Source organism: Hypanus sabinus, chromosome 7 (assembly GCF_030144855.1).
Source record: "Hypanus sabinus isolate sHypSab1 chromosome 7, sHypSab1.hap1, whole genome shotgun sequence".
NCBI lineage: Eukaryota > Metazoa > Chordata > Chondrichthyes > Myliobatiformes > Dasyatidae > Hypanus > Hypanus sabinus.
In genome coordinates this window covers 15,580,193-15,695,669 of record NC_082712.1, presented here as the reverse complement: position 1 = coordinate 15,695,669, position 115,477 = coordinate 15,580,193, and the positions used below count along the sequence as shown (strand labels likewise).

At 48.0% G+C, this 115,477-nt stretch overlaps 1 protein-coding gene and 2 long non-coding RNA genes across 8 annotated transcripts; 2 read left to right on the top strand and 1 right to left on the bottom strand.

The window, feature by feature from the left end:
* The first annotated feature begins 690 nt into the window (after positions 1-690).
* Positions 691-5,574, top strand: LOC132396581 (uncharacterized). Its single transcript, XR_009513028.1, has 2 exons — positions 691-4,920; positions 5,355-5,574. It is a non-coding gene; the product is annotated as an uncharacterized LOC132396581 (long non-coding RNA).
* Positions 5,575-5,835: 261 nt separating this feature from the next.
* On the bottom strand, positions 5,836-73,832 carry oxct1a (3-oxoacid CoA transferase 1a). Of its 6 annotated transcripts, XM_059974255.1 has the most exons (18): positions 73,610-73,805; positions 63,240-63,503; positions 61,921-62,029; positions 59,336-59,426; positions 58,713-58,848; positions 55,117-55,266; positions 54,845-54,951; positions 53,435-53,495; positions 51,948-52,055; positions 42,828-42,942; positions 40,957-41,051; positions 39,411-39,459; positions 37,193-37,265; positions 36,203-36,278; positions 25,561-25,650; positions 24,470-24,550; positions 13,464-13,565; positions 5,836-7,535 (listed from the first exon to the last, which is right to left on the bottom strand). In XM_059974255.1, the coding sequence occupies exons 2-18, from the start codon at positions 63,243-63,245 to the stop codon at positions 7,500-7,502; spliced, it is 1,485 nt and encodes a 494-aa protein (XP_059830238.1). In that variant the 5' UTR covers positions 63,246-63,503; positions 73,610-73,805; the 3' UTR covers positions 5,836-7,499. The 6 variants fall into 6 exon arrangements, with proteins under 6 accessions (XP_059830238.1, XP_059830237.1, XP_059830239.1 ...); XM_059974254.1 differs by lacking the exon at positions 63,240-63,503 and having other exon boundaries at positions 73,610-73,830; XM_059974256.1 differs by lacking the exons at positions 5,836-7,535; positions 13,464-13,565; positions 24,470-24,550; positions 63,240-63,503 and adding an exon at positions 29,189-29,347 and having other exon boundaries at positions 25,567-25,650; positions 73,610-73,832.
* Positions 73,833-105,051: 31,219 nt separating this feature from the next.
* LOC132396582 (uncharacterized) lies at positions 105,052-112,702 on the top strand. The gene is made up of 2 exons (XR_009513029.1): positions 105,052-107,256; positions 111,783-112,702. It is a non-coding gene; the product is annotated as an uncharacterized LOC132396582 (long non-coding RNA).
* The last annotated feature ends 2,775 nt before the right edge of the window (positions 112,703-115,477 follow it).

Below are 115,477 nucleotides of genomic sequence, written 5' to 3'. Positions count from 1 at the left end.
GGAGGGAGCTTCATTCTGTGCCTGACCCCGGGAGTGTGTGATGGGACAGTGTGGAGGGAGCTTCACTCTGTGTCTGACCCTGGGATGTGTGTGATGGGACACTGTAGAGGGAGCTTCACTCTGTGCCTGACCCCGGGAGTGTGTGATGGGACAGTGTAGAGGGAGCTTCACTCTGTGTCTGACCCCGGGAGTGTGTGATGGGACAGTGTGGAGGGAGCGCCACCTGGTGTCTGACCCCGGGAGTGTGTGATGGGACAGTGTAGAAGGAGCTTCACTCTGTGTCTGACCCCGGGAGTGTGTGATGGGACAGTGTAGAGGGAGCTTCACTCTATGTCTGACCCCGGGAGTGTGTGATGGGACAGTGTAGAAGGAGCTTCACTCTGTGTCTGACCCTGGGAGTGTGTGATGGGACAGTGTAGAAGGAGCTTCACTCTGTGTCTGACCCCGGGAGTGTGTGATGGGACAGTGTGGAGGGAGCTTCACTCTGTGTCTGACCCCGGGAGTGTGTGATGGGACAGTGTAGAGGGAGCGCCACCTGGTGTCTGACCCTGGGAGTGTGTGATGGGACAGTGTGGAGGGAGCTTCACTCTGTGTCTGAAGCCGGGAGTCAGTGTTGAGACCGCTTCTTTTCATGTTGTATATAAATTATATATACAGTAATGCTGTATTGATGATGGAATAGATGGCGTTGTCAGGTTTGCAGATGATACAAAGATTGGTGGGGGCAGGTAGTGTTGAGGAAACAGGTGGGATGCAGAAGGACTTGGATTAGGAGAATGGGCATGAAAGTGGCAAATGAAATACAATGTTGGAAAATGTATGGTCATGCACTTTGGTAGTAGAAATAAATGTGCAGACTATTTTCTAAACGGGGAAAAACGGGAAAAAAAACTGAGATGCAGAGGGACTTGTGGGTCCTTGTGCAGAATATCCTGAAGGTTAACTTGCAGGTTGAGTCCGGTGTGAGGAAGGCAAATGTAATGTAAGCATTCATTTCAAGAGCTCTCGAACACAAGAGCAAGGATGTGATGCTGAGGCTTTATAAGGCACTGGTGAGGCCTCACCTTGAGTATTGTGAACAGTTTTGGGCCCCTCATCTTAGAAGAAATGTGCTGGCATTGGAGAGGGTCCAGAGGAGGTTCACTAGGATGATGCAAGGAATTAAAGGATTATCGTACGAGGAATGTTTAAATAGTTCTGGGTCTGGAATTCAGAAGGTTGAGGAGGGATCTCATTGAAACCTTTCGAATGTTGAAAGGCCTCGACAGAGTAGATGTGGAAAGGATGTTTCCCATGGTGGGAGAGTCTAGGACGAGAGGGCACATCTCAGGACTCAGGATAGAGGGGCGCTCTTTCAAAACAGAGATACGGAGAAATTTCTTTAGCCAAAGGGTGATGAATTTGTGGAATTTGTTGCCACATGCAGCTGTGGAGGCCAGGTCATTGGGTGTATTTAAGGTAGAGATTGATAGGTTCTTGATTGGACATGACATCAAAGGTTACGGGAAGAAGGCTGGGAACTGGGGTTGAGGAGGAGATAGAGAAAAAGGATCAGCCATGATTGAATGGTGGAGTAGACTCGATGGGCCAGATGGCCTAATTCTGCTCCTATGTCTTATAGACCATAATCAGTCATAATCACTAGATCTGCAATCACAGTCGAAGCATTGGCCGACTCTCATGGACCTGAGGTGAGGAGATTTGAAGACTCTCTGCTCCTATACAGGTTGTTGGTGAGAGCGGTCCAGGGCTATCTTTTTTTTTTGAAGCTTATACGGGATGGGATCCCGAGGTTAATTCCAGGAGGGGGGGTGTGGGGGGCGTGTCCTCCGAGGATGGGGTGGGTAAGAGGTGTTGCCCTGAAACACCAAATGGATCTGATGGAGGCCAGCGGCCATTGAAACATCTTCCTCTTTCTGGTTCGGTTGTGTTTTATAAAATTATGAGAGTTGTAGATGGAGTACACAACCATATCATTTCCATAAATACAGAGATGCAGGAAATCCAGAGCAGCACACACGAAGTTCGGAGGAACTCAGCAGGTCGGGTAGCATCTACGGTTTTGGTTTGTAGTATGTTTCCCAGGGTTGACATGTCTAATACCAGAGGGACATGCATTGAAGGTAAGAGGGGGTAATTTCAAAGGAGAAGGGGGGGGGAGGTTTTTATACAGATAGTGGTGGAATGTGCTACCTGGGGTGGTGGCAGAGGCAGATACAGTGGGGACTTAAAGCGACATTTAGACGGGTGTGAGGAAAATGGAAGGAAATGGACGTTCTGTAGGTCCGCCACTTGGTTGCTAATTTAATCGGTTCAGCACAACTTTGTGGGCCGAACGGCCTGTAACAGTGCTGTGCGTTCCCTGACTCAGTTCCAACTGCTTGTGTTGGCTGACTTGTACTCGTTCTTGTTATTCATTACTTTGCTAATTTTATTAATTGTTGTAATTTATAGTGATGTCTATGCACTGTACTGCTGAAGATAAATTTCACGTCAGTGATTCTGCCTACTAGTCTCGGTACCGGGGAGGGGTTTGAGAGTTGCACATTCATTGTTTAAATCCGTGTGTTGTCTCGCCCTGTAGGGGCTTTGCCCCGTCACCACACAGTCCATGTTCACCGGAGACCGTCAGTGAGGCGATGCTGTTGGTGGTGGGGGGAGGGGAGGGGAGGGAGAGAGAGGGTGAGAAGGAGAGCGGGAGAGGGGAAGAGAGAGAGAGATTCCGACAGAGGTGAGAGGAACAGTGTGACCCTGATCCAAGGTTTTGGCCAGGAGAGGACAGAGATGCGAGTAGGAACCAAACCAGGGACACGGGTGGTCGGGACAGACGATGTGAACTGATTTCACGCTGGTTCCAACTGGTTGTATCTCCGTCTGATATGGAGGGGACACTGCAGAAAGTTGTATACTCAGTCATCTCCATCATGGGCCCTCGCCTCTCCAGCATCGAGCATCTTCAAAAGGCAATGGCTCAAACGGGAGGCATCCATCATTAAGGATCCCATCGCCCAGGACATATCCTCGTCTCATTGCTACCATCAGGTAGGAGGTGCAGAAACTTGAAGACACACACTCGGCAATTCAGTAACAGCTTCGTCCCCTCTGCCATCTGATTTCTGAATGGGGATTGAACCCGTGAACACTACCTCGATAATTTTTGTTCTCTTTTTGAAATATTTACAGAACTAGATGTGTGTTTCTTATTGTATACTTTTATCATGATGTGTCTGCTGCTGCAAAACACCGCAATCCGCGACATAGGCCAGTGATTCCGGTGGAGCGACCCCTCGAGCGGCCACAAGGGGGAGCAGTGGCTTAGCGGTTCAAGTACAGACAGCGTCTTCAGTGCCGGGAAACGTCCCACCGTGACTCAGTCAGTCAAGTTTATAACCAAAGTACGTATGTCACCATACACTACTTTGAGATTTATTTTCTTGCAGGGATTGACAGGAAGATAAATTCAATAGATTTATTTAAAAACTATGCATACGCAAAGACATAACCAATGTTATAAAAGACAAGCTGTGCAGATAAACTCTGCATTGCATACACAGACACTTGGGGGCGAGTCTGTAGGGTTCGGAATCAGCTGTGTTGTATCAGTGAAGTTCAGCCCCTCTTTGCGTTCTAAATAATTCATTAACGGGTTCTCTGGGAGTGAATGGTCTTCAAACCGTCCTATCTGCAGAAGCCCTGCTGGTCACTAACAGGTGTGTTTAGCCAGCCTCCTGAATTGTGTCGGTCCCTAGTCTGGCATCGGTCAGGGCCATTCCTGGGCCGGTCAAGCCTGGGTGCCACACAAGACGACTTCCCCAACAACTAATCTACTGCTGCCTGGAGTTAACAAACACGGACTCGTTTAATTACCGCACGTAATGCTGGAGGAAATGAGCAGATCAGGAAACATCTATGGAGAGGAATAAACAGTCAACGTTTCAGGCCGGTATCTTTCTTCCTTTAAATTTAATTAACGAGTTACTACTTTGAATGACTGTTTCTTAAGGTTGTTATATACGGGGTGGGAGTGTGGTGGTAGGTCCCGCTACCTATTAAATGCTCCCAATGGCGAGTCTCAAACCGCTTCTAACGACCGAGTCCAGCGGAACCGTTTCTACTGGCAAAAGGGGCAAAGGAGGGTCACTGACGCCTTAAAACCGGTCCACTTGGGGCAGATGGGGCTGGTCAGCTGTGCTTGCCCATTTATCTAGAAGGGAAACTCTGATCTCAAACCTCCACTCCCTTGCGGCTATCCCCACTCATGGGGAAGTAACTGCCGAAGATCAATCCGGAGTGGAAATCCCCGAGGCAATCACATGTTGAGTTCAACAGTGACTGGCAACTTCTCACCGCCGCCGCTGGCGCCAGTCCGTATCCGTCCTCCCGTCGGATGCAACCGCCGCGCAAAGAGGGCGAGCCCGCTACTTGGGCAACAGCTCGCAAAGAAGACCAAATCTGCAGACGCTGGGAATCCAACCCGCACATGCAAAATGCTAGAGGAACTCAGCAGGCCTGGCAGAGTCTACAGCCAAAAAAAAGTACAGTCGACGTTTCCGGGCCGAAACCCTTCAGCAGGACTGGAGAAAAAAAATTGAGGAGTAGATTTAAAGGGGAGGGGAGGGAGAGAGAAACACCAGGAGATGGGTGAAACTTGGCGGGGGGGGGGAGAGATAAAGCAAAGAGCTAGGCAATTGATAGGTAAGAGAAAAGGCCATGATAGAAAGGGGGGGGGGAAGAGCACCAGAGGGTGGGGAATGGTGAAGGAGGAGCGATGGGGGTATTACTGGAAGTTTGAGAAATCAATGTTCATGCCATCAGGTTGGAGACTACCCAGAGGAATACAAGATGTTGTCCCTCCAACCTGAGTGTGGCCTCATCATGACAGTAGAGGAGGCCATGGATGGACATATCGGAATGGGAACGGTAAGTGGAATTAAAATGGGTGGCTCCTAGGAGATCCTGCTTTTTCTGGCGGACAAAATGTAGGTGCCCCGTGATGCTGCCTTCACCTATGTCGGGTCTCACCGGGAGCATCAGGTTCACAGAATCACCGGTGAAGCGTTACCTCACCTGGAAGGAATGTGCGGGGTAAGTGTCAGGGGGGAGATCCGCCAGGAGGGGTGAATGGACAAAGGAGTCTGGTAGGAAGCGATCCTTGTGAGAAGCACAAAGTGGGACGGGGGGACGAGGGAACGATGTGGTGGGAGGTGGCAGAAGTTTCAGAGAATAATGTGTTGGACGCGGAGGCTGGTACGGCCCTGGCTTGACATCAAAGTCGACCCGACAAACGGAGGGCCTGTTTGAAATGAAGATATTCTGCACAGGGTCTGAGTGAGTTCCATTACTTTAATTAACAGAGAAAATCTGCAGGTGCTGGAAATCCAAACAACACAAACACAATGCTGGAGGAACTCAGCAGGCCAGGCAGCATCCTTGGAAAAGAGCACAGTCGAGCAGATTTGAAAGGTGGGGAGAAACCTGGAGAGGGAAGAGACAAAGACCTGGGAGATGATCAGTGAAAGAGATACAGGGTTGGAGAAAAGGAAGACCATGGAAGAAAGGAAGGGGGGGGGGGGGGGGGGAAGGAAGAGAGAGGCCATGACTTTAACAGCTGGGGACAAATCGGCCGTCACCCAACAAAAGAACGTAACCGGGGACCGTAGCTGACTCACCTCCCCCCTGCACGGCCCCTCGCTCCCCCGCCGTGACATCGCTTCAGACCGGGAGAAGGCTGACACCCAGGGGAGATTTATCCCTCCCGTGCAGAACTGGCACCGGAAGTGGGCACACCGCTCGGTTCCAAGTTTTAATAAAAATTAATCAGCAGCCGAAAATAAATAAAAATTGTAACTGTGAATTTATTAAGAACAATCACAAAGTGGAGAGTGGGCCCTCGTTCGGGCACCGCGTCTGCGCGCTGAACCCACCCGGCTGAGGAGTGGCACCCATGGGATCATTTGCAGTTTTGGTCTCCGAGCGCAGAAGGGGTATGATCCATTTAAAGGATGATGCCAGTGTGTGTAAAATAAATCACGGGCAAACTCGGGCTCCTGGGAGCTAGCACTCACAAAATCGAGCGACTCGTCATCCGGAATAGTGCAACGGTGTATCTGATCTGAAGGCTCCTTCACCCTGTGCACACACACTCGTACAAGCACGCACATTCACACACACTCACACCCACACAACTCGTACAAGCATCACAATATGCAACCCCAGATTCCCCTCACCTATAACCGGCGACTGATCCTCGCCACTTCCTGCGGGGTATCTGAGGAGGGACCTGCCCTTCTGGTGCGGACGAGGCATTGCCACTGTTTCTGCGCCACCTCCTGCTGACTTGGAGATCATCCTTTTACCACAAAACCCCTGACAACAGCCAGCATGACGTACAGGCCCATTAAGTGCCCAGGGGCCACTGTTCTTTCAGAATGACTCCTCGGCCCACCTGCGCACGAAGGGATGTGGCACTGATGCTTGCCTGTCCCTCACAGATCAAGGGCCATCTCCCCTCATAGTAAAACAGCTGATTCTAAAATGTCTCTGTCAGGGTCCAGGTTAAGGTTAAGGCAGCTCCATACTCACAGGGTGATCACTGCCACTCATAGCCACAAGAGATTCTGCAGATGTTGGAAATCCAGAGCAACACACCCAAAATGCAGTAGGAACTCAGCAGGTCAGGCAGCATCAATGGTGAGGAACAGTCAGTCTACTTCTCTGGCCAAGACCCATCATCAGGACTCACACGATGTATTCTGATGAAGGGTCCCAGCCCAAAATACTGGTTACTCCTCTCCAGAGCTGCTGCCCGTCTTGTCGAGGGTCCCCGTGGACACTGGGAACTTGTCTCCCATCTCCGTTGCTCCCTGCCGGAGAGGCTCTGAAGCAGTACAAGCTTCCCAACAAGCTACAGCTTCATTGCAGTGTACAGGACGGCCAGATTGATGGAGGGGAGTCGGAGACCTCCCCTTTCCAAGCCTGGACTGTTGTGGCGGAGAGACTGCGTCACCGGGTCAAGCGTCACCGGGAGCCTTGCAGAGTGGGATTCCTGCCCACGGCGGGGTACAGTGTCAGGGAATGCTGGCAGTTTGCGCGATGTTATTACAGCACAGGGCTGAATTCCAGCATGGTCTGCAAGGAGTTCAGGCCTTCTCCCCAAGACCACATCCTCCCACATTCCAGAGATTTACGGGCTAGCCGGTCATTGCAAGTTGTCCTGTGATTAGGCCAGGGTTAAATAGGTGGGTCGCTGAGAAGCACAGCTCGAAGGGGCCTTTTCTGTGCTGGATCGCTGGGTCCAGAGCAGAGGGGAAGATCCATCACAAACACCACAGACCAGCCCCACCCACCCCCGGAGAGCAGAGAACACTGCAATTATCCACAACTAAAGGGATGAACACTAATTTCAAAATATACTTGTTAAAATTAAAGCCATCATTCTGCAGACGATTCCCCGTCATCCTGGTGAAGCCTTGTCCTCATCAGCCAGGGGCCTGTCACACTCAGACCTGGGGCACAGGCCGGAGATTTGGAGAGACCTGCAGGGGAGACGACACTTTGTTACCGCCACACAAAACGACCCTCTCTTTTGTGTTCCTCACCCCACCCCCCCTCGGCTGAGGGCAGGAGAAATTTCCCCATTTCCCACCACATCACAGAGAAGTAGAGGGAGAATAAGTTAATTAGCAGCTGCAAATGGCTCCCAGTGGAATCTGAGGGAGATGAGGGAATATACAAGACCACAAGATATGGAGCAGAATTAGGCCATTTGGCCCATCTAGTCCATTCCACATTTCACCATGTCTGATCCAATTTCTCTCTCAGCCCCAATCTCCTGCCATCTCCCCGTATCCCTATATGCCGATTAATCAATCTATCAACCTCTGCCAATGACTTGGTCCCCACAGCCGCCTGTAACAACAAATTCCACAGATTCACCACACTATGGTTAAAGAAATTCCTCATCTCCGTTCTAAAAGAATGCCCCTCTGTTGTGAGGCTGTGCCCTCTGGTCCTAGACTCTCCCACCATAGGAAACATCCTCTCCAGATCCACTCTGTCAAGGCCTTTCACCATTTAATCGGTTTCAATGAGGCCACCCCTCATTCTTCTGAATTCCAGTGGATACAGGCCCGGAGTCATCAAACACTCTTCATATGACAAGCCATTCAATCCTGGGATCATTTTTCTGAGATTCCAAACAACTCACAATACTCCAAGTGAGTCCTCACCAGTGCTTTATAAAGTCTCAACATTACATCCTGGCTTTTATAATCTCGTCCTCTTGAAATGAGTTCTAGCATCGCATCTGCCTTCCTCACCGCAGGCTCAACCTGCAAGACAACCTTCATGGAATCCTACACAAGGACTCCCAAGCCCCTTTGCACCTCAGTTTTGAAGTTTCTTCTCCATTTAGAAAACAGTCAATCCTTTCATTTCTTCTACCAATGTGCATGATCATACAATTCCCTCCACTGTATTCCATCTGCCATTTCTTTGCCTATTCTGATAATCTAAGTCCTGTTATAGCCTCTCTTCCCCCAAACCACCTGCCCCATCTTCAAAACATAGAAATCTACAGCACATTACAGGCCCTTCGGCCCACAATGTTGTGCTGACCATGTAACCTACTCTAGAAACTGCCTAGAATTTCCCTACCACATAGCCCTCTATTTTCCTAAGCTCCATGTACCTATCTAAGAGTCTCTTAAAATACCCTATTGTATGATCTGCGAACTTTGCAAAAAAAAAAGCCCATCAATTCAGTCATCCAAGTCATTAATATTAATGCAAAAAGAAGCCATCCCAACACTAGTCACTGGCACCCAACCAGAAAAGGCTCCCTTTATTCCCACTCTTCGTCTCCTGAATTTAGCCACTGCTTTAACCATGCTAGAATCTTTCCTATAATACCATGGGCTTTTAGCTTGTTAAGCAGCCCCATGTATGGCACCTTGTCAAAGGTCTTCTGAAAATTCAAGTACACAACATCAACTGACTCTCCTTTGTCTATTCTGCTGGTTATTTCTTCGAAGAATTCCAAACGATTTGTCAGAATAGATTTTCCCTTGAGGAAACTATACCAACTATGGCCTAGTTTATCAAGTGCCTCCATGAATCCCAAAATCACATCCTTCATAATCAACTCCAACATCTTCCCAACCACTGAGGTCAGACTAACTGGCCTATGGTTTCCTTTCATTCTGCCTCTCTCCCTTCTTAGAGTGGAGTGCAGTGATAATTGCGATTTTCCAGTCTTCCGGAACCATTCCTCAATCTAGTGATCCTTGAAAGATCATTACTAATGCCTCCATGATCTCTTCAGCCACCTCTTTCAGAACCCATCCGAGCTAGGTGACTTGTCTATGTTTAGATCTTCCAGTTTCCCAAGAATCTTCTCCCTAGTGGTGGCAACTTCACACACATCTGACTCCTGACACTCTGGAACTTCAGCGTACTGCTGTTGCAAAATACATGATCAGTTTGCCCACCATTTCCTTATCTCCCAGTACGACCACTCCAGCATCATTTTCCAGCGGTCCAATATCCCTTCTTGCCCATTACACTTTATGTATCTGAAGAAACTTTCGTTATCCTCTTTAATATTACTGGCTAGCTTACTTTCATATTGCAGCTTTACCTTCTTAGTGACTTTGTTAGCTTTTAAAAGCTTCACAATCCTCTAACTTCCCACTAATTTTTGCTCTATTATACAGTGGCGCTAGGAAGTTTGTGATCCCCGCAGAATTCCCTCTATTTCTGCATAAATAGGACCTAAAATGTGATCAGTTCATCACACATCCTAAAACTAGATAAAAAAGAACCCAATCAAACAAAAACACTAAAAACATTACACTTGCTCAATTATTCATTGAGAAAATGATCCAATATTACACATATTTATTGGGAAAAGTATGTGAACCTTTGCTCTCAGTAACTGGTGTGACCCCCTTGTACAGCAATAACTTCAACCAGACGTTTCCGGTAACTGATCAGTCCTGTACATTGGCTTGGAGGAATTTTAGGCCATTCCTCCTTACAAAACTGCTTCAACTCTGGGATGTTGGTGGGCTTCCTTGTATGAACTGCCTGCTTCAGGTCCTTGCACAACTTTTCTATACGATTAAGGTCAGGACTTTGACCCGGCTATTCCAAAACACAAATTTTTGTCTTTTTTAAACATTCTGTTGATTTACTCATGTTTCAGATTGTTCTCTTGTTGCATTATCCATCTTATATTAAGCTCCAGGTGATGGACTGCTACCCTGACATTCTCCAGTAAAATGTCTTTATACAATTTTCAATTCATTGTTCCCCAACGATTGTAAGCTGTCCAGACCCTGAGGCAGCAAAGCAGCACCAAACCACGATACTCCTTCCACCATGATCACAGTTGGGATGAGGTTTTGGTGTTGTTGTGCAGTGCCCTTTTCCCTCCAAACTGAGCAATGTTGTCTTCTGCCAAAAAGTTCAACTTCGGTCTCATCTGCCCACAGGATATTGTCCCAGGAACATTGTAGAACATCCAGGTGGTCTTTTGCAAACTTGACATGTGTGGCAAAAATTTATTTTGGAGAGCAGTGGTTTTCTTTGTGGTGTCCTTCATGAAAACCATTCTTGTTCAGTGTTTTTCTTGTAGTGGAGACATGATCAGAGACCAAGTTCCAGAGATTTCTGCAGGTCTTTTGCTGTTACTTTTGGGTTCCTTTTCACCTTCTTCAGCATTGCACTCCAAGGGAGAGTTTCCTCCATTTGTAGGCAATTTCTCTTACTGTGGACTGATGAACACTCAGGTCTTTAGAAATGCTTTTGTAGCCTTTTCCAGCTTCATGCATCTTAACAAATCTTCTTCTAAGATCCTTTGAAAGTTGTTTTGATCGATGCATGGTGCACATAAACAGATCTTTCTTGAAGAGCAGGCTATGTCAGTATCCTGACATTGTGTCTTTTTTTTAATATAAATAGGACAGGGAACCTCTGCAATCCACACCTCCAATCTCAACTCTTTGATCAGAAACACCTGAGTCCAAATAGCTTTTGTTGAAGCATTCCCAGAGGTTCACATACTTTTTCCAACAAATTAAATACATGTGATATTGGATCATTTTTCTCAATAAATAAATGAACAAGTATAATATTCTTGTGTTATTTATTTAATGGGGTTCTCTTTATCTATTTATAAGACATGTGAAGATCTGATCACACTTTAGGTTGTATTTATGCAGAAATAGAGGAAATCCTACAGGGTTCACAAACCTTCTAGCACCACTGTATGCCCTCTCTTTGACTTTTATGTTGGCTTTGACTTCTCTTGTTAACTGTGGTGGGCTCAACTTGCCGTTAGAATACTTCTTCCCCTTCAGGATGTATATACCCTGTGCCTTCCAAATTGTTCCCAGAAATTCCAGCCTCTGTTGCTCTCTGTCATCCCTGCCGGTGTTCTTTCCCAATCCATGCTGACCAAATCCTCTCTCTTGCCTCCAATTCCCTTTCCTCCACAGTAATAGCGATGCATCCCACTTCAGGTTTTCCTCAGATTTCTGGATGAATATGATCACATTACAATCACTTCCTCCTAAGGGTTCTTTAGCCTTAAACTCTATAATCAATTCTGGTTCACTGCTCAACATCCAATCCAGAATAGCTGATCCCCTAGTGGGCTTCGCACGAATGCTCTAAAAAGCCACCTTATAGGCCTTCTAGAAACGCTGCCTGTTGGGAGCCAGCACCAATCTGACTTTCCCCCAAAGCTACCTGCATACTGAACTCCCCCATGACTACTGTAATGTTGCCCTTTTGGCATGCATTTTCTATCTTCAATGATTTGTAGACCATATCGTTACTACTTCTTGTGGTCTGTATACAACTCCCATCAGGGTATTTTTACCTTTGCTCTACCCACAACAATTCAACACCTTCCAACCCAATGCATCTACCTCTTACTAATGATCTGATTTCTTTTTTTTTAAATCACCCCACCCCCTCTATGTACCCGCCTGTCCTCTCAATATGTGTATCCTTGTACGTTAGGCTCCCAGCCACGATTTAGTGATGCAAACGATGTCATACATACCCATCTGATCTACCTTTTTCCATTTTCTGTGCACATTTATACATTACACCTTCAGTCCTGTATTCACCCTTTTACGCTGCAACTCGTCCTGTTGACAGCAATTTTGCCTCATCATCAGCCTTTTCTTGCTAAGAGTCTCACTAAACACTGCCTTTGTTTATAAACCAGCTACCTCCAGTTCCCATCCTCCTGCCAAATTAGCTTAAACTCTCTTGAACAGCTCTAGCAAACCTGTCCACAAGGATATTAGACCCCCGGGGTTCAGATGTTAACCCGTTCCTTTTGCACAGATCGTGCCTTCCCCAGAAGAGATCCCGATGAACCTGAACCCTGCCCCCCACACGAGTTCCTCAACCATGCATTCATCTGCCAGGTGGCACGGGCACCAATCCAGGTCCTCTTTCTCAGCTTTCTAACCAAATCCCTAAACTCTCTCATCAGGACCTCCTCACCTTGTCTACCTTCTTCACAGGTGCCAATACGTACCAAGTCTTCTGGCTGCTCCCCCTCCCACTTGAGAATGCCATGGACCCAACCCGATACATCCCTGACCCTGGCAACACATTGAATCTCGTCTCTATTCCTCTAACCTATCACTACTGTAGTCCTCTTCCTCCCTCTGCTCTTCTGAATCACAGCACCAGGCTCTGTGCCAGAGACCCGGTCACTGTGGCTCCCCCCACCCCACCACCCGGGTAGGTCCACCCCTCAACAGCAACTACAGTTGTATACTTACTATTGAGGGGAACGGCCCGGTACTCCGCACTGGCCGTGCGTTTCCCTTCCCTCTCCTGACAGTCACCCACTTACCAGACTCCTGCAACCTGGGGGTGACTACCTCCCTGTAGCTCCTATCTATCACCCCCTCATTCTCCAGTATGTCGAAGGTCGAGCTGCAACTCAATGTATTGTATCCGGTGCAGATGCGGGAGATAAACATACGTTCCCTGTGCTCCCACCTTCCAAAGATGTACGGGTAAGGGGAAGTGAGCCGTGCGTCTGTTATGCAGCTGCTGGAAGCCTGGTGACCCTCTTGGGCTGCCCGTAGCACAACCTCAGTGCTGGTCACTGATACCAATGACACCTTTCACCGTTTCAATGTATGTGACCAATAAAGCTAATCTTCACCCCTGCTCCCTCCATTCAGTCAGAGATGTGGTGTAGAACAGGCCCTTCCAGCCCAGCAATTTCATCACGGGAGGGCAATGATTCACTGACCCAGCCCAAACCCTCCTCCGCCTTTTCCTCACCCACTCCTGGGGCTTGGAGAAGATGTGTCAGTGGAGTAATGTTTCCAGTGTGGGGGGGGGGGGGGGGTGGAATTCTGTTTCCTCTCCCAGGGAAAGAGCCCGAGGCCACCCCATAGAGAGCTGCCTCTGTCATCAATACTCACACTGAAATCACACCCAGTGCACTTCCGGATTTCATCCACTGTCACACCGTCAAACACTTCAATCAGCGTCAATCCCGTGTCCTTGCAAACATCGAAGACAGCCTGAAACATTTAAAACATATCCACACATTTACAGAGCCATTGAGTGCAGTGACTCCCCAGGATACCAACCACCCTACACTGCCCAGTCACTCCCCAGGATAACAACCACCCTACACTGCCCAGTCACTCCCCAGGATAACAACCACCCTACACTGCCCAGTCACTCCCCAGGATAACAACCACCCTACACTGTCCAGTCACTCCCCAGGATAACAACCACCCTACACTGCCCAGTCACTCCCCAGGATAACAACCACCCTACACTGCCCAGTGATTCCCCAGGATAACAACCACCCTACACTGTCCAGTCACTCCCCAGGATAACAACCACCCTACACTGCCCAGTCACTCCCCAGGATAACAACCACCCTACACTGTCCAGTGATTCCCCAGGATAACAACCACCCTACACTGTCCAGTGATTCCCCAGGATAACAACCACCCTACACTGCCCAGTCACTCCCCAGGATAACAACCACCCTACACTGCCCAGTGATTCCCCAGGATAACAACCACCCTACACTGTCCAGTCACTCCCCAGGATAACAACCACCCTACACTGTCCAGTCACTCCCCAGGATAAAAACCACCCTACACTGCCCAGTCACTCCCCAGGATAACAACCACCCTACACTGCCCAGTCACTCCCCAGGATAACAACCACCCTACACTGCCCAGTGATTCCCCAGGATAACAACCACCCTACACTGTCCAGTCACTCCCCAGGATAACAACCACCCTACACTGTCCAGTCACCCCCCATGTTAACAACCACCCTACACTGTCCAGTCACTCCCCAGGATAACCACCCTACACTGCCCAGTCACCCCCCATGTTAACAACCACCCTACACTGTCCAGTCACCCCCCAGGATAACAACCACCCTACACTGCCCAGTGATTCCCCAGGATAACAACCACCCTACACTGTCCAGTCACTCCCCAGGATAACAACCACCCTACACTGTCCAGTCACCCCCCAGGATAACAACCACCCTACACTGTCCAGTCACTCCCCAGGATAACAACCACCCTACACTGCCCAGTCACCCCCCATGTTAACAACCACCCTACACTGTCCAGTCACCCCCCAGGATAACAACCACCCTACACTGTCCAGTCACTCCCCAGGATAACAACCACCCTACACTGTCCAGTCACTCCCCAGGATAACAACCACCCTACACTGCCCAGTCACTCACCAGGATAACAACCACTCACCAGGATAACAACCACCCTACACTGTCCAGTCACTCCCCAGGATAACAACCACCCTACACTGTCCAGTCACCCCCCAGGATAACAACCACCCTACACTGCCCAGTCACCCCCCAGGATAACAACCACCCTACACTGCCCAGTCACTCCACAGGATAACAACCACCCTACACTGCCCAGTCACTCCCCATGTTAACAACCACCCTACACTGCCCAGTCACCCCCCAGGATAACAACCACCCTACACTGTCCAGTCACTCCCCAGGATAACAACCTCCCTACACTGTCCAGTCACCCCCCAGGATAACAACCACCCTACACTGTCCAGTCACCCCCCAGGATAACAACCACCCTACACTGTCCAGTCACCCCCCAGGATAACAACCACCCTACACTGTCCAGTCACCCCCCAGGATAACAACCACCCTACACTGTCCAGTCACCCCCCAGGATAACAACCACCCTACACTGTCCAGTCACTCCCCAGGATAACAACCACCCTACACTGTCCAGTCACCCCCCAGGATAACAACCACCCTACACTGTCCAGTCACCCCCCAGGATAACAACCACCCTACACTGTCCAGTCACTCCCCAGGATAACAACCACCCTACACTGTCCAGTCACCCCCCAGGATAACAACCACCCTACACTGTCCAGTCACTACACAGGATACCAATCACCCTACACTGTCCAGTCACTACACAGGATACCAATCACCCTACACTGTCCAGTCACTACACAGGATACCAATCACCCTACACTGTCCAGTCACTACACAGGATAACAACCACCCTACACTGTCCAGTCACCCCCCAGGATAACAACCACCCTACACTGTCCAGTCACTACACAGGATACCAATCACCCTACACTGTCCAGTCACTACACAGGATACCAATCACCCTACACTGTCCAGTCACTACACAGGATACCAATCACCCTACACTGTCCAGTCACTACACAGGATAACAACCACCCTACACTGTCCAGTCACCCCCCAGGATAACAACCACCGTACACTGTCCAGTCACTCCCCAGGATAACAACCACCCTACACTGCCCAGTCACTCCCCATGTTAACAACCACCCTACATTGCCCAGTCACCCCCCAGGATAACAACCACCCTACACTGTCCAGTCACTCCCCAGGATAACAACCACCCTACACTGCCCAGTCACTCCCCAGGATAACAACCACCCTACACTGCCCAGTCACTCCCCAGGATAACAACCACCCTACACTGCCCAGTCACTCCCCAGGATAACAACCACCCTACACTGTCCAGTCACTCCCCAGGATAACAACCACCCTACACTGCCCAGTCACTCCCCAGGATAACAACCACCCTACACTGCCCAGTGATTCCCCAGGATAACAACCACCCTACACTGCCCAGTCACTCCCCAGGATAACAACCACCCTACACTGTCCAGTGATTCCCCAGGATAAAAACCACCCTACACTGCCCAGTCACTCCCCAGGATAACAACCACCCTACACTGTCCAGTCACTCCCCAGGATAACAACCACCCTACACTATCCAGTCACTCCCCAGGATAACAACCACCCTACACTGTCCAGTCACCCCCCAGGATGACAACCACCCTACACTGTCCAGTCACTCCCCAGGATACCAACCACCGTACACTGCCCAGTGATTCCCCAGGATGACAACCACCCTACACTGCCCAGTCACTCCCCAGGATAACAACCACCCTACACTGTCCAGTGATTCCCCAGGATGACAACCACCCTACACTATCCAGTCACTCCCCAGGATAACAACCACCCTACACTGCCCAGTCACTCCCCAGGATAACAACCACCCTACACTGTCCAGTCATCCCCCAGGATAACAACCACCCTACACTGTCCAGTCACTCCCCAGGATAACAACCACCCTACACTGTCCAGTCATCCCCCAGGATAACAACCACCCTACACTGCCCAGTCACTCCCCAGGATAAAAACCACCCTACACTGCCCAGTCACTCCCCAGGATAACAACCACCCTACACTGCCCAGTCACTCCCCAGGATAACAACCACCCTACACTGTCCAGTCACTCCCCAGGATAACAACCACCCTACACTGCCCAGTCACTCCCCAGGATAACAACCACCCTACACTGTCCAGTCACCCCCCAGGATGACAACCACCCTACACTGTCCAGTCACTCCCCAGGATAACAACCACCCTACACTGTCCAGTGATTCCCCAGGATGACAACCACCCTACACTGCCCAGTCACTCCCCAGGATAACAACCACCCTACACTGTCCAGTGATTCCCCAGGATGACAACCACCCTACACTATCCAGTCACTCCCCAGGATAACAACCACCCTACACTGCCCAGTCACTCCCCAGGATAACAACCACCCTACACTGTCCAGTCATCCCCCAGGATAACAACCACCCTACACTGTCCAGTCACTCCCCAGGATAACAACCACCCTACACTGTCCAGTCATCCCCCAGGATAACAACCACCCTACACTGTCCAGTCATCCCCCAGGATAACAACCACCCTACACTGTCCAGTCACTCCCCAGGATAACAACCACCCTACACTGTCCAGTCACTCCCCAGGATAAAAACCACCCTACACTGCTCACTGCCTCAGTGAGGCAACTGGGAGGTTGGAATCCCAATGGCTGAAGCCTGGAGGCTTTGGGACCTGTGTTGGAGTGAGGGGGGGGGGGGGTGGAGGGCAGTCCATGTAGGGGGTGGGGAGATGCCATTTAATATTTGAGAAATTAAAATCTCCCACCACGATAACCCAGATAGGGAGAGAGATTCTGGAAAGTTGTAATAATAATGCTCAGTTGTGGTCACCTCACTACAGGAAGGATGTGGAAGCCATAGAAAGGGTGCGGAGTTGATTTACAAGGATGTTGCCTGGATTGGGGACCATGCCTTATGAAGACAGGTTGAGTGATGGAGCAACAGAGGATGAGAGGTGACCTGATAGAGGTGTATAAGATGAGAGGCATTGATCATGTGGACAGTCAGAGGCTTTTCCCCAGGGCTGAAATGGCTAGCACAAGAGGGCATAGTTTTAAGGTGTTTGGAAGCAGAGGAGATGTCAGGGGAAAGTTTTTACTCAGAGAGTGGCGAGTGCATGGAATGGGCTGCCGGCAATGGAGGTGGAGGTGGATACCATAGGGTCTTTTAAGAGACTCCTGGATGGATACATGGAGCTCAGAAAAATAGAGGGCTATGAGTAATCCTAGTAATTTCTAAGGTAAGGAAATGTTCTGCACAGCTTTGTGGGCCGAATGGCCTGCACTGTGCTGTTAGTTTTCTATGTTTCACCTGGAAGGATTGTTTGGGGCCCAGAATGGTAGTGAAAGAGGAGGTGTAGGGGCAGGTGTAGCATTTGTTCCGCTTGCAAGGATATGTGCCAGGAGGGAGGGACATATGGACAAGGGAGTTGTATAGGGAGCGATCCCTGCAGAAAGCACAAAATGAAGGGGTGAGGGAAAGATGTGTTTGGTGGTGGGATCTAGTTGGAGGTGGTGGATGTTTTGGAGAATTATGTGCTCGGAGCCGAGGCTGGTCGGCGAGGACAAGATGAACCCTATCCCTCAGTGTGGCGGGAGGATGGGGTGAGAGCAGATGTGCATGAAATGGAATAGGTGCGGTTGAGGGCAGCATTGATGGAGGAAAGGAAGCCCCTTTCTTTGAAGGAGGAGGACATCTCCTTAGGTCTAGAATGAAAAGCCTCACCCTGACAGCAGATGCAGTGGAGATAGTGGAATTGAGAGAGGGGATGCCATTTTTTTTTTAAACAACTTACAGGTTGGGAAGAGATACAGTCTACAGAGCTGTGAGAGTGGGTATATAACAGACATCAGTGGATAAGCTGTCTCCAGAGACAGGGACAGTGAGATTGAGGAAGGGGAGGGTGGTGTTGTAAATTTGAGGGTAGGGTTGAAGTTGGAGGCAAAGTGGATGGAGTTGATGAGTTCAGCACGGGTGCAGGAAGCAGCACCAATGCAGTCGTTGATGTAGTTTAAGAAAACTGCAGGACGGTCGCCAGTGTAGGCTTGGAACAGATTGTTTCTTCCACCACGTTTCACAATTGGGATGAGGTTTTGGTGTTGGTGTGCAGTGCCCTTTCCCCTCCAAACATACTGGAGAGCATTTCTGCCCAAGTTCAACATCTGTCTCATCTGTCCACAGAACACTGTAGAACATCCAGGTGGTCTTTTGCAAATTTGAGATGTGCCCCAATTTTTTTTTGGAGAGCAGTGGTTTCCTCCGTGGCGTGATTCCATGAAGAGCTTGCTGACAAACAGGCAGGCATAGCTGGGACCCATGCAAGTGCCCATGGCTGCACCCTTTGTTTGAAAGAAGTGGGAGGAGCCAAAGGAGAAGTTATTGAGAGCGACAAAGAGTTCCACTAGGCACAGGAGAGTGGTGGTGGAGGGAATTTGTTGGGTCAGGTGTCCAGAAAGAAACGGAGAGTTCTGAGGCCTTCCTGGTGGGGGATGGAGGTGTATAGGGACTGGTCATCCATAGTGAAAATAAAATGGAGGCCAGGGAACCTGAAATCATTGAAAAGGTCCAGAGCGTGTGAAGTGTAAAGCACATCTTTACATTGCGTCCAGCACATAATTCTCTCTTCTGCTACCTTCAATGGGATTCCATCGCTAAACACATCTTTCCCTCCCCCCGCTTCCCGCAGTGATCACTCCCTACGCAACTCCTTTGTCCATTAGTCCCTCCCCACTGATTCTCCTCCTGGCACTTATCCTTGCAAGCGGAACAAATGCTACACCTTCCGCTACACCACCTCCCTCACTACCATTCAGGACCCTAAATAGTACTTCCAGGAGAGGCAACACTTCACCTGTGAGTCTGCTGGGGTCATACACCAATTCTGGTGAGGGCTCCTGTATATCCGTGAGCCCTGATGTAGGTTGGGAGACCACTTCTGTGAGCATCTACGCTCCGTCTGCCAGAACAAGTGGGATCTCCCAGTGGCCACACATTTTAATTCCACTTCCTATTCCGTTATGTACATCCATGGCCTCCTCCACTGTCGGTATACGGCCACACTTAGGTTGGAGGAACAACATCTTGTATTCCATTTGGGAACCCTCCAACCTGATGCCATGAACATCTATTTCTCAAACTTCCGGTAATGCCCCCCACATCCCCCATCATTTCTCACCCCCTCTCCCTCTCTCACCTTACCTCATTATCTGCCTACAGCCTCCCTCTGGTGCTCCTCTCCCCTTCTCTTTCTTCCATAGCCTTGTGTCCCTTTCACCAATCAACTTCCTAGCTCTTTACTTCATTTCTCCCCCTCCAGGTTCCACCCATTGCCTAGTGTTTCTCTCTCCCTCCCACCCCACCCCCAGCTTTTAAATCTGCTCCTCACCCTTTTTTCTCCAGTCCTGCCAAATGCTCTCGGCCCGTAACATCGACTGTACTTTTTTTTTCCTCCATAGAAGCTGCCTGGCTTGCGAGTTCCTCCAGCATTTTGTGTGTGTTCCTCGGATTTCCAGCATCTCTAGGTTTTCTCTTGTCTGTGAGAAGACTGAACAGTTCCCTATTCTGACAAGAGAGACTCTTGACTTCACAACCTACCTGGAGAGCTCCTTAGTTTAGCATTAGTGTAACACTTAGCAGTGCCAGTGATGTGTTCAATTCCCGCTGCTGTCTGTACGTTCTCTCTGTGACCACGTGGGTTTCTTTGAGTGCTCCAGTTTCCTGCCACAGTCCAAAGGCCTATGGGTTAGAGTTAGCAAGTCGTGGGCACTGGATGGTGTTGTGACGTGAGCGAGCTGCCTGCCCCCCAGGACCGTGGGGTCCCGGACCGTGTTGGCCATTGACAGAAATACACATTTCACTCTGCTTTGATGGACGTGTGACAAATAAAGCTACCCTTCCATCGTCATTGTGACCTTTAGCATTACTGAGATGGGTTGAATGGCCTACTTCTGCTCCTATATCTTATGGTCTACCTGCTCTGTAGGTCTTCACTTTATTCTGCATTCTGTTACTGTCTTCCCTACTACCACAGCAGTGTATGGATGTGAGGAAGTGATCTCCATGGACCACATGCAGAGCAAACTTTACCAATCTACCTAAGACAATGGAGCAGAATTGAGCCACCTGCTCCACCATCCAATCATGGCTGATCCAATTTATTCCTCCTCAGCCCATTCCCAGCCCTCTCACCGTAACCTTTAGTGCCATGTCCAGTCAAGAACCTATCAATCTCTGCCTTAAATACACCCACTGACCTGGCCTCCACAGCTGCCTGTGCTAATAAAGTCCACAAATTCACCACCCTCTGGGTAAAGAAATTTCTCCACATCTGTTTTAAATGGACGTCCCTCTATCCTGAGGCTGTGCCCTCTTGTCCTAGACTCAAAGGATCTGTGGAACTCGTTGCCACGAATGGCTGTGGAGGCCGAGTCATGGGGCACATTTAAAGCAGAGAGGTTCATAGTTGGTCAGGGTGTCAAAGGTTACGGAGAGATTCTGATTTTATCACGTTTGCATCGAAACACAGTGAAATGTACCATTAGCGTTAACAACCCAACACGAGGATGTATCTCCACATATTCTGGCACCAACATCGCACGCCCACGATGTTCAGCAGAATGATGCAAGCAGCTCAACAAACCCCTTTTCCCCTGAGACACATCGCCAATCCAGGACAGACCGCCTTCACCACCAGTCCTTGGTCTTGGATTCAAACCCGCAGACATGGGGCCTCCCAGGATTCTGACCTCCATGCATTGACCTCCGACCTTGGTACTCCGATGTCTAACCCTGGTACTCGTGGACCCGAGGGCTCGTGGAGCAGAAACAGACAGAAACTGCAGCTTTGTGAGTTATGGGCTTGTCTTGAGTTGCAGAGCACACTCCAGCACAGGAAGGAGCCCTTCAGCTGGAAATCCGGAACAAAACACACAAAATGCCGCAGGAACTCAGCAAGTCGGGCAGCTTCTATGGAAATAAACAGCTGATGTTTCAGGCTGAGACCCTTCTTCAGGACTGGAAAGGAAGGGGGAGAAACCAGAATAAGAATTTCTTCAGTGGTCTGATAGAGGCATGACTGCGCAAACACGTGGAAGTCAGCCAGTTGGAACAGCGAGAAGAGTTTAAAAGGAGACAACTTTACAGAGCAGGCACTGGAGGAGTGGGTGACAGAGTAGGAGGGTTTGGGTTCAATGGGGCTTCAGCGACAACACAAGATAGGTTACCTGTGTAGAATACAGACAGGAAGTATGTGTGTGAGGCCGGTGTTCTGTACTCGGTGTCAGATGTGAGGAGTATGGGAGTCTCCCAGCCTCTTGGACGGCCGCATCTGCACCAGGTATGTCAAGCTGCAGCTTCTTAGCAACCGTGTTAGAGAACTGGAGATGCAGCTCGATGACCTTCGTCTGGTCAGAGGGGGTGAGGAGGTGATAGAGAGGAGCTGTAGGCAGGTTGTCACACCGAGGCCTCGGGAAACAGACAGGTGGGTAACAGTCAGGAGAGGGAAGGGCAAGAGTCAGATACAGGGAGAACCCCTGTGGCTGTACCCCTTAACAATAAGTACTCCTGTTTGAGTACTGTTGGGAGGAACAGCCTTCCGGGGGAAGCGACAGTGGTCACGCCTCTGGCACAGAGTCCGGCCCTGTGGCTCAGAAGGGTAGGGAAAGGAAGAGGATGGCAGCAGTGATAGGGGATTCTATAGTTAGGCGGTCAGACAGGTTATTCTCTGGATGCAGGAAAGAAACGTGGACGGTAGTTTGCCTCCCAGGTGCCAGGGTCCAGGACGTTTCTTATCGCGTCCACGATATCCTGAAGTGGGAAGGAGAGCAGTGAGAGGTCGTAGTACATATTGGTACCAATGACACTGGTAGGGAAAGGGAGGTGGTCCTGAAAGCAGACTACAGGGAGTTAGGAAGGAAGCTGAGAAGCAGGACCGCAAAGGTAGGCATCTCAGGATTACTGCCTGTGCCACGTGGCAGTGAGTACAGGAATAGATTGAGGTGGAGGAAATGCGTGGCTGAGGGATTGGAGCAGGGGGCAGGGATTCAGATTTCTGGATCATTGGGACCTCTTTTGGGGCAGGTGTGACCTGTACAAAAAGCACTTGAATCTGTGAGGGACCAATATCCTGGTGGAAAGGTTTGCTAAGGCTATTGGGGAGAGTTTAAACTAGAATTGCTGGGGGGGTGGGAACCGAACTGAAGCAATGGAGGAAGGGGGTATTGGTTCACAAACAGAGAAAGCTTGGAGACAGTGTGAGATAGGCAGGTGATAGAGAAGGGACGCACTCAGACTGATGGTTTGAAATGTGTCTATTTTAATGCGTGGAGTATTATGAACAAAGTGGATAAGCTTAGAGTGTGGATCAGTACTTGGTGCTATGACGTGCCCATGACAGAGGAGGGGAAGTGAGCCACTAGGGGGAGGGGCGGTGGGGAAGGGGCTGCATGGGGGTGGGGACAGGACGTGGGCATATGTGAACGAGGGGACGGGGATTGTTTCTGCCGTGCACAGGGTCACTGGGTTTAACCGCAGCATTGCAGGTCATGTTCCACTGAAATGGCTTTATCAGATGTTGCAAAGCTGGCAGCCTCCCCACCCGTGCAGTTCTTAAAGGGGCAGAGCCTCAGCCTCTCCATGTAACACTCCGGTAACGCATGGGTGAGGGGAAGAGGATGAGGTGGTGACTCCTACGCCATCTGCTAAACCACGCAGCATTGGGGCAGAATACAAACACCTCAGGCCCAGTCACAGAAGCCCCCTCCATCTCAGAAAGCCCCTTCACTGCCAAAGCTTCTCCTCCTGGCTCCTCACAATCATACAGCCACTCTCCTACCTATACTCTGAGTCCCATTACCCTCCTGGCTCCTCACCACTCCCCCCCTAACCTACAAACCCTCCTCAAATTAGACTCACTCATTACATGTTAGTTTGTACTCCTCCCCCCCCACACTTTGTTTTCCTCTCTTCCTTCTCAGTCCTGATGAAGGATTCTCAGCCTGAAATATCAACAATTTATTTATCTCCATTGACAGTGCCTGACCCGCTGAGTTCAGCCCACATTTTGTGTGTGTTGCTCTGGATCTCCAGCACCAGCAGAATCTCGTGTCTATACCTCATCTGGTACATCCTCAGCCTTTATGACTACATCGTGTCTATACCCTGGGAGGTACACCCTTCCCCTGGATGAACTGCCAAGCATAGCTGACGAGGCCCATCTAACCAAAGAGGGCGGTTTTAAGACATCATTAACCTGCCTTTATCCTTTCTCCTATCAGCAGGGAAAGGTCCCACTAGGTTTCGTAGCTAAGCCAGACACGAGTTGGACTTGGTTGCCTGAGACTACTTGAGCCACACACCATTGGGATTTTTGTCCCCACCACCTCCCCAGGCTATGACAACCTCAACATCTTTGAAACTTGAGAGGAAACCAGAGCACCCGGAGGAAACCCACGTGGTTGTGGAGAGAACGCATGAACTCCTTACAGAACTGAACCATGATCACTAGCGCTATAAAGCGTTACGTGAGGTGCTACACTACCATGTTGCATACCAGATTTCCAAATCAATCTATCACCAGCCCTGCACTATCATTGGACAGCACCTTCCCCAGTTACAGGCCTTCTCCTCCTCCAGTGCTGAAAGCACTGCCATCCACATCCCCGTGGAGTCTGACTCACCTTCTCTGTGATGATGCGGTTGACACAGCGCTTGCCAGTGAGAGGTAACGTACACTTCTCCAGGATCTTGTGAACTCCACCCTGTGAGACAGACCGTGTTGTTAGTTGGCAGTCACTGGGAATCCTGTTCTACAGCAGACAGCCAAGAGGGGAGGGGGACATCATTGTCCAGCACCACCACAGCGCAAGCTGGCCAAGCCCTGAGGGGTAGACAGCCAGCCTGAGGGGCACAAAGCAGAAATTAGAGGGGGAAAGGGAGAAACTTAACAGGAATCTGAGGGGTAACTGGTACTTTTTTTAAATCTCTCCCCACCCACACCCTCTCACACCCCCAACCCAACGGACACACACCCTCTGCATCCATAATGGGCAGTATCTCTGCGGTTGAGGCAGACACAAAAACATCTTCAAAGGCGCCCGGACAGGTCCGCGGACCGTGAAGGGTTTGAAGGCTAAGGGCCAAAGGCTGGCAAATGATACACCTTGAATGGGACGTATTGGTCAGCATGAATGAGATGGACCAAAGGGCCTGTCTCTTTGGATATATCTTGATCTTGTCTGCAGTCTATGACAGCATTAGCACAAGTGAGCACCACAGATACCTGGTGGGTACAGTTCTGACCCCCCCCCCCCCCCCCCCCGTCACGTTGAGTGGCTCGACAGACATTTACTTAGAGGTAGAGTGCGGAGCAGGCCCTTCAGGCTCTCTGAACCGTGCTATCCAGCAATTCACCCATTTAACCCCATCCTAATGATAGTACCATTTACAACAACCAATTAACCGACTGACTGGTATGTCTTTGGAACGTGGGAGGAAACACACGTGCACCCGCGGGAGGGGCGTATAATAGCATGGCAGTGACCGCCCAATATAAAATATAACCATCCGTATTAGAGATCCGGATGATAACGCGGTGCATTGGATCGGATGGGAGGGCTATGGTCCAGATGCAGGCAGAACAACAGTACAGCATGGACTGGTTGGGCCAAAGGGCCTGTTTCTCTGCTGCAGTGTTTTACAGGCTGGCCAGCGGTGACCAAACGGGCTCAGGCGCAGTGGGGCACAGGCTCGACGGACTCGCTGTTCTCACCTTTGCGGTGTGCTCCATGGTAACCACCACCTTGGTATCAGCGCTGGCCACCAGGTCCATTGCCCCACCCATTCCCTTCACCATCTTCCCCTGTAACAGAAAGGGACACGTTAGCCCTGTCCACCCATTCCCTTCACCATCTTCCCCTGTAACAGAAAGGGACACGTTAGCCCTGTCCACCCACTCCCTTCACCATCTTCCCGTAACAGAAAGGGACACGTTAGCCCTGTCCACCCACTCCCTTCACCATCTTCCCCTGTAACAGAAAGGGACACGTCAGCCCTGTCCACCCACTCCCTTCACCATCTGCCCCTGTAACAGAAAGGGACACGTCAGCCCTGTCCACCCACTCCCTTCACCATCAGCCCCTGTAACAGAAAGGGACACGTTAGCCCTGTCCACCCACTCCCTTCACCATCTTCCCCTGTAACAGAAAGGGACACGTCAGCCCTGTCCACCCACTCCCTTCACCATCTGCCCCTGTAACAGAAAGGGACACGTCAGCCCTGTCCACCCACTCCCTTCACCATCAGCCCCTGTAACAGAAAGGGACACGTTAGCCCTGTCCACCCACTCCCTTCACCATCAGCCCCTGTAACAGAAAGGGACACGTTAGCCCTGTCCAGCCACTCCCTTCACCATCAGCCCCTGTAACAGAAAGGGACACGTTAGCCCTGTCCAGCCACTCCCTTCACCATCAGCCCCTGTAACAGAAAGGGGCTGCAGGATGTCAGAGGCAAGTTTTCTTTTTATTAGCACTGACAGTGGTGAGTGCATGGAAGGAGTGCCAGGGGTGATGGGAGAGGGAGATTAAGGACATTGGGATGATAGAAAAATGGAGGGATGGGTTAGAGTAGGTTAGAAGGTTGTGGGCCGACAGGCCTGCATTGAGCTGTGATGTTCTCCACATCAGAATCTGGTTCAATTTCACCAGCATATGTTGTGAAATTTGTTGTTTTGAGGCAGTGGAACATTGCAGCACGTATCACTATCAGTTACTGAATTAAAAACTAAGTCATGCAAAAAGAGAAGAAAATAGTGAGGTAGTGCAATGTCGTTTCAGAAATCAGTTGCAGTGGGCTGGAAACTGCTCCCGTGCTCTCAATACAGGGGCGTGACAGGAACTAAAAATAAACCTTATCTCATGGAACAACGGAACAATACCTGGAAGGGGTGCCAAATTCACGGCAGGAGGGAGAGTGTGACCCGCAGAGATTGTACTGCAGCAGAAAGGGGACGTCAGCCAGATGCACGCACACCCACCTGGCAGGATGAGCACACTGACCGGGGGAGATCGTCAGCCAGATGCACGCACATCCACTGGGCAGGACAAGCACACTGACCGGGGGGATTGTCAGCCAGATGCACGCACACCCACTGGGCAGGACGAGCACACTGACCGGGGGAGATCGTCAGCCAGATGCACGCACACCCACTGGGCAGGACGAGCACACTGACCGGGGGAGATCGTCAGCCAGATGCACGCACACCCACTGGGCAGGACAAGCACACTGACCGGGGGAGATCGTCAGCCAGATGCACGCACACCCACTGGGCAGGACGAGCACACTGACCGGGGGAACGTCAGCCAGATGCACGCACACCCACCGGGCAGGACAAGCACACTGACCGGGGGAGATCGTCAGCCAGATGCACGAACACCCACTGGGCAGGATGAGCACACTGACCGGGGAGAATGTCAGCCAGATGCACGCACACCCACCGGGCAGGACGAGCACACTGACCGGGGGGACGTCAGCCAGATGCACGCACACCCACCGGGCAGGACGAGCACACTGATGGAGGGAGGGGGGGGGGGGGGGGCTCCATGCCTCTCACAGGGTGATCGCTTCACACCAACTTCAAGTTCAAGATTCAAGGTTGTTTAATGTCATTTCCAATACACAAGTGTAAAGCAGATGAAAAATGGACGGACACACAGAACTCAGCAGGTCAGGAAAGAGCAAACAGCTGACGTTTCAGGCCGAGACCCTTCACCAGGGCTGGAGGAAGACGAAAGGTGAGAAGTCAGAGTACAAAGGTGGGGGGTGTGGAGGAAGAAGCACAAGGTGATAGGTGAAACTGTGGTGGGGGGGTAAGGGTGAAGTAAAGAGTGGGGAAGTTGATTGGCGAAAGAGATACAGAGTGGAGAAGGGGGAATCTGATTGGAGAGGACAGAAGGCCTTGGAAGAAAGAAAAGGGGGGAGGAACACCAGAGGGAGGTAATGGGCAGGTAAAGAGATAAGATGAAAGGGGGTCGTCGGGGTGGGGGCAATAACAGAAGTTTGAGAAATTGATGTTTATGGCATCAGGTTGGAGGCTACCCAGACAGAATATAAGGTGCATGGCCCAGCTATGCCTGCCTTTTTGTCAGCTACATGAAACAGTCTACACTGCTATCACACTCCAACTTTTCCTACATCGACAACTGTATTGGTACTGTTCCTTAAAACCATGTGGAGCTTCTCGATTTCACCAACTTTGCCTCCAACTTCCACCCTGTCCTCAAATTTAGCTGGTCCATTGGCAATACCTCCCTCCCCTTTCTTGATCTCACTGTCTCTATCTCTGGAGACAGCTTAACCACTGATATCCACAGACTCTCACAGCTACCTGGACTATAACTCTCCCCACCCTGTTATTTGTAAAAACACTATCCCCTTCTGTCAATGCCACCAACTCCACTTCACCTGCTCTCAGGATGAGGCTTTTCATTCCAGAACGAAGGAATTCTTTTTTCAAAGAAAGGGGCTTCCCTTCCTCCATCATCAACACTGTCCTCAAACGCATCTCCTCCACGTCACTCATGTCTACTCTCACCCCATCTCCCGCCACCCTACCAGGGATAGGGTTCCTCTTGTCCTCCCCTACCTCCCCACCAGCCTCCACATCCAGCACACAACTCTCTGCAACTTACACCATCTCCAACTGGATCCCATCACATCTTCCCCCACCCCCCTCCCAAAACTCTGCAGGGAATCGCTCCCTATGCGACTCCCTTGTCCATTCATCCCTCCCCACTGATCTCCCTCCTGGCCCTTACCCTTGCAAGTGGAACAAGTGCTACACCTTATCCCTCACTACTAAACAGTGAGGTGACACGTCACCCGAGAGTCTGGTGGGGTCATATACTGTCCGGTGCTCCCAGTGTGCCTTCCTGTATATTGGCAAGACCCTTATGCTCCGCGTACTAGGAAAAGCAGGATCTCCCAGTGGCCATCTATTTTAACTCCACTTTCCGTTCCCATTCCGGTCTATCAATCCAGGGTGATCTTTACTGTCGTGATGAGGCCACACTCAGGTTGGAGGAACAACACCTTATATTCTGTCTGGGTAGCCTCCAACCTGATGGCATGAACACTGATTTCTCAAACTTTTGGTAATGCGCCCCCCCCCCTTCACCATTCTGCGTTCCCTTTCCCCTTTCTCACCTTATCTCCTTGCCTGCCCATCAACTCCCTCTGGTGCTCCTCCCACTTTTTCTTCCTCGGCCTCTCCTATAAGATTCCCCCATCTCCAGCCCCGTATCTCCTCCACCAATCAAATTTCCAGCTCTTTACTTCACCCTTCCTCCCTCCCAATTTCATCTACCACCTTCTGTTTCTCCTTCCCTCCCCAACCTACTTACTCTGACCCCTCATCTTTTCTTTTTTCCAGCCCTGCAGAGGGTCTCGGCCTGAAACGTTGACCGCACTCTTTTCCATGGATGCTGCCCAGCCTGCTGAGTTCCTCCAGCATTTTGAGTGTGTTGCTCAGATTTCCAGCATCTGCAGATCTTCTGTTGCTTCTGATTGAAATTATCGTTATTCCAGATACGGTGCAGCACACCAAAAAAAAAGTAAAATAAGATAAACACACAAGATAGCTTATTTATAAATGTACCCTGGTTAAGATTCCTACTGCCAAGCTGTGAGGTATTTTCATTGCAGCTGTTTGCTACATAAGCAATGTGTTCTGCTAGTAAGAGTGTTTTAGCTTCAGCTAAAAATTAGGAGCCATGTTGTCTAACTCAGGAACGCGCTGTCAGCCAATCGGGGTTGTCTTGGTATGTGCCATAACTTTCCGCACAGTGGAACATCTGACAGTGCTGGGCAGGACAGACTTCCAGAGGACAGTAGTCTGATCCCTGGTCTTTTGGTGGGAGATGCAGAGAGAAGACACCTGGAGGGTCCCATCTGAAGGGAGGCCCTAATCCAAGGACTGCTTTGTGAGTTGGAGGATTCTAAGAAGGGAAGTTCTCCCTGCGGTTGGCAATGAGAATTCAGTGCTGTGAGTGACGTGATACACAGTGACTACAGAAACGAGCTCCAACATTTATGTGCATATTTCCACTGGTTGAACTGTAATTAGCCCTTCTTTCTTTCTGGTAACTGTTTGATAAAGTTGAAAATTGGTAAGTATACTTCCTTTATGATTTTACACTGGTGTACGACCTGTCATTTCTGGGCTACCAGTAACTGTGTATGGCCAGTATTTAAGCAGCACTCACTCGAATCGAGGTTCCATTAATCAGAACATCCTGATGTTCCTGTTTAGTTGAACCCCAAATCATACCGACCCTAGACGGGTATTGCTCAGGAAAGGTGACCTTCACACTGCTGGGTCACGTGGCTGTAGGCAGACTTGGCTAGCGAGCCGAGTTGGTGTACGAGCCCCGGTGAGAGGGTTGCGCATAGATTGACTGTATAAAGTGAAGTGACCCGAGGCACAGGAGTGTCTGTACACAAGGGGACTGACAGGAAATGATAAAGTAAGGGTGGTTGGCGGTGTTGGGGGGGGGGGGGGGGTTAGTGGGTGGAGGTGTTGATCAGCCTCACTGCTGGGGAAAAGTGACTGTTTTTCAGGCTGGTGTTCCTGGTGTGGTTGCTACACAACCTCTTCCCTGAAGGGAGTGGGACAGTCCATGAGCAGGGTGGATGGGATCTTTCATACTAGCACTGGCCCTTTTCCAACACCTTTCTGTATATAGATCCTTGATGGCGGGCAGACTGTTGGTGCCAGTCAGTGAGAATGGGGAGGTGAAGTGGGTCACAGGCCAGCCAGAAACTGGGGATCCTTCCACAGTCTGTACCGCTTCCAACAGGATTAATCCTTCAACATCCCTTCTGGATCCAGTTCCCGCCACAATGCAATGTTTGCAGACAAAGTGTTCCCTTGGAGCATTTCTTCTTGTTCTGTGTCTCACTGTAACTAACCTTGATTGTCTGCCTGATCGAACGCACAGATCTAGCTGGGACTGTTTGTCTGAAGCATTGGCCCATTTCTGATAATCTTAATGCAAACCAGAGTCCAAACACCTATCACTAACACAGCCTCACCGTCACTGTGTGAAACAGCCTGTGCTTTCCCCTGCCTGGCCAGTTTCAGGTACAATTCACCTTTCCCGTCTCCCCTGCCTGGCTGGTTTCAGGTACAATTCACCTTTCCCGTCTCCCCTGTCTGGCCGGTTTCAGATACAATTCACCTTTCCCGTCTCCCCTGCCTGGCCGGTTTCAGGTACAATTCACCTTTCCCGTCTCCCCTGCCTGGCCGGTTTCAGGTACAATTCACCTTTCCCGTCTCCCCTGCCTGGCCGGTTTCAGGTACAATTCACCTTTCCCGTCTCCCCTGCCTGGCCGGTTTCAGATACAATTCACCTTTCCCGTCTCCCCTGCCTGGCCGGTTTCAGGTACAATTCACCTTTCCCGTCTCCCCTGCCTGGCCGGTTTCAGATACAATTCACCTTTCCCGTCTCCCCTGCCTGGCCGGTTTCAGATACAATTCACCTTTCCCGTCTCCCCTGCCTGGCCGGTTTCAGGTACAATTCACCTTTCCCGTCTCCCCTGCCTGGCCGGTTTCAGATACAATTCACCTTTCCCGTCTCCCCTGCCTGGCCGGTTTCAGATACAATTCACCTTTCCCGTCTCCCCTGCCTGGCCGGTTTCAGATACAATTCACCTTTCCCGTCTCCCCTGCCTGGCCGGTTTCAGGTACAATTCACCTTTCCCGTCTCCCCTGCCTGGCCGGTTTCAGATACAATTCACCTTTCCCGTCTCCCCTGCCTGGCTGGTTTCAGGTACAATTCACCTTTCCCGTCTCAAATCTCCAGCCAGTTTCTGGTACAGTCCCTATAACAATCAGGTTCCAGAAGTTTCCTGAATGGTTCTGACCCTACCCACACCATCAGGTTCCAGAACAGCCACTGAACCAACCTAATTACTCCTTGCTATCGACATTATTCATTTATTTTTTATAATGTATAGAAATGTTATCAACTGCACTGCACTACTGCCACAAATATCAGTGATAATAAATTTAATTCTGATTCCAAACACAATGGAATACTGCGATGCACTTTGATCATGTCATCGTGTTGCACAGTCTGTCCTTGGCCACCGTACGGACAGGGTTTGTGCAATTTATATTCTGTGTGTTGTCTGTCCCAATGTCCCTGTGACAGTCCTGCAGTTTTCTCGTTGTACCTCTACCTTACTGTACTGGATGATAAACGCCAGTGTACTGAGGGGTGCAGGATTAGATCCACAGCCCAGGTTGTTTTTGAAGTATACATTCCTTATTGTAAAGCCCAGTATATATTCCTTATTGTACTTACTGTACACTTTATATACAGTGGATTCTAGTTAGTTGAGACACCAGGAGCTTTTAGCCCAATTAAGCAGCTGTCCCAGTTAGCTGAAGTTCCAAGGAAATAGTTAAAGTATAAAAAGACAAACTACTATTTAACTGAGGAACAAATTATGTACTTAAATGAAATACAGAAAACAGAACACTAATACATAGAAACATAAAAAAATCTACAGCACAACACAGGCCTTTCAGCCCACAAATTTGAGCCAAACATGTCTCTACCTTAGAAATTACTAGACCTATCTAAAAGCTTCTTAAAAGACCCTATAGTATCCGCCTCCATCACCATTGCCGGTAGTCCATTCCACACACTCACCACACTCCGAGTAAAAAACTTAACCCTGACATCTCCTCTGTACCTACTCCCCAGCACCTTAAACCTGTGTCCTCTTGTAGCAACCATTTCAGCCCTGGGAAAAAGCCTCTGACTATCCACACGATCAATACCTCTCATCATCTTATACACCTCTATCAGTTCACCTCTCATCCTCCTTCGTTCCAAAGAGAAAAGGCCGAATTCACTCAACCTATTCTCATAGGGCATGCTCCCCAATCCAGGCAACATCCTTGTAAATCTTTTCTGCACCCTTTCTATGGTTTCCACATCCTTCCTGTAGTGAGGCGACCCGAACTGAGCACAGCACTCCAAGTAGGGTCTGACCAGGGTCCTATATAGCTGCAACATTACCTCTCAGCTCCTAAATTCAATCCCACGATTGATGAAGGCCAATACACCGTATGCCTTCTTAACTACAGAGTCAACTTGCACAGCTGCTTTGAGTGTCCTATGGACTCAGACCCCAAGATTCCTCTGATCCTCCACACTGCCGAGTCTTACCATTAATACTATATTCTGCCATCATGTTTGACCTACCAAAATGAACCACTTCACACTTATCTGGGTTGAACACCATCTGCCACTTCTCAGCCCAGTTTTGCATCCTATCAATGTCCCACTGTAACCTCTGACAGCCCTCCACACTATCCACAACACCTCCAACCTTTGTGTCATCAGCAAACTTACTAGCCCATCCCTCCACCTCCTCATCCAGGTCATTTATAAAAACCACAAAGAGTAAGGGTTGCAGAACAGATCCCTGAGGCACACCACTGGTCACCGACCTCCATGCAGAATATGACCTGTCTACAACCACTCTTTGCCTTCTGTGGGCAATTCTGGATCAACAAAGCAATGTCCCCTTGGATCCCATGCCTCCTTACTTTCCCAATAAGCTTTGCATGGGGTACCTTATCAGATGCCTTGCTGAAATCCATACACACATCTACTGTTCTTCCTTCATCAATGTATTTAGTCACATCCTCAAAAAATTCAATCAGGCTCGTAAGGCACGACCTGCCTTTGACAAAGCCATGCTGACTATTCCTAATTATATTATACCTCTCTAAATGTTCATAAATCCTGCCTCTCAGGATCCTCTCCATCAATTTACCAACCACTGAGGTAAGACTCACTGGTCTATAATTTCCTGGGCTATATCTACTGCATTTCTTGAATAAAGGAACAACATCCGCAACCCTCCAATCCTCTGGAACCTCTCCCGTCCCCATTGATGATGCAAAGATCATTGCCAGAGGCTCAGCAATCGCCTCCCTCGCCTCCCACAGTAGCCTGGGGTACATTTCATCCGGTCCCAGCGATTTATCCAACTTGATGCTTTCCAAAAGCTCCAGCACATCCTCTTCCTTAACATCAACAAGCTCAAGCTTTTCAGTCTGCTGCAAGTCATCACTACAATCACCAAAATCCTTTTCCATAGTGAACACTGAAGTATTTATTAAGTACCTCTGCTATTTCCTCTGGTTCCATACACACTTTCCCACTGTCACTCTTGATAGGTCCTATTCTTTCACATCTTATCCTCTTGCTCTTCACATACTTGTAGAATGCCTTGGGGTTTTCCTTAAATCTGCCCGCCAGGGCCTTCTCATGGCCCCTTCTGGCTCTCCTAATTTCCTTCTTAAGCTCCTTCCTAGTAGCCTTATAATCTTCTAGATCTCTAACTTTACCTAGCTCTCTGAACCTTTTGTAAGTTTTTCTTTTCTCCTTGACTAGATTTATTATAGCCTTTCTACACCACGGTTCCTGTACCCTACCATAATTTCCCTGTCTTATTGAAACGTACCTATACAGAACTCTACACAAATATCCCCTGAATATTTGCCACATTTCTTCCATACTTTTCCCTGAGACCATCTGTTTCCAATCTAAGCCTCTAATTTCTTGCCTGATAGCCTCATAATTCCCTTTACTCCAATTAAACTCTTTTCTAACTTACCTGTTCCTATCTCTCTCCAATGCTATTGTAAAGGAGATAGAATTATGATCACTATCCCCAAAATGCTCTCCCACTAAGAGACCTGACACCTGACCAGGTTCATTTCCCAATACCAAATCAAGTACAGCCTCTCCTCTTGTAGGCTTATCTATATATTGGGTCAGGAAACCTTCCTGAACACACCTAATAAACTCTACCTCATCTAAACCCCTTGCTCTAGGGAGATGCCAGTCGATATTTGGGAAATTAAAATCTCCCACTACGACAACTCTGTTATTATTACACCTTTCCAGGATCCATTTTCCTATCTGCTCCTCGATATCCCTGTTATTATTGGGCGGTCTATACTATAAAACTGTTTTGATTACTGATAGTTACTGACAGGGGAATTCATTCAGTGTACGCTGCTGTATTCTTTTAATTGACTGTAAATAAACAAAATCAGCACAGACACCTTGTGCGGATAATGGACTGCCTTCATACGTCTTTGACAGTTGCATCCTCCAAATCTTCATTTTCATTGTAACATTCAAAATGATTGTTGATACCTTCAAATTCTTCATAGTTCCTAACTTGGAGAGGTTAAATTGGTTCATTTTCACTCCTGGACATTTCTGGCATCTCCAAGCCTGACTGCTTGAAGCCTGAGTCAGCGACAGTTTGGAATTGTCTTTCTGCTTATCTCTCTCCATCAGTGACAAAAATCACTGCTTTCTGAACACAAACACACATAACTGATACTATTTACAAACCGTTTGCTCTAAGCACAGTGTAGCGTCTAAAGGCTGATTTATACTTGTGCGTTGCATCTACACCGGAGGTACCGCGTACCCTACGCCTTACGGTGACGTGCACCTCCCCAAAAAAGTAACTCATGCATCACAGCGACACAGACCGCAACAACTGTGATTGGTCCGCTTGGTAGCATCGCATTTCCGGTTGCTTCTTCTCCACCGTGTCTGTACACCGATGCGAAATAGATGAACCAAATCATCAAATTGACAGGTGAAAATGTTTGAAATGCATTTCCTCGACCATGTCTCTCACAAAGAAACTCAGTGGCATAGAAACCCCACCGCCAACTAGGGCTTTGGCACAAGCCAACACATGCTCACTACAGCATATGGTCTATGTAGAAGTGAAAATCAGGGCTACGGTATAGCCCTTACGCACAAGTATAAATCAGCTTTTACAACCACACAAGTGGGCGTGACCTACGATGGTTAGAAACTGTTCAGCAACAGACTCCTGTGCCAAATAAACAAAGGGAATCCCAGCTATTTTTTTGATTAGTTATTTTTTCTTTAAGAATTGTCACAATAAAGTGGCTGCTCTGATTAGCTGATGGTCCAATTAGCCAGAATCCACTGTACGTTATCTATTGTAATTTATAATGTGTTTTTAAAAAATGTACTGCACTCTACTGCTGCAAGACAGTAAATTTTCCAACATACTGGATATCAGTGACAATAAAATCTGATTGTGATTGTTCTCCACTCAGGAATACCAGCTGGCATCTCTTCACAATTCACCACAGCCCCCCCCACACTGATGGTCAGTGTGCCAGGTCACTACACACAGCCTGTCTGAACACCAACATAAAATGAGACCAACGCAAACCCCAGCACAGCCACTCCCCCGACCCACGCTCTGCCCAGTGTCGATTCCAACCGGCTCAGAGAGGTTTCACAGCACAGCAGGAGAGAGTGGAGACTTACCGGAATCATCCAGTTGGCCAGATCACCGTACTTGGACACCTGCATTCCGCCAAGCATCGTCATGTTCACGTGACCCCTGCAATAACAAAACCAGTCAACGGTCAGAGTACATACACAGCCCCATTTGCCTGCAGACATTCAGAGTAGAGCACAGAAATACAACAAAGTCCAGGAAAAACTACACACAAAGACTGCCTGCGTCAACAGAGCCAGGGAATCATTCATACTCTCCCAGGGAAGAGTCAGTGGGAGTCCTCTTCGCTGCCTTGTTACACAACCCCAGATGCAACAGCCCTATATTAGAGAAGCAGGGCACAGAAACAGGCCCTTCAGCCCAAATAATGCATACTGACCACCAGTGCCAGGCCCATTCGCCTGCATTTGGCCCACATCTCTCGAAACCTTTCCTATCCACGCATCTTTTAAATATTTAATGTACCTGCCTCAGCCAGCTTGTTACACGTATGGACCACTCTTTGGGTGAAAAAAATACATTGTTATGCACTAGTCTAACCCGGAATCATGGGCATCTTCAGAATGTGGTGCCTTACAGTAACAGCATTTATCATGAAGGACTGTCATGACTGAGGAAGTACAGCAGCCTGAAGACACACACTCAGCATTTTAGGAAAAGTTTATTTCCCTCCACCATCAGATGTCTTAATGGACAATGACTCCCTGAATACTACCTCTCTATTTTCTAGGCAAAAGAACAAACAAATGTCAGATTCAGATCGTTTGACCCAGAAACCTTGCTTTGATTCACTGAGGAAGGGTCCAGGCCCCCTAAGTTGGGCAAGTGGGCCTACAGCGAAGACCCTGGTTCCTCACTGACTGGCCTGGACATCTCCGCCCATGGACCTCACTGACCGCCAGACTGAACAGCGGTCTGCTCACTGTAATGGGTGTTGCTCTGGCTACAGCCATCTCCTCTCCGCCCCCAAGCCTCTGCCACCCGAACACCCTATCCCCCTCCCCAGCAGTACCTACCCACGGATCATGGCAAATGACTCGTCACTGGAGAAGAAGGATGCCCCGGGCAGCACAGTCACCGTTTCTTTACCTAAGAGTTGGAAACAGACGTTCACACAATTTCCTGCAACACTCCCCGAGTCCAAGTGATTTGAGCAGAAACAAGGTGGGCTGGGTTTGACACAATAATTGATGGAGTTGTTGATAATGAGGAAGGGCTATCAGAGAACCCATTGTGGGCTGAAGTTCCAGTAGTGTTCTGCAGTGGTTTAATACAGTCAGATCTACAGTGCCTTGTATTCAACCCCAACCCTTTGCTCACAAAAATGAGTATTACAACCAGGGATTTTGATCAATTTAACAGATTGTTTTTTTGCAAATCACATGCTCCTCCCCCTCTCTCCCCCCCCCCGCCCCCACACACACAGTTGAGCCCAAAAAAACAAGAAAAAATGTGAAGCATGAAAAACTAAACATTCATAAAGAGAAATGTCAGCAGTTCAAAAGTATTCAGTGCTCTTTGGTCAGTACTTAGTTGAACCACCTCTGATAGCTATTAAAGCCAGCAGTCTTTTAGAACAACTCTTGACTAGTATCCCTCCTTATAAAATTGCTCAAGCTGTGCCAGGTTAGTTGGGGAATGGAGGTGGATAGCAATGTTGAGGTCTTGCCAGAGATGTTTGATTGGGCTGAGGTCCAGACTCTGACTGGGCCACTCAGGGACATCCATTTCCTTCATTTGAAGCCTCTGGCAGTGTGCTTTTATCCTGCTGAAAGACGTTCTTCCTCAGTTTAAGCTTTCTGGCAGAGTCTCGCAGGTCTTTATCCAGGATCTCATAGCAGCATTCATCTTCCCATTGATCCTGACCAGATTTCCTGTCCCTGCTGCTGAAAGGCATCCTTACACCATGATGCCACCTCCACCACACTTTACTGTAGGGATGGCGTTATCTGGCTGATGCACAGTATTAAATTTACACCACACAAACTGCTTAGTGTTGAGGCCAGAAAGTTCCACTTTAGTCTCATCTGACCACAAGATGTTCTTCCACTTCGTTACAATATCTTCTCACTGATGCTTTACAGACAAGGATATGTTTTTTAGAGCCAGGCCTTCTTCCTTGCCACTCCTCCATAAATACCCTCTTTGCACAAGGCCTTTGAGCCCATGGAGCATGAACTTCATGTCCAGTTACAGCCACTGACTTCAGCAGCTCACTCGGAGTGACCAGTGGCATCACAGTAGCCTCTCTTACAAGTGCCATTCATTCTTCTCTGTGAATTAGTTTGGAGGGACAGCCTGACCCAGGCAGTGTGTCTTTTCCACGATGGACTGCACTGAGCTCCAAGAGACACAAGGGACAGCACATTCCGTGCCTTTGAGATGGGCTTGTACCCTTCCCCAGATTTGTGCTTCTCGATTATCATTTCCCTGACTTGTCTTGAAACTTTAGGTTCTTGATTAGCCAGGGCATCAAAGGGTATGGGGAGAAGGCAGGGGAGTGGGAATGACTGGAAGAATTGGATCAGCCCATGATTAAATGGCAGAGCAGACTCGATGGGCTGAATGGCCTACTTCTGCTCCTATATCTTAAAGAATGTTCTTTTGTCTTCATTTTGGTTTGGTCTGTGAAAGTCTACTACACTGTTGGACCTTACAGGGAGAGGGGGCAATTATTCATTGAAACCAGCTGATGGGATTAGCTTTATCAGCATGTTCAGCAGAGACAAGGAGAGCCGATCAGCCACGTTCTGGCCAGCCTGCAGGTGTGGAGCCATAGACAGAGTGAAGCCAGATCTTGCCCCTGCTAGTTACAGGGGGCAACATAGTTCAGTGCCATCACCAGACTGACAACTAGAAGAATTGCCCTTAACTCGGCAGTGGAGTTATTGGGGCACCGTCATGACGGTGTTTCCGTAGCAAGTCATTCTCGTTTTACAAGGCCAAGTTGCCAGCTCGACGCCCAACCCGACTTGGACTCGAATTCACGAAGCTTCACTCCGGAGTGCGGTGCTGATATTATTGCCCCACCAAGTGGGACAGACTGACAGCTAGCACAGCCAAGAACCCCAGGGACACTGGGACTGGAGTTAGCTTCCCCTGGAGAACCCAACCAGAGGCCACAGACAGGACCCACCTCATCCCCTCCCTCTGCAGTGCACGGGGTGGTGGGTAACTCCCCACAGGCCTGGGTGAGGGGAGGGGAAGAGATCTGCAGCTCTCAGTAAGTCTCACCTGCGTTAATCAGGTCTGCGTCTTGCTCTCCCTCCAGTGGATATGGACCCTGGCAAGGGAACAGAGACAGCAAGAGCTAAGCTACAGCACATACCCTCACAGCACCTTTGCTCAAATCCCAAACGACATCCTCCCAGCACCAGTCACCAGCCTGGGGAGGGTGGGACAACGCGGTGGGCACCGGACAGGATCCTCACTGCAAGAAAGGTATTGGGGAGATTTCCCAGATCTGAACGGGGGGAGCTGCTTCACTGCGGAGAGGTTTAATCAGAATGACAGATCATTCTGAGACCGATTACTGAGGGGGGCGGAGCAGAGGAACAGACTGACAGCCCAGGACACAGGCAGGAGGGATGGACTGGTGGGGGGGGGGGGGGGGAATAAATCATTGTTTCATATGGCATGGCCCAGGAGGGGTAGAAGCAAGTCTGTCTATTTGGGGAACTGGAGGGTGGAGAAATAGAGCAGGGGAAAGAGTGCTGGGCTCCTGGGATGGGAGCAGGATCCTCACAGTCAGCGAGGCTGTAGGGATTTCTCAGAATTGACAGGGTATGCTGCTTCACTGCACACAGAGACAGATACTTTACTAGATGCCCCTCTCCCAGCCTCCACCACCCAAATCCAGTGGCAGTCAAAGGGAACTGGTTCCAAACCACTGCATGCACCACAGACATGTGAGCCGGGGGGCGGGGGTGGGGGGGGTGGTGCTCACAGGCTGAGGAAACAGAACTCTTCTTGCACATCTATTAAAACAGTAGGGTGGGCCTCTTTTGGCAGTGCAAAGGTGGAGATGCACAAGGCGTGACACACAACTGCAAAAACAACCAATCTATTGTACAGGGGTTCATTAAAGACAGACGTCACTAACCAACAAACGAAAATCTCCCCCTGCACACAAGAGACTCTGCAGATGCTGCAAATCTTGACCAAAAATCACAAACTGCTGGGGGAGCTCAGCAGGACAGGCAGCAACTACGGAGGGGAATAAAGAACTGATGTTTCGGTTCATGAAGCCAGAATGGGCTGGTGCCTTCCTCTCCGGCCCTATTAGCTTTACTTGTCACACGTACATTGAAACATACAGTGAAATGTGTTGTTTGCGTTAATGACTGACTCAGATCGATGATGGGCTGGGGGCATCCGTAGATGCTCCCTGACCTGCCCAGTCCCTCTCTCCTATACCCTGCACTACCCCGCTGAGTGTACACCCCCCAGTCTTTCAACAGGTCAGGGGTGCCTCCGGCCAGCCCAGTCTCCCCTCGCTCTGTCCCATCCTGCTCCAAGAACGGGCAGACTCCACTCTCGCAGAAGCCGCAGCCTGCTGGTACCCATTTGTCATCTGGGTGTTAACTGGACAAGAGGATGCACAGGGTCATGGGCTCTGTCAGGCTTCTTGGTTAGCAGGAGTTTCTGGGCCAAAGAGCCTGTACTATTTACAATGGCCAGGCGCTCTGGTCAACATGACGTGGAACTGGAACTGAACTCCTGCCCCTCACTTGAGCAGGAAACATACCAGGATGAGACCTCCTCAGTACACCACTCTTACCAGCCCCAGGACTCCGTTCTCGCTCTGCAGGTGCACCGTGATGTCCTTTCGGATGAAGTTACTGGCCAACATCGGCATCCCAATGCCCAGGTTCGCTGCCACAACCTGGTTAAGGTCAAAAAGGAACTCAAAACACTCACACAACAGTTACAGAGGGTCTGGCTAGAAGTCGCCAGTGTGGTTCTGGACGGGGTCTGGCTGCGACTGACCACTACTCCAGGGCTAGGGCCGGTAGGCCATTTGCCTCCAAAAGCCCACTAGTAACAGAACACACTACAGCCCAGTCAACCCACAAAGTCGTGTCGACCTTTTAGCTTACTCCAAAGTCATTCTAACCTCCCTCCACATACCCCTCCATTTTCCTATCATCCATGTGCTTTATCCAGGAGCCTCTCAAATGTATCTGCCTCAAACATCACCCTTAGTAGCACATTCCACGCACTCACTACTCTCTGAGGAAACAATTTACCTCCGACATCCCCTCCCCATACCTTCTTTCAGTCACTTTAAAATTATGCCCTCTCAAATTAGCCGTTTCCACCCCGAGAAAAAAAACTCTTGACTGTCCACTCGATCTTTCCCTCTTATCTTGTACACCTCTCATCCTCTGTCACTCCAAAGAGAAAATCCCTAGCTCACTCAACCTATCCACACAACAGATACTCTCCAATCCAGGCAGCGTCTTGGAAGATCTCCTCGGCATCCTCTCTAAAGTTTCCACATCCTTCCTACAATGAGGTGACCAGAACTGAACACGAAACACCTAAGTTTTATACAACTGCAATGCTACCCTGCAGCTCTCAACATCAATCCCTAACAAAGAGGGTAATGGCGGGGTTAACTCCCATCCTCACCTCTCCAGCTCACCCCTTACCATAACAACTGTTCCAATCTGCACCTTCCTGTGGTCTTACAACCTGCTCGAGGCCAATTACCTCACCCTGCCCTCATCTTTCCTACTCTCGTTACCTCCACTTCAGCCTCTTTATCCTCTCCCCACATCAACATCCAGGTTGACACATCGGATGAGGGAGACCCCCCTCCCCACACGACAACTGCAGGGATCTCATCATCTGTCTCGCACAGTCTTTGGCACCCTGAAATCCAACAAGGTGACCAGGGCATCTCTCTATTTAAGAGCAACCAAGTCAAGGCCACCTCCTCCCCCATAGCTCCCAGTGAAACACAAACTGCATCATGAACAGATTCAAGATTTGCAAAGTAAGATATCATCAGCAAAATGCACACAAATTAATCGTCGACTACCAGATAAGTGTATTCTTACGTGCTCAGTAACAGTGGTGTCTGGCACTTGATTTCATCCAGCTCAGCCCCTCGAGCACAGCATGATCACCTTCAGGCTCCAGTACCTCCTCCGTGATGGTGGGAATGAGAAGAGGACATGTCCTGGGTGGGGAGGGTCTGTCTTCTAATCCTCCATCCCTCACCATACTACTCCAAACTGTCTACGATGTACCATGGAGATCGTCACATCACCATCTGGTGTGGAGGGGAGGGGCCACGGCACAGGATCGCTGGTCCGCAGACTCAGCCAGCTCCGTCACAGGCTCAACCTTCCCCACCAGAGGGCATCTTCAAGAAGCAGATGCCCCAAGGACCCCCACCACCCTCTGCTCACTTCCGCCATCGGGGAGGAGGTACAGAGACATACTCAGCGTTCACGGATGAATCGGAATAAAGCTGAGCTACTTTGCCAATCTTCCTGTTTTGTAATTTATAGTAACTTGTTAGTGTTTTGCTCTGTACTGTGCTGCAAAACTACAAAGGTCACGCTGTACGTCAGTGATAAGAAACCAGGTGGCCAGAGCTGGGGAGTACACCCAGAGCCAGGGTAACATGCAGAAGGATACCGTACATGCCATCCTCGAACTCCAGCGCCGCTCTGCGGATGATGCGCTCCCTCACGATGTCGGCTTCCGTCTTGGCTTTGGGCTTGCTGTCGCCCAGCTTCCGGAGCGTGAGTCTCTGAACGGGGACAAGGTCTTAGAAATGGAAGATCACGGAAACCGGGAGGGGACTGCAGACAGCTCACAAACGAGGGCTGGCACTCTGGGGGAATTGTAGCTGTACCAGGAGGTTGGGGGGGGGGGGGGGCCATTGGGACAGACAGCTTTGGGCTATTCCACGAGGCTGAGCGAGAGGAGGGAAACCATCCACCTCTCCAGTGAAGTGGCAGATGAAAGAAACTTCATTTGTCACCTGTACATCAAAACATGCAGTGAAATGCATTGTATCAACAACCAACATGGTCTGAGGACGTGCTGGGGACAATCCTCAGGTGCTGCCACACTTCCAGTACCAACACACCAAGCCCACAACTCACTAAGCTAACCCATACGTCTTTGGCATGTGGGAGGAAACCAGAGCACCTGGAGGAAATCCACACGCTCACAAACCTGTTACAGACAGTGGCAGGACAAACCCAGGTGGCTGGTGCAGTCGTGTTATGCCTACCATGCCGCCCCTCTTTCTGTTACACCATTTATTTTTAGAGTTAATAGTAACTTTGTCTTTGCACTGCACTGCCGTCACAAATAAAAAGCAAAAAACAAATTTCACGTGGTATAAAACAGGGACAATAAACCCGATAATAGGGTGGAGTTTCAAGATGGCGACGTAAACACCTGCCTTTTAGGCGCTCTTCATTTTTTAAACTATAATCACCCTTTAATCAAATCTTTTCATCTTTATTACATGGGTTGATACTTACGATTTATTTCTTTTCTAAAATAATACTTGATTTAATCTTTCCAAACTTAAAATGTCTGCACCTAAGAAATCGTCTAAAGAGCCTCTATCTATTGAGGCAATTTCTAATCTTCTGGATACTAAACTGGATACTAAACTTGCAAGTTTGGAAAGTAAAATGACAAGTCTGGAAAATAAGCTTACTGCGAAAATGTCTGGGCTCGAAGAAGCCGTTAGATCATTTGATACGAAGTTACAATCGCAGGCAGCAGATATTGAACGACATGAAGAAAAGTTCGCAGCTCTTGATAAGTTAATTTGTGAAAAAATACGTACAATCGAAACACTGGAGAAGAAGGTACTGTCGACTGCTAAAACAGTAGAGCATTATAAGTTTAAAATCACCAATCTTGAAAACCGATCTCGCAGACAGAATTTGCGAATCATCGGGCTTCCCGAAAATGTTGAATCTGGTGACTTAACTGAATTTTTCTCTAACTTATTATGGGAAGTTTTTGGCGCTGATGTTTTGAAAGCTAAACCTACTATTGATCGTGCCCACAGAGTTTCGAGACTCTCGATCTCGAGAGACAAGCCACGAGCTGTGATTGTTCACCTCCATTATCCTCGGGAGAAAGAGCTTTTAATCCGACTAGCTCGTCAGAAAGATATGATTTCTTACAGAAGCAACATGTTTCGTATTGTTGAAGATTATTCATTTGAAGTAATGAAAGCAAGAATCGCTTTTAAACCAGTGATGGCAGAGATTCATTCGATTGGATTTAAACGAGCTTTAAGATACCCAGCGAATCTCAGAGTTACGTTGGGTGACGACAGTCAGCGCTTTTTTAATACTCCGGAAGATGCGAAGAAATTCGATCTTCCAGCATAAACTGAACTATGTGTTATGTTGAAGAATTTTTGGAGAGAAGATGCCATTTCGTTTTGGGCTTTAACTTATGAAGCTGCGTTATAGTTTTTTACTTTGGTCTGTAGACCCGTTTTTTTTTATTATCATGGTTTATAGATGCTCTTTTAATTTTACTATAATGTCTTTTTTCTTAATTTTTTTTCTGAATTGGATATACATGTTTATATTTTGTAATAATGATTTCTTTTTTTAAGATGTTGTTTCTTCTTCCCATAAGACTTTGCTTTCCGTAAGCATTCATTTGCTTGCTTGTATTTGAGAATGGGACGAATGTTTTGGATTTTTGATATTGTAGTGATTATTGAATCCTTTTTAAATTCTATTTTGATAACCTTTTTTTTAAACTTTTTTTTAATAGATTGGTGAATTTACATTTATATTTTGTAATATGGCTTTTTCAAAATGTCGTTTCTTCTTCCCATAAGTCTTTGCTTTTGAAATGTCATTTTTTTGTATTTGAATATGGATTTTTTAAAGGCATATTACACTGTTTCAAACTTTAATGTTTATCCTTTTTTAATTAATGATCTTTTATTTTATTATATTACTTTTTTTCATTTTGATTGATATATATATATTTTTTGCAACCCTGTACTTAAATCTGGGTGTTTTATAATCTCTTTTTATCTTTTCATGGAGTTGCCATCTTGAAATGGGGGTAATATTAATATTAGTTCGTGCGCCTGCCGCTTGGCTCTTTTTCGAGGGGTTGGGGGAGGGGGTAGGGATCTTTTTTCACGCTTTTGCCAACTTTAAATTATTAATATTGTTGAGGTGTCATTTTTTCCGGTTGCTCCTGAATCATTTTTTCTTCTTCCTGAATTATAGGTTATGTGTCTTTTTAACCTTTTATGATATACACAATCAATATTGGCAAGATGGATAAGTCTATTAATTTTATCTCTTGGAATACTAATTGTTTAAATCATCCGATTAAACGTAAAAAAAATATTTAAAGTATTCCATAGACTGAATGCTAATATTATCTTTGCACAGGAGACCCATATTAGGAGGGAAGATAATCAACGCTTTTTTAGGTTCTGGAAGGGTCAACAATTTAACTCGAATTGTACCGCCAAAATTAGGGGTGTGTCTATTTTTATAGACCCCTCAATTTCGTTTACACATCATGAAATTATTTCTGACCCACAGGGCAGATTTTTGTTGATTACTGGTTCACTTTTTAATCGAAAAGTGGTTCTAGTTAATACTTATGCTCCAAACTTTGACTGCCCTGAATTTTTTTAAACGTTTATTTACTTCCCTCCCTAATCTAAATGAATATATGTTGATAATGGGTGGAGATTTTAATTATTGTTTGAATCCTTCGATGGATAGATCTAAACCTATTCGAACTCTTCCGAATAGATCAGCCTTACTTACTAATTCCTTTATGGTTGATTCGGGAATTACTGAAATATGGCGGTTTTTGAACCCTAAAGATAAAGAATTTTCATTTTTTTCACATGTATATCATAGTTATTCTAGAATTGATTATTTCCTTATTGATCATCGTTTATTAACAGATGTTACTGATTGTAAATATGATTCTATTGCCATTTCGGATCATGCACCTTTGAAGTTATTTATCAAGATTTCAGACTCTTCCATTAATACTAGATCTTGGAGACAACACTACTTTGCTTCAAGATCCAGAATTTATTACCTTCATAAAACAACAAATTGACTTATTTTTTTCAACAAACTATACCGAAGAGATTGACAGAGGAATACTTTGGGACTCTTTCAAGACTTTCATCCGTGGACAAATTATCTCATATTCCGTTGGTAAAAGAAAACAAAGGTATTTAGATATAGCTTTATTGGTGGATAAAATTAAAGAAATTGATAAGATTTACTCCGTGACTCCTACCAAAGAACTTTATAAGAAGAGAGTTGAGCTTCAAATGGAACATAGCTTATTATTATTTTCTTCAGTTGAGAATCAATTAATTAAGAGCAGGGCTCAATTTTATATTCATAGTGATCGAACTGGTAAATTGTTAGCTAACCAATTAAAAGCTATTTCGACTAGGCGACAAATTATTAAAATTCGTAAACAAGACGGTAATCTGACTACTGATCATAAAGAAATAAATAATACTTTTCAAGATTTTTATAAATCTTTTTATCAATCAGAATTTGATGGCGATCTGTCCATGATGGATAATTTTTTTAACAATTTAAATATTCCCAAACTGACAGATGAAGATCGAAGTGTGTTTGATGCTCCTATTTCTATGGCCGAAGTAGGAGAGGCTATCTCATCAATGAATTCAGGGAAAGCTCCTGGTCCTGATGGTTATATTATAGAATTTTTTAAAACTTTTTCTTCTTTGCTTTCCCCTTGGTTGTGTGAAATCTTTAATGATGCATTTACTAAGAAGAGATTACCCCAGTCTTTTTATGAAGCTACTATCTCTCTAATTCTTAAAAAAGATAAAGATCCTACTTTATGTGCAACTTATCGCCCTATATCGCTATTAAATGTAGACTAAGATTCTTACAAAAATTTTAGCTATTAGGTTAGAAAAAGTATTATCACAGATTATTTCAGAAGACCAAACTGGTTTTATTAGGAATCGGTATTCCTTTTTTAATGTTAGAAAATTGATTAATATAATTTATACTTCTTCACCCACAACCTCAGAATGTGTTATCTCATTAGATGCTGAAAAAGCTTTTGATAGAGTTGAATGGACATACTTATTTAATGCCTTGAAAATTTTTAATTTTAGTTCTAATTTTATATCATGGATTAAATTAATATATTATAAACCTGTTGCTTCTGTTCTTACAAATAATTATAGATCCTCTTTTTTTCCAATTAACTCGTGGTACGAGACAAGGTTGTCCCTTAAGTCCTTTATTATTTAATATCGCATTAGAACCTTTAGCCATTGCTATTCGTGAATCTCCTAATATTTTTGGTATTGCTCGTAATGAAAAGTTATACAAGTTATCACTTTATGCTGATGACTTGTTGTTATACATTTCTGATCCTGATAGGTCTATTCTATCCTTGTTGGTTCAATTTGGTAGTTTTTCTGGTTATAAACTAAATTTGAATAAGAGTGAAATATTTCCTTTAAATGCGCAAACTTTATTGAATGACAGGACACCATTTAAAGTTGTTACTGATAACTTTATTTATTTAGGTATAAAAATTACTAAGAAGTATAAAGATTTATTCAGGTTGAATTTTTTACCCATGCTTCATCAAATTCAACAACTTACTACTAGATGGTCTCCTTTATCCTTATCATTGGTTGGTCGGATTAATGCTATTAAAATGATGATTTTACCGAAATGTTTATATTTATTTCAAGCCTTACCAACTTTTATTCCTAAATCTTTCTTCGAAAACATTGATTCAAAAATTTCCTCATTTGTGTGGCAAAATAAAAATCCCAGGTTAAGTAAAAGGCAGTTACAGAAATCTAAAAAAGATGGTGGTTTAGCTTTACCTAACTTTAGATTTTATTATTGGGTGAATAATATTCCAAACTTAATATATTGGAAACTAGATTTGGATTCACCATTGTGCCCACAGTGGGTAAATTTAGAATGTAATGATGCACAAGGATATTCTTTATTCTCCGTTCTTGGTTCTTCTCTTCCAGTTGATTTAGTTAAACTCAATAAACAGATATCCAATCCTATTGTCAAACACACAATACGAATTCGGTTTCAGTTTCGTAAGTTTTTTACTCTGAAAAACTTTGTTCTTGATAGCCCTATTTTACTTAACTTCTTTTTTAAACCTTCTTTAACAGATCAAGCCTTTAGCATATGGAAAAGGAAAGGTATAATGTTTTCGTGATCTTTTTTCTGAAGGTAGTTTGATGTCTTTTGACCAACTTTCCAACAAATTTAATTTACCTAAATCTAATTTTTTTTTAGATATTTACAAATTAGAAATTTTTTATATAAAGTTTTACCATCCTTTCCCAATTCAACTTTGACAGATTTTTCAGACATGATTTTTACCCTGAATCCTTGTCAGAAAGGATTAGTGGCTCTTATTTATAATAGGATTATGAAGATACAACCAGAAATATCAGGTAGAATTAAAAAAGAGTGGGAAAAAGAACTTCAATATAATATATCAACAGAAAAATGGGAAAAAATTTTACAAATGGTTAATTCTTCTTCTATATGTGCTAAACATGCTTTAATACAATTTAAGGTCGTACATAGAGCTCATATGTCTGAAGATAAACTTGCTCGATTTTATTCTCATATTAACCCTCAATGTGACAGATGTCATTCAGATGTGGCCTCACTGACCCATATGTTTTGGTCATGTCCCACTTTATATAACTATTGGAAGGACATATTTGCTACCATTTCCTCAGTTTGGAATATTGATTTACAACCTCATTTTATTACTGCAATTTTTGGTATACCAAATGAGGATGGTAGTCGACTTTCCCCTTCAATTAGACGAATGATCGCCTTTGCAACCCTAATGGCTAGAAGGTCTATATTACAAAAATGGAAAGAAGTAAATCCTCCTACCATGTTTCAGTGGTTCTCTCAAACTATTTCTTGTCTGAGTTCAGAAAAAATCAGTACAATTTTCGATTCATCAATTAAATTTGAAGAAACTTGGGGACCGTTCATTCGACACTTTCATATGAATTAATTTGGCCTCTTTCAGACCTTTTCTCTGTTTATTCTTGTCCAGGTATGGAGTTCCGGAGTTTTTGACACTATCATACTCATATAAACTGGTATTATTGCCCATGTTAGTTTAGGTTTTTTTTTTGATATACATTTTTCCGTGCATTTTTACATTTTTTTTCTTTTGATGACTATTTTTATTCTTTTTCATGTTCAATCAAAATAGGTTTGATTGTTATTGTAAGTTTTTTTTTGGCTGATATTTAATAAGATATTGTTATCCTATTATAAATTTAACTTCAAATCTAGTGCACTTATAACCTACTTATATTACGTTATGTTTTTCTTTATATATGAAATTCAATAAAAAGATTGAAAAAGAAAGAATAAACCCGATAATAACCCTGTTCCGTGATCGGGCCCCTCCTGAACACGAGAAACTGCAGTATTCCAGTCATGGCCACACCAGCTTCACTGAGTCTCCCTACTGCTGTACCTCTCCTCCCGCCTTCAAAGATCAGCTTCTCCCAGCACCCTTGTCATTTCAGTAGCGTCCATTCTACAATTTCCTCTTTTCCTCTCAGAAGAACAGGGACAGGCCGTTTGCCTCTTCAAGCCTGCTCCACCACTCTCCACCAGAACAGCCCTTAGTGGAATTCAGCCTTGAACACACCAACAGACAGCATAGAGGGATGTTCTGGGGTAACTCTACACTCTCCATGCAGACAGGTTCCCACCTCAGTCCTAAGCAACCAGGCACCCTTGCCTCTGGCCAGAACAACTCAAAGACGTTGCCACAGGCGTGCTCGAAAGATAAGAGTGCCCACCCAACATCTACAGATAACCTTCCCAGGACTGTGTGTGTTTGAAACAAGGAGATGAAAATTGATTTCTCTAACATCTGCTCACTTCTTTCCATTGGACATTCTGGTTCCCATCTCAACCCTTCTCTTCTCCTCACCTGCTCATCACCCACCCCCCTTCTTCCATGGTCCCCATCCTCCATCAAATTCCTTCTTCATCAGCCCTTTTCTACCCATCACCTCCCAGCTTCTTACCTCATCCCCCCCTCCTCCACCTGCTCTCATCCATCACCTCCCAGCTTCTCACTTCATCCCCCATCCACCTGCTCTCACCCACCACCTCCCAGTTTCTTTCTTCAGTTGTATCATCCTGCCTTTAGAATATTTCTTCTTTGAGAAATATCTATGCAGCTCCAAATTGCTCCCTGAAACTCCAGCCACTGCAGTCCCACTGTGATCCCTGACAGTGTAGCTTTTCTAATCAACTTTGGCCAGCTCCTCTCTCATGCCTCTGTAATTCTCTTTACTCCACTGAACTGACACATCTGGTTTTAGCTTCTCCCTCTCAAACCGCAAGGTGAATTCTATTGTGTTCTGATCACTGCCTCAAAGGGTTCCTTTACTTTCAGCTCCCTATTCAAATCTGGTTCATTACACAACACCTAATCTAGAATAGCTGACCCCTAGTGAGCTCAACCAGAAGCTGCTCTAAAAAACATCTTGTCGGCATTCTGCAAATTCTCTCTGGGATCCAGCACTGAAATGATTATACCAAACAACTGTCCTATTAACATTGTTCTTTTGGCTTACCTTTTCTATTTCCCTTTGTAATTTGTACACTACATGCTGGCTACCGTTCAGAGGCCCGTATGCAAATACCATCAGGGTCTTTTTGCCTTTACAGTTTCTTACCTCCACCTACAACGATTCTACAGCTTCCGATTCTATGTCATCTCCAAGGATTTTTTACCAACAGAGCAATGCCACCCCACACTGCAACTTGTCCTGTTAACTGCAGTGTTGCCCTATCAGCAGTCTGCGCTTCTTGACAGTCTCACTACACACCCCTTGTTTCTATACCACCTGCCTCATCCTCAGCCCCATCACTCCGGTTCCCAAACCCCTCCCAGATTAGTTTAAACCCTCCCCACAGCTCGAGTAAAGCTGCCCTCAAGGATTTTGGTCCCCCTCTGGTTCAGATGTAACTGTCTCTTTTGTGCACGTCAAACCTTCCCCAGAAGAGATCCCATTGATCCAGAAATTGTCCCCTGCACCAGTTTCTCAGCCAAGCATCCACCTGTCCAATCGTCCTGTTCTTACCCTTACTGGTGGGAAGTTCAGGCAGCAATCCAGAAATTACTACCCTGGCGGTCCTGCTTTCCAGCTTTCTACCCAACTCCCCAAATTTTCTCTGCAGCACCTCTAACTATGGAATCCCCAATTCTTTCACCACCACCCCCCTTCCCTTCTGAGCCACAACGCCAGACATGGTGCCAAAGACCCCATCACTGTGGCTCCTCCCACACCCCAGTAGGTCGCCCCTCAACAGTATCCACAACACTATAGCCATTACTGAGGGGAACAGCCACAGGGATGCTCTCTGTACTGACTGTCCATTCCCTCTCCTGACATTTGCCCAGTTACCTGCCTCCTGCAGCCCAGGGCCGACTACCTCCCTGTAGCTCCTATCTATCACATCCTCAGTGTCCCGTATGGGACGAAGGTCATCAGGAACAGAACCCTTACTCTAAGCTCAATGCTTGGACGGATGGGCCAGCATGCCCAATGCCTCCAGCACCTTGTTTTAGCAGAGAAGCTGCGTCCCCTCCAGGGAAGCCGGTCAGAGCGAAGGCAAGCGCTGTCCTGTGGAAGAAGAGGCAGTGTCTCCCACTCGGCGCTCAGTGCACAGCGGAAAAACTCACCTCAATACGCTTCTCGTACTGCTGCCCCTTCACGACCCTCTGAACGTATATACTGGGTATGTGCACATCCTCAGGGGCAAAGGTTCCCGTGTCGACGATCTCCTCCACCTGGGGAGACACGGGCGAGGTGCCCCAGTTAGCAGTGCTCAGAGAGGTGGCCCTCACAATCAGATTCTTTTACACACAGTGGAATGCGTCATTTACATTAACCACCAATGCAACCCGAGGAACTGCTGGGGTATTCTGAGGAAATCCACCAGACACCCAGCCAGATCATCGTTCATACGCGAGTTATCGAGTTTTCCAGCATGGAAACAGGCCCTTTGTATTGTATTATTCTAAGACTCAATGTCTGTCCAAGGATGTTCGTGATGTTCGGGGGAGGTAGCAGGGAGGTGAAGGGGCTTGTGTCCATTCTGGGGCAGCTCACTCACTTTTGGTCCCCACCAGACACTCAGCTCTCACCTGTGGCTCCAAGCAGCTGTTTGCATCTGACAGCTGCCACATCCTGGTATACTGCTTCGACAGGCAGTGAGGGTAACCAATGGACTCATACCCCAGTGAGATAGGGGCACACTTGTGACGTCAGCTCTGACGATCTGGGCGGTTGAGATCTCCAGTGAGATCCAACAGCCAGGAAGGCTGTTCTGTAACATTCCGTGGAGAGCGAAGGGCAGGACAAGGCACAGACATCACGGTTATCTACGCAACCACAGGAAGTCCGCAGATGTGGAGAAGACTCATACCACTGCATCCAGAATTCCAAAGGTGAGATTTCCACTTTAAAAATTCTCACAAGGGCCTCCCGCCATTACAGGAAACACCACAAGTCTGCCAGGAAACTCCAGATTAGCCCTTCCCATCCACATACCCGTCAACTGTATACCCCCTTAGCCTCATACCCTCTCGGCAGAACAATCCCAGTCACTCGTTACGACTCAAGCCCTCAGGGCCGCACGTGCTTAGCACAACGTTATTGCTGCTCAGAGAGCCGGAGTTTGGAGTTCAATTTCAAAGTCACCCGTAATGAGTCCGTACGCCCTCCTCGGGGAATGTGTGTCCGGGTGCTCCGGTTTCCTCCCGGACTCACCAGTGAGTAGGTTCGCAAACAAGAGAAGATCTGCAGATGCTGGAAATCACTGTAGATTTCATCCGCCCAGTCCGTCAGAGCCGACTTCACAAGCTAGGACAGGCGTGTCGCTGTCTCACTGGGGTAACACAAAACGCTGGAGGAGCTCAGCAGGACAGGCGACATCAATGGGGAAAAAAAAAAGAGTATAGTCAACGGTCAACCGTACTCTTTTCCATAGATGCTACCTGACCTGCTGAGCTCCTCCTGCATTGTGGGTGTTGCCAAATAGTAGGTTAATTGGACAACGTAAATTGTCCTGTCATTGCGCTAGGATCAAACCGGGGGTTTAATGCTGGGCAGTGCAGCTTGAGGGGCCTATTCCACACTGCACCTCAATAAACAAGCACCGACATACCTCCACCACGGTCACTTTGGCAGCTTTACACATGGTCTGATTGAAGTTGCGCGCCGTCTTCCTGGAAGAGGTGAAGGATCAGTATTAGACCAGTATAACAAGTTCCAGCACTCAAGGACTGGGAGTGAAACACAGCAATGGTCATCCTGAGCAGGAGAAACCCGGAGCAGGCTGGTCTCCCCAGCTTTGAGGACATCTTCAGAAGGCGACGCCTCAAACAAGAGGCATCCATCAATAACCACCCCCCTCTCCCAGGACATGCCCGCTGCTCATCACTACCAACAGGGAGGATGTACAGGAGTCTGAAGACACACACTCCGTGGACAGCTTCTTCCCCTCCACCACCAGATTTCTGAACAGACAAGTCCATAAACACCACCTCACTACTTAATTTTTTTTTGCTTTCTTTTACACTATATAGCTTACTGTAATTTATACTTTTTATTACTAAGTATTGTAATGTACTGCTGGGTCAAAACAACAAATGTCACAGCACATGCCGGTGATATGGAACCCAATTCTGAAGTCTGCACTCCTGTCTGAGAGAAGGACGATCCGTACTCCATCGCGGCAATGGCCATGGAGTTCAATGAAAACTGGAAAATTGGGAAAACAAAGGCTATATTTCTGGAGAGCTCAGAGAGCTGCCCCCCCCCAACTCCTCCCCCAGCACCAGAGACCTAGGTTCAACCCTGAACCCCAGCACTGTCCGTATTCTCCCCAAGAACCCGTGGGTTTCCCCCAGGGCTCTGGTTTGCTCCACAATCTCAAAGATAAACAAGCCAGTGGGTTAAATAGCCGTTTGTGTGATGGGGTGAGAATACAGCAAGAACTGACAGGAATGTTTATTTACGATACAGGGCACTTCCAGCCCACTGAGCCACATTGCCCAGAAACCCAACGATTTAACCCCAGCCTAATCACAGGACGATCTACGACCAACTGACCTACCAACTGGTACATCTGCAGACTGTGGGACGGAACCGGAGCACCTGGGGAAACCCATGTAGTCATGGGGGGCGAGGGGGGGAGCACAGACTCCTCACGGATGGGGGGGGGGGAAGAAAACTCACAGACTCCTCACAGATGGGTGGGGGGGGGGGGGGGGGAGGAAATGAACTCGGAAACTCGGATACCCTGAGCTGTAACAGGGTTGTACTGACCGCTACTCTACTGTGGCATGCCAACATGGAGAATAAAATGTGTTTACTGTGGGATTTAGAGTAACAGAGTGCAGACTCGATGGGCCGAGGGGCCTATTTCTATGCTGAGAACCAGAGTTAATGAATCAGTCAAAGCACTCGTTTTGTTTACAATAAGATTTTTGGTGCCTGCATTTATTTTCCTGCATGTACCATGCCTGGCCAGCTGCTTCACCACAAATGAGACTGCAGCTGCGGGCAAGATTACCTGAAAACGACATTGCCAGCTCGATCAGCCTTCCAAGCCTTAATGAGGGCGAAGTCGCCAGTGATTCCCTTCTCCATGATGTAGTGTCGGCCATTAAACTCCCGCACCTGGGAACAAACACCATCAAACCAGAAAAGCGGGGATGTAATGCAAGGCTTGGTTAGTAAGTCGGGCAGACCGTACTTGGAGTATGCTGATCAGTTATCAAAGAAAGGATATACTGTTACTGGAAAGGGTTTGGAGGAGGTTCACTCGAGTGAAAAGACCCCTACCTCTCTGGGCTCACTCGCTATGCAGATGCTGCCATCCTTATTGTATTTAATGGGGGCGCCACCTTCTTCAATAAGTGTGCCATACGCTGTCGGAGTAAAGAACGCTGGGATACCCGCTCCTCCAGCTCGGATTCTCTCGGCCAAAGTTCCCTGTGGGGACAAACAGGCGGTCAGGAGGGGTCACCCGAACACAGACCAAGTGGATGCACTGTCACCTTCCAAATTGCCCCCGACTCGGGAATGTTTTCTCACACACTGAAGGGAGGCAAGCATTACCATACCATTCAAGGAAGGAGGGAGGGAGAAAACCAGGGAACCACAGAGCTGTTCACAACATCAGTAGCAGGGAACTATTCTTAATGAAGTGTTCACAGACTGGGCAGGGTCAGCACAAGCTGGTGAAAGGGTAATTGGGTTTGTTTTTGTCACACGTACTCCTCACAGACGGGGTTGGGAGGCACAGACTCCTCCCATCTGTAGAGTGTCACCCCTGCAGATCGCTTCACCATTTGGAAATCAGGCTCAACAAGATTGCTGGCATTGTTGTTTCTGAGGTTGTAATTAGTGGAATAAATAAGGTCAGACCTGTTGCTATGGGTTATTTCATTAACTTCAGCAGGGTAGTCAAACCTAGCAATCCTCGGAGGGGAGGAACTGAGAGGTTTGAAGGCATCAGCTGGAGGCTGAAAGTTCAGGTGGGGAGGCAAGGGAGCTGTCCCCAGCACACCCGCGGACTGAGTTGGTCTTTGATACAAGCGACAGACTTCACCATACAGTTCAGTGCACAGTGCAGGACTGGTAGAAAGGGAACCCTTTCCACTGAGAACAGCGGTCCCTCCATGGACCTTGTCTGCACTTCTGTCCCAGTAAAGCAGCCAACACGATCACAACCCCACCCACCCCAGACATTCTCTTCCCCCCTCCCCCCATCAGGGAGAAGATACAAAAGCCTGAAAACACAGAAGCTCTCCTTGAGCCCGTGCTCTACGCTGCTGAAACCAATGAGCAAAATTCTTGTACAATGAAACACTCGACCTCACAATCTACCTCAAGACCTTGCACCTTATGTCTATCTGCACTGCACTCTCCGTAACCCTTTACTCTGCATTCCATTATTGTTTCCACTCAGTGCACTGTTGTGATGAAATTATCTCAATGGTCAGCATGTGAAATAAAGTTAATCAATTTACATCTGGTAGTAATAAACTAGTTTAACCTAAATTTATCAGTTTGGTTCTTGAGCGATGGGAGTTGGCCACAGAGGACAAGGAGAATAAACTGCTTACACAGAGGGTGGTGACTCGGTTACACTCTCTACCACAGAGTCAGTCACTCAGAATACTCTAGACGTGGATAATGAGGGAATCAGGAGGTATGGGATGAGTGCGGAGAACACAGTAGTGTAGTGGTTAGCAAAACCATAGAACATTACAGCACAGAAACAGGCTTTTTGGCCCTTCTTGGCTGTGCCGAACCATTTTTCTGCCTTGTCAAAGTGACCTGCACCTGGCCCATATCCCTCCACACACCTCTCATCCATGTACCTATCCAAGTTTTTCTTAAAAGTTAGAAGTGAGCCCGGATTCACCACTTCATCTGGCAGCTCATTCCACACTCCCACCACTCTCTGCCTGAAGAAGCCCCCCCCAATGTTCCCTTTAAACTTTCCTCCCTTCACCTTTAACCCATGTCCTCTGGTTCTTTTTCTCCCCTAGCCTCAGTGGGAGAAGCCTGCTTGCATTCACTCTATCTATACCCATCATAATTTTATATATCTCTATCAAATCTCTCCTCATTCTTACACGCTTCAGTGAATAAATTCCTAACCTAGCCAACCTTTCTCTGTAACTCAGTTTCTCAAGTCCCAGCAACATCCTTGTAAACCTTCTCTGCACTCTTTCAACCTTATTAATATCCTTCCTGTAATTTGGTGACCAAACTGCACACAATACTCCAAAGTCAGCCTTGCCAATGCCTTATACAACCTCACCATAACATTCCAACTCTTATACTCAATACCTTGATTTATAAAGGCCAATGTATCAAAAGCTCTCTTTAGGACCCTATATACCTGTGACACCACTTTTAGGGAAGTTTATCTGTATTCCTAGATCCCTCTGTTCTTCTGCACTCCTCAGTGCCCTACCATTTTCTTTGTATGTTCTACCTTGGTTTTTCCTTTCAAAGTGCAACACCTCACACTTGTCTGTATTAAACTCCATCTGCCATTTTTCAGCCCATTTTTCCAGCTGGTCCAGATCCCTGTGCAAGCTTTGAAAACCTTCCTCACTATCCACTACACCTACAACCTTTGTAAACCGTTTCATAGTACCAATGATCCAGGTTCAATTCCGAAGCTGCCTGTGAGGAGTTTGTACATTCTCCCCGTGACTGTGTGGGCTTCTTCTGGGTGCTCCGGTTTCCTCCCACAGTCCAAAGATGTACCGGTTGGTAGGTTAACTAATCATTGTAAATTGTCCTGTGATTAGACTAGGGTTAAATCAGAGGCTGCTGGGTGGCACAGCTAAAAGGGTCAGAAGGGCCTACCCTGTGTTGTATCTCTAAACCAGGCATGGGCAAACTACGGCCCGCGGGCCATATGCGGCCCGTTAAGCTTTTTAATCTGTCCCGCAGAACTTGATGAAATTATATTAATAAACCTTGTTAACGTTTTTTCCCCGCAATTCTGGCGTCTTCCCAATAGATGACACACTCTATATACATTGACCTTTGTTGAGGTGCAGCGTATTACTCCACATTTGCGCTTTACTTTGTGACCTTGTGGCGACCCATTTCCTGGCACATCCGAACCGGCTCACAATTAGCCAGCGTTCCGGCTAAGGGAGATAGCCTGCGGGGATTTGCGAGCACAGAGCTCCGCATATTGGCGCGCTCTCACTGTTCTGTCATTGTGCGGGTCGTTGTTGAGTTTTGGCACAGGGGACAATTGAATAAGAAGGAGCAGGACAAGTAGACCTGCATCTCCTACTGTTTTTGAAATAAAGACAGTCAGGAGGAGAGTGATGATAATATCTTGAAGGATAACAGAATTTTCAGTGCTTTAAAATAATAACTGTTACTATTAAAAAAAGCTGTATTTTATTCATTTAATTTTCAGTGTTTTAAAAGACATTTCAATAAATAGCTAAATACCATGGGACTTCAAAGACAGATATTTTGTTGTAATGTATTTGTTCATTTTCAATTGAAATTAAAGCACATGTTTTCTACATATCCCATGATATTTTATTTTCTCTTATGAGGTGTATTACCAAAACACTCCGTCCATCTGCTCCTGGTCCGGCCCCCCTGTCAAATTTTAGAACCCTTTGTGGCCCTCAAGTCACAAAGTTTGCCCACCCCTGCTCTAAACTAATTAATTAGCCCTAGGTAATTTCTAAAGTACGGACATGTTCCGCACAGCATTGCAGGCCAAGGGGCCTGTATCGTGCTGTAGGTTTTCTATGGTTCTAATTAGTTAAATTAAAATGGCTCCAGGGTAAGAGACATGGGTAACAAGGGATGGGTGTAGAGAACATGCCCCAGGCTCCAGGGGCACAACCAGACAATGTTGGAATCACTCCTACATTTCTCACCTGTGGCGTCAGCTCAACTTCCAGCTCTCCGCTGAGGTACTGGCGCTCAAACTCCGCATTCTCACCCACGTAGGACGCCACCATCCTCTTGATCTGCTTGGTGTGCAGCAGAAGCCCCAGGCCAAAGTTATCCACTCTGCAGAGACATTTGGGGAAAGAGGGTCAGAGGTCCAACAATCAGCCGTGAATTCCAGAGGGTGTGAAACTGGAATTTGTTGCCACAGACAGCTGTGGAGGCCAAGTCGATGGGTATATTTAAAGCACAGCTCGATAGGTTCTGGATTAGTCAAAGGTTACAGGAAGAATGCAGGAGAATGGGATTAAAAGGGGATAATACATCAGCCATAATGGAATGGTAGTGCAGACTCGATAAGCCAAATGCCCAATTTGCTCCTACATAACAAAGAATTCCCCAAGATTCAGCACCATCTGTGAGAAGTTCACACACTGCCCAGGTTTACCCGTGTTCTAGTGCCTTGCGTGGAGGTCTCCTGTTGCCTCTCACTGCTCAGCCTCAGCTTGGACCAGCATCCCCCCACCCCGCCGGACCCATTCAGTTATCGTCCTCGAGCCCCCCTAACTCATTCACCTCCTTCCATCCTGAAGCACTGTGGCGGACTCACCCCGCATTGTTGCTGACGGCCGTGATTCCCTTGATGCCAGTCTTCAGCAGGGCACCGATGAGGTTCTCTGGGATTCCGCACAGCCCAAAGCCTAATAGAGAGAGCAGGTCAGAATGGAGTCCGTTCACCTTTTCCACGGACGCTAGGAATTTATCCGGCTCTCACATGGAAGAGGCCAAGGTACAAGATTGGTTAGATAGGAGAAATGGCAGATGGAGTATAATCCTGAAAGAATGTGGAGTGTTAAGGGACAATGTGCACCTATCCCTAGTGTAATACTTTACAGTACCAGCAGGCTGGGCTCCATTCCATTGTTGTTTGCAAGGAGTCTGTACGTTCTCCCCATTACCACATGGGTTTCCTCTGGTTTCGTCCCACAGGACAAAGACGTACAGTAGGGTTAGTGAGTTCTGGGCATGCTACGTTGGTGCCAGAAGCGTGGTAACACTTGCTGGCAGCCCTAAGCACATCCCAGTTGTTGGCGCAAATGAGGCATTTCAGTGTACAGGAGACAAAGCTAATGTCAATCCTAAAAGGAGACAGCGCAGGTAGACAAGGAGATGAAGGTGGCATACTGAATGAACTGTGGGGTAGTGTAGAAGGGCCGAAGGGCTATGGCACAACTTTATATTTAGAGCTGGAATACTGTGCTCCGTTCTGCTCAGCACACTAACGATGTGTTTGCACTAGGGAGGTGCAGGGAAGATTCCCAGTTTAGAGTGTTTCACAACGAAGAAACTGGGCTTCCCTTGGAGAGTAAGAGGTCAAGGGGGACCTGACCTGATAGACGTATTACAAGGAGATTCGGGAAGATATCGAAGAACGTCCTCACTACCCGATAGGTAGCAAGGGCTTTTCTCTTTGGGCTGAAGGAGGGTAGTACATGGCGACCTATAAGTACTGTCACATTAATGGTAAAAGTTCCAGGCAGATTTATTGAGTGTGTAAGATCAGAGGTAAAGACAGAGACTTTTCCCCAGGGCAGAAATGGCTAATGGGGGAAGGGCGTAATTTCAATGTGGATGGAGAAAAGTAGATGGGGAGGAACGTCCGAGGTACTTTGTTTTAAACTGTGGTAGGTGTGTGGGGTGGTGGGAGAGACAGATACATTAGGGGAATTTAGGAGACTCTCAGATAGGCACATGGATGACAGGAAAATAGAGGGCCATGTGGGAGGGAAGAGTTAGACTGACCTTAGAGTAAGTTACTAGGTTAGCACAACACTGTGGGCCAAAGGGCCTGTACTGTTCTGAGAGGAACTCCTTTCAGAAGATGGGTGTAAGATGAGCAGTGGGTACAGGGGACTGGAGGAAGAATTCTTTCCCCACTGAGACAGTGTTTCATATCTGGAATGCAAAGGGTGGTGGAACTCTCACAATACTCCGTGTTAGCATGGGCAGGTAACTGCGGGCTGGCACAGACACAGTGGGCCAAATGGCCTGCTTTGCTGCTATATAATTCTCAGACTTGAACCTGAGGCAGAACGTTACACAGATTGAGTGTGAGTCACAGTACAGTCTGTCTGTCTCAAACATTCACCATAGGCAGTAACACAAAACACCAGAGGAAGAGGGCCTCACATCCCACCCGGACACCTCACACTCCAACTCCTGGTAACCTCCTCCCCCATGTCCCTTCTTCAGGTCCTCCTGATCTACCCATCCACCTCCAACACCATTTCTCATCTCTGCACCCTCCTCTCTTCCTATTAATCTACCCAGTCTCTGCTACACCAACCTCCATCACTGATTCCTCCCCTATCACCACACTCCCCTCCTTATATTCCATACACCACCCCCCATCTGATTCCACTATACCCAGCCTTCTGTAACCTTGGGCCCATCACCTCCCAGTCCCTGTCACTATTCCTACTCTCCATTCCTCACCTGGATCCACCCATCACCTGCCAGCCTGTCACTATCCCACTAACCCTCCTCCATCTGCCCATCATCCCCCTCACCTCCCAGCCTGTCACTATCCCACTAACTCTCCTCCATCTGCCCATCATCCCCCTCACCTCCCAGCCTGTCACTATCCCACTAACCCTCCTCCATCTGCCCATCATCACCCTCACCTCCCAGCCCACACACACTATCCCACTAACCCTCCTCCATCTGCCTATCATCCCCCCCTCACCTAGATCCACCCATCACCTGCCAACTCTTGCTCCACTCCTTCCCTTCATCAGATCACATCCTCTCAGTCCAGAAGAGGGATCATAACGCAAAATGTAAATGCCTGCTTCCTTCCACAGATGCTACCTGACCTGCCAAATTTCTCCAACTTTATTTCTCCCACTTGTACATTAAAACATGCGAAGCTTGCATCAACAACCAACGGGGATGTGCTGGGGGCAGCCCACAAGTGCCAACGCAGCATGCTCACAACTTTCCAACACTAACCTGCACAGCTCTGGAACATGTGGGGGGGGGGGGGGGGGAACCAGAGGAAACCCACGTGGTCACACAGTCTCCTTACGGACACTGACAAGAACTGAGCCCAACTGCTCATCACAGGAGCTCTAAAGCATTACGGCACAGCTAGCTGGATTCCAAGCACAGAGCACACACACCAGAGTGCCTCACCTCCCACCAGTAGCGTAGAACCATCTGGAATGTCTTTCACAGCAGCCTCGGCATCATCATAGAACTTGGTTGGCCGCTGAGCGCTAGTGGAGAAGAAACAGCTGCAACCCTGAGAACAGGAAACAGACGGGACGGGGTGAGTGATTGCTAAAAACCCTTCACATTCCAGGCCAACTTATTACCCGACACTCTCACTGTGCCTTACCGAGAAGGGGAAGGACTGGGCACTGTCCTGTCAGAAACTGTTGGGGCAGGGATGAGGCACGGAATGAATTATCCTCTACAACAGCAGTTCCCAACTTTCCATTAACCAAGAGTCCATGGACCCCAGGTTGGGGAACCTGCTCTGCACTGCCAGGACTGGGAAAAAGCAACACACATGGTATAAAGCTCTGTAAGCATGGACAGCGTAGATAACCACAGGCAAGTGAGGTTCACTATAGAACCAAGAGATTCTGTAGGAACTGGAAATCCAGAACAACAACACACACACAGCATCAGGCAGCATCAATGGAGAGGAATAAACCGTCAACGTTTCAGGCTGAGACCCTTCATCAGAACCTTAAAGGGAAGGGAAAGACGACAGAATAATAAGGTGGGGGGAGGGGAAGGAGTACAAGGTGATAGGTGTGACCAGGTGAGGGGAGGGGAAAGGTGAGTAGGTGACGAGGGATGAAATGAGAAGCTGGCAGGTGATAGGTGTGACAGGTAAAGGGCTGAAGGAGGAATCTGACAGGAGAGGAGAGTGAACCATGGAAGGAAGGGAAAGAGTGAAACTGGGGGAGGTAAAAGGCAGCTGGGTAGAAAAGGAAAGGTAAGAGGGAAAAGGGGGCAAAAATACCCAAAGTCAGAGAAATCAATGTTCATGCCATCTGGTTGGAGGCCACCCAAACAGAATACGAGGTGTTACACATCCAACCTGAGTGTGGCCTCATCACGTCAGTCGAGAAGGCCACAGACCAACACGTCAGAATGGGAATGGGAGGCCACCGAGAAATACCTTTTTTTTCAGCGAACGGGGCAAAGGTACATGAACAAAGCGGTCTCCCAATCTATGATGTGTGTCACTGACACAGAGGAGGCCACACCAGATAAAATAGACATCCCTGAATGACTTTCAGGTGAAGTGTTGCTTCACCTAGGAGGACTGTTTGTGGGCCTGAATGGTGATGAGGGAGAGGTGAAGGGGCTGGTGTACCACTTATCTCAAATAAATGAAAGGAGGGAGACAGGGAGGTCAGTGGGGAGGGACAAATGGACAAGAGTTCATAGCCATGTGCACCACACACGGTCAGATACAGGTGTAAATAAAGACTCACTTGCATCAGTATTCCATCTTTACTAGATGTTGGCGCGGCTGAGTTACAGGGAGAGGCCGGGTGGGTCTTTACTCCTTAGGCAGTAGCAGAGCAGCAGGTGCATCAGTTTGTCAGGTATCCAGAGCGTGAGTGTGGACGGTCTTCCACTCGGACTGTGGAATCCAGGACGAGAGGGCCCAGGTTTAAAGGGAGAGGGAGGGGGGAGAGATTCAATAGGAACCTGAGGAAGTGGTGGAGGCAGGACAGGTACATGGATAGTAAAGGCTGAGGGGGGAAAACATACAAAATCCTTACAGACAGCTGCAGAACAAAACCGTGATCGCTGGCGCTGTAACAGTTACACTAACCGCTCATCGTCTCCTCTCTGGGTGTTCCAGTCTCAACCCACATCCCAAAGACGTGATGAAAGGTTCCTGTAACTCATCTTAGTGCTGGAAGATGGGGATAATTAATCAGTGGAGCTAGTGGGATTGAAACTCTGGGGGCTGGTCTGGATCCAATGGGCTGAATGGCCTGTGTCATACAAGTTTATTGTACAACCAAATGAAACGACGTTCCTCTGGACCATGGTGCACCCTCAAAGCTTATATCACACACAGCATATAAAACAAAATATTACCAATTGAAACATAATTCAAAATGCATGTAGCGCACAGGAGATAGACTCAGAACCATTTCTACTGACAGGAGAAGGGGCAAAGATGGGTCACTGGCATTGTAAAGCAGAGTGCTCTCCATATGTACTGTTGTCCTGGCTTGTGTATCATTGTGACAGAGAGTGCTTGATAAATGCATTCTGTACACACACACACACTCATTCACTCTCTCTTGTAATTCTGTGGAGTTCACACAGTTCAATGTCTTCCCCCAAGTACATGTTTATAATGGGATGGCTTTATGGTGCTTTCCTGACATAGACGGTGGGATATTCCACAATGGGGATGTGTAAATGTGTACACATTGTTTGCATATGATACTTAAGGGAGATACTTCATTTATGATTACAACTACATTCATAAAAAGAGGAGATCCGTATATGCTGGAAACCCGAGCAACACACACAAATTCATCAGGACTGGAGAAAAAATGCTGAGGAGTAGATTTAAAAGGAGGTGGGGGGGGGGGGGGGGAGGGAAGTGGGGGGTAGGGGAAGGAGGAAGCCAGAAAAAAAAAGGATACACCTACGCTCCATCTGCAAGAACAAGCAGGATCTCCCAGTGGCCATCCAATTAAGCCCACTTCCCATTCCAATATGTCTATCCACGGCCTCCTCCACTGTCATGATGAAGCCACACTCAGGTTAGAGGAACAACACCTTATATTCTGTTTGGGTAGCTTCCAACCTGATGGCATGAACACTGACCTCTCGAACTTCCGGTAGTGACTCCCGCCCCTCTCCACCATCACCTCTCTGACCTTAAGTCCTTGCTGGTCCATCGTCTCTCCAGTGCTCATCTCCCCCCCCCCCCTTTTCTTTCTTCCCAGGCCTTCTGTCCTCTTTTATCAGACTCCCCCCCCCCCTTATCCAGCCCAGTATCTCTTTCAGCAACTACTTCAACCCTCCCCCTTTCACATTTCACCTTGAGTTTTTCTCTCTCCCCTCCCCCACCTTTTACATCTGCTCCTCAACATTTTATTCTCCAGTCCTACTGACGGATCTCAGCTCGAAACGTCGACTGTACACTTTTCCATAGATGCCGAGTTGCTCCAGCACGTTGTGGGTGTAACTACATTCATTGTGGGGTGCACCATATTCCAAATCATGCACAGTCTTAAGTTAACTTTGTGGGTGATTAAAGATGGTGAGGAGGGGGGGGAAGAGAGAAAGATAGAAAGCTTTTATATCTTTTTCTATCTTCACACCAGACAAAATATGAGGCTATATATTGTTTTAAGAGAGGGCGCTGATCTCTTTTTGTAAATCTTGCAGTTTTCGCCGATTTTTGACACGTTTAATACACACCCTTGCACGAAGCAGCTGTCTCCCAGTCTGCACACCCCAATCCTGATGCACCCGTGCCCCCATCATGACAGTAATGGGTCAGGGCTTGTGAGATGTATTGAGAGGAACATAGAGCAGAGAAAATGGAGGAGTGCAAGCCTGCAAAATCCACTGAACGGCAGCAAGAGGTTAGGGGAGGCTCGCAGGCCCCGTGTGACAGATTGCCTTGCCCCCCCCCCCCACGTCGGTGGCCAGATCGACAATGTGTACATGCTCTTCGGAGACACTGAGAGACTTCCAGCGTCCCCAGACAAGACCGTTCATGAAGTAAAAGGTTAAACACTAAACACATAGCCTTAGAGATGGTGTGACTCAAGCATTTTAAATACAGGTGTGTGCGCAGAGTGAGGGGAGGTGCCAGCAAAGATCACTGTGTAACTACCGAGTACATTGTAAATTAATGAATGAAGGAACCAGCCAGCAAACGATTGTCCCACTCCGACTGATAACCCAGATTAAACTACAGCATAATCTAAATCCTTACTGCAGAGAGAGATTTCACAAAGGCTTCCAAGAGTTCATTAGAGTACTGAGTTATAACACTCAGCAAATACTCCACAGGAGGCACTGACCCTCGCTCAGAGAATAGATTAATTTTATCTGTCACAAGTACATTGAAACAGACAGTGAAACGCATTCACAACCAACACAGACTCAGAACGCGCCGAGAGGCAGCCGCAAGAGTCGCCACGGTTCCAACACCAACCCTGATCCGTACATCTTTGGGAAGTGGGAGGGAAATGGAGCACCCGGAGGGAACCCTTGCAGTCTTGGAAGAACGTGCAAACTCCTCTTAGAGAGCAAGAATCTGTTCCTCGCCTCCCTCTGGTGCTCCTCCCCCTTCCCTTTCTTCCAGGGTCTTCGATCCTTTCCCATCAGATTCCCCCTTTTCCAGCCCTTCATCTCTTTCACCAATTGACTTCTTGGCTCTTTGCTTCACCAACCACCCCCCCCCCCACCCGATTCACCTACCACTTTGTACTCCTTCCTTTCCCCACACCTTCTTACTCCAAACTCTCCCCCTCCTTTCCAGTCCTGAAGAAGGGTCTAAGCTCTAAAGATTAACTGTTTACTCTTTTCCATAGATGCTGCCTAGCCTGCTGAGTTCCTCCAGCATTTAGTGCGTGTTCTTTACAGACGGCGGAGGGAATTAAACTCAGCTGGTGATAACAGGCACTGTAAAGCGTTGTGCTAATTGCTACACAACTGTAGTCGCCTGTGTTATGTGGGGTTGTAAAAATATTCACAAGCTGGAAAGACAGTCAGAGTCACTGAGTGCAGAAACAGGAAAGTGGTCAACAAGTTGCTGAAGGAGCTTCCCAACTGAACCTCCTAACCACGTCTACATGCTTTTGTGAACTGTGTTGCTGCCACAGGATTGGCTGGTTAGATATTTGCTTTAACGAGCAGGTGTAGCTAAACTGGATTGGGTATAGTGTAACGAACCGGAGGTGATTAGGGAGCTTAATGTAAAAGAACCCTTAGGAGACAGTGATCACAATATGATTGAGCAGAACTTGAAATTTGATAGGGACAGAGTAAAGTCTGATGTAGCAGTATTTCAGTGGAGTAAGGGAAATTACAGTGGTATGAGAGAGGAGTTGGCCAAAGTAAATTGGAAGGAGCTGCTGGCAGGGATTACAGCAGAGCAGCAATGGTGCGAGTTTCTGGGAAAAATGAGAAAGGTGCAGGACATGTGTATTCCAAAAGTGAAGAAATGCTCAAATGGCAAGATAGTACAACCGTGGCTGACAAGGGAAGTCAAATCAAATGTAAAAGCGAAAGCAACAAAGCAAAAATTAGCAGAAAGATGGAGGATTGGGAAGCTTTTAAAAACCTAGAGAGCAACTAGAAGAGTCATTGGGGGGAAAAGATAAAAGATGAAAGTAAGCTAGCAAACAATAACAAAGTGGAACAAAGCTTTTTCAAGTATGTAGAACATAGAAGAAAGATGAGAGTGGATATAGGACCACTAGAAAATGAGGCAGGAGAAATAATAATGGGCCAAGGAGATGGCAGATGAACTAATTCGTATTTTGCATCAGTCTTCACTGTGGAAGACACGAGTAGTGTGCCAGATGTTGAAGGGAGTGGTGGGTGCAGTCACTATTACAAGAGAGGTGGTACTCAAAAAGCTGAAAGACCAAGGGTACATAAACCACCCAGACAAGATAAACTGCATCCTTGGGTTCTGAAAAGGTAGCAGTAGACACTGTGGAGGCATTAGTAATGATCTTCCAAGAATCATTGGACCCCGGCATGGTGCCAGAGAAATAGAAAACGGCAGACGCAACTCGACTGTAAGAAAAGGAGGAAGGCAGCAGGAAAGAAATTAAACCAGTTAGCCTGACCTCAGTGGTTGGGAAGATGTTGAAATCAATTGTTAAGGATGAGGTTATGGAGTACTTGGTGTCACAGGACAAGTTCAAAGTCAGCATGGTCTCCTTAAGAGGAAACCCTGCCCAATGAATCAGTTGGAATTCCTTGAGGAGATTACAAGTAGGATAGATAAAGGGGATGCAGTGGTAGTTGTATATTTGGATTTTCAGAAGGCCTTTGACAAGGTGCCACACACAAGGCTGCTTTCTAAGTTAAGAGCCCATGGTCTTACAGGAAAGTTACTGGCATGGTCAGAGCATTGGCTGATTGGAAGGAGGCAGCGAGTGGGAATGAAGGATCCTTTTCACGTTGGCTGCCAGTGACTAGTGGTCTTCCGCAGGGGTCAGTGTTGGGAGTGCTTTTTTAAAATGCCGTATATCAATGATTTAGATGATGGAATAGGCAGCTTTGTTGCCAAGTTTGCAGATGATACGAAGATTGCTGGAGGGACAGATAGCATTGAGGAAACAGGTAGGCTGCAGAAGGCCTGAGACAGATTAGAAAAATGGGCAAGAAACTGGCAAATGAAATACAATGTTAGAAAATGAATGGTCATGCACTTTGGTAATAGAAACAAATGTGTGGACTATTTTCTAAATGGGGAGAAAAATCCAAAAATCTGAGAAGCAAAGAGACTTAGGAGTCCTTGTGCAGAACACCCTAAAGGTTAACTTGCAGGTAGAGTTGGTGGTGAGGAAGGCAAATGCCATGTTAGCATTCATTTCAAGAGTTTCAGAATACAAGAGCAGGGATGTGATGCTGAGGCTTTATAAGGCACTGGTGAGGCCTCAGCTTGAGTATTGTGAACAGTTTTGTGCCCCTCACCTTAGAAAAGATGTGCTGGCATTGGAGAGGGTCCAGAGGAGGTTCACAAAGATGAAACCAGGAACATTATGGCTCTGGGTCAGTACTCACTGGAAGTTAGAAAGATGGGGATGGGGGGGAATCTCAGTGAAACCTTTTGAATGTTGAAAGGCCTAAGCAGTAGCTGTGTAAAGGATGTTTCCCCATGGAAGGTGGGGGGGGGGGGGGTCTAGGACAAGAGGGCACAGCCTCAGGATCAAGGAGCATCCATTTCAAACAGCATGCAGAGAAATTTCTTTAGCCAGAGGGTGGTGACTTTATTTAATACCACAGGCAGCTGTGGAGGCCAGACTGTTGGACATATTTAAGGCCGAGCTCGACAGGACCCTGCATCAAAGGGGAGAAGGCTGGGAACTGGCGCTGAGGAAGGGGAAAAGAAAAGGATCAGCCATGACTGAATGCCGGAGTAGACTCGATGGGCCAAATAGCCTAATAGCTCCTATGTCTTATGGCGTTATTACAGGCAACAATCAGTTGGTGTCTAGGTGGTTTCAGGTGAGATCCTGTTTAACACAGCTCGGATCTGTAATATGTGATCACTGCCTGTTCACACATTACTGGAAAAGCAACATCAAAGTGAGACAAGTCCTGAGCCATTGAAGGAGGCTGGCAGCTCAGAGACCATTAGCCTGGGGTTATCTTCAGTGTACAGAGCAGTTAGCATGCAAATTTCTGGCTAGGTTACTCATAGAAACGCGTGCGCACCCCCCCCCCCCCCCCAGATAGATCATCTGATCTCTTGAGAAGTGTCAACATGTGCTTTTGGTTGTTAGCTCATTAATTCAGATTTGAACACATAATCCCTCAGTTTAGGAGAGAGGACAATCGATACAAATCTTCCTGTACAAGGAGCAGATTCCCCTCACAAGATTCTCAGATGAGCAGAGCACCCTACCCGCTCTTCGGCGGGGCAGGAGCTGTGAGGATAGGAGCTCGAGTTGGAAGATTCTGTGGCAACTCTCTAGCTGAAAGAAACGGCAACAAATTGGTAAGAGGTTATAGCACATTGAAATATTGCATATTGAAAGCTCAAGATCGTGTGGATGCTTGCTATAGTGGAAGGGTCTTGGACCAGAGGGCACAGCCTCAGAATAGAAGGATATCCATTTGGAACAGAGAGGAGGAATTTCTTCAGCCAGAGGGTGGTGAACCTGTGGAATTCATCGCCATGGACAACTGTGGAAGCGAAGTCATTGGGTACATTTAATGCAGAGGTTGATAGGTTCTCGATTAGTCAGGATATCACAGGTAATGGGGAGAAGGCAGGAGAATGGAGTTGAGAAGGAAAATATATTAGTCATGATGGAATGGCAGAGCAGACTCCACGGGCCAAATGGCCTAATTCTGTTCCTATGTCTTATGGTCACATCAGGGAAACCAGGCTTACCGTTATCAACCATCTATACCTCTTGCTGCCTCAGTAAAGCAGCCAACTAATTAAAGACCCCACCCACCCCAGGCACCCTCTCTTCCCTCCACCCACATTGGGCAGAAGACAAAGCCTGCAAGCCTGTGCCACTGGGCTCAAGGACAGCTTCGATCCCACTGTTATCAGACATTCCCTGGCACAATAAGACCTCACAGCCTACCTCATGGTTTTGCACTGTACTGTCTGGCTGCATTTCACTTTCTCTAAGTGCTACACTCTAGTCTGTACTTTGTTGTTGACGTTCCCTTGTACGACCTCAATGCCCCGTGCAATGAAATGATATGTATGGATGGCACGCAAGCAGTTTTTCCATTGTCCCTCGGTAGATGCAACAATAATTAACCAATTCACCACCAAGCAGGAGGTACTGCACCAGCACTCAACCTGAACAGACTGTGGGAGAAAGACAAGAAATTGAATTCAGGAATCAGTCTGAATAAAGTGTGCTCACAGAGACACTGACTGAAATCCAGGATAGGGGAATAGATTCACTGCCTCAGGTAAACACTTTGACTTCACTCAGCTCCCTGGAGTAACTTTCAGTGACACAGAAAGAGAAAAGACACAGGGCAGACAGTTATTCAGCAACAGACTCTGCAGAACGATGCTACTTGGAGAGGCCCTGTGCTACAGAGAGAGGTTGAACAAAAGGTATGTTTTTGCTGGAGTGGCAGAGGCTGAGGGGAGACATCCTAGTAGTTTATAAAGAGTTATAAACATAGATAAGGTAGAAAAAAGATTTCTTCTTTTCGGACCTTCACCTCTTCCCCCCCACCTTCATGTCCCAGCTTCCAGCTCTCCCCCCCCCCCACCTCCTGACCTATCACCCAAAAGCTTGTACTCCTTCCCCTCCCCCCACCTTCTTATTCTGGTTTCTCCCCCTTCCTTTCCAGTCCTGAAGAAGGGTCTCAGCCTGAAACATCAGCTGTTTATTTCTGTAGAAGCTGCCTGACTTGCTGAGTTCCTGCAGCATTTTGTGCGTGTTGCTTTGGATTTCCAGATGAAGGGCTTCTTCCTGCACTGGAGTGTGCTCTGCGACTAGCCCATAACTCACAAAGCTGCAGTTTCTAAAGCAAACACGAGGAAATCTACAGATGCTGGAAATTCAAGCAACACACACAAAATGCTGGTGGGACACAGCAGGCCATCTATAGGAAGAAGCACTGTCGATGTTTCGGGCCAAGACCCTTCGTCAAGACTAACTGAAAGGAAAGATAGTAAGAGATTTGAAAGTAGTGGGGGGAGGGGAAAACGCAAAATGTTAGAAGACCGGAGGGGGTGGGATGAAGCTAAGAGCTGGAAAGGTGATTGGGAAAAGGGATACAGAGCTGGAGAAGGGAAAGGATCATGGGACGGGAGGCCTAGGGAGAAAGAAAGGGGGAGGGGAGCACCAGAGGGAGATGGAGATCAGGCAGAGCGATGGGCAGAGAGGGGAAAAAGGAGGGGGGGAAGCTGTTTCTGCTCCACGAGCCCTCAGGTCCACGAGTACCAGGGTTAGACATCTGAGTGCAAAGGTCAGAGGTCAATGCATGGAGGTCAGGATTTTGAGGGGGTCCTGGGAGGCCCCATGTCTGCGGGTTTGAATCCAAGACCAAGGACTGGTGGTGAAGGCGGTCTGTCCTGGATTGGCGATGTGTCTCAGGGGAAAAGGGCTTTGTTGAGCTGCTTGCATCATTCTACTGAACATCGTGGACATGCGATGTTGGTGCCAGAATATGTGGAGACACATCCTCGTGTTGTGTTGGGTTGTTAACGCTAATGGCACATTTCACTGTGTTTCAATGCAAACGTGATAAAATCAGAATCTCTCCGTAACCTTTGGCACTCTGACCAACTATGAACCTCTCTGCTTTAAATGTACCCAATGACTCGGCCTCCACAGCCATTCGTGGCAACGAGTTCCACAGATTCGCCAGCCTCGAGCTGAAGAGATTCTTCCTCATCTCTGTTCTACAGGACACTCCTCTACTCTGAGGCTGTGCCCTCTGTACTCTGACTTCCCCCACCATAGGAAACATTCTCTCTACATCCACTGTCTAGACTTCTCAATAGATTTCAATGCGATTCCCACCTCATTCTCGAAACTCCAGTGAGTACAGACCCAGAGCCAAACGCAACTCACACATTAACCCTTTCATTCCCAGAATTATTCTCACAGAGGAAAAGGAATAAAGTGTGCATAAACACCAGCCTGCATTTATAATGCAAGAGCACTATAAAGGGGGAGGTAGACAGTATGAAAGGTGAGGGGAAGGGGTGAGATGGAGACAATAGTCTGAAGGAACCAGAATTCATAGCAACAACCTAAACGTTGGAGTAATACAGGCCAAAACTCTTCTGTGGAGGCAGAGGGATGGTCGACGCTTCAGGTCTGAGAGGTGGGGGGGGGGGGGAAGTTGCTCAATGGAAAAGGGACAAAATGAAGACACAATGGTTTGCAGAAACAGGAAACTAGAGAACAAACAGCTGTGGGAGGAACCACTGGCAGAGTCTTCGGCTAGAAGGTGAGTGGGCTAGCACAGGCACAAGACCACCCCAATCACAGCCAAACCACCTTCACAGAACACAGGCAGAACAGCCCTCAGCTGCCACGTGTAACAGAGAACAAAATAATTGTTACTTGGGATATAATGCAGTGCAAAATAAACACTAAAAATAAAAAATAAACATAAAACATCTGAGAGCTTATATACATAGAGTGACTGTATGTCCATAAAGTGACACCAGGCACAGGAGTGTCTGACAGGAAATGATAAAGTAGTGGTGGATGGGGAACGGGGTGGTGATCACCCTCACTGCTGGGGAAACAGTACGGTGCCCCTGCCAGATGCTGTGTGGCCTCATTCCTTGAGAGTGGAGCACACAGTCTGTTCACGGTCATAGATCCAGGTACCATCGCTCACGATGGTACAGGCCCTTTTCAGTATAAATGCCCTTGACAGCGGGCAAGCTGGTGCCGGTGGTGCGTTGGGCAGTTTTGACTGCGTGTCATAGAGCCTTCCTGTGCGCCAAAGTGCATCTATGTGGCTCCATACGTGGGGGTATAGGGGCACTGTGTAAGCAGAGGGGGTGGTTCAGCTGGGCATATACAGAGCCGAAGGACAGACCTGTCGCTCCCGGGGAGCTTCAGCCCGGACTCCGGGCGGGAGGCAAGGCAGACGGGCAAAAGTTTGCAGCGAGGGGGGTGGGGGAAAACACTCAGGCTGACAGGTGGGGAGGGGTGGGGTAGGGGTAAACACAGGCTGACAGGTGGGGAGGGGTGGGGGGGGTAAACACCCAGACTGACAGGTGGGGAGGGGTGGGGGGTAAGCACCCAGGCTGAAAGGTGGGGAGGGGTGGGGGGTAAGCACCCAGGCTGAAAGGTGGGGAGGGGTGGGGGGTAAGCACCCAGGCTGAAAGGTGGGGTGGGGGGTAAGCACCCAGGCTGAAAGGTGGGGAGGGGTGGGGGGTAAGCACCCAGGCTGAAAGGTGGGGAGGGGTGGGGGGTAAGCACCCAGGCTGAAAGGTGGGGAGGGGAGTGCAAGCACTTCCGTCCAATTTCCCCGGCGTGTTTTACAGAGGGGCTTGGCCAAACCCCCCGGATCTCCCAGCCCTTCCCGCTGCCCCCTGGAGCAGTTTCGGTAGCAGGTCGGTGGGGCAGCCGGCATCCCAGCCCCGCACCGCCCCTGCCGCAGGTGCAGCCGCCACCCTCCTTACCTGCCTCCAAGGGGTAAAGATGCCCCGGCTCCCCCTCAGCAGCGTGCCACGCAGAGCCGCCATATCGGAAACCCAAGAGCGAGATGATTCGAGAAGCGAAGTGAGCCGGGCCGTTTATAAAAAGCTGCAGCGGCGCACAAGCCTTAAAGCCGAGCCGCCCGCAATCTTGCCCCAATGCAGCGAACACTTTGCAACCACCTGCCCCTTCCTCCTCCGAAAACAACACAACCCCGCCCTCTGGTTCAGCTCAGGGGCTTGCGAGGCATTTAATGGTGCGCACCCTTAAATTGTCAATCAAGCCCCAGCTCAGGCGCAGAAGCTTTAAGCAGGTTCTGTGTGCGCAGGCAAAATACCGACCGTAATAAATTTTTATAAATTCCATTATCAGAACTTGCAAGTGGCAGGGAATGTGAAATTATTTAGAAAGTGCATATGCGGAGAGCGCGGGCATCGAAACCAGGGTTACATTCCCAGCTGGGGCAGCCCGCAAGTGGCGCCCAACTTTATTATCACCTTATGTACAGCAACTCCTATGCCTGCTGTCACTTTATTCACATAAAATCAGTATGTACATAAGCTATCTTATGCATTTATTGTGTTTTTATTTACTGTGTTCTTTACCTTATTGTGGTTTTTTTGTGCTGCAGTAACAGTTAACTATTTAATTTCCCTTTGCTCTTGTGTACTGAAAATGCCATTAAACAATGTTGAATCTTGAGAAGGCTGCAGGTGCTGGTATCTGGAGTAACACTGGACCTGCTGGAGATCTCAGAGGGTTAAGGGGTGTCCGAGGAGGGAATTTTGGGTCAGAACCTTGCATCAGAGGCTGGAACGGCCTGGAAACAGGCCCTTCGGCCCACTGAGCCCTGCACCTCTCCTCACAGACACTGCCTGACTCGTCAGGATGCCTAGCATTTTCTGTCCTTCCAGTGCTGCTAAATAAATGCATGTCTTTGCTCCCAAGCGAAGGCACTGTTTGCTGACATCTTATGGTATATATGTTGACTTGATATCAACCCGCTCCACCAGCAGTGTCATTTGACAGGGAAACGGGGCCTTTGGAATCAATCCACTCCACCAGACAGGGAAACAGGGCCTTTGGAATCAATCCACTCCACCAGACAGGGAAACGGGGCCTTTGGAATCAATCCACTCCACTAGACAGGGAAACGGGGCCTTTGGAATCAATCCACTCCACCAGACAGGGAAACAGGGCCTTTGGGATCAATCCACTCCACCAGACAGGGAAACGGGGCCTTTGGAATCAGTCCACTCCACTAGACAGGGAAACGGGGCCTTTGGAATCAGTCCACTCCACCAGACAGGGAAACGGGGCCTTTGGAATCAATCCACTCCACCAGACAGGAAAATGGGGCCTTTGGAATCAGTCCACTCCACCAGACAGGGAAACGGGGCCTTTGGAATCAATCCACTCCACCAGACAGGGAAACGGGGCCTTTGGAATCAATCCACTCCACCAGACAGGGAAACGGGGCCTTTGGAATCAATCCACTCCACCAGACAGGGAAACGGGGCCTTTGGAATCAATCCACTCCACCAGACAGGGAAATGGGGCCTTTGGAATCAATCCACTCCACCAGACAGGGAAACGGGGCCTTTGGCCAATGTTCCCTCTAACTTGTGACGATCAGTGTGTGCAAAAATCTTGTGCTATGCAATCTTTTGCCCAGTGACAACAACATGTGCGCACACAATAATTTCTTCAACAAAAACAGTATAAATAAGCCAGTTCTAAAATCTGCAGACAAATCATCGCAAACTCCACGTTGTCAACACCGTCCGCGTCAGAAACCAGAAATGAACTGCGGTTGTATACGATAGTGAAATACAAGTAACATGCCAATGGGGTAGACGGTCACAACCTATTGTGCGCAGTGGGTGTTCTAGAAGCAACAGAGGTGTGCGGGTGCACACTTTAGAGGGAGCGTTGCCTTTGACCCGACTCACCCAGGATAGCTGTGTAACCCAGCAAGCTAGTCCTATACAAATGGCCGCACTGGAACACAAGGAAACCGTTCAGTCTTTCAGCAGCACACATAATATACTGGAGGAATTCGGCAGGTCAGGCAGCACCTGTGGAAAAGAATGAACAGTCGATGTTTTGGGCCGAGGGTCTCAGCCTGAAACAAAGACTGTTGATTCTCCTCCATAGATGCTGTCCGACCTGCTGAGTTCCTCCAGCATTTAGTGTGTGTTGCTCTGGCAGAATCTCCTGTGTTTATCATTCACTCTGTTATGCAGTTAAAAGATATTGTCCAGTTCCCTCCCCTGTGAAGTGCTGGAACAGGAGGGTCCTTTAACATGCGAAGGCCTATGGTGTAGAACTGGGAAGAGGCCTTTGAATCACAGTCAGGTTTATTATCCTCGATGTTCTCGTGGAAGTTGTTGTTTAGTGGCTGTAGGACTGTGCAGAACATTAAAATTACTATAGGTTACAATCAGAAATTAACAGAAACAAGTACGTAAAAAAGGAGCAAGTGGTGAGGTAGTGTTCATGGGCTGCTCATGGGTGAGCAGCTGTTCCTAAAACATTGTGTATCATAGAGTAATACAGCATGGAACAGACCATTCGGTACATCTAGTCCATGCTGACCACCTGCTAGTCCTATTTGCCTATGCATTGCCCATTGTTATTCTCGTCTGAATCAGGTTTAACATCATTGGCATATGTTGCGAAATTTGTTTTGTAACAGTACATTGTAATATATAATAATTAATATAACAATAAATATACATATGTAAAATTATATTAAATATAATTTAATATGGAACAGATTGACATTGACATTAACAGAGGAAATGAAACAGATTGACATTAGGAAGGAAACAGTGATGAGTAGACTGATGGGACTGAAGGCTGACAAATCCCCAGGTCCAGATGGTCTGCATCCTAGGGTACTAAAGGAGGTGGCCCTGGAAATTGCAGATGCATTGATAATCATTTTCCAACATTCCTTAGATTCAGGATCAGTTCCTGAGGATTGGAGAATGGCTAATGTTATCCCACTTTTTAAGAAAGGAGGGAGGGAGAAAACAGAGAACTGTCGACCTGTCAGTCTAACATCAGTAGTGGGGAAGATGCTAGAGTCCATTATTAAAGATGAAATAGTGGCATATCTAGATAGCAGTTATAGGATTGGGCCGAGCCAGCATGGATTTACCAAGGGCAAATCATGCTTGACTAATCTATTGGAGTTTTTCGAGGATGTAACCAGGAAGTTAGGCAAGGGAGATCCAGTGGATGTAGTGTATCTTGATTTTCAGAAGGCATTTGATAAGGTTCCACATAGGAGATTGGTGGGTAAAATCAGAGCTCATGGTATTGGGGGGAAGATATTGACATGGATAGAAAACTGGTTGGCAGATAGAAAGCAAAGGGTAACAGTGAATGGGTGTTTCTCGGAATGGCAGGTGGTGACTAGTGGGGTGCCACAGGGCTCGGTATTGGGACCACAGCTGTTTACGATTTACATCAACGATTTAGATGAAGGCATTGAGAATAACATCAGCAAGTTTGCTGATGATACTAAGCTGGGTGGCAGTGTGACATGTGATGAGGATGTTAGGAGAATTCAGGGTGACTTGGATAGGCTGGGTGAGTGGGCAGATACTTGGCAGATGATGTTTAATGTGAATAAGTGTGAGGTTATCCACTTTGGGAGTAAGAACAGGAAGGCAGATTATTATCTGAATGGTGTAGAATTAGGTAAGGGAGAAATACAAAGAGATCTTGTTCATCAGTCACTGAAGGTGAATGAGCAAGTGCAGCAGGCAGTGAAGAAGGCTAATGGAATGTTGGCCTTTATTACAAAGGGAATTGAGTACAAGAGCAAGGAAATCCTTTTGCATTTGTACAGGGCCCTAGTGAGACCACACCTGGAATATTGTGCACAGTTTTGGTTTCCAGGGTTAAGGAAGGACATCCTGGCTGTAGAGGAAGTGCAGCGTAGATTCGCAAGGTTAATTCCTGGGATGTCCGGACTGTCTTATGCAGAGAGGTTAGAGACACTGGGCTTGTACACGCTGGAATTAAGGAGATTGAGAGGGGATCTGATTGCAACATATAAGATTATTAAGGGATTGGTCAAGATAGAGGCAGGAAACATGTTCCAGATGCTGGGAGAGTCCGGTACCAGAGGGCATGGTTTGAGAATAAGGGGTAGGTCATTTAGGACAGAGTTAAGGAAAAACTTCTTCTCCCAGAGAGTTGTGGGGGTCTGGAATGCACTGCCTCAGGAAGGCAGTGGAGCCCAATTCTCTGGATGCTTTCAAGAAGGAGCTAGATAGGTATCTTATGGATAGGAGAATCAAGGGATATGGGGACAAGGCAGGAACCGGGATTTGATAGTAGATGATCAGCCATGATCTCAGAATGACGCTGCAGGCTCGAAGGGCTGAATGGTCTATTTCTGCACCTTGTTCAGTCTTTCCTTATACAGTAAGTCATTCTGCGTGATTCCGGAGGTTTAAGGAGTGTGGGCTGGGGGGTAAAGAGCAGCCTCATCTCCTCGTCCCAGGCCACATGTTGCCCCACATGCCTGACAGTCCCGACCACCATCCCACAATCTCTTTGACACACTAGGGTCAGGAAGGAGGTACAGGAGTATCAAGGCCAGCGCTGCCAGACTGGATAACAGATCGTTCCCTCAGGCTGTGAGACTAATGAATACCCCACCGCCACTGAGGTCTTGTCACTGGGTCAGTGAGCTGCTTACTCGCCTTCTGCTGAATACCACGTGCATTTTGAATTATATTTTATTAATTTATTTGTAGTAATATTTTGTTTTAAGTACTTTGTGGAATATATGTATTGTGGGTGCACCGTGGTCCAGAGGAACATTGCTTTGTTTGATTGTACACATGTACAGTCAGATGTCGATAAACTCGACTGTGGTCTGGAGGAATGTAGTTTCATTCGATTGTACACATGTACAGTCAGATGGCAATAAACTTGAACTTGAAGTGCTTGTTGCAGTCCAGCTTTAAGAAAGCCTGCGTGGGGAGGTGTGTGAAAGGCGGTTGCTTGACGTCTGGGGGCGGCAAGAACTAGGGCAGGAAGCCAAAGAAGCAAAGAGAAACTATTCTGAGCAAATTTGGGTAGCAGAGAGGCTGCTCAGAGAAAGAGCTGTGGAAAACCAAACTGTAACCGCAGAAGGTGGCACAGAAGGATTTAAAGCAACAGCAAAGGCTACGACACCAACAGGATACGTAGTTAGTAGGGATTTGTTGTGGCTGCAAGATAGAAACATGTTAGAGCTTGTAAGTAACTGTAGAGGACCACATACATAGAACATAGACCAGGAACCTCCAGCACAGGAACTGGCCCTTGGGCGCACAGTGTTGTGCGGAAACAAATTCATTATTAATTGAACGGTCAGCTAAACTAATCTCTTCTGCCTACACTACGTCCATTTCCTTCCATTTTCCACACATTTCTGCACCCATCTAAACATCTCTTAAAAGTCTCTAAGCCGGTTCCACTCTGTGTGTAAAAAACCTGCTTCTCACGTCTCCTTTGAAATTACCCCTCTCACCTTAAATGCATTCCCTCTGGGATATTGCAGCCCTGGGAAATGATATTGTTTGTCCACTCTATCTGTGTCTCAGATTCTATAAACTTCTGTCAGATCTTCCCTCAGTCTCTGCTGCTCGAGAGAAAACAACCCAAGTTTGCTCAATCTCTTGTTGTATTCCTAGTCCAAAATGTTGACTGTTTATTCCTCTCCATCGCTGCTGCCTGACCCGCTGAGCTCCTCCAGCACTTGGTGTGTGTTGCTCTGGATTTCCAGCATCTGCGGAATCTCTTGTGTAACTGTAGAGGGGCTTGGCTAGCATCCTGGATGAATTCATTGTCCCCCAAATGCAAGTACTTGCAGGTAAACACACAGAAAATGTTGGAGGAACTCGGAAGGTCAGGCAGCATTTGTGGAGGGGTAAAACCAGTTGATATTTTTGGGCTGAGAAGGGTCTCGATTTCGTGGGTGTTGATTAAGATTTCCAGCATCTGCAGAATCCCGACCCACCTGGTATGGAGGGGCCACAGTAAACTCAGCCAGCTCCAACAGGAGTTCTCACCTCCCCAGCATTGAGGACTTCGTGAAAGATGATAGATGCCTCAAAAAGTGGAATCCATTATTAAGGACCCCCCATCACCCAGGACATGCCCTCTTCTCATTGCTACCATTAAGAAGCCTGAAGACACACACTTAATGATTCAGGTACAGCTTCTTCCCCTCCGGCGTCAAATTTCTGAAGGACAATAAGCCCATGGACACCACCTCACTATTTCTCTTATTGCATTACTTATTTAATTTATTTTTAATATATCTTTCTTATTGTAATTCATGCTCTTAATTACTCTGTGTTGGGATGTAATGCTATCGCAAAACAACAAATTGTATGACATATACCAGTGATATTAAACCTGATTCAGACAGAGGCTGAAATACATAAAACATTGCAATGTGTCAACAGCCTCAAGGCAGAGGAGCTGAATGGCCTCCCAGGACAGGTTCTCAAAATGTGTGCAGAGCAACTGGCTGGTGTGTTTCCAGACATTTTAAATCTCTCCCTTTCCCAGTGTGTAGTTCCCTCCTGTTTCAAGTTGTCCCTGTGCTTAAGAAAACCAAGGTAGCATGCCTGGACGATCGGCACCCCGTCGCACTCACCTCAATTATAAGCAAATTAAATGAGGGACCACATCTGCAGCATGCTACCACCCACACTGGACCCTCTACAATTCGCCTACCGATGGAACCGGTCTACCTGACACAACGCCCCAACACTGCACACCATCCTCATTCACCTGGAGAAGAGGGATGCATACACCAGAATGCTGTTCCTGGACTACAGTTCAGCATTCAACACCATAATTCCCTCCAGACTTGACAGGAAGTTCAGAGGCCTTGGCCTGCACCCTGCCTTGTGTAGCTGGATCCTGGACTTACTGTCAGATTACCGGCAGGTGGTAAGGATGGGCCCCCTCATTGCTGCCTCTCAATACAGGTGCCCTCCCCCGGGTTGTGTCCTGAGTCCCCTCCTCTACTCCCTTTACACCTATGACTGTGCTGCCACACACAGCTCCAATATGCTGATCAAATTTTCAGATGACACGACACTGATCGGCCTTATTTCTAGCGGTGACAAGATGGCCTACGGAGGAGAAGTTAACACCCTGACACAGTGGTGCCAAGATAACAACCTCTCCCTCAATGTCCAAAGAACAGAAGAGTTGATCGTGGATTACAGGAGGAACGGAGAGCGGTACAGACGGCCCAATGCATCTGTGGATGTGAACTTCCCTCCACTGACAACATTGCAGGTGCATAAAGAAGGCCTGGAAGATTATTGGGGACACCAGTCACCCCAACCATAAATTGTTCAGTTCTTTCTGTCTGGCAAATGGCACCACAGCATTAAAGCCAGGACCAAAAGGCTATGGGGACAGCTTCTTTCTACAGGCCATCAGACATAAGTTCACATCTGTACATAATGACGGGATCATAACACAAAGATTTTTACTCCCTCTTGTTGTGAAAGGGATGTAAGATTTAGTAAGACTATAAGACATATGAGCAGAATTGTCCCATTGAGCCTGCTCCACCATTTCATCATGGCTGATGCATTTTTCCCTCAGTCCCAGTCTCCTGCCTTCTCTCGTATCCCTTTATGACCAATCAAGAATCTGTCAAATTCTGTCTTAAATATACATTAAGACTTGACCTCCACAGCTGCATGTGGCAACAAATTCACAGGTTCACACCTCTCAAGCTAAAGAAATTCCTCCTCACTTCTGGTCTAAAAGGCTGCCCCTCTATTCTGAGGCTGAATTCTCTGATCTCGGACTCTCCCATCATAGGATACAGCCTCTCCACATCCACTCGGTCAAGGCCTTTCACCGTTTGATAGGTTTCAATGAGGTCATCCCTCATTCTTCTGAATTCCGGTGAATACAAGCCCAGAGCCATCAAATACTCTTCCATATAACAAGCCATTCAACCCTGGAATCATCTTCGTGAAAGTCCTTTCCAGCTTCAGCACATCCTTTCTAAGATTCTTACCCTTGGCCATTAGGCTCTATAATGAGTCAAGCTAAAGCCAGGAAAGTGATGACCCCCTCCTGTTAGACTGGTTGTGGTAACTTGTTTTTTATTCTTTCTACTTCTTTTCTAAAAGTTATATCTGTGCACTTGTAATACTACTCTGACACTGTAATTTCCTCTGGGATCGATAAAGTATCTATCTATCTGTCTATCTATAAGGGGCCCATACTTACTCAGAATACTCCAAGTGAGGTCTCACCAGTGCTTTATGAAGTCTCAACATTACACCCTGGCTTTTATATTCTAGTCCTCTTGAAATGAATGCTGACATTGCATTTGCCTTCCTCACCACAGACTCAACCTGCAACTTAACCTTTAGCAAATCCTACACAAGGACTCCTGTTCCTTTTCACCGCATGATTTTTGTATAGAAAATAGTCAATCCTTTCATTTTTTCTACCAAAGAGTAAAGCTATACATTTCCCGACACTTCTTTATCTCCCCCTTCTTTGCCCATTCTTCTAATCTGTCGAAGTCCTTCTGTAGCCCCTATATTTCCTCAAAACTACATTCCCTCCACCCATCTTCATCGCATCTGCAAACTTTGCAACAAAGCCATCAATTCCATCATCCAAATCGTTGACATATAACATAAAAAGAGTTGGTCTCGATACTGACCCCTGTGGAACACCACTAGTCACTCGCAGCCAAGCAGTAAAGGCTTCCTTTATTCCCACTCTTTGCCTCCTGAATTCAGTCACTGCTTTATCCATGCTAGTCTATTTCCCATAATACCATAGGCTTGAAGCTTGTTAAGCAGCCTCATCTGTGGTACTTTGTCAAAGGCCTTATGAAAATCCAAGAACACAACGTCAACCAACTCTCCTGTGTCTATCCTGCTTGTTATTTCTTCAAAGAATTCCAACAGATTTGTCAGGCAAGATTTTCCCTTGAGGAAACCATGCTGATTGCAGCCTATTTTATCAGGTGCCTCCAAGTATCTCGAGACCTCATCCTTAACAATTGACTCCAAAATCTTCCCAACCACTGAGGTCAGACTAACTGGCCTATAGTTTCCTTTCTTCTGCCTCTCTCTCTCTTGGAGTGACATGTGCAACTTTCCAGTCTTCTGGAACCATTCCAGAATCTAGCGATTCTTGAACGATCATTACAAATGACTCTGCAGTCTCTTTCAGCCACCTCTGTCAGAACTCTGGGGTGTACATCATCTGGTCCAGGTAACGTATCTACCTTCAGACCTTTCAGTTTCCCTAGAAACTTCTCTCCAGTCATGATAACTTCACACACTTCATGACCCCTGACATTCTGTGTGTCTCTTAGTTGCAGGTGAATGTACATTTAGGAAGTGCAAATTTTTTCAAAGTGAAATAGTGCTAGTGGGCCAATGTGCTCCTATTAGAGTGAAAGGTCATAAATCAAAGAATGATACAGCCTGACCCTTTGGCCCTTTGTGAAATTACTCTATCATTGTCACATATACAGATAAAAGCTTAATGTTTGCAGAGCAGATAACTTCTAATGTAAGTACAGTGCGGTGGTACTAAAGGAAACAGTTAATGGAATGCAGAATAAGCAACAAGCACACAGAATGCTGGTCCTGTGGACGGGAATCAACAGTTAATGTTTTGTACAGAGACCTTTCATCAGAACTGCAGAACACCAGGGCACAATACTGGTAGGGACAGGTCTGTCACTGTATAACACCGGGATACAGTACCGGTGGGGACGAGTCTGTCACTGTATAACTCCGGGGTACGGTACCGGTGGGGACGGGTCCATCACTGTATAACACCGGGGTACAGTACCGGTGGGGACGGGTCTGTCACTGTATAACACTGAGATACAGTACCGATGGGGATGAGTCTGTCACTGTATAACACTGGGATACAGTACCGGTGGGGACGGGTCTGTCACTGTATAACATTGGGGTATGGTACCAGTGGGTACGGGTCTGTCACTGTATAATACCTGGGTACAGTACTGGTGAAGATGGGTCTGCCACCTTGTTTGTGTGCCATTTGAAAAAGCACAGGAGCACCTCTACTTTCTCAGGAGTATGCAAAGATTCAGCATGACATCTAAAACTTTGACAAACCTCTGTAGGTGGGTCGTGGAGGGTTTATTGACTGGCTGGATCACATCCTGGTATATAAACACAACTGCCCTTGAACAGAAAAGCCCACAACAAGTAATGGATACAGACAGCCCCGTCTATCACAGCTATACTGCTCTCTAGCACTGAGCACATCAACAGTATACAAAATACTATCGCAGGAAAGCTGCATCCACCATCAGAACCCCACCATGCTTTCTTCTCGCTGCTGCAATCAGGGGGTAGGTACAGGAGTGTCAAGACTCACACCACCAGGTTCAGGAACAGTTAATACCCCTCAACCATCAGGCTGTTGAAGTAGAGGGGGAAACTTCACTCCACTTACCCCATTACTGAACTGTTCCCACAACCTATGTACTCACTTTGAAGGACTGTTTGTCTCATGTTCTCAATATTTATTGCTTATTTATTTATTATTATGTTTCTCTTTTTGTATGTGCTGTTTGTTGTTTCTGTACACATTGTTCGTCCTATTGAGGGTGATCTTTCATTGACTTTATGTGCCCCTTGGATGCCTGCAAGAAAATGAATTTTAGGGTTGTACATATATGTACTTTGTTTATAAATAGACTTTGAACTTTTCTATTTTGTACTTAGTAGAGCCATGCAATCATAGAATACTACAGCACAGAAACAAGCCCTTCATGATGCACCATCAATAACTCACACTGAGACGTAAGGCGAGATATCGGCTTTTATTGACTGGAAGAAGGAACCAGGAGTGAATGTCCATCATACTATGTCCTGGAGACTGAGGCCGAGCGTCAGGCCTCAGATCGCCTTTATACAGGGGCCTGTGGGAGGAGCCACAGGAGCAGTCAGCAGGGGGCGTGTCCAGACAGGCACATAGTTCACCACATTCACCCCCCCCTTTGTTTGAAAGAGTCCCCATGTGGCGAAGTTTCTTACAAGTCAAGTCTATCAGGTGGTCGAATCTGTCGCTGCGATCTACGTAGCACCGGCTGTGATCGCATGGAGGCCGGCGACATTGGTGATTGCACAGGGGACGGAGGTTGCGCTTGTTCCTGCCCACTAGGCGCCGGTGATCCCTCACGCATGTGCGAGGCGCCTGGTATAAATGCGTACGAAACGTATACAAGTGTCGTGAGGAGTCTGTGTAGGGCCTGGTGAGTACGGTGTCACCTCTGGTGCAGGGTTCATAGTTACCGGAGAGCCTTCAGGGTAGTGGTCTGCTGCACCTGCGGGTGCCAGGTCGCGGATGGAGACCGTGTCCTCCCGCCCATCAGGTAAGACCACGTAAGCATACTGGGGGTTCGCATGTAGAAGGTGAACCCTCTCTACCAGCGGGGAGTATTTATTGCTCCACACATGTTTCCGGAGCAGCACTGGCCCCGGGGACATCAGCCAAACTGGTAGGCTGGTCCCAGTGACAGACTTCCTGGGAAAAGAGAATAGGCGTTCGTGAGGGGTGGCATTGGTGGACGTACATAACAGAGAGCGGATAGAGTGCAGTGCCTCAGGGAGGACCTCCTGCCATCGAGAGACCGGCAACCCTTTTGACTTAAGGGCTAAAAGTGTGGCCTTCCACACCGTGGCATTCTCCCGCTCCACCTGGCCATTACCCCGGGGATTATAACTCGTGGTCCGACTGATAGCAATGCCCCTAGCTAGCAAGTACTGGCGCAGCTCCTCACTCATAAAGGAGGACCCTCTATCGCTGTGGATATAGCAGGGATACCCGAACAGAGTGAAGAGCTGGCACAGGGCTTTTATGACAGACGTGGCAGTGGTGTCGGGGCAGGGGTTGGCAAAGGGGAACCGTGAGTACTCGTCGATAACACTGAGAAAATAGACATTGCGGTCAGTGGAGGGAAGGGGGCCCTTAAAGTCAACACTCAGTCGTTCAAAAGGGCGGGTGGCCTTGACAAGTTGTGCCGTGTCAGGACGGTAGAAGTGCGGTTTGCACTCAGCGCAAATTTGGCAGTCCCTGGTCATCGTCCTGATGTCCTCCAGGGAGTACGGCAGGTTCCGAGCTTTCACAAAATGGTAAAATCGGGTGATCCCCGGATGGCAAAGTTGTGCATGAAGGGTGTACAGCTGGTCGAGCTGTGTGCTAGCACACGTTCCCCGGGATAGGGCATCAGGGGGCTCATTGAGTCTGCCAGGCTGGTACAGGATATCATAGGTGTAGGTGGAGAGTTCTATTCTCCACCGCAAAATCTTATCATTTTTGATTTTGCCCCGCTGTTGGTTGCTGAACAGGAACGCAACCGAGCGCTGGTCGGTCAGCAAGGTGAACCTTTTGCCAGCAAGATAGTGCCTTCAGTGCCTAACAGCCTCCACTATGGCCTGGGCTTCTTTCTCCACCGCGGAGTGCCGAATTTCGGAGCCTTGGAGGGTGCGAGAAAAGAATGCTACTGGTCTGCCTTCCTGATTGAGGGTAGCAGCCAGAGCAAAATCGGAGGCATCACACTCCACTTGGAAGGGAGCGGTCTCGTCCACGGCATGCATCGTAGCTTTGGCAATGTCCTCTTTAATGCAGCTGAAGGCCGCGCGGGCCTCAGCAGAGAGGGGAAACGAGGTAGACTTGACCAGGGGGCGTGCCTTGTCTGCGTAATGGGGGACCCATTGGGCATAATAGGAAAAAAAACCCAGGCACCGTCTGAGGGCCTTGAGAGTGGTGGGAAGAGGGAGTTCTAACAGGGGGCGCATACGTTCGGGATCAGGGCCAATAACCCCGTTTTCCACGACATACCCAAGTATAGCAAGGCGGGTGGTTCCAAACACACACTTGTCCCTGTTATAAGTAAGGTTCAGAGCTGTGGCCACTTGGAGAAACCGTTGGAGGTTGGCGTCGTGATCTGGCCTGTCGTGACCACAGATGGTGATGTTATCCAGATAGGGAAATGTGGCCTTCAGTTGGTACTGGTCCACCATCTGGTCCATTTCCCTCTGGAAGACAGAGACACCATTCGTGACACCGAAAGAGACGCGCAGGAAGTGATAGAGCCTGCCGCCCTCCTCAAAGCGGTGTAGGGGCAGTCCTCTGGGCAGATGGGGAGCTGGTGATAAGTGGATTTCAGATCTATTGTCGAGTACACCTTGTACTGAGCAATCTGGTTGACCATATCCGTGATGCGGGGTAGGGGGTACGCGTCAAGCTGCGTAAACCTATTGATGGTTTGACTATAGTCCACCACCATCCTATTTTTCTGCCCAGTCCGAACAACAACCACCTGGGCCCTCCAAGGGCTTGTGCTTGGCTCAATGATCCCCTCCCTGAGCAGCCGCTGCACCTCCGACTGAATGAAGGCCCTGTCCCCCGCGCTGTACCTCCTGCTTTTAGTTGCCACAGGCTTACAGTCAGGGGTCAGGTTGGCGAACAGCGGTGGGGGAGGGACCTTGAGAGTGGAGAGGCTGTAAGTGTCGGTAGCGCAGCTGTCGGCCTGGTTCTGGATGGGATGTGTGTGCCCGTGTGTGTGTGTGTGTGTGTGTGTGGTCAGTAGCGGGGTATGTGAAGAAATCCCACAAAACTGAGGATTCCGGACAGTGAGTGGTGGGAGGGGCCCGTCATATGTCATAGTCACACTTTCGAGATGGCTCTGGAAGTCCAGCCCCAATAGCACAGGTGCGCACAGATTAGGCATGACCAGCAGCTCAAAGTTCCGATATTCTGTGCCTTGCACCACCAAAGTCGCTACACAACCCGCCCGGATGTCTGCGGACTGTGATCCAGAAGCCAAATGGAACCTCCGACTTACCGGCCGCGTTGCAAGTCCGCAGTGTTGCACTGTGTCCGAGTGAATAAAACTCCCGGTGCTGCCCGTGTCAAACAGGCATCTAGTCCTGTGCCCCTCCACCCGGATGTCCGTCATGGACCTTGCAAGCTGGTGTGGGGCACTTTGGTCGAGAGTTACAGTGGCCAGAGTTGAATCGCTGTCGGTGTACCCGGTAAGCATCGGAGGGCCGGGGGCGGGGCGTGCTGACGTCGACAAAGATGGCCGCCCACATCCGGGGTACCCGGTAAGCATCAGAGGGTCGGGGGCGGGGCATGCTGACGTCGACAAAGATGGCCGCTCACATCCGGGGTACCCGGTAAGCATCAGAGGGCCGGGGGCGGGGCATGCTGACGTCGACAAAGATGGCCGCTCACATCCGGGGTACCCGGTAAGCATTGGAGGGTCGGGGGCGGGGCATGTTGACGTCGACAAAGATGGCCGCCCACATCCGGGGTACCCGGTAAGCATCAGAGGGTCGGGGGCGGGGCATGTTGACGTCGACAAAGATGGCCGCCCACATCCGGGGTACCCGGTAAGCATCAGAGGGTCGGGGGCGGGGCATGTTGACGTCGACAAAGATGGCCGCCCACATCCGGGGTACCCGGTAAGCATCGGAGGGCCGGGGCGGGGCGTGCTGACGTCGACAAAGATGGCCGCTCACATCCGGGGTACCCGGTAAGCATCGAAGGGTCGGGGGCGGGGCGTGCTGACGCCGACAAAGATGGCCGCCCCCACGTTTCACCCGCAGCGCTGCACTCCGCTCGAGGTTGAGACTTACAGACCTTGGCGAAATGGCCCCGCTTTCCGCAGCTGGAGCAGGTCGCTTCTCGCGCTGGACAGCGTTGTCGAGGGTGTTTTTTATGGCCGCAGAAATAACAAAGCACGGGCTTCTGATGGGCCACAGCCGTGGTCAGGGTCGGGGAGCTCGTGGAATCGCGACTGGCAGCAGCGTTGGCAAACTCGCTCCTGGGAGCCGGCGGTGGCGGGGTCTAAGGTGTCCACGGAACCGGCGGGGAATCGCGCGACTGGACAGCGTCAGCATTATGCAAAGCAGCTTCCAGAGCGTTGGCCTTCTCGATCGCCGAGCGTAAGGTAAGGTCGGCATTTTCTAGCAGCCGCTGGCGCATGTACACTGACCTCAGTCCCGTCACAAAGGCGTCTCGCACCAGCAGCTCCGCATGCTGTTCTGCCGTGAGCGTCTTGCAGTCACAAGCTCGGACGAGCGTCTGTAGTGCTCGGAGAAACTCAGCGCACGATTCACCAGGCCGCTGTTGCCGGGTAGCTAAACGATGTCTTGCGTAGACGGTGTTCACCGGCCGCAGGTACTGTCTTTTGAGGGCGTCCAGTGCCCCATCGTAGGTCAGCAGGTCCCGGATAATGAAGTAAACTTTGGGGGTGACCCTCGAGAGTAGGATTCTGTGCATAACGGCGGGTTCAGTTGCACGAACCTCCTCCAAGTACGATTGGAAGCATGCAAGCCAGTGTTCAAAAGCGAGAGCTGCGTCAGGGTCTTGAGGGTCCAAATCCAACCTTTCCGGACACAAAACGGTTTCCATGTTTTAAAACTTCCAGTCAATAAAATTGATGCACCATCAATAACTCACACTGAGACGTAAGGCGAGATATCGGCTTTTATTGACTGGAAGAAGGAACCAGGAGTGAGTGTCCATCATACTATGTCCTGGAGACTGAGGCCGAGCGTCAGGCCTCAGATCGCCTTTATACAGGGGCCTGTGGGAGGAGCCACAGGAGCAGTCAGCAGGGGGCGTGTCCAGACAGGCACATAGTTCACCACACTTCAGTCCGTCCAGTCTGTGCTGAACTATTAACCTGCCAAGTGCCATCGTCCTGCATCCGGACCGCAGCCCTCCACACCCCTCCCATCACGCACCTGTCCAAATTTTTCCTAAACGTTGAAGTCAGCCCTGCAGCCACCACTTGTGCACAATCTCACACGACCCTTTGAGGGAAGAAGTTCTCCTTAAACATTTCACCTTTCACCCTTAACCCATGACCCTCTAGTTCTAGTCTCACCCAAGCTCAGTGGGAAAAGCCAGCTTGCACTAACTCTCTCTATACCCCTCATCATCTCATAATTTGTAAATCTCTATCAAACCTCTCAATATTGAAATCCAAACCTATTCAACCTGTCTCTATAACTCAGGACCTCAAGCCCTGGTAAAATCCTTGTAAATCTTCTCTCCTCTCTTTCAATCTTATTGACATGCGGTGGTAGGGTTGTGGTGTGGATCCAGCCTGCCACTGTCTGATCATTGCAATGGTAAATGAACTGTGGAAGGACGACAGGCTGAGAGGGAACTTGCTCACCCTCAGCCAGTCCAGGATAACATCCATAGCTTTCACCTTGCCCTTAGACTTCTCGTCACATTTCACCTTCAAGGACCTTGCAACAGGTCTACATCTAGGCCCTGTAAACTCTGACCCCAAGATGCAACTGGGCCTACTGGAGGATAAACTAAGCAAGGGATGTGCCCCTTCCTGCAGAAATGTAAGTTAATTACTTCAACAGTTCAGGAAATTTAAATGCATTATCAGTCATTCATTGCCACAGACATCTGTGGAAGCCGAGTCTCTGTGCATATTCAAAGTGGATTGATAAGTTCTTGATTATTAAAGGTGTCAAAGGTTGCAGGGAAAAGACCTTTGGCGTGTCTGCAACATCCTGGAATGTTATGATGAAGGGCTTAAGTAAACTACTTATTTACAAAATGGATTCCACTAGGCGAGGAATCAGTTCACAACACAAAGAGATAAAGATCACAAGACTGTGGAATATCTCATCTGACCTGATTCTCAAACCTTGCATTCTCCAAGCCAGGATGTCAGAACATGCAGTTCCCTGCTTTTTTACGTCCTGCTGGGAGGGGCTGTGATTTTGTAACCTATTATGAGAGCAATCAGAGTTTAAAGTTAAAAGCAAATTGAATATCAAAGTACATATATGTCACCATTTGCAACCGTGGAATTCACTTTCATGCAGGCGTACTCAGTAATTACCAGAAACGTGATAGCATCAGTGAAAGCCTGCATTCCACAGGACAGTCAAACAACCAATGTGCAAAAGTCAATAACTTGTGCAAATACAAAATGTTTAAAAGTAACAATAAATAAATAAGCAACAAATATCCAGAACATGAGATGAAGAGTCCTTGAAAGTGAGTCCTTAGGTTGTGGTCCAATCACAAACAGGTAAAAATCTGCAGATGCTGGAAATCCAGAGCAACCCACACAAAATGCTGGAGGAGCTCAGCAGGTCAGGCAGCGTCTGTGGAAATGAATAAATAGTTGACGTTTCGAGCTGAGACCCTTCTTCAGAAATGCAGACAAAAGGTGAGAATTCAGTGTACGAAGGTCGGGGTTGGGGGGGGGGAGGAGGGGAGGAAGAAATGCAAGGTGAGAGGTGTGTCCTCCTCCCTTTCCCCCCACCTTCTCACTCCGATTTCTCATCCTTTTTCTCCACTTCTGAAGAAGGGTCTCGGCCCAAAACATAGACTGTTTATTCATTTCCATAGAAGCTGCCTCACTTGCTGAGATCTCTAGCATTTTGTGTGGGTTCCATAGGCTGCTGGAACAGTTCAGTGTTGGGGCGAGTGAAGTTTTTCCCTCTGGTTTAAGCATCTGATGGTTGAGGGGTAATAATCATTGCTAATCCTGGTGGTGTGGGACTTGACGGCTGAGGTGTAATAACTGTTGCTAAACCTGATGGTTGAGGGGTAATAACCATTGCTAAACCTGGTGGTGTGGGGCCTGATGGTTGAGGGGTAATAACCATTGCTAAACCTGGTGGTGTGGGGCCTGTTGGTTGAGGGGTAATAACCATTGCTAAACCTGGTGGTGTGGGGCCTGTTGGTTGAGGGGTAATAACCATTGCTAAACCTGGTGGTGTGGGGCCTGTTGGTTGAGGGGTAATAACCATTGCTAAACCTGGTGGTGTGGGGCCTGTTGGTTGAGGGGTAATAACCATTGCTAAACCTGGTGGTGTGGGGCCTGATGGTTGAGGGGTAATAACCATTGCTAAACCTGGTGGTGTGGGGCCTGTTGGTTGAGGGGTAATAACCCTCATGGAGCTTGATGGAGAAGGAAAACTCTGATTCCAAACTGCTGCTGTCTTGAGGCTATACCCACTCATGGAGAAGGCTTCAAGAAAAAACTCAGAGGGAAAAGTCTGTTTTCTTATGATGAGGCAGCTCAAGTCAGTTGGCAGAGGCACTAGTGATGTCTTTGTGACCAGAGGATTGATACAGAACAACAATTTTCCTTTGTCTCCAGCCACCTTTGATGCCACTGACTTCAGTGTCACCACAACTCCTCAATGTAACACCTGGTCAAATGCTGCCCTGATACCAAAACCACTCTCACCCCTCTTTACACCGGTGGCTCAGCAGTGGAAACGCCTCGTGGTCCCAGAACATGTCCTACACAGTCAGGAAAGCTCACCAACACCTCTGCTTTCTGAGGGGGCTGAAGAGAGCTCAACTGTGCACACTTGCACTCCTGTCATTCTACAGATGGGCAGTAGAGAGTGTCCTGACAAACTGCATCACTGCATGGTGTGGAAACCACACTACTGCTCTACAATGGGTGGTCAAAACTGCCCAATGCATCACTGGCATCAGCCTACCCACCATCAAGAACATATAAACAGAAAGGTGCTGGACAACCTCATGACAGATCCCGCCCACCCTCCTCATGGACAGTTTGTCCCACTCCATCACAGAGGAGGGTCTGTAGCATCCACACCAGGACCAGCAGACTCAAAACAGTGACTTTCCCCAAGCAGTGAGGTTGATCAACACTTCCACACCCCCAACCACCACTACTTTATCATTTCCTGTCAGTCACCTTATGTACAGACACTCCTGTGCCCTCTGTCACTTTATGGACACACAATCAAACTATGTATATATTTAATGTGTTATTTATCTTATTGTGATTTTATGGTATTGCATCTGATCTGGGGATTAATGATTAATTCATTCTCCTTTACACCTGTGCACGGGAGATGACAATAAACAATCTTAAATCTTGAATGTTGAGCTCGTTTAGACCAAGCCTGCAAAGCTGTCTCCAGGCCAGGCAGGGTGCCACTGGTCTATCAGTGAGTATGTGTTTCCTAACAGCACTACGGATGAACATTGGATCCTGGATTGGAGAGCAGTAGGTAGTCTGATTGCTAGGTTGGGAGGGGTTTCTAGGGGTGAAAGGGCTTGCCAGTTCCCTTCTGGGGCACCTCATTCACCCTGGGCTTCACCAGACACTCAGTTCTCACCTATGGCCACACCCTGCTACACCACTTCGACGGGTGGGCTAAACCAGCTGTAAGAGCCAGTGGGCTACACACCCTGGTGAGATGGAGGCATGCCAGCTCTGGCAGAATGGGTGGCTGAGATCTACAGTGAGATCCAACGGCCAGGAAGGTGGTTCTACAACAGCGAAGGATGGAGCGAAGGGCAGGACGAGGCACAGCAGATGTCATGGTTATCCGCTGCAACCAAGGAAGCCCCCAGTTTGTGGAGACCACTCATACCTCTACACCCAGGCTTCCGAGGTCAGGAGAGTGGAACTGTCCCAGTGCAACACTTTTCCACTTTAAAAACTCTGCAGCGTGGGCGTCCCGTCATTCTTGGACACGATGGACAACCAACCAGACTGATTGGTGAGAACAGGGATGTTCTTAAATTCTCCCTCCTGCCATTAGCTGTTGAACTGTTCACAAACTGATAGGGCAAGTGATCCAATGCAGTGGTTGTGAGTTTACTCAGTTCCATCTACAAAATGCTGGTTTGCTGCTTAATGCTAGAGTCACGAAGTCACAGAGCACAGAAACAGGCCCTTGAGCCTACTGGGGTGCCATGGTAGCACAGCAGTTAGTGCAACGCTACTATAGCTCAGGCTGTCAGAGTTCAGAGTTCAATTCCGGTGCCCTCGGTCAGGAAGTTTGTACGTTCTTCCCGTGTGTGCTTGGGGTTTCCTCCCACAGTCCTAAGACATACTGGTTAGTAGGTAAATTGGTCATTCATAAATTGTCCTGTGGTTAGGCCGGGGCTAAATCAGTGGGTTGCTGAGCAGCGTGGCTCAGTGGGTCGGAAGAGCCTGTTCTGTGCTGTATCATTAAATAAATAAATAAACCCAGTCCATTAATTGAAGTGATGCTAATTTCCACTGAGTACTCCACTAGCTAAACATTTGCTTTTATAGGCTTTTGCAACAGGTAGAAACCTACAGCCAATCTCCGGCCCACTTGTCCCATAACCAAACCTACAGTTAATTTCGTGCCCACTTCCCATTTGCATCATACAGGCCTTCTATCATCAATTTTGTTTCCTTCTCTGTTTTCCCAGAAACACTTCCAGCCACTTCCCTACTTCCCACTCCCACCCTGACATGTCATTCCAAGGACTCCCCTACTGTCATCCTGATGGGATTTCTTTAATTTCTTGACATCCATCCTCGCCCTACACTCGACACCCTGCCTTTCCAGTCTATCTGGGCCACTGGTTAGATTGTCCCAACAGTGTATTGTGCCTCACATTAGGATCTGGGGCTCATTGCAGCGAATCGCTCCAGGTCTAGAACACATCGCTCAGGGATTCGCTTCAGACCTGGATTTCGCTGTCGAAGAATATGTTCTCGACCCCTCCAAAGCAGCTTGGCACCTAGAGCAATCCACTCTTGCCCCCAGGCCAGCTGGACAGACGTTGGGACTCCTCTGTCCTCTCCGAATCATTCACTCCAAGAGCACGGCTCCAACTGCAAGTGTACCGGTTTTGCAGCGCACCAGCAGGCCACGTCTCACAAATTCACTTTGCCCTCACTCGCCGTTTCATTGTTTGAGGAGATAGCTCAGCAGAATTCACCTCAAAGAAGAATGTAATTAGTAATGCTTTTCATCAAATTCCTTTGCGTTTGAACAACCAGTAAGCTGTCCCATGTCTTCGGTAGCGCCATCTTAAACCTGAAAAATCCTGTACCTGATTTGCAGCCACTGCCTCTCTGTGCAGCTGAGAACCTGTTTAACCCTTGCGGTCATCACTCTGACCTACGATGTCCCCTTCTGCTTGAGTATGATTGAAACACTGCTTCCTCTGGGCCTGTACTTACTGGAGTTTTGGAGGATGGAGGGGGTGAGGGGGTCATCTAATTAAAATGTATTGAATATTGAAAAGCCAACATAGAGTGGATCTGGAGAGGATGTTTCCTATAGTGGCAGAGTCTAGGACCAGAGGGCACAGCTAGAGTGGATGTGGAGAGGATGTTTCCTATAGTGGCAGAGTCTAGGACCAGAGAACACAGCTAGAGTGGATGTGGAGAGGATGTTTCCTACAGAGGGGGAGTCTAGGACCAGAGGGCACAGATAGAATGGATGTGGAGAGGATGTTTCCTACAGTGGGGGAGTCTAGGACCAGAGGGTACAGATAGAGTGGATGTGAAGAGGATGTTTCCTATAGTGGCAGAATCTAGGACTAGAGGGCACAGATACAGTGGATATGGAAAGGATGTTTCCTATAGTGGCAGAGTCTAAGACCAGAGAACACAGATAGAGTGGATGTGGAGAGGATGTTTCCTACAGTGGCAGAGTCTAGGACCAGAGGGCACAGATAGAGTGGATGTGGAGAGGATGTTTCCTATAATGGCAGAGTCTAGGACCAGAGGCACAGACTCAGGCTAGAGGGACGTCAATTTAGAATAGAGCTTACGAGGAATTTCTTTAGCCAGAGAGTGGTAAATCTGTGGAATTCATCGCCACGGGCAACTGTGGAGGCCAAGTCATTGGGTACATTGTTGATTAGTCAGGGTGTAAAAGGTTACAAGAGAAAGCAGGTGAATGGGGTTGAGAGGGTCAATAAATCAGCCATGATGGAATAGCAGAGCAGACTCGATGGGCCAAATGGCCTGATTCCAGTCCAAAGTCTTATGGTGTTTTGTGTGTTGACTGACCTTGCCTTTCCTGCCTCAGTCACTGTTCAACGGCAGCCTTTACTAAGGATGTTTTTAGCTGCTGGAGCCGGCTGCAAAGACTGTGAAAGAATCCCATGGGTGTAGAAAATGCTTTTGAAGGTGAACTCTGTGTGAGATTATTGCAAGAATCTGATAATTACAATCTCACATGTTGCCTGGTGCTGTGTCATGTGTGTTTACTGAAGACTATTAGAAATGTCCTTTGTTGGAGGACAGCAGGAACTCTGTCTGTCACTGTACAGTGATGGTGGGTTTGCTCTGGTCAGCAGGAACTCTGTCGGTCACTGTACAGTGATGGTGGGTTTGCTCTGGTCAGCAGGAACTCTGTCGGTCACTGTACAGCGATGGTGGGTTTGCTCTGCATCGGCAGGAACTCTGTCAGTCACTGCACAGTGATGGTGGGTTTGCTCTGGTCAGCAGGAACTCTGTCGGTCACTGTACAGTGATGGTGGGTTTGCTCTGGTCAGCAGGAACTCTGTCGGTCACTGTACAGTGATGGTGGGTTTGCTCTGGTCAGCAGGAACTCTGTCGGTCACTGTAGAGTGATGGTGGGTTTGCTCTGGTCAGCAGGAACTCTGTCGGTCACTGTACAGTGATGGTGGGTTTGCTCTGATCGGTAGGAACTCTGCCGGTCACTTTAAGGCCATGGACTCATCTCTATCTGCCTGCCTTTTCCCCAACTCCCCTATTATGCAAAAATCTATCCAACCTTATCTTAAATATATTTACTGAGGTAGCCTCCACTGCTTCATTGGGCAGAGAATTCCACAGATTCACCACTCTCTGGGAAAAGCCGTTCCTCCTTCTCTCCGTTCAGCCCAAGGAGCTCATGCCACCCAAGTACACCCATGTGATCAATGAAGCTACCACACTGAACGTCTTTGAAGGGTGGGAAGAAACTGGAGGGATACCACATGGATCATGTGGAGGGTGTACAAACTCCTTACCAACAGCGGTGGGAATTGATCCTAGGTCGCTGGTGCTGTAATAATGTTATGCTTGTCACAACACTGCCTCTTGTCGTTTAACTTCCCTATTCTTGCTTGCATTTTTTTATATTCACGTATATATGTGAAACTGTTCAGTAAACTTGCCAGCAAATATGTGCAGTTGTTTCCGTATTTTTGCAGAAACCTCATAGTTTTCAGTCTCAGATGTCACGGTATTTCAGCCAGGCTGTTTTATAGGTTGATTGTTATCTCAAGTCTGGGTATGAGACAACCAGGACTGCTTTTTCCTTAATCTTTTCTTCTCTCAGCTTATCTGTCCTGTCCATTGCTTGCTCTTGAAACAGTTCATGAATCTGAATCAGACTCGGGTTTAAATTCTCTGGCCTATCTTGTGAAATTTGTCATTTTGTGGCAGCAGAGAAAGTACTTTGCAATTCATAATAATAAGGTTTTAAATTACAATTATCATCGTAAATTTTAAAAAAGTTTATCAAATCAATTTCAAATGTAATTTTCATTCAAGCATGCATGGATACAGCCGATCAAGACAAGTGTACAAGATACTTAGAGGAATAGACAGAGTAGACAGCCAGCGCCTCTTCCCCAGGGCACCACTGATCAGTACAAGAGGACATGGCTTTAAGGTAAGGGGAGGGAAGTTCAAGGAGGATATTAGAGGAAGGTTTTTCACTCAAAGAGTGGTTGGTGCATGGAATGCACTGCCTGAGTCCGTGGTGGAGGCAGATACACTAGTGAAGTTTAAGAGACTACTAGACAGGTATATGGAGGAATTTAAGGTGGGGGGTTATATGGGAGGCAGGGTTTGAGGGTCGGCACAACATTGTGGACCAAAGGGCCTGTACTGTGCTGTACTATTCTATGTTCTATTTTCTATGTTCCTCTGGGGCCAAGGTGCAAAACATACACAGCACATTCAAGATAGCAAGCACACACACATAGTCATGCAAAAAATTAAATACAGTGCAAAAACAGAGGGAAAAGTACTGAGGTAGTGTTCATGGGCTCATTGTCTATTCAGAAATTGGATGGCAGAGGATGGAAGAAGATGTTCCTGAATTATTGAGTGTGTGCCTTCAGGCTCCTGTACCTCCTCCCTGATGGTAGCAACGTTAAGGGGATCCTTAACGGTAGATGCCACCTTTTGAAGGTGTCCTTGATGCTGGGAGGCTGGTGCCCATGATGGAGCTGGCTGAATTTACAACTTACTGCAGCTTTTTCTGATTCTGTGCAGTGGCCCCTCACACACGAGAGGGTGATGCAATCAATTAGAATGCCCTCCATGGTACAACCGTAGGAATTTCTAGAAATAACTCTATAACACCATAAGACATAGGAGCAGAATTAGGCCATTCAGCCCATCAAGTCTTCTTCTACATTCCATCAATGCTGATCCTGGATCCCACTCAACCCCATACACCTGCCTTCTCACCATAACCTTTGATGCCCTGACCAATCAGTGAACGATCAACTTCCACCTTAAATATACCCACGAACTTGGCCTCCACTGCAGTCTGTGGCAGCATATTCCACAGATCTACTATTCTCTGGGTAAGAAAAGAAATTCTCCTTACTCCTTTTCTCAAAGGCCCTCAATTTTGAGGCTGTGCCCTCTGGTTCTGGACACCCCCACCAGAGGCAATATCCTCTCTACATTCTTCTAAATTCCAGTGAGTACAGGCCCAAAGCTGAAAAACATTCCTCATATGTTAACCCCTTCATTCCCAGAATCATCCTCCTGAACCTCCTCTGGACTCTCCCCAATGACAACACATCCTTTCTGAGATATGGGGCCCAGAACTGTTGACAAAACTCCAAATGCAGCCAAGACTCAACATCAACTTCTTGCTTTATTCTAATCCCTTTGAAATAAATGCCAGCATCACATTTGCCTTCTTTACCACAGACTCAATCTGTAAATTAACCTTCTGGGAGTCTGGTACGAGGACTCCTAAGTCCCTCTGCACCTCTGATGTTTGAACCTTCTCCCCATTTAGATAATAGTCTGCACTATTGTTCCTTTTACCAAAATGCATTATCATACATCTCCCAACTCTGTATTCCATCTGCCACTTTTCCAATTTGCCTAAATCCTGCTGCAATCGCATTGCTTCCTCAGCACTACCTACCCCTCCACCTATCTTCGTGTCATCCCCAAACTTTGCCGCAAAGCCATCAATTCCATTATCCAAATCATTGACAAACAATGTGAAACATAGCGGTCCCAATACTGATCTCTGAGGAACACCACTAGTCACCGGCAGCCAACCAGAAAAGGCCCCTTTTATTCCCACTCACTGCCTCCTGCCTGTCTGCCATTCCGTTGTCCATGCCAGTATCTTTCCTGTAATACCATTGGATTTTATCTTGTTCGGCAGCCTCATGTGTGGCACCTTATCAAATACCTTCTGAAAATTCAAGTAAATGACATCCACTGCCTCTCCTTTGTTCACCCTGCTTGTTACTTCCTTGAAGAATTCTAACAGATTTGTCAGGCAGGATTCATACCTCATCCTTGACTTTGGACCATGAACACCAACTAATTGCCAAAGCATGCTAATCCCATTTGCCTGTACTTGGCCCATATCTCTCTAAACCTTTCCTATCCATGTATCATAGTGTACAATGTACTGTGTACGTTAATCAAAATGGCTTCTTTGTTTTGTTAAGAGTAGGAATGCTTCTTTGTTATCTCTTGCAGTGCTTTCTCCTGCAGTTGTTTAGCTTTAGACTTGCTGATATGGGGACTGTATTCGTTTGTTAACCAATGGGGAATGTTATTTTGTCTTGTGGGTCTGGGAGCTTGGGGGTTTTGCGGGCTTTTCAGGGGAGGCGGGAAGGAGACGTCGAGGAAGGTGGACGTGCACTGCACTGCTCGGTCGACCACTGGGGGTGGTCCCAGGTGCGAGGACATGGAGGTCGGCGGAAAGCGACGAGGGGTCGAATGGTTCGATGGTTGAGCTCCAACGATGTGCACTAAACTGACTGAACTCTGATAAGTTTTGGCGCCTTCTATTTTATTTTATTTTCCTTCACATATACTGTATTGTTAGTAACCTTTCAGTTCTAGTAAAATCTATAAAGTATATTCTATAACGGTATCTGGTGTGCGTTTGATATTGTATCTGCTTCGCTGCATTAACTTGTTTTCCACGGCACCCGTGTATACGGGAGGCGGGGTTGGAGAGTGGCTGGACTTCTTCCTCTAGACGTATACCAGTCTATTGAGCAGGTGTTACATTTCGATGATTGAAAGATGCTCCTGTATGCTAAATGGGTTCGACCTCACAATTTACCTCATCATGACTTTCACCTGTATGCCTGCACAACACTTTCTCTGTAATGATAACACTTTATTCTGCATTCTGTTATTGTTTCCCCTTATACTACCTCACTGCACTGTTGTAATGAACTGATCGACACACAAAACAAAGTTTTTCACTGTACTGTACCTCAGTAAATGTGGTGGTTACGTGGTTGGGGCAGACATGGTTAGCGTAACACTTTACAGCGTCAGCAAAAGGGGTTCGGTCCCCAACGCTCTCTGTAAGGAGTTTGCATGTTCTCCCCGTGACCGAGTAGGTTTCCTCTGAGCGCTCTGGTTTCCTCCCACATTCCCCAGAGACTCATGATTGAGTAAGCTATGGGTGTAATTGGGTGGTGTGGACTTGATAGGCTGCTTAGCACACTGTACCTCAGTCCAAATGAAATAAAGGAAAGTGATAAAATAAACCAATTTACTAATTACCTGCCTTTTAAATGCTGTAATTATACCTGCCTCAACAATTCCCTCTGGCAACTTGCATAAAAAATGTTGCCTCTCAACTTCCAATTAATTCTCCTCCCTCTCACCTGAAACCGATGTGCACTAATTGGTGGTTTCCTCAAAAGGGTGTGACCATCTTGATTCTATAAGCCTCGATACGGTCCCTCCTCCTCTCCAGGGAAAGACCCAGCCTTTCCAGACTCTTCTAGCCCATGCCCTCCAGTACTGTGTGAACAAGAGAGATCCCACAAAATGGATGCACAGAAGCTCGTTTCTCTCTCGCAACGATGGACGATAGTCTTTGCCCCAGTCTGCATGTATTACCATGGTCACTATTTACTCTGTGAGCTTCACGCGAGCGAGGGATTTAATTGCACCCTGGCGTAAATGACAAAAAACTAATCTTCAACAGTTCCTCAGCTGTCTGATTCCAGCTGTCTCCTGCTATGATCTCATTTCTATTTTCTCCTTATTGTTTGTTTACTTGGGTTGCACTCTCCAACTTACTGATCTGTGTTTCCTGTTGTGTCTTGCCATTGCTTTTGGTGGCATTACACACTCCTTCCCTCTTCTCCTCCAATCACATCGGTCAGGTCAGCCGCGAGACAGCAGGGTTGGATAAGAGACAACAGGTCACCAGGGTGACTTCGAACGTTCTCTCGCGAGAGCAGAGTTTGATGTGAGGAAGCAGAGGAAGTTATATCCTGTGACTAATCTGTCTGAATGATTGTAATCAGAATCAGTTTTACTATCACTGGCATACATGGTGAAATTTGTTGTTTTGCGGCAGCAGTACATTGCAATACTTAATAATAAAAACTGTAAATTACAATGAGAAGTATCTATAAAAATTAAATTAAATAAGTAGTACAGAAAGAGAGGAAAAGTAATACTAAGTTTGTGTACATGGACTCATTGTCCATTCAGAAATCTGATGGTGGAGGGGAAGAAGCTGTTCCTGAAATGTTGAGTGTGTGCCTTCAGGCTCCTGTACCTTCTCCCTGATGGTAGCGATGAGAAGAGGGCATGTCCTGGGTGATGGGGGTTCTTAATGACAGATGCCACCTTTCTGAGGTATTGCCTTTGAAGATGTACTTGATGCTGGGGAGGCTGATGCCCGTTATGGAGATAACTGAGTTTACAACTTTCTGCAGCTTTTCCTGATCCTGCACAGTGGCTCCTCCCCTCCATTCCAGATGGCGATGCAACCACAGCTTTCACAGAGCAATACAGCACAGGTACAGGCCCTTCAGCCCATCTAGTCCATGCCGACCACGGTGCCCCCCCCCCCCCCCCAGTCCCAATTTCTTGAGTTCGGCTCATATCACTACAAGCACTGCCCCTTCATGTACCCACTGAGTCCATGCCAAGTGCTTCTTAAATGTTGTTCCCGTCCCCACCACCTCCTCAGGCAGCTCATACCATGTACTCACCACCCTCTGTGTGGAAAAGTTGCCCTGCCGGTCACTTTTAAATCTTTCCTCTCTAACCTAAACTCCTGGTTTTGGATTCCCCTAGGCTGGGGAAAGGACTCTTATCAACACCTTATAGTCACAGTCATAGAACATTGCCTCTCAGCAACAGGCCCTTTGGCCCATCTAGTGTATGCTGTTACTCTGCCTACTCTCATCAACCTGCACCTGGACTATAGCCTTCTGTACCTCTCCCATCCACGTACCTGTCCAAACTTCCCTTAAACATTGCAGGCATAGAAAACTACAGCACAGAAATAGGCTGTTTGGCCCATCTAGTACATGTCGAACCAGATAATTTGCCTAATCCCATCGGTTTGTACTTGGACCATAGTTCTCCATTCTCTTCCCATCCATGTACCTGTCCAAACTTTCCTTAAATGTTGAATTCACCACCTGCACTGGCAGCTCATTCCACCCTCTCACCACCCTCTGAGTGAATAAGTTTCCCCTCATGTTCCCCTTAAATATTTCACCTTTCACCCTTAACCCATAACCTCAAGTTCTAATCTCACCCAAGCTCAGTGGAAGAAGCCAGTTTGCATTTACACTCTCTGTACACCTCATCATCTTGTATCCCTCTATCAAATCTTCCCTCCTGGGGATGAATAATCTATGCTTCTCACAATTTTAAACACTTCTATAAGGCAGCTCTTAACACTGCAGAAGGATTTGAAGACAGGGGATGATCCTAAAGTGAAGGTGTTGCTGGATCAGAGAATACTAGATAACAGATAGACAGTAGGCTGAGGCACAGTCAGGGCTGAGTTGCTGACAAGATGGTGACAGATTACAGGAAAGGGCCGGCTACTCCAAACTTTGAGACAGGGCAGGAGACGCGGAAACTCCGTTCTCTGGGTAGCCATGAAACCAAGCAGGAATAGAAAGGCAGCACGATCACCAAACTCCAAATCTCACTTCCCCACGGAAAAAGTACAAACAAAAACAGATCAGGCATGTCAACTCCCAAATCCACCCCTCCTCCGCCAAAAAAAAGAACAAAAATGGTATAGCTACATTAACCCCGAAAATCCCCCCCCCCCACTAAAATTGAGCAAAACAGAATAGGCACACCTAAATCCCTCCTCCCACTTAGAAAACGAGCAAAACGGATCAGGCATGTCAACATCTAAATCCCTCCTCCCACACAAAAACTGAGCAATACAGATCCGGCACGTTGACCCCAAACCCCTCCTCCCACATAAAAACCAAGCAAAACAGAACAGGCATATCAACCCCCAAGTCCCTCCTCCTGTACAAAAAGCAAGCAAGATGGTTGAGTTTTTTGTGTGGGAGGGGTTTTTCCAAGAACAGCTTCTTCCCTCCACCATCATATTTCTGAATGGACAACGAGCCCATGAACACGACCTCATGATTTTACTCTCTTTTTGAACTACTTATTGTATAACGATAATCCCTTTCTCCTACGGGAGTCCATCTTCCCCTCCTATCAGATTCCTTCCTATCCAGCCTTTTATCTTTCCTACCCACCTGGCTTCACCCATCACCTTCGAGCTATCCTCCTTCCCTCTCCCACCTTTTTATTCTGGGATCTTCCCCCTTCCTTTCCAGTCCTGATGAAGGCTCTCAGCCAGCAACATCGTCTATGGAGAGGTTTGGTAACAGACACTGCCTGACCTGCTGAGTTCCTCCAGCGTTGCTCTGGATTTCCAGCGTCTGCAGGATAGCTTGTGTCTCTCCTTCTTTTGTATTGTATTCTCTTTCTCTTTCTTAATATAATTTATGTCTTTTATGCATTGCAATGCACCACTGCTGCATAACAATGAATTTCACAACATATGCCGGTGATATTAAACCTGATTCTGATTCTAAAACACTATGTGAAGGGAAACAGTTAACGTGTCTGGTGCGTGAGGGCCTTCATCAGAACTGAGTCTAGATTGCAGGAACAGCACAATGTGATGAGAGATTTGTTTCATTTGTCACATATACATCAGATTATTCAGTGAGGTACATCGTTTGTGTCAACAAGCAACACGGACTGAGAATGTTACGGGGGCAGCCCACAAGCATCACCGCGCTTCCACCACCAACATAGCACGCCGACAGCTCACTAATGCCAAACAGTACGTCTTTGGAATGTGGGAAGAACCTGGAGGAAACACATTTGGTCATGGGGAGAATGTACACAGAGTGATCACTGACTCTACACGCTAACAGAGATCTCTAACTCTTCCCTCTGCACAGAGATGGTTAAATATAGTAACAGTCATTGAGTTTAACCTAGCCTCGTTTTGACTTGACAGATGAGCATTTTGCGCAGCAGATGAAAGAGAATTTCAACAGCAAAGTGGATGCTGGGAATAGGGATAAAGTCTGTTCTGGAAATACTCAAAAAGACACGATAAATTATTAGGCCACTCAGCCCATCCAGTCTGCTCTGCCATTCAATCATGACTGTTTTTATTTTCAACCCTATTTTGCCACATTTGCCCCATAACCCTTAAAGGAAAAGCTGAAAGTCAATTGAGATTAATTTACTTGTGGGCATTCACAGTAAGTACATAGAAACACAGTGGGATCAATGAAAAACTACACATGACAACGGCAGACAAATAGCCAATGTGCAAAAGATTTCTTGCCTTGTGGCTGGCTGTAAGCAGACAAATCTCAAGGTTGTATAATTTATAGATACTTTGAATCTTTGAGATCCCAGCCCCTTCCCCCCCCATTCTTTCAAACTCCAGTGAATACAGGCCCAGAGCCATCAAATGCTGCTCACATTTTAACCCTTTCATTCCTGGGATCATTCTCAAGAACTGCTCTGGGCCCTCACCAGGGCCAGTACATCCTTCCTTAGAAAAAAGGCCCAAAATCGGCCACGTGGTCTGACCATCAACTTACAAAGCCTTAGCATTACATCCTCGCTTCTCTGCTGTTGTCCTCGTGAAATGAATGCTAACATTGCATTTAGCGTCCTTACTACTGACTAACCTGCCAGTAAACCTTCAGGGAATCCTGCACAAGTCCACTTGCATCTCTGATTTCTGACTTTACTCCCCATTTAGAAAACAGCCTCTACTTTTGCTCCTTCTGCCAAAGTGCATGGCCATACACTTCGGTATTCCATCTGTCACTTCTTTGCTTGTTCTACTAACTTGTCCAAGTCCTTCTACAGACTTTCTGCCTCCACGACACTACCTGGCCCTCCAGCTGGGAGGAAGGACGGCACGAGGACGCACTTCAGGTCAATGGCTTTTCATCACAAGAGGTGAACACCAGCTCCTCGTGCAGTAAAGATTACAAGAGACAAGGAGTGAACAGAAAGTTCTGCGGTAACACTGAATTCAAAGTCCAAAGTAAATTTATTATCAAAGTACATATCCATCACCATATACATTCCTGAAGTTTGCTTTCTTGTGAGCAGTTACAGTAAAGAGAAAGAAACACAACAGGACAAATTTAAAACCACACTTAAGACGGACAAACAGTGCAAAAGATAACAAACCGTAGAAATGCAAAAAGAAAAGAATGTAATAATAATTATTATAAAATAAGCAATAAATATCTAGAACACATCATAGAGTCCTTAAAAGCGAGTCTGTAGGCTGTGGAATCAGTTCATTGGCAGGAGAGGGAAGTTACTCACTCTGGCTCAAGGGCCTGATGCAACTAAACTTGCAGTGGTGTAGGGGGTTGCACAAAGTTGCAACGGCTCAGGACATCGAGTTCGGTGAGCAGTCTGTGTACTGAGGGTTTCCTCCCACAGTCCAGTCGGAAGGTTAATGGGTCATTGTAAATTGTTCAGCCATTCGGCTGGGGTTAAACTGGGGGATTGCAGGAGGGGTGGCACAAATGTCTGGAAGGGTCTGTTCTGTATCTCTAAATAAATACAAATGCAGCGCAGAGCGACACTAGGTGCCCTGTATCACCAAACATGGACAAAGTGCAGGGTCAATGAGCTGATAGGAAGATTCTTCAATATTTCAGGGGATTGTAGGGATTTACGACCCGTCATAACACCTTCACATAAAAGCATAAAGAACGTCGTTCACTTTGCACTGATTCTCAGTAGAATGAATCACTGAATTATCAAAGCCAGAATCAGCATCGTGTTTAATATCACCACACACGATAACATCACTAACACGTTAACTTAGCAGCGGCAGTATAATACAATACTATCAATGAATCACTGAATTAACAGAATCAGTTTTAATATCGCTAGCACATGTTGTTTTGTCCCAGCAGTACAGGGCAATACACAATAATAAATAAATTATAGTTTACAAAAAGAAATGTGCAGTTTATGTAAAATAAATTAAGTAGTGCAAAAAGAGAGCAAAATAAAAGCTGAGGAAGTGTTCATGGGGTCAACGTGTCACAACCATGGACTTCAGGCCTTGCACAAGCAGGCTGCACAATCGGTTTGGCAAGTGTGCCGGGAAGGATGCATGTTCTGGCTAATTACTATTTCATTATGGTGGTATTTAACTTCCCTTTTCCGTTCCAGTCTTGTCGAACTTGGCGAAAAGCACAGCAACGTTTAGCCTCCCTGCTTACCTTTGTACTTGTCTGGGTAAAAGGGCTACCGTTTTGACTGACGCTGTGAAGGAGCAGTATTCATTAGCATTTCGTTATGGCTTCCAGCTGCCACATTGGTACTTTTAGTTTTAGAGTTTTAGTTAACGTCTCTGATGGTCTAGCGGTTATTCTTTTCTCTTGTCCTTTAAATTCTGCAACAGTCTTGTTAAAGTTAAAGTGAGCTGACGCTGGCTTCAGAGTCTCTCTCTCTCTCTCTCTGCACTTGGGCCATATCAGACAGTAACTCTCAACCACGAAAATAGATAAAGCAGACAGCAACGCTCACAGAATGCTTAAGGAACTCAGCAGACCAGGCAGCATCTGCGAAAATAAAAAAAAACAGTTGATGATTCAGGCTGAAACCCTTCATCGGGACTGATGAGAAGTCAGAATATGAAGGTGGGCCTCCATTCAGCCTGTTTAATGCTCAGTTGGAGCAAGGATCCCCTACAGCCCAGTCGATTTGGCATCTTGTTGCCAAGTTAAGGTGAGTGTTTAACCTTCCAGTACGGCACCAGGAGGCTGCCAACTGACTCCTTGACCTGCGGCATGGTAGAGGGACAGTGAGGAACTATGCAGTTAAATTGCGCATGCATGTGGAGGAGAAGGGATGGAACGAGAGATCCCTCAAGACTGCCTTCCAGCGCAGACTGAATGAACGCAGGGGTCCATCATGAGATTGTTATCCGTGACAAGCAGAACAGTCTGGATTAATCTGGCTATTCGAGCTGACGACCGGCTGACTGAGAGACACAGGGAAAGAGTGACTCAAGCTCTCTGCTCTTTGGATCACCATCTGGTTTCACCCTCTTCCTCATCACCCAGCACTCAGCCAGTGGAGGAGCCTCTGCAAGTGGGATGCATGAGGAATGAGATCAGTGCAGGGGAACAGGTCCCTGCATGCATTGTGGCGATCCAGAACACTTCCAGGCGTCCGGTGAATGAGGATACCCGTCAGCAGCAAGCCAAGTCCTGACAGGTCAGTCCTCCTGCAGTCAGCTTTCCCGACTTGGGTGGGGGGGGGTCTCACACCCACGACCCTCAGACACTTGATGACTCTGAGGCAGCTGGGAATCTCAAGGACATCTCTCTGGCTCAAAGATGGGAAGTTCCATTGATGCACCACCAATAACTCACTCTGAGACGTAAAGGCGAGATATCGGCTTTTATTGACTGGAAGAAGGAACAAGCAGTGAGTGACCACCATACTACATCCTGGAGACTGAGAGGCCGGGCTCAGGCCTTGATCGCCTTTATACAGAGGTCTGTGGGAGGAGCCACAGGAGCAGTCAGCAGGGGGCGAGTCCAGACAGGCACACGTAGTTCACCACATTCACCCCCCCTTTGTTTGAAAGAGTCCCCATGTGGCGAAGTTTCTTACAGGTTAAGTCTATCAGGTGGTCGAATCTGTTGCTGCGATCTACGTAGCACCGGCTGTGATTGCACAGATGCTGGTGGCGGTGATTGCACAGATGGAGATTGTGCTGGTTCCAGCCCACTAGGCGCCAGTGGTCCCTCACGCATGTGCAAGGCGCCTGGTATATATGCGTACAAAACGCCCGGTATATGAGTGTCGTAAGGAGTCTGTGTAGGGCCTGGTGAGCACGGTGTCATCTCAGGTACAGGGTTCATAGTTACCGTGGAGTGTTCGGGGTAGTGGTCTGCTGCACCTGCGGGCGCCAGGTTGCGGACGGAGACCGTGTCCTCCCACCCATCAGGTAAGACCACGTAGGCATACTGGGGGTTCGCACGTAGAAGGTGAACCCTCTCGACCAGCGGGGAGTATTTATTGCTCCTCACATGTTTCCGGAGCAGCACTGGCCCCGGGGATGTCAGCCAAACTGGTAGGGTGGTCCCAGTGACAGACTTCCTGGGAAAAGAGAATAGGCGTTCGTGAGGGGTGGCATTGGTGGACGTACACAACAGAGAGCGGATAGAGTGGAGTGCCTCAGGGAGGACCTCCTGCCATCGAGAGACCGGCAACCCCTTTGACTTAAGGGCTAAAAGTGTGGCCTTCTCCCGCTCCACCTGGCCATTACCCCGGGGATTATAACTCGTGGTCTGACTGGTAGCAATGCCCCTAGCTAGCAAGTACTGGCGTATCTCCTCACTCATAAAGGAGGACCCTCTATCACTGTGGATATAGCAGGGATACCTGAACAGAGTGAAGAGCTGGTGCAAGGCTTTTATGACGGACGTGGTAGTGGTGTCGGGGCAGGGGTTGGCAAAGGGGAACCGTGAGTACTCGTCGACAACATTGAGAAAATAGACATTGCGGTCAGTGGAGGGAAGGGGGCCCTTAAAGTCAACACTCAGTCGCTCAAAAGGGCAGGTGGCCTTGACAAGTTGCGCCGTGTCAGGACGGTAGAAGTGCGGTTTGCACTCAGCGCAAATTTGGCAGTCCCTGGTCATCGTCCTGATGTCCTCCAGGGAGTACGGCAGGTTCCGGGCTTTCACGAGATGGTAAAATCGGGTGACCCCTGGATGGCAAAGCTGTGCATGAAGGGCGTATAGCTGGTCGAGCTGTGTGCTAGCACACGTTCCCCGGGATAGGGCATCAGGGGGCTCATTGAGTCTGCCAGGCCGGTACAGAATATCATAGTTGTAGGTGGAGAGTTCTATTCTCCACCGCAAAATCTTAACATTTTTGATTTTGCCCCGCTGTTGGTTGCTGAACATGAACGCAACCGAACGCTGGTCGGTCAGCAAGGTGAAGCTTTTGCCAGCGAGATAGTGCCTCCAGTGCCTAACAGCCTCCACTATGGCCTGGGCTTCTTTCTCCACCGCGGAGTGCCGAATTTCAGAGCCTTGGAGGGTACGAGAAAAGAATGTTACTGGCCTGCCTTCCTGATTGAGGGTAGCAGCCAGAGCGAAATCGGAGGCGTCACTCTACTTGGAAGGGAATGGTCTCGTCCACCGAATGCATCGTTGCTTTGGCAATGTCCCCTTTAATGCAGCTGAAGGCCGCGCAGGCCTCGGCAGAGAGGGGAAAAGTGGTAGACTTGACCAGGGGGCGGGCCTTGTCTGCGTAATGGGGGACTCATTGGGCGTAATAGGATATCTCACCTTTACGTCTCAGAGTGAGTTATTGATGGTGCATCAATTTTATTGACTGGAAGAAGGAACCAGCAGTGAGTGACCACCATACTACATCCTGGAGACTGAGAGGCCGGGCTCAGGCCTTGATCGCCTTTATACAGGGGTCTGTGGGAGGAGCTACAGGGGCAGTCAGCAGGGGGCGTGTTCAGACAGGTATATGTAGTTCACCACACCCACCTCAAAAATTGAGAGGAAGGATGGGCGCCAAGGCCCTGGATGGAAATATGGCCAGATCGATATTTCCACTGAGTTTTTCCAACTTGTGCTGGAAGGTAACCACAGGGAACAACTTTCCACGGTTCACCAGTGCTTTCTCCCTGGCCATCCCGACATAACCCACAGATTGTTTGTTCCCTTAAAGCACTCCAAGAAGCATGCCTGTCCTCTCCACTTGTCTGGGTCCAGTTCAAGCTCCAGCTTGCAAATACTGTCCTGTTGCCGTGGTCCTGTCCGGCATTCTGCAGATACTCTTGAGGTTTTCAGTAAAATCAAGGCCACCTCCCTGCCTCATCACCAGCCCAATGACTGTGCCATTGACCTCTTGCCGGGTACTGGTCCCCCTGGGGCCAGCTCGTTACTCTCTCCCATCCAGAACTGATGGCCACGGAGCAGCCATCGACCTTAGGGTTCATCTGTCTGTCAATCTCGCCAGAAACAGCTGGCTGCTCTTGTGTGAGCAAGAAGCAATCTTATCGACCCCTAAACAATATCACTGTGAGGATCTGCCACCCCCTTCCCCCCCATAGTGATTATCAACCCTTAAACAATATCACTGTGAGGATCTGCCACCCCCTTCCCCCTGTAGTGATTATCGACCCTTAAACAATATCACTGTGAGGATCTGCCACCCCCTTCCCCCTGTAGTGATTATCAACCCCTAAACAATATCACTGTGAGGATCTGCCACCCCCTTCCCCCTGTAGTGATTATCGACCCCTAAACAATATCACTGTGAGGATCTGCCACCCCCTTCCCCCCCATAGTGATTATCAACCCCTAAACAATATCACTGTGAGGATCTGCCACCCCCTTCCCCCCCATAGTGATTATCAACCCCTAAACAATATCACTGTGAGGATCTGCCACCCCCTTCCCCCTGTAGTGATTATCAACCCCTAAACAATATCACTGTGAGGATCTGCCACCCCCTTCCCCCTGTAGTGATTATCAACCCCTAAACAATATCACTGTGAGGATCTGCCACCCCCTTCCCCCTGTAGTGATTATCGACCCTTAAACAATATCACTGTGAGGATCTGCCACCCCCTTCCCCCTGTAGTGATTATCGACCCTTAAACAATATCACTGTGAGGATCTGCCACCCCCTTCCCCCTGTAGTGATTATCGACCCTTAAACAATATCACTGTGAGGATCTGCCACCCCCTTCCCCCTGTAGTGATTATCAACCCCTAAACAATATCACTGTGAGGATCTGCCACCCCCTTCCCCCTGTAGTGATTATCGACCCCTAAACAATATCACTGTGAGGATCTGTCACCCCCTTCCCCCTGTAGTGATTATCGACCCTTAAACAATATCACTGTGAGGATCTGCCACCCCCTTCCCCCCTGTACTGATTATCAACCCCTAAACAATATCACTGTGAGGATCTGCCACCCCCTTCCCCCCTGTACTGATTATCAACCCCTTAACAATAACACTGTGAGGATCTGCCACCCCCTTCCCCCCCATAGTGATTATCAACCCCTAAACAATATCACTGTGAGGATCTGCCACCCCCATCCCCTGCTTGCCTCTGCGCTCGAACGTGTCCGGGGGGGGGGGGGGGGGAGCAAGCATATTTTCCAAGATAGATCTGTGTACTGCTTATAATCTTCTCATATTAGCGAAGAGGACAAGTGGAAGGCAACTTGCCACACCTCCTCTATGACGGCGTGCCTAGAGGCATGTTAAATCAGCTTGTTTTTGTGTGTTTGCTGACATTCCGATCTGTTCTCGATCACACCAGGCTGCTCAACAATCACCCAAGTGCAAAGCCAGAGAAGAGTCAGTTCCATAAGGACCATGTGGGTCTTTGGGCTGTATGCTTCCCCCATCCAGTGTTGAAATGGACCCAGGTTAAGTTCACTTGGCCAGAGCTGCTCAAGCAGGTGCAGTGCTTCCTGGGATTTGTCAACTTTTATCTCCACTTCACCCAAAGTTCCAACTCTACTGTGGCCCCCGTAAATGGACTCTCCAGGAAGACCCCTGCAGTTTTCCATTGGAGAAACAAAGCAGATCGAGCATTCTTGGAGCTAAAGCCATGCTTCACCACTGTCCCTGCGATGCGACACCCAGACAGCACCCTGGCCATTCACTGTCGAGGTGGTTGCTTCAGAGGTCAGCATAGGAGCCGTACTCCTCTGTGTGTAGCTGGCTACACCTTTGTGCCTTTCTTTCCACAGCCTGACTCCAGCCGAGAGTAACTACGATGTCCGCAACGTGAACCTCTTGCTCTCAAGGAGGCCCTGAAAGAACAGCGACAGACTGGAGGGGGCAGAGCGTTCCCACAAGAACCTCTGCTACATTCGTGACACTCAGAGACTCAATTCCCATTAAGCCTGTTGGGCTCTCTTCTGCACTCGATTTAATTTCATCCTCACTTATCATACTGGCAGCAAAAACTGCAAGGCCGGCGCTCTTTCCCGGCAGTTCGACAGACCTGAGGACAATGCCGATCCAGAGTCCCCCTTCTTCCTTGCTCGTGCATTGTTGCTCCAATAATTTGGGGAGCAGGGGTGAAGGTGAGGGCCACTCAACAGTCGGACTCAAGCCCTACCAGGTGTGGGGCAAGGTCCAGTACCTTGTGGATTGGGAGGGGTATGGTCCTGAGGAACATTTGGAGTGATGGCCGATGACATCCCAGCAAAATTTCTCATCTGGGACTTCTGTGCACAGGTCTGTGGTTCCTCAGGAGCTGCACCAAAGGAGGGGGGCCCAGTCACAACTGGGGACTCTATATGCCCCCATGGGTGGGATCGGTACCAGATTCGACAGTTGTGTTCATGAGCATGCACATTCCAGCTAATCACTACTTTATTGTGCTGGCCTGTCTTTTCCTTCCAGTCTTGTCGAACTTGACCAAAAGCTCAGCAACATTTAACCTCCCTGCTTACCTTCGTACTTGTCTGGGTAATAAAAGGGTTAACGCTTTGACCGACGCTGTAAAGGAGTGGTATTCATTTAGTATTTCGTTATTGCTTCCGGTGTTGGTGCTTAAGTTTCAGTCTGAGAGTTTTAGATAACGGCCCTGTTGGCTGAGCGTTTACTGTTTTTCTAACCCTTTAAATTCCAAAACAGGTCTCATTAAAGTCTCTGAGATGTTCACCTGCGTCAGTGTCTTCTCTCTCTCTCTCTCTCTCTCTCCCCCTCCCCCTCTCCCTCCCTCTCTCTTTCTCTCTCTCTCTCTTTCTCTATGTTGATTGTCGGAGGTGCTCTGTATGTAGTGATGTGGTGTGGGGGGTGTTAATGGTTGGGGGTTGTGTGTGTAGTGATGTGGATGGGGGGTTAATGGTCAGGGTGTTGTGTGTGTAGTGATGTGGGTGGGGTTGATTGTCGGAGGTCTCTGTATGTAGTGATGTGGTGTGGGGGGTGTTAATGGTTGGGGGTTGTGTGGTGTAGTGATGTGGGGTGGAGGGGGTTAATGGTCGGGGGTATTGTGTGTGTAGTGATGTGGGGTGGGGTTGATTGTTGGAGGTGCTCTGTATGTAGTGATGTGGGGTGGAGGGGGTTAATGGTCGGGGTATGGTGTGTGTAGTGATGTGGGGTGGGGTTGATTGTTGGAGGTGCTCTGTATGTAGTGATGTGGGGCGGAGGGGTTAATGGTCGGGGGAGTTGTGTATGTAGTGATGTGGGGTAGAGGGGTTAATGGTCGGGGGTATTGTGTGTGTAGTGATGTGGGGTGGGGTTGATTGTTGGAGGTGCTCTGTATGTAGTGATGTGGGGCAGAGGGGGTTAATGGTCGGGGGAGTTGTGTATGTAGTGATGTGGGGTAGAGGGGTTAATGGTCGGGGGAGTTGTGTATGTAGTGATGTGGGGTAGAGGGGGTTAATGGTCGGGGGTGTTGTGTATGTAGTGATGTGGTGTGGGGGGTGTTAATGGTTGGGGGTTGTGTGGTGTAGTGATGTGGGGTGGAGGGGGTTAATGGTCGGGGGTATTGTGTGTGTATTGATGTGGGGTGGGGTTGATTGTTGGAGGTGCTCTGTATGTAGTGATGTGGGGTGGAGGGGTTAATGGTCGGGGTATGGTGTGTGTAGTGATGTGGGGTGGGGTTGATTGTTGGAGGTGCTCTGTATGTAGTGATGTGGGGCGGAGGGGGTTAATGGTCGGGGGAGTTGTGTATGTAGTGATGTGGGGCGGAGGGGGTTAATGGTCGGGGGAGTTGTGTATGTAGTGATGTGGGGTAGAGGGGGTTAATGGTCGGGGGAGTTGTGTATGTAGTGATGTGGGGCGGAGGGGGTTAATGGTCGGGGAGTTGTGTATGTAGTGATGTGGGTAGAGGGGGTTAATGGTCGGGGGAGTTGTGTATGTAGTGATGTGGGGTAGAGGGGGTTAATGGTCGGGGGTGTTGTGTATGTAGTGATGTGGGGTAGAGGGGGTTAATGGTCGGGGGAGTTGTGTATGTAGTGATGTGGGGCGGAGGGGGTTAATGGTCAGGGGAGTTGTGTATGTAGTGATGTGGGGCGGAGGGGGTTAATGGTCGGGGGAGTTGTGTATGTAGTGATGTGGGGTAGAGGGGGTTAATGGTCGGGGAGTTGTGTATGTAGTGATGTGGGGCGAGGGGTTAATGGTCGGGGGAGTTGTGTATGTAGTGATGTGGGGTAGAGGGGGTTAATGGTCGGGGTATTGTGTGTGTAGTGATGTGGGGTGGGGTTGATTGTTGGAGGTGCTCTGTATGTAGTGATGTGGGGCAGAGGGGGTTAAATGGTCGGGGGAGTTGTGTATGTAGTGATGTGGGGTAGAGGGGGTTAATGGTCGGGGGAGTTGTGTATGTAGTGATGTGGGGTAGAGGGGGTTAATGGTCGGGGGTGTTGTGTATGTAGTGATGTGGTGTGGGGGGTGTTAATGGTTGGGGGTTGTGTGGTGTAGTGATGTGGGGTGGAGGGGGTTAATGGTCGGGGGTATTGTGTGTGTATTGATGTGGGGTGGGGTTGATTGTTGGAGGTGCTCTGTATGTAGTGATGTGGGGTGGAGGGGGTTAATGGTCGGGGTATGGTGTGTGTAGTGATGTGGGGTGGGGTTGATTGTTGGAGGTGCTCTGTATGTAGTGATGTGGGGCGGAGGGGGTTAATGGTCGGGGGAGTTGTGTATGTAGTGATGTGGGCGGAGGGTTAATGGTCGGGGGAGTTGTGTATGTAGTGATGTGGGGTAGAGGGGGTTAATGGTCGGGGGAGTTGTGTATGTAGTGATGTGGGGCGGAGGGGGTTAATGGTCGGGGGAGTTGTGTATGTAGTGATGTGGGGTAGAGGGGTTAATGGTCGGGGGAGTTGTGTATGTAGTGATGTGGGGTAGAGGGGGTTAATGGTCGGGGGTGTTGTGTATGTAGTGATGTGGGGTAGAGGGGTTAATGGTCGGGGGAGTTGTGTATGTAGTGATGTGGGGCGGAGGGGGTTAATGTCGGGGGAGTTGTGTATGTAGTGATGTGGGGTAGAGGGGGTTAATGGTCGGGGGAGTTGTGTATGTAGTGATGTGGGGTAGAGGGGGTTAATGGTCGGGGTGTTGTGTATGTAGTGATGTGGGGCGGAGGGGGTTAATGGTCGGGGGAGTTGTGTATGTAGTGATGTGGGGCGGAGGGGGTTAATGGTTGGGGGTGTTGTGTATGTAGTGATGTGGAAATCTGAATCTGAAAGAAAGATTCAGAGTTTTCAAAGGAGTGGCTGTCTTTGTGCATGTTGATAGAGTGTAGACATCCATTTAGAACAGAGATGATAAGGAACTTCTTTAGCCAGAGGGTGGTGAGTCTGTGGAATTCATTGCCACAGATGTCTGTGGAGGCCAAGTCATTGGGCATATTTATAAAGCAGAGGTTGATAGCTTCTTCATTAGTCAAAGATAATGGCAAGAAGGCAGTAACATGAGGTTGGGAAGGATACTAAATCAG

Coding starts and splice junctions, on each gene's coding strand:
- oxct1a (XM_059974254.1), bottom strand. CDS start 73,672: ATGGCGGCTCTGCGTGGCACGCTGCTGAGGGGGAGCCGGGGCATCTTT. Junction 54,952..55,116: donor TAGCGAGTGAGCCCAGAGAG/GTAGGGGTCTTT, acceptor GTTTGTTCCCAG/GTGCGGGAGTTTAATGGCCG. Junction 41,052..42,827: donor GTTCGAGGATGGCATGTACG/GTATCCTTCTGC, acceptor AGGTTGTGGCAG/CGAACCTGGGCATTGGGATG.